This window comes from Geotrypetes seraphini, chromosome 12, assembly GCF_902459505.1.
Source record: "Geotrypetes seraphini chromosome 12, aGeoSer1.1, whole genome shotgun sequence".
NCBI lineage: Eukaryota > Metazoa > Chordata > Amphibia > Gymnophiona > Dermophiidae > Geotrypetes > Geotrypetes seraphini.
In genome coordinates, this window is record NC_047095.1 from 90,200,241 (window position 1) to 90,344,419 (window position 144,179).

The 144,179-nt window shown below is 43.3% G+C and overlaps 2 protein-coding genes and 6 non-coding genes across 11 annotated transcripts; 1 reads left to right on the forward strand and 7 right to left on the reverse strand.

The window, feature by feature from the left end:
* Positions 1–31,432: 31,432 nt before the first annotated feature.
* Positions 31,433–55,462, reverse strand: CACYBP (calcyclin binding protein). 4 transcript variants are annotated; one of them, XM_033916322.1, is made up of 6 exons: positions 55,400–55,462; positions 39,347–39,566; positions 38,953–39,049; positions 37,761–37,860; positions 36,631–36,725; positions 31,433–34,315 (listed from the first exon to the last, which is right to left on the reverse strand). In XM_033916322.1, exons 2-6 carry the CDS (start codon positions 39,531–39,533, stop codon positions 34,159–34,161), a joined length of 636 nt encoding a protein of 211 aa, XP_033772213.1. In that variant the 5' UTR covers positions 39,534–39,566; positions 55,400–55,462; the 3' UTR covers positions 31,433–34,158. The 4 variants fall into 4 exon arrangements, with proteins under 4 accessions (XP_033772213.1, XP_033772211.1, XP_033772212.1 ...); XM_033916320.1 differs by lacking the exon at positions 55,400–55,462 and adding an exon at positions 55,199–55,341; XM_033916321.1 differs by lacking the exon at positions 55,400–55,462 and adding an exon at positions 54,786–54,943.
* MRPS14 (mitochondrial ribosomal protein S14) lies at positions 47,494–76,624 on the forward strand. Its single transcript, XM_033916323.1, has 5 exons — positions 47,494–47,677; positions 64,517–64,597; positions 66,392–66,462; positions 69,119–69,286; positions 76,085–76,624. Exons 1-5 carry the CDS (start codon positions 47,509–47,511, stop codon positions 76,265–76,267), a joined length of 672 nt encoding a protein of 223 aa, XP_033772214.1. The 5' UTR covers positions 47,494–47,508; the 3' UTR covers positions 76,268–76,624.
* A 20,438-nt stretch (positions 76,625–97,062) lies between these two features.
* On the reverse strand, positions 97,063–97,135 carry LOC117346971. The gene has a single exon (XR_004536696.1). It is a non-coding gene; the product is annotated as a small nucleolar RNA SNORD47 (small nucleolar RNA).
* Positions 97,136–101,373: 4,238 nt separating this feature from the next.
* LOC117346973 lies at positions 101,374–101,445 on the reverse strand. The gene has a single exon (XR_004536698.1). It is a non-coding gene; the product is annotated as a small nucleolar RNA snR60/Z15/Z230/Z193/J17 (small nucleolar RNA).
* Positions 101,446–111,983: 10,538 nt separating this feature from the next.
* Positions 111,984–112,052, reverse strand: LOC117346978. Its single transcript, XR_004536703.1, has one exon. It is a non-coding gene; the product is annotated as a small nucleolar RNA SNORD75 (small nucleolar RNA).
* Positions 112,053–130,601: 18,549 nt separating this feature from the next.
* LOC117346972 lies at positions 130,602–130,682 on the reverse strand. The gene has a single exon (XR_004536697.1). It is a non-coding gene; the product is annotated as a small nucleolar RNA SNORD74 (small nucleolar RNA).
* An 8,681-nt stretch (positions 130,683–139,363) lies between these two features.
* On the reverse strand, positions 139,364–139,445 carry LOC117346974. The gene has a single exon (XR_004536699.1). It is a non-coding gene; the product is annotated as a small nucleolar RNA snR60/Z15/Z230/Z193/J17 (small nucleolar RNA).
* A 1,179-nt stretch (positions 139,446–140,624) lies between these two features.
* Positions 140,625–140,703, reverse strand: LOC117346966. The gene has a single exon (XR_004536691.1). It is a non-coding gene; the product is annotated as a small nucleolar RNA SNORD79 (small nucleolar RNA).
* Positions 140,704–144,179: the final 3,476 nt, after the last annotated feature.

The window sequence follows — 144,179 nt, forward strand, 5'->3', positions numbered from 1 at the left end:
CTGGACTTGTCCCCCCTTAGCTTCAAACCATGTCCTCTTGTCCGTGTCGCGTTGGACAATATAAATAATTTATTTTCCTGCTCTATTTTATCGATGCCTTTCAGCATTTTGAACGTCTCGATCATGTCCCCTCGCAGCCTTCTCTTCTCAAGGGAGAACAGTCCCAGTTTCTTGAGTCGTTCCTCATATTCCAAGTTCTCCATACCTCTTATTAACTTCGTTGCTCGTCTCTGCACCCTCTCCAACAGTTTTATATCCTTCTTTAGGTTGGGAGACCAATGTTGGACACAGTATTCCAAGTGTGGTCTGACCATTGCTCTATAAAGCGGTATTATGACTTTCTCCGATCTACTCGTGATTCCTTTCTTTATCATGCCTAACATTCTGTTTGCTTTCTTTGCCGCTGCCGCGCATTGTGCCGACGGCTTCAGAGTCCTATCTATCAGTACACCCAGGTCCTTTTCTTGTTCGCTCTTACCCAGAGTTGCGCCTGACATTCTATACTCGTATTCCTTATTCTTACTACCTAAATGCATTACTTTGCATTTCTCCACGTTGAACTTCATCTGCCATTGATCTGCCCATTTCTCTAACTGATCAATTAAATCAAATCACTTGTCTGCATCTATCTGTTAATTTTCAGCAGCACTTAACTGGTTATCTTCACTGAAAATGACCAGTTAGCACCGAATTCAACCATGGATAACTTGTGGGCATTCCAGAACGACAGCCACGGCACTGAACTTCCGAAAAGGGAATTATGAAGGGATGAGATGCATAGTGGGGAAGAAGATTAAGAAGAGGATGAACACTGTAAAAATGCTAGAGCAAGCTTGGTCCCTTTTTAAGGATATGGTCACCAAGGCATAAAATCTATATATACCGCGTATCAACAAGGGATCAAAGAGGAAAAAGAACAATAACCGGCATGGCTCACTGTAGAGGTAAAGGAAGCAATCAGAGATAAAAAAGCTTCGTTTAAGGAATGGAAAAGATCAGAAATAGACGAAAACTGTAATAAGTACAAACATCAACGCAGGTGCCATAAGGCAGTAAAAGGGGCCAAAGGGAGATTACAAGGAAAAAGTAGCCAAGGAGGCGAAAAACTTCAAGCCATTCTTTCAATATATTAAGGGGAAACGACCCGTGAAGGAAGCGGTAGGACCGTCCAAGGAATAAAGGGAGCGCTAAAGAAGGACAAAGCAATCACCAACAGACTAAACACATTTTTTGCATCTGTATTTACCAAAGCGAATATACACAGCATACCGGAACCCATCAGGCTATATGCTGGAAGTGAAAACGAGAAACTGACAGGGTTGACAGTCAGTCTAGAAGAGGTATGCAGGCAGATTGATAGGCTTAAGAGCGATAAATCCCTGGTACTGGATGGTATCCATCCGAGGGTCATCAAGGAACTGGAAGGGACTATAGCTGAACTGCTTCAACTAATAGCCAACCTGTCGATCAAATTGGGAAAGATTCTGGAAGACTGGAAGGTGGCGAATGTTACGCCGATCTTCAAAAAAGGTAAGAGGGGAGACCCGGGAAACTACAGACCGGTGAGTCTGATCTTGGTACCGGGAAAGATGGTAGAGGCGCTGATAAAGGACCGCATCATTGATCACCTTGACGGACACGGTCTGATGAGGACCAGCCAGCATGGTTTCAGCAAAGGCAGATCTTGTTTGCCAAACTTGCTGCACTTCTTCGAGGAAGTAAACAGACATATAGATAAGGGTGACCCAGTTGACATTGTATATCTGGATTTTCAGAAGGCGTTTGACAAGGTTCTGCATGAACGACTACTTCAGAAAATTGCGAGCCATGGAATCGAGGGTGAAATACTTGTGTGGATTAAAAACTGGCTGGAGCATAGGAAACAGAGAGTGGAGGTAAATGGACAATACTCGGACTGGAAGAGCGTCACCAGTGGGGTGCCGCAGGGCTCGTTACTTGGACTTGTGCTCTTCAACATCTTTATAAACAATCTGGACATTGGTACGACGCGCGAGGTGATTAAATTTACGGACGATACAAAGTTATTCAGAGTAGTGAAGACACAGCGGGATTGCGAAGATATGCAACATGACAATCAAGCTGGAGAAATGGGCATAGACATGGCAAATGAGGTTCAACGTGGATAAGTGTAAAGTGATGCATGTCGGTAACAAAAATCTCATGCATGAATACAGGATGTCCAGGGCAGTACTTGGAGAGACCTCCCAGGAAAGAGACTTGGGAGTTCTGATTGAGAAGTTGATGAAGCCATCCACGAAATGTGCGGCGGCGGTGAAAAGGGCGAACAGAATGCAAGGAATGATAAAGAAAAGGATCATGAACAGAGCAGAGAAGGTTATCATGCCACTGTACCGGGCCATGGTGCGCCCTCACCTGGAGTACTGCGTCCAGCACTGGTCGCCGTACATGAAGAAGGACACAGTACTACTCGAAAAGGTCCAGAGAAGAGCGACTAAGATGGTTAAGGGACTGAAGGATTTTCCGTACAGCGAAAGATTAGAGAAACTGGGCCTCTTCTCCCTCGAACAGTGGAGATTGAGAGGGGACATCATCAAAACATTCAAGGTACTGAAGGGAATAGACTTAGTAGATAAGGACAGGTTGTTCACCCTCTCCAAGGTAGGGAAAACGAGAAGGCACTATCTAAAATTGAAAGGGGATAGATTCCGTACGAACATAAGGAAGTTCTTCTTCACCCAGAGAGTGGTAGAAAACTGGAATGCTTTTCCGGAGTCTGTCATAGGGTAAAACACCCTCCAAGGATTCAGATGAAGTTAGACAAGTTATTGCTGAACCAGAATGTACGCAGGTAGGGCTAATCTCAGTTAGGACATTGGTCTTTGACCAGAGGGCCGCCGCGTGAGCGGACTTCTGGGCACAATAGACCACTGGTCTGACCCAGCAGTGGCAATTCTTATGTTCCAGGAGCAGAGTTGGGTTAAGAGCCAATTTTCAGTCCCTCACTGCATAAGTAAACGTCTTAAATTGGGCCACATAAATACTAGTCCTATCATTAAGTGGTTTGGCTTATGCAGTCAAGGATATTTAATGCTGAAGCCCAGACAGGCCTATACAATGAATATCCAGGAATAATGCTGGCTAAATACCGGGGGGGGAGGGCAGTATGTGTATGTGAGTGCATTCACATTAAATGTAGCCTCTATTTGCCAAACATTGACGTTTTCTTCTTTCCCCATGCTCACCAGCCATCTTCCATCTCTGTACCTTCCCTTTCATTGCCATATCTAACATTTCTGTTTCTTTCCCACTGTCTACCATCTCTGTGTCTCTCTCTTTTCCAGCCTTGTGTCTTGGTTCAAACCTCTCTATTCCCCTCCATGCAGCATCACTCTCTCTCTCCCCATGCAACATCTCTCCCTGTCCTCCAAGTTTCAAGTTTATCAAAATGTATTCATCTCAGTAAGCCCGAAAACTGTGGTTTAGACACTAATATCTGTCATTTTTGATAATTTGTACATGGCACCCCCTTCCCACCCCACAATATTTTACCCCCTTCCCACCCCCACAGTATTTTTTCCCAGATAGAAAGTGATATGTATACTAAGTTTGGTTGAAATCTGTCCATGCATTTCAGAGTTATGATGAGTATTCATCTCAGTGAGCCTGAAAACTATGGGGTAGACTAAAATCTGTTGTTTTTGATAATTTTTACATCACCCCCTTCCCACCCCCACAGTATTTTTCCCAGATAGTAAGTAATATGTATACCAAGTTTGGTTGAAATCTGTCCATGCATTTATGGATTAGACACTAATATCTGTTGTTTTTGATGTCATCCCCCCCCTTCCCACCCTCTTCCTCCACCGACATGCCACCCCTCCCCCCACACAGTATTTGTCCCCAGAAAGTAAATCATATGTGTACCAAGTTTGGTTGAAATCTCTCCATACATTTCAGAATTATGCTGAGTATTCATCTCAGCGAGCCCAAAAATACTATGGGGTAGACACTAAAATCTGTCATTTTTGATCATTTTTACATGTCACCCCCTTCCCACCAAAGTAAGGAAATAGCAAAACCACTGACATCACTATATGAGTGCATCCGTGAACTTCAAACACCTGACACCCCAAAATTATAAGTGTCTGTTGGGGTATGAATATCATCACAAGTTCATCGGTACCTCAAATAAGGTTGTTTAACTGACCAAATGCTGTAGACTTTAAATTTAAACCAGCAAAAAAGAAGCAAAAGTACTTAAGCTTTATCCCAATGGGAGCTCTTGCCGTTTCACTGATTAAAGCTTCCTCAGGGGTTAATCAACTTTTGTATTCTGGTATCAACCATTCAGCATTTTTAATAGCCTTTACCTAACATCTGAATGCCAAAATTTTTAAGGCCTGCCCATTTGTCATTTTCTTCTTTTTCGGTGCTAACCATCCATCTTTCATCTCTGTCCTCCCCTTACATTTCCCTTCCCTCCCCCGGAGGTCTGACATCTTTCCTTTTTTTCATCTCCATCCCCACAGTTGCAGCGATGGACCCCACCATCCCCAGATCCACTATCTCTCCTTTTCTCAACTATCCTTCATCCAGCATCTCTCCCTCTTTCCCCACCACCCCCAGGATCCACCAGCTCTCCCTTTCTCTTCCCAACTACCCTCCTGCAGAGAGGATTGCGGTGCTGTAGCAATCTTTGCAGGCTTGCCGTCATCCTCAGCACCACGTTCACTCTACTGTGGTCCCGCCCCTCCTCTGACATTAGGGGCAGGATCACGGCAGAGCAAACGTGGTGCTGGGGATGACGGCAGCCTGCAAAGATCGCTACAGCACCATGTTCCTCTCTGCAGGCTGCCAATTATCTTTAGGTAAGAACAGGGAGGCCAGAGGGGAAACTGGAGGACGCTGCAAAGGGTCGAGGCAGCATTTCCCAACTGACCCTCCCCCCTCACCCCCTAAAACAGGCGATCCTGTTTTAGGGGGCGAGGGGGGAGGGTTGGTAACTGAATCGGTGAGGCCGATTTTAAAAAAAAGCAAATCGATTCGAATCAGAAATCGGGCAGCACTACTATTGTGCTCCTATTGTGTCACTGCCCTCTAGTGTACATTCCCCAGATTATTACAGTCAATTTAAAGAGCTGATAACTAAGGGCCTCTTTTACAAAGCTGTTTAGCATGGGACACTATTACCGCTATTGCCCCAAAGCCCATAGGGATTTAAAGGGCTTCTGGGCTGTTGCTGTACGACTTTGTAAAAGTGGAAGTAAATCTGTCCTAGAGAAATCTGTATTTTTTGCAGATTGTGATTGCTTTTATTAAACAAACATGAGAAAATATATGGGATATTTTTCACAGGCTTTCCAGACCACATAGTCACTCTCTAAGTCTAATGTATAACTTTACCATGTCTATTTAAGATTAACCAGTTTCCAGTTTTCTTGTTAAAAGATATAACAGAGAGTAAATCTGAATGTTTGGATTTCGCAGCTAAATACTGGAGTGTCCCAGGGATCTATAGTGGGACCAGTGTTTAGCCTAATTATAAATTTTGGGGAAAAAAAAGAGCAATTTTCAGATGCAACAAATTATTCACATTAGTTACAATATATGAATGACATATATTGTAACTATCCAAATGACAGTAGAAATAGTGCAAATTGAGGAATATAGGTTGAAATTAATTCTGTCTACACATAGCTGGGTTTAATATTAGGACTCACTACCCATTTAGACTGGGTTCCCTGAGTGGAAAAATCTTAAAGATCAATATAGTATGGAGGTCTTATGCTTTCAGGCAGACTTCCTGGGTCACCAGGCTGCCCAGTGGTATAAATTATTATCTGGACTTATTAAAAACACTGGTCTAAGAGACATTTGGAGCATTGAGATCAAGAATCAAATTTCTGCGTCTCAATGGACACAAATTTGGACTTGGAGGATGAGATGTATAGTGTCAGCATCTATAAGACAAACTTGGTTTTTTTCTGTTACATAGAGCATTATGGACCCCCTGTTCGGTTACAAAAGTTGGATTGCTCCAAGTCTAATATATATTGGTATTGTCATCTTGAAGCAGGGACTTTAGATCATTTATTATTCTATTGTCCATTTATTATGACTTTTTGGAAATCAGTTTGGGATCAAATTAATTGTTTATTGGATAATCCAGTGGCATTGTCATATGATACTGTGCTGTTTGGTATGGCAATGAGAGCAAAAATTTCAGATTTCTTCAAACAATAACAAATTATTACTTATAATGACTGGGATTGCCATTCAACAAATTACTTATAACTGGAAGAACTGGAGTAGACTAAATTATAATTTTTGGTGGAATTCCCTATGTCACATATATAAAATGGAAATATTTATTGCAATACAGAGAGGGTGTTTTAGGAAATTTCAAGATGTGGGGGAGCCATTAACAAAATATTGTAATGATTAGATGACATTTTTTCCCTTAATTTTACAGGTTCAATTAAGAGGGGGGAGGGGATAATTTTATTATTATATATTGTACTATATATATGATTATATTATAGGAAGGAGTGGGAAGGATGGGTGATAGCATATTATTTGTTATCTTGATGATTATTAAGTTTATTATTATTTGTTATCTTGATGATTATATATATATGATTAATTTGTCTTAACATATTGATACGCTTATTGCATGTTTGAAAATGAATAAAGAATTTTAAAAAAAGGACTCACTACCCACAAAAGGTACATTGAGTCAAACTCCCTCTTGTTCTACGAGGGTGATTTGAAAAGTTCGGTAGAAAAAGCAAGTTAAACAAAGCCTATTTTTCTGAGATGGAAAAACTGGACACTCACAGAACTAAGGGCCTATTTTACAAAGCCGCACAGCAAAAACCCTGAAGCCCTTTAAATCTCTATGGGCTTCGAGGCCGTTACCGCACTGCAGCCGCTAGCATAGCTTTGTAATACAGGCCCTAAGGCCCTGATTCTGTATAGGACGCCCGGGAGAGGTGTCCTATTCAGAATTGGCCTACACTAAACCCCGATTCTGTAATTGGCGTCCATGATACAGACGCTGGTTAGAGAATCGGGTTAGATTAGACACAGCCCGCTACACTTATCGCAGCAAGGGATCTCTCTGCCACTATAAGTATAGCGGGCCGAGGCCCCCTGTCCGATCGCTGGCAGGAGAGTGCCCAAACCCTCCTGCCAGAAGATGCCCCCCTCCCCGACACTACCGACCGCCCTCCCCCGACACTACCAACCGCCCCCCCCCGACATTACCGATCTCCCTCCCACCCCGACACTACCGATCGCTGGCAGGAGGGTGCCCAAACCCTCCTGCCAGAAGATACCCCCCCCCCCCCCGACAATATCGATCGCTGGCAGGAGGGTGCCCAATCCCTCCTGCCCGAAGACGCACCTTCCCTCCCCCCCCCCGGCGCTAACAACCGCCAAACCTCCACCCCACCAAACTAACCTTTTCTTAAGGCCAGACAGGTCTTGCCCATCCAGCCAGCAGGCCCGCCTCGTCGAAATGAGGCAGGCCCGCCCCTTCCCGGCCCATCCCGCCGAAGCCTAAGGCCTGATTGGCCCAGGCTCTAGAAGCCTGGACCAATCAGGCTTAGGCATAGCGGGTCCACCCATCCCCACTAAGTCTAAGGCCTGTACAGCCTTTGATGGAGACTATGTTGAGAAATATAACTGTTCTCTTTTTTAAAAAATATTTAACTTGGTGTTTTTACCGAACTTTTCATGCCATCCTTGCACTTTTTCTACAGCTGAGGTTTATCCATCTGATGATGCACTTGCACTTTCTTTTCTGAAAAACTAGATAAAATATATCAATCTTATTATGTCAAAAAATTCTGATTGTAGTGATAAATTATCCTATTTTCCAGATATACTGGCAGATAGGGACTAGTCTACTTTTAAACCAACTACTATTAAAGAAATAAAACCTCTGGTTAAAAAGGCTTCCAAAAACCTTTCGAAAGTTGTCCATCCACCCTAATGAAGACTGCTCCATCTGACTCCGTAATGTAGGTTTGTTTATTAGGTAAATCTTATTTTAGTTCAGGGTTGGTTTTCAGCATCTATGAGAAATATTTTGATACCCATCCCATAGATTTTTGGTTCATATGTTTCCTAAGTGACAAACTTTAGGCCTATAGCAAATACACTTTTCTCCACAAAACTTGTAAGAGTTTGTGGTGAGTTCTCAACTATCTGAGTATATTGTATACAGTACAAATATTAATTTACTCCATGATACCCATGATTTAGAAATTAGAGCACTTCGCACTCACATTTCACTTACAAATTTCATCAGTTGTGAAATCTTGTTTCTGTTCTTTACAAAAGATTTGTTCTATTTGTTCTTACATCAAGACTTCGAGCTGTAAGTCTTTCATTTATGCTCTAGTCACTTCCAAATTAGAATATTGCAACATTATTTATATTGGATTGCCATCAGTTTCGATTAAGAAACTGCAAACTATCCAAAATACTGTATACCCCCGCAAATTTGTGGTTCTGATTTCATGGACTCATTCGCAGGTTTTTCCATACATGCTTTTAAACTACAATGACTCCAGAGAAAGTCCCGGGGCTTACAGGAGACAGGCTAAAAGCCAATTACAGACTGAAAAGTGTGCCAAAATTCTTTCCGGCTCTGTTTTTGAAAAGTTGGCTGTTGCTAGTGGATGAGGAAGTGAGAAATACCAACCCCCCAGCACTGTTCTGCAGCCCTCTCCCGCCTCCAATCTCTGCATCCAATTCAGTACAGTATTCACAGTTTTTCATAATTTTTAGGTGCTCCAGGAACATAACACCCGCGAATTTCAGGGGAATACTGTACTGCTATCAGAGTCCTTGTTAATGCTCAAAGGTATGATCGTATTTCTAGTTTTTTAAAGGAATATCACTGGCTACCCGTTAAATTTTGCCTTATGCATAAGGCTTTAATGCTTGCATGTAAAGCATTACAATCAGATCAACCAGACTATTTAGGGAAATTATTAGTTCCCTATAAGCCTTCTTGTCATTTACGTTCATTGACTGCTCATCAACTTGCCTTACTTGCTGTTCTTTTGGTACGTCTAGCATCTACTCAGAAGTCTGCCTTTTTTGCAGCAGTTCCTCGACTGTGGAATTCCCTCCCAGTCATAATTCTTTCTGAGTTATCCTATGTAAAATTCAGATCAATGGTTAAGACGTATCTTTTTGGTTTAGCATTTTTATGAGATGATCGGTGACTTAGGGTCCTTTTTCTTTTTGGCAACTATTTAAACAAGATTTAAACAAAATTTTTTTTATTTTTTTTTGCTTTGTCATTTCTTTGCTTTCCTATTTTAAATGGCTTTCTTTTTGTTTTTTTGTTTTTATATATTATTTATGTAGAGAAAGCCTGGTCCCTACTCAAGAACACGGTGCAAAAAGCACAAAACATGTACATCCCCAGGTTTAGGAAAGGGTGCAAACAGAATCAAACAAAAAACAAGGTGTGGATAACAAAGGAAGTGAAGAAGGCGATAAGCGACAAGAAATCATCATTCAGAAAATGGAAAAAGGACCAAACTGAGGAAAACCGGAAGGAACACAAAAAACACCAGAAAGCGTGCCACCGAGTGGTTAGGGAAGCAAAAAGAGAATACGAAGAGAAGCTGGCTGGGGAGGCGAGAAACTTCAAACAGCACAGTTACTTACCGTAACAGGTGTTATCCAGGGACAGCAGGCAGATATTCTTTACGCATGGGTGACGTCACCGACGGAGCCCACGGTACGGACCTTTTTACTAGAAAGTTCTAGTTGGCCGCACCGCGCGTGCGCGAGTGCCTTCCCGCCCGACGGAGGAGTGCGTGGTCCCCAGTTAGTATAAGCCAGCTAAGAAGCCAACCCGGGGAGGAGGGTGGGACGTAAGAATATCTGCCTGCTGTCCCTGGATAACACCTGTTACGGTAAGTAACTGTGCTTTATCCCAGGACAAGCAGGCAGCATATTCTTTACGCATGGGTGACCTCCAAGCTAACAAAGAGGGAGGAGGGATGGTTGGCCATTAGGAAAATAAATTCTGAAGTACAGATTGGCCGAAGTGCCCATCCCGTCTGGAGAAAGCATCCAGACAGTAGTGAGTAGTGAATGTGTGAACTGAGGACCAGGTGGCCGCCTTGCAGATTTCCTCAATGGGTGTGGAACGGAGGAAAGCAACAGAAGCGGCCATAGCTCTTACCCTGTGGGCCGTGACAGCACCATCTAGTGACAGACCGGCCCGAGCGTAACAGAACGCGATGCAAGCTGCAAGCCAGTTGGATAGCGTCCGTTTAGAGACCGGTCGACCCAAACGATTCGGGTCGAAGGTCAGGAAGAGCTGAGGAGACAAGCGGTGAGCCCTTGTACGATCGAGATAGTAAGCCAGGGCACGCTTGCAGTCAAGACTGTGCAATGCCTGTTCTCCGGGATGTGAATGAGGTTTCGGGAAGAACACAGGCAAAACAATGGACTGGTTGAGGTGAAAAGCTGAGACCACCTTTGGAAGGAACTTTGGATGGGTGCGCAGAACCACCTTGTCATGGTGAAAAATAGTGAACGGTGGATCGGCAACCAGTGCATGAAGCTCACTAACCCTCCTGGCAGAGGTGATGGCAATGAGGAAAAGAACCTTCCATGTCAGAAATTTGAGCGAAGTTGTGGCAAGTGGCTCAAAGGGAGGTTTCATGAGGGCAGACAAAACCACATTCAGGTCCCAGACGACCGGAGGAGGCTTCAGAGGTGGTTTGATGTTGAAGAGGCCACTCATGAATCGGGAAACCAGAGGGTGAGCCGTGAGAGGTTTTCCTAGGACAGGCTCATGAAATGCAGTGATGGCACTGAGATGGACTCTGATTGAGGTAGACTTGAGGCCTGCGTTGGACAGGGAGAGTAAGTAGTCCAGAACAGTTTCCACCGCTAAGGAGGTGGGATTGTGATGATGACGGAGTCACCAAGAGGAGAACCTGGTCCAATTCTGATGGTAACATTGGAGGGTGGCCGGTTTCCTGGAGGCGTCCAAAATGAGACGGACAGGCTGAGACAGATTTCCTGAAGAGGTCAGCCCGAGAGAAACCAAGCTGTCAGGTGGAGGGAAGACAGATTGGGATGTAGTAGAGACTGATGTTGCTGTGTAAGTAGAGTAGGAAACACAGGTAGAGGAATGGGCTCCCTGGAGCTGAGTTGAAGTAGAAGGGAGAACCAGTGTTGACGAGGCCACCGGGGAGCTATGAGGATCATGGTGGCTCCGTCCCTGCGGAGTTTGGATAAAGTCCGCAACATCAGAGGTAGAGGAGGAAAGGCATAGAGGAACCGATCCGTCCAGTCGAGAAGGAAGGCATCCGGGGCCAGACGATGAGGAGAGAAGAGTCTGGAGCAGAACTGGGGCAGCTGATGGTTGTGAGGAGCTGCGAACAGGTCCACCTGCGGAGTGCCCCAGCGAGCAAAGATGGAGTGGAGCGTGGGAGGATCCAAAGTCCACTCGTGAGGTTGAAGGATGCGGCTGAGATTGTCGGCCAGGGAGTTCTGTTCGCCCTGGATGTAGACAGCCTTGAGGAAGAGACTGCGGGCCGTGGCCCAGGTCCAAATGCGAAGAGCCTCCTGACAAAGGAGGCGAGATCCGGTGCCGCCCTGTTTGTTGATGTAGTACATGGCAACTTGGTTGTCCGTGCACAGAAGCAGAACCTGAGGGCAAAGAAGGTGCTGGAAGGCCTTGAGAGCATAGAACATGGCTCGGAGTTCCAGGAAATTGATGTGATGGAGACGCTCCTGCGGGGTCCAAAGACCTTGGGTGCGTAGGTCTCCCAGGTGAGCTCCCCATGCATAAGGGGAGGCATCCGTGGTGATGGTCATGGAATGCGGGGGCAGATGAAAAAGAAGGCCCCTGGAAAGATTTGAGGAGTTCAATCACCATTGTAGAGATCGCTGAAGAGACGATGTCACAGAGATGGGATGAGAAAGAAGATTCGAGGTCTGTGACCACTGGTTGGCCAGAGTCCATTGAGGTGTTCTGAGGTGGAGTCTTGCCAGGGGAAGCACATGCACCGTCGAGGCCATGTGGCCCAGGAGGACCATCATTTGTCTGGCAGAAATGGAGTGATGAAGGAGCACCTGACGACACAGGCGGAGCAGAGTTCGCTGACGATCGGAGGGGAGAAACGCCCTCATTAGGGTGGTATCGAGAACCGCTCCGATGAACTGAAGTCGCTGTGTGGGAAGCAGATGCGACTTGGGGTAGTTGATCTCGAACCCCAGAAGATGGAGGAGAGAGATGGTATGATGAGTGGCTTGTAGCACAAGTGGAGACGTAGGTGCTTTCACTAACCAATCGTCCAAGTAGGGAAACACCTGGAGGTTGTGAGACCTGAGGAAGGCCGCTGCCACAATGAGGCATTTGGTGAACACTCTGGGAGATGATGCCAGGCCAAAAGGTAGCACCTTGTACTGATAATGGCGATGGTGCACCTGGAATCGTAGGTAGCGACGTGAGGATGGATTGATTGGGATGTGAGTGTAGGCCTCCTTGAGGTCCAGGGAACATAGCCAGTCGTTCCGAGAGAGATGAGGGTACAGCGTGGCAAGGGAGAGCATTCTGAACTTCTCCTTGACGAGATACTTGTTGAGGTCCCGGAGGTCGAGAATGGGACGTAGGTCTCCTGTCTTTTTTGGAACTAGAAAGTAACGGGAGTAGAATCCCCGGCCCCTTTGTTCTAGAGGCACTTCTTCGATGGCATTGAGTAGAAGGAGGGATTGGACCTCCCTCAGGAGGAGGGGGGTTTGAGTTGAAAGAGTAGCAGACTCTACGGGAGGATTGTCTGGTGGAAGAGTCTGGAAGTTGAGAGAGTAGCCGTGGCGGATGATGTTTAGGACCCACTGGTCCGATGTGATGACCTCCCAACGGCTGATGAAGATGTGAAGCCTGCCTCCGATTGGCTGAGGAAGAGGCAATGAGGGTGGAAGACTGGCTAAGCCCTGGAGAGAGGAGTCAAAAGGGCTGAGATGGTTTGGCAGGAGGAAGAGCCTTGGCCGGTTGATTAGACTGGGCACGAGCCTGGGCGTGCTGGTGTTGGCGGGCCCGCCTAGGTTGCTGTGGAGGTGGATTGAGCGGCCTAGCGGAGAACCTGCGTTGATATGAGGACTGTGGCCTGTAAGGACGAGCAGGTGGAGCCTTTTTCTTAGGTTTTATGAGAGTGTCCCATCTGGTCTCATGGGCAGAGAGTTTTTGCGTGGTGGTATCCAGGGACTCTCCGAATAATTCATCACCAAGACATGGGGCGTTGGCTAACCGGTCTTGATGGTTGATGTCCAGATCAGAGACCCTGATCCAGGCCAGGCGGCGCATGGCCACGGCGATGGCAGATGCACGGGAGGTGAGCTCAAAAGAGTCATAGATAGAGCGCACCATAAATTTTCTTAGTTGAAGCAGGCTGGAGACGTGCTGTTGGAAAAGTGGAACCTTATGCTCTGGCATGTACTTTTGCATGGCGGAGAGTTGCATTACCAGATGTTTGAGGTAGAAAGAAAAATGGAACGAGTAGTTGTTTGCCCTGTTGGCAAGCATGGCGTTCTGATAGAGCCGCTTGCCAAACTTGTCCATAGTTTTGCCCTCTCTGCCAGGAGGGGTAGAGGCATAGACACTGGAGCCCTGAGTCTTTTTTAAAGTGGACTCCACCAGGAGAGACTCATGAGGGAGTTGGGGTTTATCAAATCCTGGGATTGGTATAACCCTATAGAGGCTGTCCAATTTACGGGGGGCCCCAGGAACAGTCAGCGGGTTCTCCCAATTTTTATAAAAAGTTTCCCGTAAGATATCATGCACGGGCAACTTTAGGAACTCTTTGGGAGGTTGATCGAAATCTAATGCCTCCAGGAAAGCTTGTGACTTTTTAGAGTCAGATTCCAGTGGCAAAGACAAAGCACCCGACAACTCCCTGAGGAATTTTGAGAAGGAAGATTGTTCAGGTTTAGATGCTGTATCGGGTGCCGAAGGCTCGTCATCCGACGACGATGCATCCTCCTCGGTACCGGTAGGGGATTGTTCCCATAGGTCCGGGTCTCTGACATCGGTATGTGCGTGTCGAGAGACTGGAGTGGAAGGCTCGGCATGGTGAGTTTTAGACAAAGACTTGCCTGAGCGTACCGAGACGTTACCGGGTGATGCAGACCTGTGTCTGTCTCGGTCCCGGGAAGTACGGTGCCGGTCAGAGTCGTGGGGAGACCGGTGCCCTGCCCGGTCCCGAGGAGGATCGGTCGTCGTCAAGGCCATAGCCTCGGCATGGGAATGGAGATGCGGTGCCGAGAGAATGGGCATGGAGGAGTCCATAGGTACCAAGGGAGTGGATACCGGTTGGACGGTATGGGGCTCGGGCCGGTCTGGTACCGAGAGCAGCGGTGCCAAGATAGAGGGTAAGAGCTGCTTAAGTTGCTTGTGGAGTTGTTCCTGCAACTTGTCCTGGAGGATGGCCGCAATGCGGTCATCCAGGGGAGGCACCGGAACCACTTTTTTCTTCTTTGGTTCCATGGGTGCCGCTCTACACTCCGGCGATGAGGGGGCCGATGACGAGGCACTCACCGAAATCGGAGTGGAGCGTTTTTTGGCTCGGCGTGGAGCCGAAAGGACTGGTGTCGTCCCCGAAGTGGGAGGGCGCTCAAGGGTGGAAGGCTTCTTAGCCGGCTTACCTGGCGCCGGGGGCGCCGATGTCGACTCAGGCGGTGTCGAAGTGGTCGGTGTCGATTTCGACGGTGCCGCAGATGAAGAGGTCGAATCCATAGTCGGGCCGGTGCCGAAAAGTAGATTTTGTTGGATTTGACGATTCTTCAAAGTGCGTTTTTTTAAGAGTGGCACAGCGGGTGCAGGAATCCGCCCGATGATCCGGTCCCAAGCACTGTAAGCACCAATTGTGTGGGTCAGTGAGGGAGATCGGGCGTGCACACCGCTGGCACTTCTTAAAACCGGGCTGCGGGGGCATGAAGGGGAACACGGCCTCCGCAAAATCAAACCCCGAGGCCTGGATCGTGCTAACAGGCCCCGCCGGGGCAGGAACGAAAAAGAAAGCAAAAAGAAAGGATTTTTTTTTTTTTTTTTTTGTAATAGAAAGAAAAAAGCACCAGAAGGTGAAAAAATCGAAAAAAGAACGCGAGCGGGAAGGCAAAAGGAGTATTTCAACGACGTTGAAAAACACACGTCTTCTTCGCTCAGCGGAAACGAAGAAACTGGGGACCACGCACTCCTCCGTCGGGCGGGAAGGCACTCGCGCACGCGCGGTGCGGCCAACTAGAACTTTCTAGTAAAAAGGTCCGTACCGTGGGCTCCGTCGGTGACGTCACCCATGCGTAAAGAATATGCTGCCTGCTTGTCCTGGGATAATGTTCTTTAGGTACGTGAAGGGGAGGCAACCGGCAAGGGAGGAAGTGGGACCGTTGGATGATGGAACCAGAAAGGGAGTGGTAAGAGAGGAAAAAGAGGTAGCAGACAGGTTAAACAAGTTTTTCTCGTCGGTCTTCACGAGCGAGGACACATCCAATGTACCAGAACCTAAGGAGATTATAAGTGGGGATCTAGATGAAAAGCTGGAGCGAATAGAAGTAAGCCATGAGGACGTCCTACGACAGATAGATAGATTAAAAAGCGACAAATCACCGGGCCCGGATGGAATCCACCCAAGGGTACTAAAAGAACTGAGAAAGGAAATAGCGGAAACACTCCAACAAATATGTAATCTATCATTGAAAACTGGGGAGATCCCGGAGGACTGGAAAATAGCAAATGTCACGCCTATCTTTAAGAAAGGATCAAGAGGAGACCCGGGAAACTACAGGCCGGTGAGCTTGACTTCGGTTCCGGGTAAGATGATGGAAGCACTTATTAAGGACAGCATCTGCGAGCACATGGAAAAAAATGGGCAGCTGAGGGAGAGCCAACATGGCTTCTGCAAGGGAAGGTCTTGCCTCACAAACTTACTACATTTCTTTTAGGGAATAAACAGCCAGATAGACAAAGGGGAACCCATAGACATAATTTACCTCGACTTCCAAAAAGCTTTCGACAAGGTACCCCACGAACGGCTGCTTAAGAAGCTGTGGAACCACGGAGTGGAGGGGGATGTATACCGATGGATTAAACACTGGTTGGCGGGCAGAAAACAGAGGGTTGGAGTGAAGGGCAAATACTCAGACTGGCAACGGGTCACGAGCGGAGTTCCGCAGGGGTCGGTGTTGGGACCGCTTCTGTTCAATATATTTATAGACGATCTGGAGACAGGGACGAAATGTGAGGTTATCAAATTTGCAGATGACACCAAACTCTGCAGCAGGGTTAGAACCACGGAAGACTGTGAAAACCTGCAAAGGGACCTAACGAAGCTGGAAGAGTGGGCCAAAAAGTGGCAGATGCGTTTTAATATAGAGAAATGCAAGGTCATGCATGTTGGGAAAAAGAACCCGATGTTCAGCTATACAATGGGGGGAACATTGCTAGATGTAAGTACCCTTGAAAGAGACCTGGGTGTGCTGGTGGATACAACAATGAAAGCATCAGCACAATGCGCGACAGCCTCAAAGAAAGCAAACAGAATGCTGGGTATCATCAAGAAGGGTATCACGACCAGGACAAAGGAAGTCATCATGCCACTGTACCGTGCAATGGTGCGCCCGCATCTGGAGTACTGTGTCCAGTATTGGTCGCCATACCTCAAGAAGGACATAGCATTGCTTGAGGGGGTCCAGAGAAGAGCGACGAAAATGGTAAGAGGTATGGAAAACCTTTCGTATGCCGACAGGCTAGAACAGCTGGGGCTGTTCTCCCTGGAAAAGAGGAGACTTAGAGGAGACATGATACAAACTTTCAAGATCCTGAAAGGCATAGATAAGGTAGACAGGGACAGATTCTTCAGACTGTGGGGAACAACAAGTACAAGGGGGCACTCGGAGAAACTGAAAGGGGATAGGTTTAGAACCAATGCCAGGAAGTTCTTCTTCACCCAGAGAGTGGTGGACACATGGAACGCACTCCCGGAGGTTGTGGTGGGGCAGAAGACACTACAGGGATTCAAAGAAGGTTTGGATAAATTCCTGAAGGAAAAGGGGATTGAGGGATACAGATAGAAGTAAGGATAGGTTTTTTAGGGCAGGGAACACTTGACAGGTCATGGACCTGATGGGCCGCCGCGGGTGCGGACCGCTGGGTGCGATGGACCTCTGGTCTGATCCCGGTGGAGGCAACTTCTTATGTTCTTATGTACACCGTGCTGTTGAAAAATCGAAGTGTGGTTAAAACTTTTTAATATATACACATAGCACAGAAGCACTTCTGCTAGCTTTAACATTTGAGGTTCAATATATGTCATTTAAGGACAAAGAAATGGTATTGCTTTAGTATGACATATCGGCCACTTATGATACGGTCAGTCAATGTTACTTGCTAAATTATCTGAGCTTGGGTTTCAGTGCTACCATGTTTAATTGGTTTGAGTCTTTTCTGAGAAAATAGACTTTGGTGTTCAAAGATATTTTCCTTTTCTTGGAAACCTCCCTGTGGTGTTCCACTGGATTTTCTAGTATCTATATGAGCTCATTTGGGGCTATTTGCCTGGAAACAGATGAAAGAATATACTCCTAAACAGATGATCTCTTTATGAGGGGCCACTGAAAAGTTCTCAGCCCAACCAACAAAGCTGGGGCAGTCTCCAGGGAAGGCTATATTGTTTATTTTTAGTATTTATATACCACTTATAGCCTAAGTGGTTTACATTCAGGTACTCAAGCATTTTTCCCTATCTGTCCTGGTGGGCACACACTACCTAATGCACCTGGGACAACGGGGGATTAAGCAACTTGCCCAGGGTGCAGCATGGGATTTGAACACACAACCTCAGGGTGCTGAAGCAGTAGCTCTAACCACTGCGCCACATACAGTCCAGTGATTTTCCACATTTCTTTCCCCATATTTTTCTGATGGAATGAAAAAAAAGTAGACACTCACTGGACTAAGTGCATAGCCCTTGATGGAGACTGCCCCAACTTTATTGGTTGGGCTGAGAACTTTTTAGCAGCCCCTTGTAAACTTAGGGCTCCTTTTACTAAGGTGTGCTAGCGGTTTTAGCGCATGCTACAATGCGTTTGTATTTTTTGTTTAGCGTGCACTAAAAACGCTAGCGCACCTTAGTAATATGTATAATAGTTAATTCTTATACTGCAATCTATGTTTAGTTTTTCTTCTAACTACCTGTAATCACTGACCGCTCAGTGACCTCTTATCTATTTATGTACTGTAATTCGCTGATTGTACAGCTATTCTTCATTGTGAACCGCCTAGAAGTCGCAAGATTATGGCGGTATAGAAAAATAAAGTTATTATTATTATTATTAAAAGGAGCTCACAGTCCAGCTAGTAATGTTAAAAGATCTTGCATGTCTCAAGATCAATTACTGCATAACAAAAATTAGGTCCAGGGCTAAATCCCTTTGTAAGAAACTTAATACAGAAAAAACCAAGGTTCTCTGGTTCAGCCTGAATATTGATACTTTTCCAACTCATGCTATTTGTCACGATACAACTAAACCTCTTATTGAAAGATCTTCTAGAGTACTTGGCGTTATGCTAGATGAGATCTCAAATTAAATCTTATTCAGAAAATGTTTTTTAAATGAAAAAATTGTGAGTATATGCAATTATTTCCTTCTAGTCATTTTAAGATTCTGGCAGTTACTAATTATGTCTCAATTATCTATTGTAATTCAATATATGTGGGTATTACCCAAGTACAGCTTATGAGGATGCAGCTTATTCAAAATATAGCTGCAAGAATGATCTTTTGTAGTCAAAGTTTGATCATGCTATCCTTCTGCTTGTTGATCTTCATTGGCTTCTTGTTAGAGCATGAATAGTTATTATATTGTTTACCTTTTAAGATTTTGGTGCGCATTGGCCCAACTGATCCAATATTTACTGTACAACTGTTAGGAACTTATAAGCATGCTTTCAATTATTCTGCTTTGCAATATCCTGTTCTTAAGAGGGTAAAGAAATTATCTTTATATGAAGTCTTTTAAATGTCAAAAGTTGGAATATATTGGGACTCCTTTTACGAAGGTGCGCTAGCACACACCGGATTAACGTGCGCTATAGCACACACTAGCCGAAAATCTACCACCCGCTAATAAAGAGGCTGTAGCAGCTAGCGCACGCTATTCCGTGCGTTAAGGCCCTAGCGCACCTTTGTAAAAGTAGCCCATTGTCTGTGAATTTTCTAAATTTTGATTATGAGCCTATGCGATAGGATTTACGGTATTTTTTGGTTTTTTATTTTATGATCTTGTGGTATATGACACTTTAATTTTGTCCAATTTCCTGATTACTGAATCAGTTTCTTGATATGTAAACCCACCTCAAACCTTGTTTGGGGATTTGGCAGATTATAACTAGCCATCATCATATTAAAAGCCTGGAATCAGTAAGCAGTGGCAGCCAAAAAAGAATGTTAGAGAGGAATTTTAGAAAACTTTGAAACTCATAATAGTTGTATACCAGTCTTGAATATTCTATGCCACTTCAGCACCTGAAAATGGACAAAATAGGGCAACATTGAATCAGCTCCTTTATAAGGAGCTTAAGCTTCTTTGAACAGTCCTGCTTCAGGGGAATTAACACCTCAACTGTTTAATGAATTATTAGTTATGATGAATATGAAAGGAATTAATATAGACCCAAATATTTTCCAGAGAAGGGAAAATGGTAAAACTAGAGGGCAAAAATTGAGGTTGCGGGGTAGTAGACTAAGGAGTAATGTTAAGAGATTCTTTTTCACGGAGAGGGTAGCTGATGCTTAGAATGCCCTCCCAAGGGAGGTAGTAGAGAGGAAAATGGTGATGGGATTCAAAAAAGTGTGGGATGAATACAGAGGATCTCTAATTAGAAAATGAATGATATAAATTGAAGATCTAAGGCCAGTACTGGACAGACTTGCATGGTGTGTCCCTTATATGGTAATTTGGTTTATGATGGGCTGGGGAGGGCTTTGATGGGAACTCCCAATAATTTGGAATATGACAGTGTTGTGCAGACTTTTACAGTATGTATTCTGCCAATGATGAGATGGTTCAGATAGTCAGAGTGAGCTTTGATAGCAACGCCAGTAGTTGGAACCTAAGGACAAATACCGGGTGGGTCTATGGGCCAGAAATATTAAAGAAAAAAGACAATGTAATTTAATCATGAATTTATAATACATGTAACTATTGAGTAGAATGGATGGACCATTCAGGTCTTTATCTGTTGTCATTTACTAAGTTACTATGTATGTATATGTTGAATAAACTTTTAACTATTGCCAGCCAGCCTTGAACATAGTCATATTTGTTTTAGATTTTGTCGATCCCTGGAACGCATCTGGAAAAAAATCTAAATCCCCCGCAGATAAACAAATCTGGAGAGTCAACATTAAACTCTACAACAATACACTCAAAAGAGCTAGGAAAAATTTCTATGGTGACAAGATCTCCAGTTCAAAAAACCAGAACAGTATGCTGTTCAATATCTGGCGCTCCTTAACTCCCAACACCAACCCTTCTATACCTCCCTCCTCCCCATCAGTGGACCTACTAGCAAACTTTTTCAATGAAAAGGTCACCGCCTTGAGAAGCTCCTTCCCTCCCGTAGTCTCCTACAATCCTCTGGTGCCCGCCTCCCCCGATCCTACTACAAAGGTCCCCACCCCCGTCCCAGTCAACAGATCCTGGACTACCTTTGAGCAAGTATCCGATTCGCAGGTCCTCAAACTCTGCCTGAAACTGAAATCCTGTAACTGCACCTTGGATCCATTCCCATCCTATCTATTTGAGAAAATACCCACACAAGCCATCTCTTCTCTCACCATACTCATAAATTCTGCCCTATCATCGGGCCTCTTCTCCCCTGAAATGGGACGCATTGCACTGACCCCTCTACTGAAGAAAGCTGACCTAGACCCCTCCTCCCCATCCAATTATCGCCCAATAGCAAACATTCCGCTCCTAACCAAATTGCTAGAGTCCATCGTCTCCTCCCAACTCTCAGCCTACCTGGAAAGATTCTCAGTCCTCCTACCCTATCAATACGGCTTCAGACCCAACTTCAGTACCGAAACCCTCCTGGCCTCCCTAATCTCGAAGATCCAACAATTTCACTCTCACAAAAAATTTGCCGTTCTCCTTCAATTCGACCTCTCTGCTGCCTTTGACGTTGTCCACCATGACATTCTAATCTTCCTACTCTCCGAGATAGGCATTAGTTCTACAGTCCTTGACTGGTTCTCGAACTTCTTACGTTCTCGCTCTTACACCGTCACCAAACATGGTTCCTCTTCCTCCCCATGGAAACCGACTTGTGGAGTCCCACAAGGCTCCCCCCTTTCTCCCATCCTCTTCAACATTTATATGTCCTCCCTGAATCTTCTCCACCTATCCCCCCTAGAAACACTCTACACTTACGCCGACGATATCCTGGTCCTCATCGAGACCGACGCGAACCTCACCAATCTCGCAGCTAACATTTCTTCTTGCATAACCAAACTTCAATCCTGGGCTCACACTGTACAAATGAAATTGAACGAGTCCAAAACTAAACTACTTTGGCTCGGCCCTAAACTTGATCAATTACCCACTTCCATCCCACTGCCCACAGGCTCCTCTCTACAGCTGGAATTCTCTAGCAAAGTTCTGGGCATCACCATAGATTCATCATTATCCTTCAACGACCACCTCAACTCCCTGATAAAAAAATGCTTTTGCAGCCTTCACATGCTGAGGAAAGTGAGATCCTGCTTCCACCAAAAACACTTTGCCGTCCTCGTACAATCCATTATCCTCTCCAGATTGGATTATTGCAATTCCATTTACCTAAGCTTAACAAAGAAAAGCCTCCACAGACTCCAACTAATCCAGAACACCGCGGCCAAACTTATCTTCTCAAAAAGTAAATTTGACCATGTCACACCGCTCCTATCCAAACTCCACTGGCTTCCCGTTATTTCCAGGGTCTACTTTAAATGTGCCTGCCTAACCTTCAAGATCCTCCACGGTATCCTTCCTCCTTTTATCCCTCTATCCTGGAATTCCTCAAATCCAACTTCCACTAGATCCACTCAAAAATTAAAACTATCCTACCCCTCCTTAAAAGGCATCTCCCTTGTTGGTAAACTTGGCTCTTCCCTCCCTTTCAGAATCACTCAGCTCTGGAACAGTCTCCCTTCCCCTCTCCGCAATTTGAGCCCCCTTCTACCATTCCGTAAGCATCTGAAGACCTGGCTCTTCTCCAGAACGTAACCCCGTCCCGCTCCTGGCACTCTCACACCAACCTCTCTTCTCTCATACTTATATAATTCCACTGGAGTTCCGTTCCTTCCCTAACCATGTAAACCGTGTCGAGCTCCATCTGCGGAGATGATGCGGTATATAAACCCAAGATTTAGATTAGATTAGATTTTCCTGGGAAACCATGAGTGAGATTTCTCTCCTTCTCCCAAATTAGAGTGTTTTTTTTTTCCTAACCAAAACGTATTGGTACTCAAATGCCAGGCCATCCTTCAGAGGCAAGGTGATCACTGAGAAATTCACCCCGCAACAGCTGAGCTCCCTGCAACCAGCCACAGCAGCTATGGAAAGGCAGAACTGGTCTGCACACCAGTTCTGCCTTTCCATAGCTGCTGTGGCTGGTTGCAGGGAGCTCAGCTGTTGCGGGGTGAATTTCTCAGTGATCACCTTGCCTCTGAAGGATGGCCTGGCATTTGAGTACCAATACGTTTTGGTTAGGAAAAAAAAAACACTCTAATTTGGGAGAAGGAGAGAAATCTCACTCATGGTGGACATAATATACTTGGACTTCCAGAAAGCATTTGACAAAGTTCCACACAAAAGACTTCTTAGGAAACTACAAAGCCATGGCATAGAGGGAGATATACAAAGATGGATAGGCAAATGGCTGGAAAACAGGAAGCAGAGAGTGGGCATAAATGGGAAGTTCTCCGACTGGGAGAAAGTGACTAGTGGTGTACCCCAAGGCTCGGTACTTGGGCCGATCCTTTTTAATATTTATATCAATGACCTGGAAAACGGAACATCCAGTGAGATCATCAAGTTTGCAGACGACACAAAACTCTGCCGGGCAATCAGATCGCAGGAGGACAGTGAGGAACTCCAGAGCGACTTGTGTCGGTTAGAAAAATGGGCGGAGAAATGGCAGATGAAGTTCAACGTGGAGAAATGCAAGGTAATGCATTTAGGCAGTAAAAATAAGGAATACGAGTACAGAATGTCAGGTGCAACTCTGGGAAAAAGTGAACAAGAAAGGGATCTGGGTGTACTGATAGATAGGACCCTGAAGCCGTCGGCACAATGCGCGGCAGCGGCAAATAAGGCAAATAGAATGTTGGGCATGATAAAGAAAGGAATCTCGAGTAGATCGGAGAAAGTTATAATGCCGCTTTATAGGGCAATGGTCAGACCCCACTTGGAATACTGCGTCCAACATTGGTCTCCCTACTTAAAGAAGGATATAAAACTGCTGGAGAGGGTGCAGAGACGAGCAACTAAACTAGTGAAGGGTATGGAGAAACTGGAATATGAGGATCGACTTAAAACACTGGGATTGTTCTCCCTTGAGAAAAGGAGACTGCGTGGGGATATGATCGAAACCTTCAAAATACTGAAAGGAATCGACAAAATAGAGCAGAAAAAACTATTTACATTGTCCAATTTGACACGGACAAGAGGACATGAAATGAAGCTAAGGGGGGGCAAGTTCAGGACTAATATCAGGAAGTTCTGCTTCACACAGAGAGTGGTTGACATCTGGAATACTCTCCCAGGGGAGATTATTGCGGAATCGACAGTCCTAGGCTTCAAAAGCAAACTAGATGCATATCTCCTTGAGAGAGGCATATAAAGATATGGTTGGCTATAAAATAAGCCAGGTGTATACCTAGCAGGGCCTCCGCGTGTGCGGATCGCCGGACTTGATGGACCGAAGGTCTGATCCGGAGATGGCGCTTCTTATGTTCTATGTTCTTATGGTTTCCCAGGAAAATCTAATCTAATCTAATCTTGGGAACCAGGCAATGGAAAAAGTACCGGTACTCAGAATCCCCAAAGTATGCCCTAATAAAGTCCTGCCTCTAGTCTAGCACATTTCTTCCCCAAGAAGAGACACCAGGTATCAAGTATTCAGGGATCAAGAGAGTCTGCTTCTGGTTTTAATAAGGCTAGGCTTGAGCACTTAAGGAGTTTTGTTTTCATGTTTTACGATATGCTATATATATATATATTTTTTTAATTGATGTATTTATGTTTTATTTTATATATATTTAATTGTAGTCCAAGCAGACTGCATGGATCATATGAGTAGAGATTTAGTGAAGTTTGAAAAAGGGCCACTAAGATTTAATGCTATAAAATGCAGGGAGATGCATTTGGGTTGCAAAATCCCTAAGAAGCAATACAGAAAGAAGAGGGGGAATTGGGGATAATCCTATATAATAAAAGCCTAAGCGCACATGCACACTTAGGATTTCGTGTTCCCTGCCACTGTGGTGTGTGATCTGTGGCCACCAACCCGCAGCAGGGAACATTCTGGCCACTCCCCTCCTCCCGCCCTCACTCACCATGGAAGCCACTCAAGCTCTCTCCCTGCCCGCGTCCTCGGCAGGGAACACACCTCCCGCCCTCTCTCGCCGCCACTGCTGCTGATCCTCCTCTTCAGAGCAGCCTGCGATGGTGGCCAGCTTTAGCGAACCTCGCAGGCCGCTCTCCAACCTCGGTAGCATGTTCCCTCTGACGCACGGGATTGCGTCAGAGGGAACGTGCTACCGAGTTGGAGAGCGGCCTGCGAGGTTTGCTAAAGCCGGCCACCATCACAGGCTGCTCTTTAGAGGAGGATCAGCTACCACGATTGCCAAAAAGTAGAGTCCTGCATTTGTGGCAGCAAGGGGACCTGGAGGGGAAGGGAAATACCGCTGCTGCTTCTGCAAAGGAAAGGGGGGGGAGAAGGGAATGGGGGAAAATGCTGCTACTACTTCACATGGATCTGGAGGGGAAGGGAAATATCACTGCTGCTTCTGCAAAGGAAAGTGGGGGGGGGGAGAGAAGGAAATGGGGGTGGGGGAAAATGCTGCTACTACTTCACAGGGATCTGGGGAAGGGAAATATCACTGCTGCTTCTACAAAGGAAAGTGGGGGGGGGGAGAGAAGGGAATGGTGGGGTGGGGGAAAATGCTGCTACTACTTCACAGGGACCTGGAGGAGAAGGGAAATACCGCTGCTGCTTCTGCAAAGGAAGGTGGGGGGGGGGGGGGGAGAGGGAGACAGAAAAAAATAGGCAAAGGAGGCCAGGGAGAGAGACAGACAGAAATAAAGACAGACAGGGGACCAGAGAGACAGACAGACAGACAAAGGATGCCAGGGAGAGAGAGAGAAAAATAGCAAGAGGGAGAGAGACAGAAAGAAAGGAAGAAAGAGACAGGAGCAGGGAGAGAGACATAAATAAAGAATGACAGACAGGCATATATTCTAGCACCCGTTAATGTAATGGGCTTAAACATTAGTTATATATAATAATCTTAAGGTGGCTAAAGAGGTTGGCAAGACCAATGGAAAAAGCCAAAAGGATGCTTAGGTGCAAATGAGGTGATGATGCATATTTATAAATTAATGATATCATTTAGAGTACTATGTACAATTCTAGAGACCACACCTTCAAAAAAATATAAAACTGGCTGGAGTTGGTCCAGAGGGTGTTTACTAAAATAGTAAAGGCTCTTTTTACAAAGCAGTGATACTGCCACATATCTTTCCATAAAAAGCTCAAGATTATTCTTTCCTATTCTATGGGGTCTTCAGGAGTGCACCTAGGACTAGATTCTGTAAGGATATCTAACTTTAGGCGTGGTTTAGACATCCAGCTGAGCGCGATTCTATAATGCATAGACACACTAAAGAAAATCACGCTCTGCACTGCTCAGTCAGTCTAGATGCGTTGGGAGGTCCTTTAGAGAATCACCTTTTAGGCATCACTAGATGTCTACACGTCTATAACATATATGATTAGATTATTCAGAAGACATAACATCCTTAGTGGGACATGTTAAATGTGGAGCATGCTAATGGTGCAAGTCCACGATAGGAGTGGTTTAGACATGTATTCGCGCGTGACTAAATCTTATGCTCATTGTATGGACATCTTGCTTGTCAAAATGTATGGTATATGTATTAACGTGCAACTACAATAAGATTTACATAGGAAGATCAATGCATAGCGTTAAGACCTGTTTGACGAAACATAAATCTAGACTTTAAAATAAAACACTTTAAGCATCCATAGTAATCGACTGGGAGCAAGCGGGTCATGCTATTTCTGACTTTAAATGGAGAATTTTGGAGCAGATAGTGTCAGAGTCAGAATCCCTATTAAATTATAAAGAACAGTGTTGGATTTATGAATTAAACTCTTCAGAGCCATACGGACTAAATGCTGAACTTGATTGGATGTCTCTCATGTAAGGTGAGTGAGGTCATCATGTATCTGTGTGAGATAGAGATAAAATATTAAGGGAGCGGTTGGGTCTATTAATAGACACCGACTAGCATGCCTGCTTCGCAGGGCTTTAAACTAGGTAAGTTGGGGAGGGGACCTACTCATATACTGGTGTGGAAAGGAACTATCCTGATGGGACGAGTCGACACTCTGTTTCCGAGGTAAGGACCCAATTTGCAAACAGTTCTCTAGGAGCCACACAGACTCAGTCAGGAATAGCCTTACAGGGACTCAGCAAACACAAAGTGTGGAGGGCCATGTATGTTAATGCACACAGTTTAGGCAATAAAATTCTAGAACTGGAAACTGAAATAAGAGATGCCAACCTGGACGTGGTGGCAATATCCGAGACTTGGTTCACGAACGCACATGGGTGGGATATGGCTATACCGGGGTACAATCTACTTCGTCAGGACAGAGAGGGCAGGTTAGGTGGAGGGGTAGCACTATACATTAAAGAGGACATCAAAACCACAAGGATCACTGATGTCAAGTATACCGTGAAGTCCACCTCCAAGACAACCGGAAGACATGGACGCAGATTTAATTGAAGACATAGAGAATATCACTCTACGGGGCGACACTGTACTGCTAGGGGACTTCAACATGCCTGATGCAGACTGGAACACATTTTCAGCAACAACCAGCAGCAGCAGGAGGCTTTTGACCTCCATAAAAAGAGTACATCTCAGACAGATGGTAATGGAGCCCACTAGGGCCCAGGCGATCCTAGACCTGGTACTCACCAATGGGGAAAGCGTCTCAGAGGTCTCGGTAGGTGATACGCTAGCCTCCAGCGACCATAACATGGTATGGTTCAACCTTGGGAAAGGATCCCCTAAATCAATTACAAAAACAAAGGTGCTCAAATTCCGGGGCACCGACTTCACACGCATGGGAGATTTCGTTCATCAGACGCTGCAGGACCAAGCAGAGACCGGCAATGTGGAAACTATGTGGTCGTACCTGAAATCATCCATACACGAAGCAACTAATCGCTACATAAAATCAGTAGATAAACGGCAAAGAAACAACAAACCCCAATGGTTCACTGAAGAGATTTCGCACCTCATTAAGGAGAAGAAAAAAGCATTTCTTTCCTACAAACGTACGCAGAGAAGAGAAACTAAAGTAGAATATAAGACCAGATCTGCAGCGGTCAAAACAGCAGTTAGGGAGGCCAAACTTCGAGTGGAAGAAACTCTGGCACAAAACATTAAAAAAGGGGACAAATCCTTCTTTAGGTATATCAGTGATAGGAAAAAAAACACAGATGGTATAGTATGCCTTAGACAACCGGACGGAAACTACGTGGTGGCGGATTCAGAAAAAGCAGAACTACTAAATGAATATTTCTGCTCAGTCTTCACCTGCGAAGCACCGGGACACGGACCACAGTTGAAGGTAAAACAAGACGCGGATGACCCGTTTCAGAATTTTGAGTTCACACCTGGGGAAGTCTACAACGAACTGGCAAGGCTAAAGGTAAACAAGGCCATGGGACCAGACAATTTACACCCAAGAGTGCTCAGAGAATTGAGAGATGTTCTGGCGGAACCGTTGGCAGTGCTCTTCAATCTCTCACTAAGTACGGGGAAAGTTCTGTTGGACTGGAAAACAGCCAACGTCGTTCCTCTACATAAAAAGGGTTGTAAGGCTGAGGCTGCGAACTATAGACCGGTAAGCCTCACCTCAATAGTGTGTAAACTCATGGAAACACTAATTAAGTATAAATTAGATACGATCCTGAACGAGGGAAATCTCCGGGATCCCAGTCACCAAGGGTAGATCATGCCAGTCCAATCTTATCAGCTTCTTTGACTGGGTAATAAGAAGACTGGACTCAGGAGAGTCCTTGGACGTCGTGTACCTGAACTTCAACAAAGCGTTTGACAGCGTCCCACACCGCAGGCTGCTGAACAAGATGAAATCGATGGGATTAGGAGAGACTCTAACTGCATGGGTTAAAGATTGGCTTAGTGGCAGACTTCAGAGGGTGGTGGTTAACGGTGCCCTCTCTAAAATGTCGGAGGTGACTAGCAGAGTGCCACAGGGTTCAGTCCTGGGCCCACTCCTCTTCAACATATTCATTGGGGATCTGACTCAAGGGCTTCAAGGCAAGGTAACCTTATTCGCTGATGACGCCAAACTATGCAATATAGTAAACGGCTATAATCTACAGGATGCTATGGAGCAAGACCTGCGTACTTTAGAAAGTTGGTCCTCGATCTGGCAGCTGGGCTTCAACACCAAGAAATGTAAGGTCATGCATCTCGGTAACGGAAATCCTTGCAGAACTTACACCCTGAATGGAGAAACTTTAACCAGGACTACAGCAGAACGAGACTTAGGAGTAATCATCAGTGCTGACATGAAAGCAGCCACTCAAGTGGAGAAGGCTTCATCTAAAGCACGGCAGATGATAGGTTGTATCAAGAGAAGCTTCGTCAACAGGAAGCCTGAAGTCATGATGCCATTGTACAGAACCATGGTGAGACCTCATCTGGAATACTGTGTGCAATTTTGGAGGCCACATTACCGTAAAGATGTGCTCAGAATTGAATCGGTTTAGCGGATGGCCACCAGGATGGTCTCAGGGCTAAAGGGTCTCCCGTACGAAGAAAGACTGAGCAAATTGCAGCTCTACACTCTCGAAGAGCGTAGGGAGAGGGGAGACATGATTGAGACATTTAAGTACATCACAGGACGGGTCGAGGTGGAAGATGATATCTTTCTTCTGAAGGGACCCTCGACCACAAGAGATCATCCGCTCAAACTCAGGGGAGGGAAGTTTCGTGGAGACGCCAGGAAGTACTTCTTCACGGAGAGAGTGATTGAGCATTGGAAAAAGCTTCCAGTGCAGGTGATCGAGGCACGCAGCATCTCAGACTTCAAGAATAAATGGGATACCTATGTGGGATCCCTAAGAGGGTCATGTCAAGGGGTAGGGTCACTAGGGTATAGACTTAAAAGAGCGGGTCAGTAGAGTGACAGTATAATTACAATTATACTTAAGGGGGTCATTAGACTTAATAGGGAGGGTCAATAGTTGGGCAGACTTGATGGGCTGTAGCCCTTATCTGCCGTCATCTTTCTATGTTTCTAATGCATCATTTTTGTAAACCGCTTAGAAACCTCACGGTTATTAGCAGTATATAAGAATTAAATTAAATATAATCACATTCTGATGAACAGCACTAAATTTCGCTATTAAATATAATCACATTCTGATGAACAGCACTAAATTTCACTATTTCATGGAGATTTCTTCATCAGTTCTCATGGGAAACCACATTCAAAATATTTGTTAAACTTCCAACTTCATAACACTCATTTAATGCTTGGCTAAAGTGCAATTTTCATTTTTAATTTCTTGGGTATTTCATTGCAATATATTAAAGTGTAGTTGGAATTTAGAATGATTTAAGAGATCCAAACTTAATTGCACCGGGAGAAGAGTCAAGCCCACACTAATACATGTTTCGCCCCAAAGGGGCTGTTTCAAGGCAACTGGAGTATGAGAGAAGACTGAAAATCTATTTTCCTTTACTACAGGTTGGATATTCAAGTTCAAAGTGATATGGCCCTTGGTGCCTAAGCTGATAGCATTAAGGATTTCAGTGTCCCACCCTAAGAACTGCTTTGGTACATCTCAAGAATCTGGACTGGTCTGATGGGATAAGGAAAGGTAAATTACTTTTTACCCACTAATTTTCTTGTCTGGCGTCCCTCCAGACCAGTCCAGAACCTAATCATGGTTCTGGTATCAGTTATCCTGAAGCTTTCTTATGACAAATTGTGACTTGCAGGGAGTTACACAAGGTTCTTACGTGATAACAGCTCATTCACCTCTTAGAAGCATAGAACTAACCCAAGTGTCTGGATGGGTTTGGTGGGATAAGAACATGAGACTATAGCAGAGGTATAATCTGCATAATTTCTATTTCATCAAATAGTATTAATCTACTGCCTACTAGCTATTAATTTGACTATCCCACCCCATCCAAGCATTTATCTTCTGTGAGAACCATTCAAAATGGATAAAGTTCAAACAGTCAATATCAAAGAGTATAAGCTGTCCAATCAAATTCCACCTCAGTAAACACCCCCTTCAAAACCCCCCTACCAAACTGTGTATGCAAAATCATCATCTAAGTTCACAATGCAAATCAGAGTGTCTTAAAAAGCAGAACCTACTCATTAAGTATGTTCCTTTGGTCACATACCTGCAGCAATGCAACACATGGTTCTTTTACTGCAGGTTATTTGGAGAGGAGTCTTGAGTGGCAGAGTTATGCAACGCTTCCATATTCCCATAATTTACAGTGATCCTGGAGATCAAGTACTCTAGCTATGGCAGAACAACCCCACTGTAGAAGCAGCTGTGTCCAGGTGCGATTCACATAGACTAGTGGACTTCCCCAGTAGAACTGGCTTTAAGCTACACAGCACAGCCCTTTATTTTAATAGAAGGGCTTAAACATGCACCCTGTAGGTGCGGGGTGTTATGGACTTATTATATCATTTGATTATAATGAGTGCTGTTTATTGAACTAATTGTTGGTTAGCCTGTTGCACTTTATGGTGGCTTTTAAAAATGAATAAATATTTTTTTTTTTTTTTAAAAAAAGGGCTTAAATATGCTGAGACATTAAGAAAACAGTTCAAAAGATTTTTAAGTTCCTAAGTAGCAACTTGGCATTATGAGCTGAGATGCAGTTCTACTGAGTTTTATTAGAGAGTTTCAAACAGCAGCAGACTGGTACCTTAATATAATCGACTAATGCTATCTGACACCAAGCAGGGATCTATGTACATAGAGGTATACACTTAATTGCGAAACTATATTCAAACCTAATGAGAAAAGGCAGAAGCAAGCAATTTTTTTGAAAACTCCAATTTTAATTACATTCAGTTCTGGACTCTTGCACAGTCTGAGAGGCAAACTGATACATATGATTAAAAGTATTACATGGTACAGAACAATGTGGGATTTATCACTATGGGCTAGATGCACTAAAGATAGCGACTCGATCGCTGTTGACCAATTCTCCAACAGCGATCAATGCACTATCACGTTTACGTGTAAATCATTTGCATGCAAAAGTCACTGATTCAATTGCTCAGTGAGCGATTGACACAAGCGCTTAGCCCTAACAGCAGTTAAAACAAGCACAATCTGTCCCATTAAAAAAAGCCCCCCTCTCCCCCCGCTGGCACCCCCAAGCCACTGCCCTCCCACCCCAAAAAGATGGCAGGAGGGATGCCCACTCCCTCCTGCCATCCCGACTGAACCCCCCCTCTGACCTGCGGCAAAATGGCACCGGAGGCCCCATCCCCCTTGAGGCCCCCCTTCCCTGTACCATTTTTGGGGGAGCAGGAGGAGTGCTCAGACCCTCTTGCTTCCTCCGATGCGCCGTCCAGAATGCCAGGCCTTATGTGCATTATGTGATGCACGGGGAGGGGCCTAAAGCCCTGATTGGCTCAGACACCTCATACCCCTCTCTTGGGTAGAAGCCAAAAGACCTGTCTTTTTTTTTGGGGGGAGGGGAGAAGTCCTTCATGGCAAGAGGGAGTCGGCATCCCTCCTGCCATTTGTTTTAGGTTTGGGTGTGGCACCGCATTTGTTCGGGGGAGTCATCGCATTTGTCAGGCTGGTCACGGCGCGTGATTGTCTGGGGTCGCTGGGGAGAGCCTGCGGCAGTGGAGTGGAATTTTTTTTAAGGGACAGATATTTTGCATGTGTAATACAAGCAAAATATCTGTGCCATTGAAGAAAAAAAAACCAGGCAGACCTGTCGGTAACGCAGTTACCAACAGGTCTAGAGCAATCAGGTTTTACGATCGGTAAAACCCGATGCTAAATAGCCACGCGATTTTAGTGCATCAATCGCTTGGCTATTTTGCATGGGGTTTTACTAATTTGCATGGATTGGATAACGGGCGATCGAGAGGAAAAACACGCAGTGGGCCATTTAGTGCATCGGGTCGGTTATCAGCCATCATTGCTAATGCTGTGAAAACAGGTTTAGTGACTATCGCAGATTTTAGCGCATCCCCCCAGTATGACTTTCATAACCAACTTTCGTATTAAAATGTAAACAAAAAACTGGGCTTGTTAACTGCCAGTATGAACTAACCAAAAGGGGATGTTTGTATTTTTGGTACTAAAGCCAGGCGTTTAGGCCTTTAAATCAGACCACTGAGAGAATCTACAATAAAGCAGCAGATTCCCATGCAGTGCTTAACCACCTGATGAAAAGTTAATTCATGAGCTGAACAGTTTTCAGCTCAGAGGTGACATTTGTTATTTTAAAAACAAATTTCATTCAGGAAAAGCTTAAGAACACATCTACTGCTCATTTTCTCTTTACATGTTTTTTCCATGCTTTAAAATCCATCCACTTAGCAAGAGATGGCTGTGATAATGCCACAACCAGGTACCAAGTAACGCGGTTTGCGAGTGTTTTGCAAGATGAGCAAAACACGCAGCAAACTTTTCTCGCAAACCGAGCGCCGCCCCGATAAATGAGCACTTAGAGCTGCAGGCAGCGCAGCTTCAGGGGGATGCCTCTTCTGTCCGCCGACCATCCTTCCACGCCAGGTGCCTTCCGCACCATGTTGGAGAGCCTCTGAGCCCCCGCAGCTGAGCGCCATCCCTCCTGCAAGTTGCGTATGATCACGCATGTCAGTCATTGATGTTGTGCATGTTTATACATGGCGCGCATGTGGGACAGTGCTCGGCTGCGTGGGCTGCGTTCTCCAGCGTAGTGCGGCAGGTTGGCTGGTGGACGGATGAGGCGTCTCCTTGAGGCGGCGCTGCCTACAGATGTAAAGGATCACGATGGTAATGTGCAGCTGGCCACCTACAAACTGCAGCACCCGGTACCCGACAGGTACACACCCCTGGGCCACCCCTCGCCACTTCCTCCCAAGTTCCTTGGCACCTTTTGGGTTGTGGAAACGAAATGTCAGCATTGCCATTATGGCCTATGGGGAAAGTTGCCTTGATATATGAGTACTTTGGATTACAAGTATGCTTCTGGAACAAATTATGCTCGTAAACCAAGGTACCACTGTATTCTGTATCATGTATTTAATCACTTCTGTACTGCCCAATAATACAGCACAAAGGTGGTAGCAATACTTCTAAGAACTCATCCGTTAAAGATTTTTTCCATTTTAGTTACATGTTTGGGCATGAGGAGGAGACAGATCAAAGATCACCTAAAGTCTGCACCCTTAAGGGAAGCTAGGAGAAAAAGGACAAACAAATGAGTTATAACATCTACGTATGATAGAAAGGCAACTTTTAAGATCTCGTTCCCGTTTACTCTTCTTTTCCATTCTTTCCATTAAAAGGGGAAGTGGGAAATAGATTAGAGCAGTCTTTCAGTTACCATATTCTGAGCCCATCTTCCCTGCTGAGGAAGACAGAAAAGGTCTCACCAAGTCACAAGTTTCTGATAAGCATGTTGAAATGATGAACAGCTGAATGCCTTTGTTGAGAATCTTAAGACTGGTTGATCTGATTTCTGGAATAAATTTCCACTGGGAAGTCTACACTGAAGCATCCAGGAGAGAAGTTTGTATATGGATCCTTTTCTTCAGAAATCAAACTCCTCTTTCCCTTGTTTATCCCTAGACTCTGCCCAGGCTTTATTAATGGTTCTCTTCATCTCATCATCACCATCATCATAAATTTTCTTCAAAACATTCATCAGCCCAGCACTGGGATCTGTGTCGGTATCAAATGAAGGTTTTCTGTGGAACAAGAAGCAGCAAACCAAAAATCAAGGCACATTTTCTATTAGATGGGAGTTAAGTCAGTAGCATTTAAGAAATAAAACAAACAAACAAAAAAACTACAAGTGTACTGCTATATCCCTGGTCACGAGTTGTCTACAGAAGGATGTCATCTACATCTTTTGGCTCCTCCTCCTTCCCCAGTAGACTGTACTGCCATCTTCAGTTTGTACCAAAGCAGTCAATAGCCACTATAATAGGAGATTCTTAGGAAACAGAAACCTCCACAAGTGTAATTGACAAAGGAGGCATTGGAGTCACAGCAAAATCCTCATGAGGGGTGCCACAGGCTTAATAAAAAAAAACAACCTCCAGCACACCTGGATAAGCTGCCTATACATGTTGCATCTTATTAACTCCAGAAAGAAGCTCTCTGGAAAAATGGACATAAAATAGCCAAGCATTAGCAGTCAATTTGAGAGACTGAGATCATCATACTCTATATTCCCTGGCTTAGGCATGAGGTTCATTCCTCTCATGGTATGCACAGAATTAACCCACTTGGAGAAACTGCCCCCTAAGGATTTCTGTGGCTTTTACATCCAATGCTGAAAATTTCTCAAATCTCAGCACTAAGCTCCTTATAGGTCACTTCTATTTTTTTATCTGTAAATCGCTTAGCAAATTAAATTAAGCGATTCAATAAGTCAAAAATAAACTTGAAACTTCTCCCCTCTTGGTAGGACCGACTTGTCAGGAGTGATCTCCCAACTGATAAACCTACTGCACAAGCCTATGGGCTAACTGGCTACCAAGCAGCAAGTTTTAAGTTTCAAGTTTTATTAGTGCTTGATAAATTGCTTATTGAATATCTAAGCGATGTACAATTCAAATGAAATAGAAAGACAAATACAATGACTTTAAATGATAACATACTGGGTTAACATACATGAATCGTGAGGATTGGGGGGGAAGTTACAATATGTTTGTAGAAGAAAAAATACATTAAAGGGAAAATAACTCAAGGAAGGGGAAAAAAAAAAAATTGTAGGATGTCAACCCTAGGGACCAAAAATTCTAAGTCTGGGGGTCATATATTAAAAGCATCCTTGAAAAGATAAGTTTTTAAAGCTCTTTTAAAAGAAAAGAGGTCCTTTATGTCTCTTATGTACTGGGGCATAGAGTTCCACAAATGAGGGGCAATAATTGAAAACATGTCTTGTCTTCTAGTTCCAATTATTTTCAGGGATGGAACTGTTAATAGATTGTTTGAAGCTGATCGGAGGGTCCGTGAAACGTTGTATGGAATGAGCATTCTTGTAATGAACTGGGGTTCATTATAAGTCATAGATTTGAAAACTAGCAGTAATATTTTGAACGAAATTCGATGGGTAATAGGAAGCCAATGGGAGTCTATCAACAGAGGGGTGACGTGGTCAAATTTTTTTGCATTGTAAATTAGTTTGATTGCGGTATTTTGGATAATTTGTAACCTCCTTTTTTCTTTTTGTGGTATGTTAAAAAAAAGGGAATTGCAGTAATCGATTTTGGAAATGATCAACGAGTGAATCAATATGTTGATGGACTTGGGTTTAAGGAACTTTGATATAGAACGTATCATACGTAATTTACAAAAACATGATTTAACTGTATTCCCTATGTTTTCATGAAATGAAAGCTTATCGTCCACGATGATACCTAAAATTTTTAACGATGAAACGGAATCTAAGGGAATGTTGTCTAGGACAAAGGCAGTGTCTAATGAAATGTCCTTTTTCCAAGAGAATAGCATAGATTTTGTTTTTTTGATATTTAAGGCTAATTTGTTGGTATTAAGCCATTTTTTTATTGATTCTAATTTATTATTGATTATCAGTATTTCGTCTAGGTTTCCTGGATCAATGGGGTGCAATAGTTGGATGTCATCAGTGTAAGCATAAGTCTCAAGATACTATGGCAACTCACGGCAGACATTTCCTATAAGTGATCTGCACGGGGCAGAACTTAGGAAGATCGCTCCTGCCTCGAAAGCCTGCTAGACCACCAGGTAAGGTTCGGGATGCCAGGGGGAAGGCAAAAGGGAGGCGGGGGTGGGTCAGAGCCGGTGAAAAAGTTATTCGCAAATTTTCAACATTTGCGGGCCGGCTCTGCCCCTAACCCCCACGAATACTGAGGGAGAAGTATAAACCATTACAAAGCTGACAAACTGCTGTTGCTAGAAACATACCCCATTTTATCCCCATAACTGGAGTGCCAAGATTAGCTTTACCATACCCCAGAACAACCCTTTCACATGACCTGGGTTCCACAAGACCTACAACTGTGATACTCACTCCTTCTCCTTGCTCTGCTTTTCAACCTGAGTCAGATATTCCCATTTGTGTTCAGCCTTCTTCTTGCACATTACAAGAATTGTGTCCTTCTTGACCTGTAGCAAGAGGGAGAGGGGGAGGGTTGTTTTGCTTAACTGCATAGATGTACAGTATGTGTGGTCTTTTTAAACTGGTCTCTCATAATGGATTTAAGTGCTGGAGTAATAAGTATGAGATTATTTTTCAGCACCTCAGAACTTTGTTATATTTAAAACAGCAGTACCAACAAATTTGTCAACTTACCTCTAATTTCTTCCTTAACTTATTCCTACTGCTTTACTTGCTATCTCAATCAGCATCAGTTACCTTAAAAGTTATTTGGCAAGCTAACTGATTGGCCAAAGTAATGATAGCTCAGGTTAATATTTTGGCTCAGAATCTGCTACTTGAGTACAAACTGAAAGAGTTAAGAAAGATTAGGTTCTTGCCTCGGTAATTTTCTTTCTTGTAGATGTGTCTAGTGGTCCTGAAACAATAGGGTTCTGTATCTCAAACTTGCAAATTGCTTGCAGAAAACTGTCAATCATGTTTTCAACTCCACCTCCATCCCAGGGAGCTGCTCCTGCCCCCCTCAGTTCGTACAAAAGCAAACCATCCCTTGTATCCAACTTCTCTCCCTCCATCCCATTGTCCACCCTCTCCCCTCCTCTGTTTTTAGACCCATTATTTATTCCCCTCCCCCCAACCTCAGTCTGGCATATGCAAAGACTCGAAGACAGTGTTTCGGCATCTATGCCTTCATCTTCCTCACTTGTGACCCTCAACTTCGCTTTGGACACCAGTTATTTTCCTGCTCGCTCCAAACATTGACCTGTATTGAATGCTCTACTTATGTGATAGAGTAATCATCCTTTGAGACTCTTGACAAAGGCATAGATGCCTAAACACTGTCAGTGTCGAGTCTTCGCAGTGCTACTATCAATAAAATGAACTTTGAACTTCACACTCGTGGCTGAATCACTGACATCTTATCCTCATGACTCCTTTGTTGTGCTTTGATTGTCTTGTCGTTGAGGCCCCTTTGGGCTCTCTTCATGGTCTAGAAATGCAACACTGCCAAACAAGCAGCCTGGGAGCACACAGTACCACACCTTTCGAGAGCTGCCCTCCAAAGAGATGGGTTTCAAAAGATTGTTGACGGTCAAGGAGTAATTCTTCCCATTCAGATTTTTCACAAGCAACTCAAAGGATCTAGATTGTTAAACAGAAAGTAGGAATTAGAATCCTGAGCACAGGATAAAATGGCAATTTATACTCGTGTATTAACTTAAATCTGCCCGACAACTTGACATCTAGCTAAGAATATCACTCTGCCTGACCCTAGAAGTACAGTTATTTTATATACATTATTAAATATGCCAGAAACTGTAAATCATACAATCAAGATAAAACCAGGAATAAAATTCAATATGCCTCCTTAGATATTACAGGTTAAATCAGTACACCAAGGTTCTCAAAGAACCAAGTCAGTCTAGTTTTCAAGATATTCACAATGAATATGCATGCGAGAGACTGTATGTGCTGCCTTCATTATATGCATATCTCTCGCATGCATATTCATTGTGAATATCTTGAAAACCAGACTGAGTTGGTGTGTCCCGAGGACTGAACTAAGAACGCCCGATAAACTTGAATACCCCTAGCTATGCATATACATAAAATTGTACTCTTTAAGGCCACTCTATTGCCAAAAATGTAATTAAAAAGTGGTCACATTTCTCCCATAGGTTGCATCGGAAGAAACAGTCTCAATCTTTCTGCCTCCTCACTTTACTGGCAGGAAGGCACTCGTGCATGTGTGGTGCGGGCTATTGTGAACTTTCTGAAAGTCTTAAAGTGGCAATGCACTTTTAAAGTGTCTGTACCGGGGGCTCCATCAGTGATGTCATCCACATGTGAGAATATTCTGCCTGCTGTTCTGGGGTAAATAATGTTTCTAATATAGTGTCTCTTGCGCGTTAACACTCATCTACAAGTGATCAATCTAAGCAATGTGCTGTGATCAAAGCATTTTATTAGAAAAAACAGACTGATTACTATTCATAAGAGAAGTAAGCTATATTACACAAGTGTATGAAATACAAAAATTAAAACAAAAAAAGGTTCACAGAAATAAGATTCAGGTGAGATTCATGTTTCTACACTGAAGCAAACAAAAAAAGCTTAATGCTTATTTATAAACTTGCTTGCATTTTTTCTGTTGAAGCAGTATAGCAGAACAGGGAAGAAAACTGTTCTTTCCCTGGTTTGCAAGTAGCAGCAATTGCTATGCATACTACCCACCTCTCTGTAAAGGAGACCTGAGTATTCTCTGCAGGAATCTGGTGAACCCCATTTAGAGTGATGTAAATTTTCACAAACTTGTCAGACTGATCCCATCCTTAAGACAAAAGGTTACAAGAAAATAAGACTTTCAATGTAAAAAAAAATAAAAAAAATCCCAAAATAAAACAGAACTTGAGGGCAAGACACTCACTGTGCTACAGCACCTGGGGGGGGGCAGGGGAGGGGGGAGGCAGAACATTAAAAACAACAGTTCAGTAGAGGAACAGATAGGGGAAGAATCTTTTTGGTTTCAAAGGTTCCTTCATCAGAAGCCTTACTGAGGACCTCTGTGATGGAACACCACTATTTCTACTGGAGAGCTTGTGGAAGACACAAGAAGAAGCACTGGTACCATAATTGTTAATTTTCACCATGTAACCAGTGGCAACAGGTGCAACAACAGTGGCTGGTTTCAGTAACTCTGTAGACTCTTCTGCTGTCCGTCTCTGCTGCGCCTGCTTGTTGGCAATTTCTGTCTCCAGTTTGCGCTGCTCCACCATCAGAGTATCACAGACTCGTTTTCTGGTTGCTTGTTCCATCAGCTGCTTCACCTCTTCCAGGTCTTTCTGAAGCTGGAATGAAGAACAGTTAGCCAACGCACATTTAAACCGGGAAAGAGCCACAAGAGCAGAGGCCTGACCAAACACCATCCTCCCTTCCCCTGTCCACTATGAGTCATTTATTAATAGTTAGCTAGCATGTACTATCATCTCCTATAAGGTTCTCTACCAAGTGTCTTCCCTCCCCCAGTAGACACAAAATAAGAGAAACTGTTTTATCATATCAGGTCTCATGTCTGTTTATCATCTACTAGTCTTTAAGCCCGTTACATTAATGGGTGCTAGAATATGTGTGTGTGTGTCTGTATTTATTTATTTCTCTCTCTCTCCTTAGCCTGTTTCTGTATTTCTTTCTTTCTGTCTTTCTTTTTCCTCAGCTGTCCACCACCACCCCTTGCCTGCTCCCCCTGTCCATTTTCCCTTCCTTTTTCTTCCCCTGTGTCCACCACCACCCCTTCACTGCTCCCCTTATCCAGCAGCAGACCTTCTCCCTTTGTTTTAACTCTCCCTGTCCAGCAGCACCTCTTTTCTGCTCCCCGTGTCGAGCAGTAGGCCTCCCTTCCTTTTCTTGCCCCCCCGTCCATCAGCACCTCTTCCCCTGTCCAGCAGTACCTCTTTTCTGCTCCCCCTGTCCAGCAGAAGGCCTCCCTTCCTTTTTCTGACCCCCCCTGTCCAGCAACACCTCTTTTCTACTCCCCCTGTCCAGCAGTAGGCCTCCCTTCCTTTTTTTGCCCCCCCCCCAGTCTCTCTTCCCATGTCCAGCAGCAACCCTTACCTCCGTTCTTTTTTGCCTGCCCTCCACCAACATCCGCCTGAAGCGCGGTGGCCTGCAGGCACCGAAAGCCTCTGCGGCCTGCTTCTACTTTCTCCTCATAGAAACATAGAAGATGAAACACAGAAGATGACGGCAGAAAAGGGATACAGCCCATCAAGTCTGCCCACTCGGCTTACTCACCCCCTTTCTATGCCCTAATGACCCAATTTCCTTATCTTGACCCTCGTAGGGATCCCACATGGGTATCCCATTTATTCTTAAAGTCTGGCACGCTGTCTGCCTCGATCACCTGCACTGGAAGCTTGTTCCAATGATCAACCACTCTCTCTGTGAAGAAATACTTTCTGGTGTCGCCAATGAAATTTTCCGCCCCTGAATTTGAGCAGGTGCCCTCTTGTGGCCGAGGGTCCCTCGAGGAAAAAAAATATCATCTTCCACTTTGACACGTCCCGTGAGGTACTTAAATGTTTCGATCTTGTCTCCCCTCTCCTCGCCGTTGCTTGCCGCCCCCCCTCCCCCCCCCGGGGAAGCTTTGTGTGTTTCCAGCTTCGGCAGCCTCCTGTCTGCGGGCCGCCCGCCCGTCTGTGCGCACACATCTGCGGGAGTTGGAGGAAGCCGGGGTTGCACGGAGCAGCAACGGCAGCAGCTTGGCCGTGCAGCTAGCACTAGGCAGAGCCAGGGTCAGGCGTGGACCTTGCGCCGCCCGGGCCAGCTCCTCACTTCGCTCGTGGAGGCTATCGGCGGCTGGCTGCGGTCCCCGGTCCATTCGAGAGAGGAGCCGTGGCGGGCGGGTGAGCAGGCAAGAGGGAGGAAGGAGGGTGAGAAGAAGATGCTGGCAGGTGCACCTGTGCCCCTCCCCTCCGAATCAGCGGCAGCAGTGAGGTGGCACTCTGACGGTGAGTGACAGCGAGGGGGGAGTTGTTCCGGGTTCTGGCCTGCCTCTGTGTTCGAAAATCGAATTCGACATGGAGGCACACCTCATGGAGCCAGGAATCACAAAGCTCTAAGTGCGCATGCGCGCTTAGAGTTTTATTATATAAACCAAGAAGTTCTCTTCTTCGGTGGGGGAAGGAATTCAAATGCACAGCTCACTTCTAGGTTTACCTGTAGGACCAGAACCACTGTCAGACCTCTATTCTGGAGCACTTTCAGATGCTGCCTCAATCAGCATTAACCACTGGTGGTGGCGAAGAAAGGGGGGGAGGAAGGAACCAACCTGAATCTAAGGCACATCTTGCTTCAACTAGAGATTGTGCGTTTTTTAATCTAGTTTCACGGCTATGAAATAATTTGCCCATAGAATTGAGAAAAGAAGAATCATATATCAATTTTAAAAGACACTTAAAAGCATATTTTTTTTCAATTGGCTTTTTCAAAATTGAAGAAATGAGTTTGGGACTGCAATCTGTATTCATGTAGTGACTGATTTTTTAAATAAAATTTTCAGTTTGTATGTATTAGTTATGATTTATTATTGATATTTTGATTGTTATAGAATTTTATGAATTTAAAAAAAATTATTGCTTTTATTCTTTCCTTTTCGATTTTGGATGGAGTTCTTTTCCAAATGAATGTGAAATATATATTGTAAACCGCTTGGATCTCTTTTGGCTGTTATGCGGCATATAAAGTTTTAAATAAACATAACTCCAAATTTAAAGGACTTTGCTTCTCTTTTTCACCCTCCAAACTGCATTTCTTCCTCAACCTCCACCCCACACATGCACAGTATCTGACATTTCTCATGTAGTTGAACTGTTATAGAGAGACCAAGACAGCTAGCCTGCTGGCAGTGCTTTTAGCACTGCTGGCACTCTGTGAAGGTAGGAGGGAGGGAAGGATGGTGGTGGAGGAGGAGAAGAGAGATCAGACTATGATGGAGAGGACCTGCGTTAATGTACATTAACATTTAGGGCCAGATTCTACAAATGGCGCTAGTATCTGAGGCCTCCTAAAAATGGCCACCAATCACGGTTTCGTGAAAGATAGGTGCCAGAAACATAGGCCAGGATTTTCAAGGCCTACATTTTTAGCACATACCTTTCATGTGAATTGCAGATACGGAGGCACTGTAAGAAGCCAAATGCCACTTCCAGCGTTAGCCAATGCAACAGTGGCATTAGGTGCCGTAAAGTACCTCTGTAGACATAAAGCAGATGCTTTAAAAAAAATTTTTAGGCACCTACATGTTTTTAACAGTTTTTTGCACTTTAGTTAGGCGCCTTAATCCTATATAATAAAATCCTACCCGCGCATGTGCACTCCTACTTGCGTGTTCCATTTTCCCTGATCTGTGAGATGTAGGTCCGTGGCCGCAGGAGTGCGCATGTGCGAGTCCCCAGCCTTACTGCTTCCCAGCACCTACCTACACTCGCTGGCAGGACTGGCCGCCAGCACTGGACTCCCTGCTCTCCACAAGATCACGGTGTCGGCTCCTCTCATGAGCCGTACCAGCGTCTGAGAAGGCTTCCGACGCTTGCAGGGATCGAGAAGAGCCGATGCGACACTCGCCTGGAGCAGGCCAGACCGCGGGGTGGGCAGGGAAGCGCCAACAAAAAAGACTCCAGCCGCGAGCCGCTCAATGGGACCAGGCAGGCAGCCATGCGACAGAGGGCAACAGAATGAAAAAAGGTAACATGCAGGGAGAAGCTGGGCCTGCCTGCGGGGAACACAATAAGGGAAGGGGTGGCCCTTGGAGCAGGCTAGACCGCGGGAAGGGAAGGGGGAGGAGCCAAAAGAAGCAGGCCACATCGTGGTAAGAGTAGGAAAGGGGGGTGGGGGAAAATGCTGCTACTGCTGCACAGGGACCTGGAGGGGGAGGGAAATTCTGTTGCAGCTGCACAGGGAAATGCAGGGAAAGAATGACAGACATCGACAGCAGGATGGAGGGAGACAGAAAGAAAGGAAGAAAGACACAGGGGAAGGAAAAGGGACAGAAAGACAGAGAAAGGGGGCCAGGGAAAGAGAGAGAGACAGTGGGAGGGAGAGAGACAAAGACATATATTCTAGCACCCGTTAATGTAACGGGCTTAATGACTAGTCAAAACATAAAAAGCTAACCTTTACAGGAAAGGTAAGATGTTTCCTCTTTCTATTGTGTGAAAAATGATCTAGAAACAGTGAGACACTATTCTTCTATTATTCACTGATTTTGCTTTGAGGACCATACATTTTACAAGCTGCATACCCTGTGCCTAGTTGCTTCCTGCTCTGATGTGTGGATTAATCACCGATTAACAGCTTTCGTTGTACTAGCACGTTCATACACAGTATGTGCCCAACTAGAATGCTACTGGTTCCAGGCTATGAAGCTTCACAAGTTCACATTTCAAATAGGGCTGCAGGAAGATTTTTAAAAATATCTTACTTATTAATCGCAATTAAATCACTAATGCACAGCGAGATTGTGATTAAAAATTTTAAAGAAAATACATGCAAAAATATCTGAAATCTACTACTAATCATTTCTATAGCACTATTTAGCTCAGGGGTGTCAAAGTCCCTCCTTGAGGGCCGCAATCCAGTCGGGTTTTCAGAATTTCCCCAATGAATATGCATGAGATCTATTAGCATACAATTAAAGCAATGCATGCAAATAGATCTCATGCATTCATTGGGGAAATCCTGAAAACCCGACTGGATTGTGGCCCTCGAGGAGGGACTTTGACACCCCTGACTTAGCTTATGCAGTGCTGTACACATATGCAGGTACCTATCTTTAATGGGCTCACAATCTAATGCAGCCTTTTATGAAGCCGTGGTAGAGCGTTTTAGCGCAGGCCAGCGAGGTAAATGCTCCGATTCTCATTCAATTCCTATGAGCGTGGAGTATTAACCTCACTGGCCAGTGCTAAAACACAATATCCTCGCCCAACGTAGAAATTCTAACCATCTCTCTAACCTCAAAATCACTGCCCTCCTCGCTAACTATCACTTTATTCTATATTCCTCCAAAAAAATGGACACTGGCCAAAGAGGACTTCGCGGAATCACTATTAACCAACTCCTTAACAAGTCCTTACAACCTACTATGCGGGGACATTAACATCCATCTTGAGCAATCCCGGACCTATGGTCACTGCTCACCCAACTAGGCTATGCCAAACAACCCCCTATTAAAACCCACCAAAAAGGTCACCAACTAGACCTGGTAATCTTCTCCTCCAAGGAACTGGCCAATCCCACATTTTATTGGAATCAAGGCAGTTGGTCCAACTCCCTCTGGTCAGATCACTCCCTATGCACCTTCTCAATAGGATGCCAACATAAACCCCCAAAAAACAGCAAAACTAGAATCATAAAAACCCACACTTCCAGAGGAAAAATTGACCCAGTGGAATTCTGGTCCCGTTTCGAAACATACACCAATCAAACCGAAGAAACGGAACAATTCATGACCTCCTGAATCGTGGATAGCACTAGCATACTAAACGAAATTGCCCCCATTAAGACCCGCAGAATAAGAAATTCAAACCAAGAAGGCTGGTTCGACTCAGAACTGCTGCTATTAAAAAAGGAACTCAGAAAAACAGAAAGACTATGGCAAAAATCAGGAACCCAAGAACATAGACTGGCCTGGAAACTAAAACTAAAAAATTACAAAAACCTCACCAACGAAAAAAGAAAAAACTTTTACTCCCACAAAATTGGTAACATTAAAACCAACAGTAGCAACCTCTTTAAATTGATTAACGACCTATACAACATCGAAACCTTCACAAACCTCTATGAAGAACCCACTATAACCGCCAACGCCCTCGCAGACTTCTTCAACACCAAGACCCAAAAATTAAGATCAACTTTACCCACCAGGACAAATCCCCTCGAACTATTCCCCATTCTCCCAGACCCCGATATAGCTAACCCAAACCCAGGAGCCAGAACAGACCTTAACTGGAAACAATTCTCAACAATTGACTGGCAAACCTTTAATACCTACTACAATAAATACACCCACTCCTTCTGCAAATTGGACACATGCCCACCATACATCATGAAAGCTGCCCCAAGCCACTTCAAAGCAAACATGATGACATGGGTCAACTCCCTACTATCCACAGGAAACTTCCCACCAGAGCAAGGTCATATTATGATCACACCCATTATAAAAAACGCAAAAGAATCCCCAAACTCACCATCTAATTACAGACCGATCGCAAACATCCCCCTATTCACCAAAATAGCAGAAGGGGTGGTAAAGGCTGAACTCTCCACATACCTAGAAAAATTCAACATCCTAAGCGACAATCAATCAGGCTTTTGCGCGGACCACAGCACCGAAACCATAATAGCTTCCCTTCTTGACTATCTTCACACGCTCTTTAGTCAAGGCTCTAGTGCCTTGATCATACAGCTAGACCTAAGCAGTGCCTTTGACCTGGTTGACCACTCCATACTCCTCGAATGCCTGGCACACATTGGCATATCTGATCAGGTCCTCAACTGGTTCCAGGGGTTCCTAAAAAATAGATCCTACAAGATACTCAAGGACAACTCTTTCTCATATAGCTGGGACAACACCTGTGGTGTCCCACAGGGCTCCCCTCTATCCCCCACTCTATTCAATATCTACCTGGCCTCCCTAGGTAACCTCCTTCACACCCTCAAGCTCAAATTTTTCATCTACGCAGATGACATCACAATAGCCATCCCTTTAACCAGTTTCACACCAGAACTACTTGACCACATTACAAATATTCTCAATCAGATTGAACGTTGGATGCTATCGTTCAGGCTGAAACTAAACCCTGACAAAACAAAATTTTTTCTAGCCACCCCCAAGGACAAAATCAAGAACACCTCAATTCACCTGAAAAGAATGACTTTCCCCCTAGAACACACCTTAAAAATGCTGGGAGGCACCCTAGACAAAAACCTATCCCTAGAAAATCACACCGACCTCATCGTCAGGAAATGCTTTGCGGTACTTTGGAAACTCCGTACCATAAAAAAATACTTCAATGACACTTCCTTCCGCCTACTAGTACAATCTTCCATTCTCAGCATGCTGGACTACTGCAATATTATCTACCTGAGCTCCACAAAGAAAAATACCAGAAGACTAAAACTGATCCAAAACACCGCCATTCGTCTCATCTATGGCCTGAAGAAATGGGAACACATCACCCCGTACTACCACCAACTTCACTGGCTGCAATTCGAATCCAGAGTTCTTTTCAAGTTCGCATGCTTCTGCTACAAAGCGGTAAATGGCCTTTCGCCAAGATACATCACTCCCCACTTTAACCTTCACTGCACCAATAAGAAATCCCGCAGAATTCAGCTGTTCGCCTTCCCTTCGCTAAAGCTCTGTCATCTCAAAAGATTCCTAGATAAAACCCTCGCCTTCCAAGCAGCCAAGCTGAACCCATGGCTAGCCCAAATGATACTCGAGACCCCCACCTACCTCGGCTTCAGAAAATTACTCAAAACTTACCTATTCAGCAAACAAGACCCTTAACGGTCCCTTCCGGTAATCTCCGGGCCCCTTGCTCGGCTCATCTCCTCCTTCATGATAGCTCCTATCCTCCCCTTCTTCTACCCTCTTCCTTCTTCATCTGCCAAGTTTGGCTAAATTTGTTGTAAGTCCGATAAATTTGTGGTAAATCTACATGTCTATGCGGATCCTATTCTAATTAATGTAAACCGCCTAGAACTCGCTGGGTATGGCAGTATATAAGAATAAAATTATTATTATTATTATTATAATAAAATGTTCTACCATGGCTTTATAAAAGAGGGCAGGTGTAAATGTCCTACCTCTGTAATGTAGGTGTGATTTCTGCCACTTACATTAGTATTATTTAAAGACACGTGCTGGAGAAGCTGCTCTCTCTTATGAAACTTCCAAAAATTGTGAACTAGTGCCCTCTCCTGATAGAAATCAGCACTGGAATAGGTAGTCTCCTGGTTTATGTTTGGATGGAAATTCAGTGGCGAGAGATCTACACTGGGTACCAAAAAAAATTAAAATTCTGGAATTTTAGAAGGGGTAGGACCTGACACTAACCCAGGAACCCTCCCAAAAGATCAGATTTTAAGGACCCACCCCCAATTTTGTTTTTCAGACTGTCTGCCTGCTACTCACTGTGCAATGCTGTGTGCTGGGAGCTTCAAGTGCTGAAACTGCAAACAGCTTACAGACAGAGAATTTCTGCCTCAACTAGTCTGGAATCTGGAATGCATGCCCGGAATGCATGTATCTTTGGATTGCCACTCAGGCCAAACTGGCCGAAGACCTCAATCCCCACCGGATCTCACATATGCAAGCAGGGGAAGGAAGCAGTCAGCCCCGATCCAGGAAAAAGCACCACAAATTCACTCAGCCTGCACTCAAGTCTAACCAAGGGTGAGCTTTGTTCCCAAGGGATCGGTCCCTGAGCTCACAAACTTCTAGTGTAGGCTGTCCAAGTAGGCAAAATAGTCTGCCTCTTGGAAGCAGATCCTCATCCCCAGAATCTCCTGTTGGTGTACATGGGGAAAGGAAGAAAGAGGAAAATTGGGCATAGAGAGAGGAGTGGAAATTTGGGCATAGAGAGAGAGGCAGAGATACATGGGGAATAGAAGGATGAGAGGGAGAAATGTTGGATATGGTGGTGGAGAGGGAACAGAGGGACAAATTGAAGGGGATGCAAGGGTGAGGAATGTTGGACATAGTGATGGAAGGAGAGATGTGGCATGGTGCTGGAGAGGGATGATAGAAGGAGAAATGGGAATGGGGCTGATGGGCAGTGGTGAAAAATGCTGCACATGATCCAGGGGATGAGAAAGGGAAAAATGTTGGATGTAGCAGTAGAGCAGGGATCTCAAAGTCCCTCCTTGAGGGCTGCAATCCAGTCGGGTTTTCAGAATTTCCTTAATGAATATGCATGAGATCTATTAGCATACAATGAAAGCAGTGCAAGCACATAGATCTCATGCATATTCATTGGGGAAATCCTGAAAACCCAACTGGATTCCGGCCCTCAAAGAGGGACTTTGAGACCCCTGCAGTAGAGGGAGTGGGAGAGATGCACCCTGGATCTCTCTCTCTTTCCCCTTTGCAGCAAGGGAGGGAATGAGAGAAAAGCAGATGGACAGTGCGAAAGAGAGAGGGAAATAGATGTTGCCAATAGGGGTGGAAGAGAAAGAAAAAGTTGGACTCATGGAGGGAGATGTTGGTTGGGGAAGGGAATGAGGTCCAGAGGAGAGGAAACGTGCAGGAGGCAGAAAGAAAGAAATATTAGATGCACAATCAGAAGGAAGTGCAACTAGAGACTCATGAAAATCACCAGACAACAAAGGTAGGAAAAATGATTTTATTTTCAATTTAGTGATTGAAATGTGTCAGTTTTGAGAATTTATATCTGCTGTCTATATTTTGCACTATACAGTAAAACCTTGGATTATGAGTAACTTGGAGTGCGAGTGTTTTGCAAGACGAGCAAAATGTTTTATTAAATTTTAACTTGATAAATGAGCGAGGTCTTGAGATACAAGTATGTACAGTATACACGTGTCAGGTCATCACAACTAAGCCGATGGTTCTTTTGTATTAAAGTTTTTGGGTTGTGGAACAAATCGTCAGTTTCCATTATTTCTTATGGAGAAATTTGCTTTGCTATATGAGTGTTTTGGATTACAAGCATATTTCCAGAATGAATTATGCTCGCAAACCAAGGTTTTACTGTATTTGTCTATTTTTCTATAGTTGTTACTGAGGTTATCTGCCTTGACCTCTTTGAAACCCCCCCTCAATTGCATTATAATTAGTAATATTATGAGGTATGGGGTCTGGGGAGGAGCTTGGGCGGGGTACTCTGTTGATATTTGTTAGACTTAAGGGGTATTTGGCTTGAAGAAGTTGAAAACCATTGTTCTAACCCTTCCTTGGGCAAAAGTCTCTTGAGATACATCTATCTTATTAATATTCATTTTGGATGTCCTGAAAACAAGACTAACAAAAAACAAAAGGAACTGACCCCAAAATATCCACAAAGAAAAAAATCCAGAGAAAACCAAAAAAACTCTGTGGAGTGACGATGTTCCCAAATGGACTTTATTTGAAAGTATCAAAGTTCCAAAGGTACACTAAAATCATCCACATAAAATAATTCCATCTACATAAAAGTAAATCATCCACATAAGAGCGGTCCTCCAGGGCCATACCAGGGTATAAACTCTACAGGAGGGACAGGACACACAAAAAGGGTGGAGGAATAGCGCTATATATAAAAGACTCCATACCCTCAACCAGGATGGAAACAACAGTAAGGGCGGATGACTTGGAATCACTATGGGATAAGCTACCGGGAGGAACTGGAGCAGACATAAAATTGGGACCGTACTATCGCCCACCTGGACAATCGGAAGAAATCGACCACGACCTGGAGGCTGAACTGAGGCAGGTATGCAACAGCGGAAGTGTGGTGGTGATGGGGGATTTCAACTACCCTGGGATAGACTGGAGTATCGGGTACTCAAACTGCATGAGGGAGACCAAATTCCTGGAGGCCACGAGGGACTGTTTCATGGAACAGCTGGTGATGGAACCAACACGGGGAGATGCCACTCTTGATCTAATCTTCAACGGGCTAGGGGGACCTGCAAAGGAGGTGGCGGTACTAGCGCCACTAGGAAACAGCGATCACAACATGATCCAATGCAAACTAGAAAGTGGGTCAACAAAGGTGATAAGAACCACGACAGCACTCAATTTCAGAAAAGGGAATTACGATGCCATGAGGAAAATGGTAGGAAAGAAACTCAGCGGCAACTCAGGGAAGATGGAGACCGTAGAAAAAGCCTGGACCCTACTCAAGGGCACGGTGCACGAAGCACAGAACCTGTGTGTCCCCAAGTTCAGGAAAGGGTGCAAAAAATAAAGCAAAAAACCCAGTGTGGATAACAAATGCAGTGAAAATGGCGATAAGTGACAAGAAAGCATCGTTCAGTAAATGGAAAAAGGACCAAACAAAGAACAACCAAAAGGAGCATAAAGAACACCAGAGGGAGTGTCACCGAGTGGTAAGGAAAGCAAAAAGAGAATATGAAGAGAGACTGGCGGGGGAGGCAACAAACTTCAAATCATTCTTCAGATACGTTAAGGGGAAGCAACCAGCAAGGGAGGAAGTGGGATCCTTGGATGATGGAGACAGAAAGGGAATGGTAAAAGAGGAAAAAGAGATAGCTGACAAGCTAAATGAGTTCTTCACGTCAGTCTTGAGTGACATTGCTGAAGGGTTAGAAGGAAAAGTGTGCCTTTTTGCAGATGATACCAAGATTTGTAACAGAGTAGACACCGAAGAGGGAGTGGAAAATATGAAAAAGGATCTGCAAAAGTTAGAGGAATAGTCTAATGCCTGGCAACTAAAATTCAATGCAAAGAAATGCAGAGTAATGCATTTGGGGATTAATAATAGGAAGGAACCGTATATGCTGGGAGGAGAGAAGCTGATATGCACGGACGGGGAGAGGGACCTTGGGGTTATAGTGTCCAAAGATCTAAAGGTGAAAAAACAGTGTGACAAGGCAGTGCCTGCTGCCAGAAGGATGCTGGGCTGTATAAAGAGAGGCGTAGTCAGTAGAAGGTGTTGATGCCCCTGTACAGGTCATTGGTAAGGCCCCACTTGGAGTATTGTGTTCAATTTTGGAGACCGTATCTGGCGAAAGACATAAGAAGACTTGAGACGGTCCAGAGGAGGGCGACGAAAATGATAGGAGGCTTGCGCCAGAAGACGTATGAGGAGAGACTGGAAGCCCTGAATATGTATACCCTGGAGGAAAGGAGAGACAGGGGAGATACGATTCAGACATTCAAATACTAGAAGGGTATTAACGTAGAACAAAATCTTTTCCAGAGAAAGGAAAATGGTAAAACCAGAGGACATAATTTGAGGTTGAGGGGTGGTAGATTCAGGGGCAATGTTAGAAAATTCTACTTTACGGAGAGGGTAGTGGATGCCTGGAATGCGCTCCCGAGAGAGGTGGTGGAGAGTAAAACTGTGACTGAGTTCAAAGAAGCGTGGGATGAACACAGAAGATTTAGAATCAGAAAATAATATTAAATATTGAACTAGGCCAGTTACTGGGCAGACTTGCACGGTCTGTGTATGGCCGTTTGGTGGAGGATGGGTAGGGGAGGGATTCAATGGCTGGGAGGGTGTACATGGGCTGGAGTAAGTCTTACCAGAGATTTCGGCAGTTGGAACCCAAGCACAGTACCGGGTAAAGCTTTGGATTCTTGCCCAGAAATAGCTAAGAAGAAAAAAATAAAAAATAAAAAAAAATTTAAATTGAATCAGGTTGGGCAGACTGGATGGACCATTCGGGTCTTTATCTGCCGTCATCTACTATGTTACTATGTCTTCACGGGGGAGGACACAACCAACATTCCGGAACCCGAAGAAATCGTAAATGGAGATCAGGATGACAAACTGGTCCAACTAGAAGTGAGCCGAGTGGATGTCCTCAGGCAGATAGACAGGCTTAAGAGCGACAAATCGCCTGGTCCGGACGGCATTCACCCAAGGGTACTCAAGGAACTAAGGAACGAAATAGCAGAGCCACTTCGACAAATATGCAACCTATCCTTAAAAACTGGAGAGGTTCCGGAGGACTGGAAAATAGCAAATGTCACGCCCATCTTCAAGAAGGGTTCAAAGGGTGACCCAGGAAACTACAGGCCGGTGAGCTTGACCTCGGTCCCGGGAAAGATGATGGAAGCACTGATTAAGGACAGCATCTGTGAGCACATCAAAAACAATGGGCAGCTAAAGTCAAGTCAGCATGGCTTCTGCAAGGGTAGGTCATGCCTCACAAACTTATTGTACTTCTTTGAGAGAGTAAACAGCCAGGTGGATAAAGGAGAATCCATAGACATCATTTACCTTGACTTTCAAAAAGCCTTCGACAAGGTACCACACGAAAGACTGCTTAAGAAGCTATGGAACCACGGGGTGCAAGGGGAGGTCCACCGATGGATCAAAAACTGGCTGGCAGACAGGAAACAGAGGGTTGGAGTAAAGGGCCATTACTCAGACTGGCAATGTGTCACGAGCGGAGTTCCGCAGGGGTCGGTACTGGGACCTCTCTTGTTCAATATATTTATTAATGACCTGGAGGCAGGAACAAAATGTGAGGTCATTAAATTTGCGATGACACCAAACTATACAGCAGGGTTAAAACCACGGAAGACTGCGAAGATCTCCAAAAGGATTTGACGACACTGGAAGAGTGGGCCAAAAAGTGGCAAATGAGCTTCACATAGGGAAATGCAAGGTCATGCATGTAGGGAAAAAGAACCCTATGTTCACTTACAAAATGGGGGGATCACCGCTAGGGGTAAGTAAACTGAAAAGAGACCTGGGAGTGATGGTGGACACAACATTGAAGGCATCGGCGTAGTGCGCCGCAGCCTCAAGGAAAGCAAACAAAATGTTGGGTATCATTAAGAAGGGTATCACAACCAGGACAAAGGAAGTCATCCTGCCACTGTATCGTGCAATGGTGCGCCCGCATCTGGATTACTGTGTCCAATACTGGTCGCCGCACCTCAAGAAGGACATGGCAGTACTTGAGGGAGTACAGAGAAGAGCAACTAAGCTAGTAAAGAGTATGGAAAACCTCTCATATACTGACAGACTGAAAAAGTTGGGGGCTGTTCTCTCTGGAGAAGCGGAGACTTAGAGGAGACATGATAGAAACCTTCAAGATCCTGAAGGGCATAGAAAAAGTAGACAGGGACAGATTTTTCAAATTATGGGGAACCACAAGTACAAGGGGGCACTCGGAGAAACTGAAAGGGGACAGGTTTAGAACAAATGCTAGGAAGTTCTTTTTTACCCAGAGGTTGGTGGATACATGGAACACGCTTCTGGAGGCTGTGATAGGCAGGAGCACGTTACAGGGCTTCAAAGAAGGTTTGGATAGGTTCCTAGAGGACAAAGGGATTGAGGGGTACAGATAGGAGTAGAGGTAGGTTATAGGGATAGGAGCAAGAGGTAGTTATAGAAATAGTCAGGGACCACTGCTCAGGCAATAGGCCTGATGGGCCGCCGCGGGAGCGGACCACTGGGCGAGATGGACCTCTGGTCTGCCTCAGCGGAGGCAACTTCTTATGTTCTTAAAGGACCTAGTTCGCTAGGGATACAGGACCCAACACGGTCCACGTTTCGACAAAATGTCTTCTTCAGGGGTCCCTGGGGTCCTATAAAGGTGAGTAAGTGGGAAACAATTGTGTGGTGAACCGGAAGTGAGACACTGCTTGCAAAAGTCTCACTTCCGGTTCACCACACAATTGTTTCCCACGTACTCACCTTTATAGGACCCCCCAGGGACCCCTGAAGAAGACATTTTGTCAAAACGCGGACCGTGTTGTGTCCTGTATCCCTAGCGGACTAGGTCCTTTAAGGCTCTTATGTGGATGGAATTATTTTATGTGGATGATTTTAGTGTACCTTTGGAACTTTGATACTTTCAAATAAAGTCCATTTGGGAACATCATGACTCCACAGAGTTTTTTTGGTTTTCTCTGAAAACAAGACTGGCAGAGGAACCACCCCCACAGGTGCATGCAAATCCCTCTTATGAATAGTCATTGCAGATCATTTTAAAACCTGACTAGCACTAACAGCTTATATTTTGTGCACGATAATTTTATTTACTAGCATACTGTTGTTGTTGTTTTTTTTACATCACCATTATTTATGCAGAGTACTTTGTACTCTGAGCGCCAATACAATTTTTATAAAACCCAACAATATTTATTAGCGCATTAAGAGTTATCTGCGGATATGTGCGGTAGCCCTTTCAGGACCAAGGGACATATTTGTCCCATAACTTTAAAATCCTATAAATTTTGATTGGGATAGTCTATAGTTCTAAATTTGATATGTACGGATTCCATATGATACTGCCTTTATGTAAACAAACTGGTTCCGACATTCATTCATTAGCGTCGTTGCCAGATTGACGAGAAGATTCACTTGCCACACTGTCCATAAGCCAGAAGTGTGATTTTTTTTAAAAAAAAATAATGATATTTCACAAAAAAAAAATCAATTTTTTGGCATCTGCAAGCCCTTTTTACCATAAAAATGTCGTCAAAACCACAAAAATTGGCCTACGATCCTTATGGTCCTGAAAGGGTTAACCAATTCTGAAAAAAAACAAAAAAACATACAGCCCAAAATCGCTGGTCAAGAGAATGCAAATAATGTTTCCGCTGTCTTCAAACGCTTGCTGGAGGGAGGAGGGTGCAAAATTACAACTGCTCCTGCTCGTAAACAGACCAGAGATGGGGATGATGACCCTGGCTACCTAAATCTCCAAATCTCGTTCAGAGTCGGGAATTTCAGAAGACAGTAACAGCAAAACGTTGAAAAATGCAACCATCACATTTCTACCCCCAAATGTCTGACAAATATTTGTTTTAAGCAGCAACCATTGAATACCTCGCTATTCTTGACCCGCCTCACCTCTTGCACAGCAGAAGCCATTCCTCCTCATCAAGCTTAATGGACTGTAAACGAAGAGAGCGGTCTAACCCCTACTCAAGCTCACGCTTCCGGTTTCCCCGGCACTCTGGAATCTTCCGGAGAAATCCATGTGACGTAAAGTCAAATCTTTCATTTACCCACCCAAAGGAACTGCATAATCACACCCTAGAGCACCACGTGGTCCCTTTACGCATTAAACATGCACTGTAACTACATTTGTTACTATTATGTATAACGCTGTAGACACAGATAATAGACATTTCTTTAGAGGTTACAATCTATCAAATAAGCAGAATATGCTTTAAAACCACAAAAATGTGCGATCATTTTTTTTCTGATTCCCTGTAATATTATGCACCATCAACATAAATAGTTGAGATAGAAGAGCTTACTTGCTGCCTACGAGCTGCCTTGGTGACTCTGTTCTTTGTACACATCTATTTCATTTTACCGTTATTATTTCCATTTTTATAATCACGCTCTTTTGTCAACACGTGTAAAATTGTCATGTCAATAAAGTTAGCGTAATCTTCAAAGAAACGATTTACTGTATCTAGCTGGGCTTAAGGTGGGCCTAGGTCAGAGCTACTCACCAAGCTCCACCCCCGAACCAGCTTATTGGCTGAAGTCAGGAAGAGGCGCTCAAGCTCCGCTGATTGGCTGCAATTCTACCCGGAAGAGAATCTGGTACGTGTTCGCGCAGTGGGTTATTTATCCTGTCCTGTGGGCTTTGAGGTATGTTTATGAATGGTAGCTGAAGCTTAGCTTTCTGCTTATGTTTGGGCTAAGAAAGTAGAGTTGCTAGTGACTTTTACTTCGCGTTTAGGGTTCGAGGTTAATACATATTCTGTACAATCTCGCTCTATTCCTGGACAAGTGGGTTATACATCTCACGTCGCAGACTGCTTGTAGGAGGCCTCGTTTGCATAATTGTTCTCATCCTCCCTTCTTAACAGGACTGTAAGGAGACCAGGGATGCAGGCGATAAAACAATCGACTGATCAGTAGATTCAGGGGCATAGACGGGAACGTTCCATTCTACATTGAATTTGTGGTAATGCGCACTGTGCTAGAAAGCTGAGTGACCTGCCACACCAGTTCTAGATTAAGGTCACCTATAGGTTCTAGAGGCCGACTGAATTTCAGTTTCGATGCCGAAACTGGCTCAAAATCCTTTTTCTGCCCAGTTTTTTTGGGGCCGAAAGACTACAGCCATGGTTTAGGTTTCTGATGAAACTAACTGGATGTTTGTTTGGGGTTTTTTTTGTAGAAGTGGAAAACTTATAGAAACATATAAACATTATGGCAGATAAAGGCCAAATGGTCCATCTGCAGGAACCATTTTCTCTTTCTAAGAGATCAGACATAGTCTCTGTCTCCACCACCTCTTCCGGGAGACTGTTCCACACATCTACCAACCTTTCTGTAAAAAAGTATTTCCTTAGATTACTCCTAAACCTATCATCTCTTAACTTCATCCTATGCCATCTCATTCCAGAGTTTCCTTACACCACATAGGAATTTAAACATCATCATATTTCCCCTCTCCTGCCGTCCCTCTAAAGCAGTGCCTCGCAAACTTTCCAGCCGGCGGCACACTAACTCCAGTGCCCCGGCTGGAAGGCACCCAGAAGTGTGTGGACGTTGACACGACATCATGCCGACGTCCACGTACACGCAGAGGCCCATATGGCAAGACTGACCTCTAGTGACTTCATGTTGCCCCTGGTCCTATAATCCACCAGATTCCAGAAACTTCACCATTCTCCGTTTTAAAATAATTTTCATTAATTTGCTTACCACAGAAGTCAGACTTGCTGACCTGTAATTCCCTACTTCTTCCTTCCACTTTTGTGGAGAGGGACCACATCCGCCCTTCTCCAGTCCTCCGGTAGCTCAATCCCGGGTGGTCTAGGGGTTGGCTTTGCTCCCATGTCCATGCTCCTGTCCATGTTGGCTTTGCTCGCAATATGACTGCAATGACTTTTATTTATTGGGATTTCTTTACTGCATTTTCATGAAGAGATTCACTCAAAAGCGGTTTATGGTACATTGAATACTAATCAAGTACTCTTAGTGGCAATCTTGTAATACTTCCACAAGCAGTAATGGTAGGCATTTTGAGAGCAACAAATTCACTCCTGCCCTGACTGTACCACTAATGATTGTAAGGTAGTGGGGTAGGCTACTCTTTGCATTTTGTTTTGGGTTTTTTCCCTTTGGGTAACATGATCACAAGTAATGCAGTTCAGGTTAGGGATTCAAGATCCATACAAGTGGCTTACAATATAAAAACAGGAAAGAAATGCCAATTACTCCAAGAAAAGAGAAGCAAATATCTCCCTAACCCCCAGTTTAAAAATAGCCAACAAGCCTCAGGAATTAGGCAACCCCAACTTCTGGACATGCTGCTAAAGCTGCTGCTTAAACATTACTAATGATGTTGTACCCCTTAGGGCTTCTGGTAGTTCATTCAAAGGTACCGGGCCCATAACCAGCTACAAAGTATTCCTAAGTATGGTTGTGGGGGACCTGGCAAACAGACAGCATTTGAAGTAGTAACTGTTGCAATGAACACAAAGCTCTTACAGGCACATAATCTAATATATTGTATATCTAGACAGGAATGGTGAAGAGCAACCCATATGCGCCTGAAACACTAGTATTATCTTGAAAATAATTCTAAGCCTAATTGGCAACCAATGTTCTATTTGTAACAAGGGGGGGTAACATGGTTGAATTTATAGCCATCTAATAGCAGTTTATAATAACCTTGTCTTAATAAATTTAAGTATGGTTGTGTGAAGCATATGCTTGATGTTATTTGGTGACTTTTTCAATGTTGGGACATACATATGAGACAAACACCCTCATTTCATCTTTAATGCATTAAGTCTTTCTCTTTATTTTTTCTTGCATTTAATGTTAGTGAAGAAAACCCTAATTCACATACGTATGATGAATAAAACTGGAGGTACTAGACGTCATAAAAGATAAAGAAAAGCCGAGTTCATTCATTCACAGTGCCAACAGCTACAGAAAGGGGAAAAAAAAACCCACAGGTGTATCCTGTTAGGGAGGACTAAGAAGAAAACAGTGACTGGGAGAAAGGCAAAGTCAGGAAACAGGCAAAGGGCACACTCAATTGTGACCATTCTAGTGAGGCACCCCATCCCAGAGAGACTGGGGAAAGCGGGCCCTTCTCTTGGGCACAACTACTATGCATTGCACAGTCCCCTCTCTGGCCCTGCCACACAGCAGAGAGGGCGACCCAGAGCCAACTGGCGATGCTCAGACACGTACTGCCCCACACTCTCACCAGCTGTTTTCCTCCCCTCCCCTCTCTTGCATGTGTTCTCCAGCCTTGCCACTCTTTCACTCATGCATTCCTGAGCCTTGCCACACTTCTCATACCTCTCACACCCTCCCCAAGCCTCGCCTCTAAAATACATATCCACAGCAGTTTACAGAGCATCTAGCAACCTCTTGAGGTGCACTAGTGTACCACGGCACACCATTTTTAAGAATCATTGTAGTAGCATTTTGTAATAAGTGGCTTAAGGAAAGGATGGGAGAGTTGCCACTGTTGTAGCTTGACTTGAGGGGAATTGATGCATCTGCTTCAGTCAGGCCCAGCCACGAGGGGAGCAGTGTCATTGCAGTTAAAACTTGAAGAAAGAAGCAAATAGGGACAAGGTAAAGGAAGGAATTAGAGAGCTGCACGGGAACGGGGATGACGGGAATCCCGCGGGTTCCCCCTTTGGGTCACGGGGATCCCGTGGGGACGCCCCCTAGGGTCGCGGGGATCCCGTGGGGACGCCTCCGAGGGTCGCGGGGTTCCTGCGGGGTTGGATCGCAGCGGGGTTGGTCGAGCCGCGAGGGTAGTCTCCTTCTCCTTACCTGCCCTGTCGCAGCACACATCCGAACGGAAATCTTCCCGATGTCAGCGCTGACGTCGGAGGGAGGGCTTAAGCAAAGCCCTCCCTTCCTCCGACGTCAGCGCTGACATCAGGAAGACTTCCGGTCGGCTGTGTGCGGCAGGGCAGGTAGGAAGAAGGCAATGGCGTACGAAAGAGGGGGGAGGGGGCGGATCGCCCCGGAGAATGTGCACAGCCGGTCAGATCCCCCGATCGACCGACAACAGGCCCGGCCGACAAATCTCCCTGCCCTGTAGCCGCGAATCTAAATTACCTCTTACAGCAGCTTCACTACTCCAGCTGCTGTAAGAAGGTAATTTAGATTCGCGGCTACAGGACAGGGAGATTTGTCGGCCGGGCCTGTTCTGTTGTCGGTCGGGTGCAAAAGCGCCACAAAGGTGGAGGCAGGGAGGGAGGAAAGGTGGAGTGGAGAAGAAAAGACGCTTAAGGGGGGAGAAGGCCGCTGAAAGTACTGGGGAAGACAAAGGGGTGGAAAAGAACGCTGAAAGAACATGGGGTAAACGGGAGAAAGGGGGGAAAGGACCCTGAAAGCACTGGGGAAGACAAAGGGGTGGAGAATGCCACTGAAAGGACATGGGGAAGACAGAGAGGGGAGAAGGATGCTGCCTGACAGGACATGGGAAAGATGGTGGGGGAGAAGGACACTGAAAGGAAATGGGGAAGAGGGAATGGGAAGAAGACGCTGGCAGGGAAGAAGACAGAGGTGCCAGACTATGGGGGGAGCGGAGGGAAAAAGATGGGTGCCAGACCAATTTGGGAGGGGGGAGAAAGGGAGAGGTACAGTAACAGAGCAAATGGAAGACACAGAGAGAAGAGAGGCAGTGGATGGAAGGAATTGAATGAGAACATGAAGAAAGCAGAAACCAGGCAATAAAGGTAGGAAAAAAATTATTATTATTTTTTTTTTTTGCTTAAGGATAAAGTAGTATATTAGTTGTGTTGATAAAAATTTATAAACATTAGAGGCTCTGGTAGAAACCCGTTTACAAAGTATGTATTCTTCCCAATTAATATTTCCAAATTAATAAAGTCTTTTTGCTTATTTTTAAATGGGTTTCTACCAGAGCCTTTAATTCAGTAGCATAATTAAATGAAATAACTATTTCTGTAGTTTATAGGGACAAGCGGGGACGTAGGGGATTCCTCGCGGGGACGGGTGGGGACGGAGGGGATTCCTCGCGGGGACGGGTGGGGACGGAGGGATTCCTCGCGGGGACGGGTGGGGACGGGTGGGAGTCCTCACGGGGACGGGTGGGGATGGGTGGGACTTTGGCGGGGACGGGTGGGATTTCTGTCCCCGCGCAACTCTCTAGAAGGAATAACTGGAGGGAGGGAAGAAGGTTAAGGGGGATAGTAGAGAGTTGCACAGGAATGGGTTTAGCAGGACTCTGTGGGGATGAATCCAAGTTTCCAAGTTTATTACAAAAATTTGATTAATCGCCTATCACATTTCCTAGGCGATGTACAATCTCATTAAAAATCAGTTGGGGTGACAAATATAACAAACAATATAATTACAGACATTGCTATACATAATTTCTACATATCATTTCAAAGCTAAGGAAGGTTTTTTAAAGGGTTACAATCATTATTAATTTAATTTAATTACATTTAAGGAAAAAACAATAGGAGGGGTAACAAATAAAATTTATATTTAATATATAGAATAAAAAGTGAAAAGTAAAAAAGTTTTAGGATATAAAATTTATACATTAAAAGCATCATTAAAAAGGAAGCTCTTAAGTTTGGATTTAAATTTATCTAGGTTCCTTTCCTCTCGAAGAAAAGTGGGAGATCATTCCAAGATTGAGGAGCTGTTATTGAGAACATGGTGTGACGCCTTGTATTAATAACTTTCAGTGAGGGTATTGCCAATAAGTGTTGATCTTGCGATCTTAACTGTCTCGAAGTATGATAAGGAATTAGAACTCTAAATATAAAAGCGGGGTTTTTAAATAATAATGATTTAAATGTAAGCAAACATATTTTAAATAAGATTCGGTGTGTAACTGGGAGCCAATGTGCTTTTTTGAGAAGTGGAGAGACGTGATCGAATTTTTTGGCTTTGTAAATTATTTTAACAGAGGCGTTCTGGATAATTTGCAGACGTCTGATTTCTTTCTGCGATATACCTTTAAATAAAGCACTACAATAATCAATTTTGGAAATTACAAATGAATGAATTAAAATATTCAGAGATTTAGCACATAAAAATTTTGCCACTGAACGAATTTGTCGGAGTCGATAGAAAGTAGATTTGACCACATGACTTATGTGATCATGATACGTTAATTTATTATCAAATATCACTCCGAGAATCCTAATATTGTGAGCCATATGCAAAGGGATGCCCTTGATGGAGATGGGAGAAAGTAGTCTAGGGCAATCCTTCCATGGAAAAAGCATAGTGTTTGTTTTATTAATATTCAGGGCTAGTCTGTTGGAATCTAGCCAATGATGAATTAGATCAAGTTTTCCATTAATTGCTGTTATTTCTTGTAAATTGTTAGGATCAATTGGATGTATCAACTGAATGTCATCTGCATATGCAAATATAGAAAATCCAATAGATTGACATAGAGTCATAAGTGGAGCAAGAAAAATGTTAAATAGTAAAGGTGAAAGTATTGATCCTTGAGGTATGCCGTAGGGAAGTGAAAAATAATCTGAAGATGAATTATTGAAAAAAACATTTGATGAACGGTTTTCAAAGTAAGACTTAAACCATAGCAATACTTGGTCTGTTATGCCAATAGTTTGTAACCTGTTTATTAAAAGAGTATGGTCAATTGTGTCAAATGCTGATGATAGGTCGAGTGAAATTAACAATACAGAGGTATGATGATCTAAATGATACAGAATGGATGAAGTCATTCCGATTAAAGAATGTTCTGTAGAGTGATTAAGCCTAAATCCTGTCTGATTTGGATGTAAAATATTAGTTTTATCAATGTATTCTGATATTTGATTAAAGACTATTTTTTCGGTAACTTTTGCTAAAAAAGGGATGTTAGCAATTGGTCTATAATTAGTTTTTTCCTCAGGGCCTATCTTTTGATCTTTTAAGACAGGTCGAATCGTAGATTTTTTCCAAGCTAAAGGCATAACTCCTTGTTTTAGACTCATATGAATTAAAGCTAGTATGTGTGGACCAAATATTGAGAAATATTTCTTGAGGATGAATGGAGGGATGGATTCTGTGAAGGATCCCTTAGGATTGACAGTTTTAATTTTAAGTTCAAGATCATTAAGACTGGGGAGATTAAAATTGGAACATTTTGAAGAAAATAATGAATTATCGGCTTCTTCCGAGATCAGACTAGTTTGTGATTGTAATGAAAAATTTTTCCTGATGTTATTAATTTTATCTATGAAACAGTCTGTTAATTCCTGTGCTGTTGGTAGTGTTTTAATATCTTGGAGTTGATTTTTTGATTTGTTAGTGATTGATTTTAAGATATTGTACAGCTTGGAAGTATTTTTCGCTTGCATAATTTGTCTGGAATAATGAGTTGTTTTAGCTTGAATTATTTTTTTTTTATATAATGTTGCATATTCTATATATTTTATTGAATTTGAAGGACTTTTGTCTTTCCTCCAAATTCGTTCTAAGGAATGGAGTTGTTTTTTAATCAATTTAAGTTCAGGGTTGAACCACGGATTATTGTATTTGCGTGATGAAATATGTTTTATTTGAGTAGGAAATAATTTATCGATTAGTGACTGTGTAGTGTATATCCATTTTGTTAATGAATCATCTAAACTAGTTGTTTCCGAATTTACTAAGTCAAGATCAAAATTTGATGTTATTAAATCTAAAGATAATTTGGTAAAATCTTTAAACTTCCTAGTGTGTAGAGATTTATTGAGTATGGGTAGTGCAGATGTGTGTGATATTGTGATTAAGAAATGGTCTGACCAAGGGACAGATTGGGATGGATGGACATAAAGGTTATTAAGTTTAGATGTAGAAGAAAGGATCATATCAATTGTATGTCCTGCTGTATGTGTTGGTGATGATATTAGAGGGGATAGATCTAGTTGATTAAAGTGAGAAAGAATATCCTTAGTATAATTATTGTTTAAATCTTCAAAATGGATGTTAAAATCTCCTAAGATTAGGGGATTAGTAGTTGAAGATCCGAAATCAAATAAGAGATTGAAGTTGAAATATATTATTGCTGTTAATAGGAGGTGGAAGATAGATCAAGAGAATATCCAATTGGGGTTTAATCCTCACAGAAAATTGTAAATATTCAATAGTAGAATTTATTAGAGAGAAGTCAGAACCTACTACTAAAGAATCCTGAAAAATTACTGCTAAACCTCCACCCTTTTTATGGAGACGATGGTTAAAAATAAATGAGAATCCTGGAGGGCATGCATAAGAGAGGTAAGCTTCCTCTCCCTCAGTAAGCCAGGTTTCTACTAAACATAAAATATTATAGGATGATTGAGTGATAAGATCTTTCAACAGATGATATTTGTTTTTAATTGACCTAATATTTATTAATCCTATTTTAATTATTTTTATGTAATCTAATTTTCCTTTAGGTGTTATATTAGGTTTCTGTAATGGTAAAGAAATATTATAACGTTCTAGTTTCTTAGCAGAAAAAAATGGGTTGAAGAATTTAATGGGCCTGTGTCCAGTAATTACTGGAATATTGAAAGTGGGATTTTCCATGTGAAAATGACTTTTGATTGGGGGCTGACCTAATGATTTTGATGTAAAAACAAATACGGCATTTACAGGAAACCAATCTGATACACTTAAAATGAATAAGAGATTTAGTATTAGGGGTATCAAAATAAATGGTAGTAAAAAATACTTACCTAAAGTAAGAAATTGGTTTCCCATATATCGAAAAAGGCGCGCGCCTTTGCGGCGTGCGCCGCAGAAGGCTGGAATATAAGTGCCATGTACCGGGGTTAAAGGGGGCGGAGTCCAGAGCATGCCGCGTGAAGATCCTGCAGGGTTTCCATGGAAGTGCAACACCAGGCTAGCTTACCTATCCTTTCCTTGTGCTGCAGCTGCCATCTCCTAGCTGATCAGGGAGAGGGAGTGGGATTGGGAGATTACATTTGTCAAATGCCAGAAGTATGCATGTGATGACTGGTAAGTGCAACATCCAGCCCCCCTTCTGATGTAGTTACTTCTCTTTTTTATGGGTGCAGTTGGGGATGGAGGAGTTTTCTGGCAAGAGATTAGATTCCAATGGGGGCAGGTGGGTACAGGTTAGATTCCAGGGAAGACGGGCAAAATTTCTGTCCTTATGCAATGCTGTAGAGCAGAGTCAAAAATGGGAAAATTAAAAGCATAAGTACATAAACACTGCTGTATTAAGATAGATCAAAGATCTATCAATTCCAGCATCCTGTTTCCAACAGTGACTGATCCAGATCTCAAGTACCTGGCAGAATCTCAAGAGTAAAATAGATTATGTGCTGCTTATCCCAGGTATAAATAGTAGAGTTCCCAAACTCCAACTTAATAATGGTTTATGGACTTTTTAAAACCTAGCTACACCAATGTCTTCTTACCACTTTCTCTGGCAATTAATTCCAACTCTTAATTTACATGTTAAGTGAAGAAATTTTTTTTTTTTTTTAAAAAAGGGGTCATTTCCAATATAAGGAAATCACGTTCATAAAACTTTTATTTATGTGCTTTTATTCATGTATCTATTTTGAATTTATAAGAAATAAAAGATTGTTTATCTCAAGGTTGATGTGTTCTATCCCACTCCCCACTTGTTCTCTCTTCACTAGCCCACCCACCAGGCTACTTAAGTCACCTCTGTGATGCTCTACTAGGCTTTCCCATACCAAGTGCTGCTGTTCTAGAGACAGGTATGTACTGTTTCATTCAGATCTTTGTGGGATGGCAGGGAGTCGTGACCACTGGGGCAGTGTATGTGTGTGTGTGGGGGTCATTACTTAATCCCTCCAATATTCATCTGGTCAGTTTGGGTATCTTTTGGCACTTAGATGCTTCTAAAAGAGGTTTAGTTCAAAACGTAGTTCCATCCAGGACATCCTGGAAAAATTTGGATTATTGCTGCAAAACTTCCAAATCTAAACCCATCCAAAGCCCACCCATAGTACGACTATCAACATGCCCTTTCAACCTCTGGATGCACAGCGGGTCAAATGTCCTGCTAGACATCCAAGAAAACTGTTTTGAAAATCGGCACTTTGGATATCTTAGTAATTAGGATGTCCAAATGCCGACTTAGGCAGTTTTTCAGATGTCTATGTTTTTATTATGCCCCTACTAGTCTCTAGATTTTCCTCATAGAGGAGTCATTCTATCTCCTTTATAACCTTTTGTTGCCTTTCTATGTACCTTTTCTAATTCTGCTTTATCTTTCTTAGGATGTAGTAACCAAAATTGCATGCAATATTTGAGCTGGAAATATAATGCAGTCCTCGGGACATCCCAACGAGTCAGGATATCTACACTGAATATGCATGAGGCAGATCTGCATGCACTTCCTTCATTGTATGCAAATCTATCTCATGCATATTTATTGTAGAGATTCTGACAACCAGACTGGTTGGCATGTGTCCTAAGGACTGGGTTGAGACTCCTCGAACTATATAAAGGCTTTAAATAATGTGGTTTATGAAAAGTTATTTCTATTGAAAACTTAACAAAACATTTTTTCAAGAACTATTGTGGGAATAGGTGAACCACAACAGATCAGGTCCTGCTTGTTTTTGCGACCATTTTACACAGGTGTACAATTCTCATCAACAGAGCTACCAAGTTACCCAATTCCTTAAGCCAGCCCTGGATTTGTGACAGCCCCATCACATTGCATTCTGGGTTTGAAGCACTGATTTCAATGGACAGAATCAGGGTCTACAAATACAACACTACTTTAGGGTGTAATATTAAAACCAGGATTGGCCACAAACTTCTGGTGAAAGGTCACTTGGACACACAAAGTCAGAGGCGTGAAGAAAGTACAAGAAATTTATTACGGTATACCGGACTCTAGTAGAGTTAATAGCCTGCCTACTAGAGTGTCAGAAACAGGAAATACACGGACTTTTATGCCCTTTTCGCAAACTAATATATGCAAAAACTACAATTTTCATTTGTTACTTCTATAACTTTCTGCAATTATTATTGGTCCTAAGACAGCACTTATGATAGGTTCAGGGGTACAACTTATAGTCCTATAGGAAACTAGCTCATTTCTCTGCTTATCTAAATCTTACAGGTCTAAATGCTACATGTACAGAAGGGCAGGGCACATCATGGCTCAAACTCTTATCTATTCAGCTTACAATGTGGTAAGGTAGGGACATACATTTTAGGCAGATGAAGTCAATAGATTGTCAACTTTCTTCAGCTATGTAGACCAGAGCAATATTTTAAACAACAGTTAACCATTTCATGACCCTACACTGGAACTAGATAATTTGGTAGCTCTGTATTCCCATCAAGAAATAATTCATTTATTTCACTTATAACATTTTTCCATTTTTGTAGTGTAAGATAATTGTAAAATACAAATACATATAACAAAGTGGGATCTGGTCCTTGAAAGCTTAGGCCTCAATAAATTAGTTAGTCTATAAGGTGCCATTTGCTTTTTTCAAAAATATTTTCTATACAATAACTTTGAATTTCAGATCTAGCAAGACTGACAGAGACGGAAAGTAATGGCAGCTTCTACTCTGAGCTGTATGTTGCAGAGAGCAAGGCAGGTTAGTTCCTTGACCACTACCAAGATAAAGACTGGAACTTGTATACTACCTTTTTGTAGTTATACAACCATACTCAAAGCAGTTTACATATAGGTATTTCAAGCATTTCCCCTATCTCCCAGTGGGCTCACAATCTGTCTAATGCAGTGTTCTTCAACCTTTTGACACCTATGGACCGGGAGAAATAAAATAATTATTTTGTGGACCGGTCTGCGGACCGGCGATTGAAGAACACTGGGCTAAGTCGTGGGCCACACCCCGTCCATCTCCACCCCAGACCCCGCCCCATAATAGTACTAATTGCAACACCATTTTTTCCATTCATTTTTCATATATACACACACCCATCCACAATATAATCTTATTAACACATAATAGTTAACCACAAAATTAAACTACACAGAGCACACTATATGCTTCTCAACATTCATTTCTACCAGAAAACAGATAACCCCATGCAAATACAGGACCAAAAACTAAAAGTACTAATATATTACATTACATTACATTAGGGATTTCTATTCCGCCATTACCTTGCAGTTCAAGGACGATTACAAAAGAATTATCAAGGAAGTATTACAACAAGAACTTACCAAAAAAAAAAAAAAAGGAAATTTGGTCATTTTCAAAGAGAGTAGGAAATGAGTATGGTTATTTTTTGGGGTAGTTGGCTTTAGTGAGAGGTGGTGTTTGAAACTTGCGGTGTTATTTCTTTTTTCAGGGATTTCTTTTTTTTTTTTTATATATATTTCTTTATTCATTTTTAAAATATGGAAACAAGTGTACAATAAATCAAATCATAATATACATTTTTCACTTGAAATTCTACAGTCATCTTATACTATAAATTACCTCCCATCCCTCCCTTCCAAATATACTTGTAATTGCCTATCACATTTTACATAAAACCCACCCACCCACCATATATATACTAAATGGGGATAAATACAATTATTTATTATAGTAATTTATTAATGGTCCCCACACATCTTTAAATTTCTTAAAATAACCTTTTCTAACCGCCAATGTTTTTTCCATTTCATACACATGACACACCAAATTCCACCAAAAACAGTAGTTTAACCCGCTATAGTGTTTCCAATTGTATGTTATTTGTTGGATGGCAACTCCTGTTAAAATCATTAACAGCTTATTATTATTCGAGGAGATTTGACTTTTGGCCCTCATAGACATACCAAACAAAACTGTATTCTCTAACATACAATTTATTTGACCCCAGATCAATTTCCAAAAATTATTAATAAAAGGACAATAAAATAATAAATGATCTAGAGTTCCAGCCTCAAGATGACAATGCCAACATCTATTAGATTTAGAGCTTTTCAGGGATTTCTTGAAGAGTATGGTCTTTATTTCTTTTCTAAAAGTTTTGTAGTCTAGGGATGCCATCAGTAGATTGGCGATTTGGTTGTTTATACAAACAAAACCCTAAGATTCAAGACTCTGCATGCAGTACAACCCCAGAAAAAAGAAACATTTCTTTCTGAACAGTGCAAAATACAGACAACAGATGACATGTAAATTCTCAAAATTGACACAATTAAATCACTAAATTTAAAACTAAAATCATTCCCCCTACCTTTGTTGTCTCCCTCCCTCCATGCTCTGCTTTACCTTCAGGCCTGCTCCCGCTGGGCCATTTTATGCCGCTCCTGGCGTTATCTTCGGGCCGGCTCCCGCTTCCTCACTGCCGCAGTGCACAAAGATACAGGCAGCAGCTCCTTGCATGTCCCGTGCCTCATCGGAAAGCCTTCCCTCTGACGTTGTGACATCAGAAGGCTTCTGGTTTAGGCGCAGAATGCGCGTAGGAGATGCCCGCTTCTTTGTGCACTGCAACACTGGGGAAGAGGGAGCCGGCCCAAAGATAACGCTGAATCAATCGCACCAAAGATCGGCGGCTGAAGAACACTTTCTCGGGCCTCATGCACGTGCCAGCCCTGCGGACCAGCATGAAATTTCTGGGGACCGGCAGTTGAAGAACACTGGTCTAATGTATCTGGGGCAGTGGAGGATTAAATGACTTGCCCAGGATCACAGGGAGCAGTGAGAGGTTTGAACCTACAACCTCAGGGTTCAGAGGCTGTAGCTCTAACCACTGCACCACACTCTGCTGCTGGTACAGCTTGTAATGAACTAGCACGAGACTGGAGGTCATTGCACATTCCAGATCCTGATTTATTATTTAAGAGGTTTTGGGATGTATATTTATTAGCATGGTAGTCTGTACTTCTTTCAAAAAAGATGGAGACCTTTTCTTCAGTGATCCACATCGTGGAGATTTGAGCTTTCCTGAGTGCTTAGATTACCAATTTATTTATGTTATTAAATATTTTAAGTTAAATTTATTTTTTTCAAGCCCTTTGGTACATCACTGTTACAAAGTAGAATCTTTCCAAAGGGGTAATAATCCCAGGGGAATTGTTTTGAAATTTAGGTGGTAATAATGTTAATAAATTATGGTTCATGCTAAACCCTTGGTTTTCTTCTATGTATTATGGAATGTTAAAAAAACAATAACATCAAAGTTAAAAAAGAAGAAAAAAATTGGAAAAAAAAAAGTTTAGTCAACAGCCTCTAAATCAGGTTATAAATTCTTAATTTTGAAATAATTCTTCCTGTACTTTGTTTCAGCTGTTTCTCTGGACAGGAGCTAAAAACCCAGTCCAGATAAGAAGTTACTATGTGGACTGGAAGATGCTGCGTGATGTCAAGAGACGGCAGATGGCCTTCGAGTATGCAGATGAGCGACTGAGAATCAATGCCTTGCGAAAAAATACAATTCTTCCCAAAGAACTGCAGGTAAAAAGCCTGGTACTAGAGTCAACCTTTTCCATCTTATGCTATGCTTCCAAGAAATTACCAAAATCAAAAGGGAGGAGGTAAAGGATCATTCAGTTATATCTACTCCATACATGTGGTGATTTATCCCTTCCCACAAACTGGCTTACATTGATTAAATACTTACAACTTTGAGCACCTCCCTTGTCCACAGCTCATTTTTTTCCTCTGCAAGCAAACTGTGCAGATAGGGGTTCTGATCTGCTCTGCTTAGTTTTTATTGCTTGCTTGCACTTGAAGTTTGGTTTTTATGATGCTTTGGTGTCTGAGACCCATTTTTTGTTATGTCCAGAGGCTTTGAACATTTTCTCATTATTCAACAAATAAATTACTGCAATTCTCTTTATGCTGGGTTAGGACAGAAGGACATTCAGAAATTACAGATAATACAAAATACAGCTATTAGATTAATGCACAATCTCTGTAAATTTGACCATGTATCTTCATTTTTGGAAATGCTCCCTGGCTCCCAGTAAAATATCATATCATATATAAGTTGATTACTACTTTCAAAATACTAAAACGGACGAGCCACCCTATCTAGCATGCTTGTAGGAATTTAAGATCCATAAATAAGCAATTACTTATGCCATCTTACAAAGGCATTGTACATGAACATGTACAAGAATCTTCTCTGTAGTTGGTCCAAGATATTGGAATGCAATCCCATTGGCAGTTAAAACAATAACTTAGGTTGATAGGTCTTAAACTTATCTTTTTTCTGATGCATACTCTCAGGTATAACGGGTAGCACTATTGGCATCTCTGAAAACAAAAGAAATATCCCTAATGTATCTTCTTTTTGGAAAAAAGGAAAAATTAGGTTCTTACCTACTAATTTACTTCCTTTTAGCCTCTCCAGACCGGTAAAGGTATCTTATAAGAGGGAATATATCTCATCATGACCAGCAGGTGGAGACTGAAACAAAACTGTGGAATAGTGCATAGTAGGCACCTTCCCCTATTCCTATCAGTCTACCGAATAGCCAAGCAGAACTAAGAACTTGAAACAGAAATAAACAAAACTCCGAACAGGAGTAACAACTAATATACCTAAATGCTGTTGGAAAATGTAAAGGAGAGATCCCAGAAAGAAAATGTCCCCATAGCTCCCCAGCTATGCCAGCCAAGCCACAGCTGCTGTTCTTCAATTCTCCCCGGCCCTAGAAAAATATTAGAACCTGCAGAAAAACCCAAATCTGCACACGCAACAGCCACATGAACAACACGACAATAGACAGGGTGGGGTCCTATACCGATCTGGAGAGGCTAAAAGAAAGTAAATTAGCAGGTAAGAACCTAATTTCTCCTTCTTTAGCAACTCTCCAGCAGTCCCCATCATTGGTGGAACCCCCGAAGGGCCAATACCAGAAAACGCTCACCGAACACCGCATCTTGACACGCCTGAATGTCCACACGGTAGTGTCTTGACAAAGGAATGCAAGGAAGACCAAACAGCAGCCTTACAAATGTCCACTAGAGGCACTAGTGAAGACTTAGCCCAAGATGCCGCCTGATCCCTGAGTGGAATAAGCCTTGATAAATTTTGGAACAGACTTTTTCTGAAGAAGATATGCAGACGCAATAGCTTCTTTGATCCAACGCGCAATGGTAGCCTTGGAAGCGCCATCCCCCTTACAAGAACCTGCAAGAAGGACAAAGAGATGATCTGATTTCCTGAACTCCTGGGTCCTCTGCACATAAGAGCGAAGAACCCGACGGACATCAAGCTTGCGCAACTTCTGCTTAGAAGATCCCTCCTGACTACCCAACACCAGGAGGACCACTGCCAGATTGACATGAAAAGGAGAAACTACCTTTGGCAGAAAGGAAGGAACAGGCCTCAACACTACCCGCTTCCTAGAAAACTCCAAGAAGGGAAACCTACAAGAGAGAGCCTGCAGCTCTGAAACACGTCTAGCAGAAGTAATAGCCACCAAGAAGACCGCCTTAAGAGTAAGGTCCTTCAACGAGTAGGCACCCAAAGGCTCAAAAGGAGGGCGCACCAGCCCGGACAGGAGCAGATTCAAATCCCAAGAGGGAACAGACGGCCACATGGGAGGCTTAAGCAATTTGGCCGCCCACAAGAAGCGAACGACATCAGGAATGGCAGTCAAACGCTGACCTTTCAAGAAACCCCAAAAGGCTGACAAGGCCACAAGCTGAACCTGGAGAGAAGACCAAGCCAATCCCCTATCTAGGCTATCCTGCAAGAACTGTAAGATGTTAGGCAGGGAAGTGTGAAAAGAGAGCACTCCATGCGCATCACACCACTCCTTAAATAGATGCCAAACCCGCACAAAAAGCCCGAGATGTGGAAAGTCTCCAGGACCCGAAGAGGGTGGAGATCACCTTATCCGAATACCCCTTCTTACCTAGGTGTTCCCTTTCAAGATCCAAGCCATAAGACAAAAGGGACTCAGATCGAAAATGGAAATGGGGCTCTGAGTCAGAAGATCGGGCAAAAGAGATGGAGGAAGAGGGTTCGACACCAGATGCCACACCAGATCCGCATACCATGAACATCGGGGTCAATCTGGAGCCACCAGAATCACCAGGTCCGGGTGATGAACAATGTGGAGAAGAACTCTGCCCACTAATGGCCACGGAGGGAACACATACAACAGCCGCTCTATTGGCCATGGTTGAACCAGAGCATCCTGCCCTTGGCCTGACCATCTCTGCGATGACTTAAGAAGCGGGGTGTTTTGGTGTTGACACTCATGGCCATCAGGTCCATTAGGGACTGACCCAAAGACTGCACTATCAACTGAAAGGCCACATGGCTTAGACACCACTCTCCAGGATCTAGCATGTAATGACTGAGAAAGTTGACTTGAACATTCTTCACTCTGGCTATGTGGGAGGCCGAGATGTCCTGAAGGTGAGATTCTGCCCAGACCACCTGAGTGCTCTTGGTGCCCCCCTGTTGATTGACATAGGTCATTGTTGTGGCATTGTTCAACAGAACCCTGACTGACTTGTCCGTCAAGAAGGAGCGGAAGGCTAACAGCGCCAGACGGATGGCTCTGGAATCCAGAACATTGATCGACAACACGCCTCCTCCGTGGATCAGGTGCCCTGAGCTGAGTGACCTAGACACTGAGCTCCCCAACCGAGGAGACTGGCATCCGTGAGAAGCGCCGTCCACTGTTGTTGATCCAGACTCGTCCCTTGAACAACATGGGATGTCTGGAGCCACCAACGAAGACTGCAGGAGGTGCTCAAAGTTGTATTTCCTCTCTGCAAACCAGCTCATGGGAAGGGATACATCACCATGCATACAGAATCCCTAGTAGATTTAACTGAAAGATTATCCAGCCTAATCTTTCATGTCTCACTGTGTGGCTTACAGTTCTGGTGGCCAGCTTTTCAGAGGTAACCTTTATGTGAATGGCAAGAGCTACCATTTACCCTAGTTGGGGAAATTTTACAGTAGTAGCAAAATAGCTGTTTTTCTTGTTCACTGGGTAACATCTTCACTTGTCAATTTACACTGGCTTTTATCAAACTGTGGTAGAACTTTTTACTGTGAGCCAGCAAGGTAAATGCTCCAATGCTTATAGGAATTAAATGAGTGCCATATCATTTATCTTGCTGATCTGTGGTAAAAAGCTCTTCCGTGGTTTGATGAAAGGAACCCTTAATTTGCAACAGAACCCATAACTAAACCCACTATCAGCAACTGCCTTTGATCTGGTTGCAAATATGTTCCCTAGTCTGCAGAACATCTAGTTCCAAAATGGTAGATTATTTCATTGTTGTGTATTTACTGAAAATCTCTTTAAAGGAAAAAAATGGTGAATTTTCATATTTTATACAGTGTCTCTATGTATGTATGCCTTCAAATCGACCACCGACCCATGGCTGCATGAACAGTGAGGAATCATCCCTGTGATGTTTCAAGGCAGAGTACAGGAGTGGTTTGCCATGTCCTTTTGCGTAGTGTGGCTCCACTGTGTTGCTGCTGCCCAACATAGGGTACTGCAGCCTACAGCACCATTCCTCAGTGGTCGCCCAATCAGGTACTAGCCAGGCCTGACCCTGTTTAGCTTCCGATAGCAAGAGCCAAGTAATAGGTCCTATGTATGGCCAGGATTCACTGAGCAAACCGATCGTGTACCGATCAGTTTGCGAGCCCTTTGCGACCAAATTTCCCTCCTACACTATTCACTAAGGCCTATAGCGATTTGATCCCAATCCTCCCATGCAAAATAGCTAAGCGATTGATTCACTAACAATTGCTTGGCTATTTTGAGTCGGGTTTACTACTGACAAACTCGACTACTGCAGACCTGTCGGTAACTGAGTTACCACAGGTCTGCAGGGTTTTTGACAGGCCTGACTGTCTTTTTTTTATTCATTTTTTTCCATGGCACAGATATTTTGCATGTTACATATGCAAAATATCTGCCCCAAAAAAATATTTTAGTAAGACAGGCAGGCCTGTCAAAAAAATGTGCCCCCCACAAACAAACGCGCCCCCCCCCCCCCCTGATCGGCACGGCCCACCCCCGGCACCAAAAAGTTGGGAGTAGGAGGGGTGCTCAGTCCCTCCTGCTCCTAGGCCTCCCACCCCAGGTCGGCCCAGGCAGTCGGGCCCGGCCCACCCACCCCGGTACCTTTTAAAAAAAGTTAGGAGCAGGAATGCCCGGTCCCTCCTGATCCTTGCGATAAGGCTCCACCATCTTCGGGAGCAGGAGGGGTGCCCGGACCCTCCTGTTCCTACGCCACGTCAATTATCTTTGAGAGCAGGAGGAAAGTCCTCCTGCTCCTGCTGGCCCCACCCCCGGCACATCATATGATGCACAGGGAGAGGCCTAAGGCACTGATTGGCTGAGGCACCTCAGGCTTCTCCCCGTGCATCAGATGAGGTGCTGGGGTGGAGCCTTATCGCAAGGAGCAGCAAGGACTGAGCACCCCTTTCTGCTCCCAACCTTTTGGTGCCAGGGGTGGGACATGCCGGGGGAGGGGGAGTGCCATGCTGGTTTTGTTTTTTTTTAACGCTGTTGGCAAGAGGGAATTGGCATCCCTCCTGCTTTTTTTCTCAGGGGGAGACACATTTGTGTGTGGGAGGTCCGGGAGGGGGCGAGGGAAAGATCAGGGCCTGGGGAGGGTGTCGGGCAGGGCTGATGCCAGATCTCTCTTCCCTGCTCGATGGACTCTCCTACTCTCTGCTTTGTTCCCCGCAGTGCAGGCCTACTTTAAAACCACGGGCTTGCTCTGCAATGAACAGCAGCAGAGAGCAGGAGAGTCCAGGAGCAGGCAAGAGAAGTCAAGGCAGAGCAGGGCAGGCAGGAGAGATCGGGGCTGAGTCCTGACAGCAGTGACAGGAGGCTGCTTCTCCTGTCACTACTGTCAGGGTATGCGCATGAGCGGGGATTGCTCTGGCTGTAGGTAGGGGATGTGTTAACAATCATCCCCATTTGCATGCAGGCCTTTAATGAATTCGTCGGCCGGCATGCAAATGGAAATGGATCGTACACAGTTTGGAGGTTTAGTGAATCTAGGCCTATGTACACTGCTTCAATAGCTTTCAGGCTTGCAGGTGGTATGTAAGAAATTAAATAACAAAAAGGACCCTTTTACTAGTGTGCACTAGTTTTGCACCTACGTGGTGGTAAGTGCACAGCACATACACTGTTTGGGGATATTCCCAATATCTTCTCGTGCAATTACTACACAGAAAAATGTTTTACACTAAGGCCCCAATTCACTAAAGTTAACGATGATCGCTGCTAACCGACCCAATTCACAATATGGCCCATTTCCAATCCGGCCATGCAAATTTGCAAGATCGTATGCAAAATAGCCAAGCAGTAGTAATACAGTAGTCAAGCGATTAAATCACTAACATTTGCTTGGCTATTTTGCATCGGGTTTTACAATCCTAAAAACTAACTGCCTGGGTTTTTTTTTCGTTTTTTTTCCATGGCACAGATACTTGCATGTATTCCACATGCAAAATATCTGTCTAAGGAAGTCCCTGATTGGCTCAAGTGCCTCAGTCCCCTCCTAAGGGAGGAGCCCGAGGCGCCTGAGCCAGTCAGGGCATTAGGCTCCTCCTCATGCATCACATGATGCACTGGGGAGGGGCCTAAGGCCCACATTGCAGCAGGCCGGAGAAGCAGGAGGGTTTGATGGGGCACCCCCCTTCTCCCATCTTAAAGGTATGGGAGGGGAGTGGACATCCCTTCTGCCATATTAGTTCAGGGGGAGGGGTGGCGATGGTAGGAGGGAGTGGGAATCCCTCCTGCCTTCTTTTTGGTTTGGAGAGAGGTGCTTTGTGGGGGGGAAGGGGGTCTTTTTTCTTTTTTTTTAATTGGGCAGATATTTTGTGTGTGCCATTAAAAATAAAAAATAAAATAAAATGGAAAAAAAAAACCTGGCAGAAGCCAACAGCAGTGATAGGAGACTGCTTCTCCTCTCACTATTATTAGGGCTCTGCACCGACTCAATCGCTCACTAAGCAATTGCATCGGTGAGTTTGCATGCAAACTTGATAGTGAATCAATAGCTGTTTGAAAATCGGCCAGAGACTCAGCCAACAGTGATTGAGTCGCTATCTTTAGTGAATCTGGGCCTAAGTATACTTATCAACTATTTAGAAGGTGGTAAGCATTTCAACACTGTCCGCACCAGTGATGTGATAAAATAGTAACTGTAGTATTCACTCCATGCTCATTTCCCACTCCATAACAAAGTGAAATGGTCTCTTAAGTCTTAAAGTGTGTTGACATATCCCTCTTGTTGTCGCAGGACGTGGCTGATAAAGAGATTGCAGCCATGCCAAGAGACAGTTGTCCCGTGAGGATCCGAAATAGATGTGTCCTCACATCCCGACCACGAGGTGTGAGAAAACGCTGGAGGCTTAGCCGTATTGTGTTCCGTCACCTTACGGATCATAACCAGATGTCTGGGATACAGAGAGCGATATGGTAGCATTCAGCAAGCAGATTTTGTTTGGATGTGACTTTTCAAGTTACAGGCCAGAATCTATCATTTGTTAATGTATAAAAGATTTGGCCATTTTCACCCTTGAGGCCTCTGATATATGTGAAATTTAGTTTCCATCTTCACTATCATATCTGAAATGTAGTGATCCAATGAGAAAAAAAATAGTATAAACAGAACCCAGAAAAACACTGTTAAATATGGAAATCTAAAGTGCACAAATTCAACCAGTCTCATCAGGCCATTGCTTTTTACAGTAATAAAATAAAGGCTACGTATGTCAAACATCAGCTTTATTTTGGCTTATTAAAGAATAAAATCAATTCTTTTGATTTTTCTTAACTACTTGAGTCAAGATCTACTTATTTTTATACACTAGCTATAATTACTAAAAAAAAAAAACAATGTATTTATCAAATTGAAGCCACATAAGTGTATACAGTAGTCTGCATCCCCAGTTACTCACACTTATCAGTCAGTGGATAGAAGAGACTAATGCTGGCTTTTATCAAACCACGGTAGAGCTTTTTACCACAGGCTCTGATGCGCATAGGAATTGAAAGAGCATTGGAGCATTTAATTTGCCAGCCCTAAATTTATCGCTCCAAGGCCATATATGATATTTTTTTTCATAGATTTTATTAAGAAAAAGGAAGCTAAACTTTTTTTGGGGGGTTGCATATTTAAACCCTAATAAAATGAAGTGTTTTTCCTATGGATTAAAAAGAAATGGAAATGCTAAGGAGTATCAAGCAATAAGAACATAAGAATAGCCTTACAGGGTCAGACCAACAATCCATCAAGCCCAGTAGCCCATTCTCACGGTGGCCGATCTAGGCCCCTAGTACCAGGCCAAAACCCAAAAAGTAGCAACATTCCATGCTGCCAATCCAGAGTAAGCAGTGGCATCCCCCATGTCTCTCTCAATAACGGACTATGGACTTTTCCTCCAGGAAATTGTCCAAATCTTTCTTAAAACCAGCTACGCTATCCACTCTTACCACAACCTCTGGCAATGCATTCCAAAGCTTAACTATTCCGAGTGAAAAAATATTTCCTCCTAATGATTTTTAAAGTATTTCCCTGTAACTTCATCAAGTGTCCCTAGTCTTTGTAATTTTTGACAGTGAAAAATCGATTCACTCCATTCGTTCTACTCAACTCAGAATTTTGTACGATTCAGTCATATCTCCCCTCAGCCATCTCTTTTCTAAGCTGAAGAGCTTAAATAGATTTCTTGAATAAGTTAATGTTTTTCAGTTTTGTAAATGCTAATATCTTACATAGTGAGGACATATTAGGTTTGGAGAGCCCTTAGAAAGGAAAGCTGCTATGTGGAGAAGAGCAACACTTTCTCTGGAATTGTATTTTCTTCTCACTCTTGGGTAGTCGTAGCTCTCCTCGACCCACCATACAAACAGAAAACACTTATCTACTCAGGCATCTGGAATTCCAAATTGGAGAGGGGTTGCTCTATATGTTAAAAAAGGAATTTAAGTCAAACATTCTACATGAAACAGATAGCAGCATGGAAACTTTATGGATACAAATTCCATGTGTGAAGGGAAGGAGTATATTGGTAGGATTGTACTACCGTTTACCAGAACAGAACGAACAGACAGGTGAAGAAATGTTTATAGAAATTAGGAAAGCTGGCAAATTAGGTAACACTATAATAATGGGTGATTTAAATTACTTCAATACTAACTGGATAAATGTTTCATCAGGGAACACTAGGAAGATAAAATTCCTAGATGTAATAAATGACTGCTTCTTGGAGCAGCTGATCTAGGAATTGACAAGAAGGGGAGCTATTTTAGATCTAGTCCTTAGTGGAATGTAGAGCATAATGTGAGAGGTAATGGTGTCGAGTTGGCTGGGAGCCAGTGATCATAACATGATCATGTTTAGTAACATGGAGCTTCAAGTCTGCCAAGCAGTAACATTCATTATAGAAACAGAAACTGACAGCCAGTGGTCCTGGCTTTTTGAAAGACAGTCTTGAAAACAGCTTAGTAATAGGTTTCCTCAAGGTGCAGGTGGCAGGCCTCTCGTGCTTTAGGGCCTTAGAGCTCGAGTGAAGAAAGTTTCTTTGACCTTTCATCCTGATATAGCTAGGTATTTAAAGGGGGTATTGTGGCTGTATTCCCCTGGGTGACATCTATTTCCAATGTGAAATCTTAAAATTATTTTTCATGCTCTCAGTAAGGCCCCATATGAGCCTCTACAAGAAGCATCATTGATGGATCTTACCATAAAGGTGGTTTTCCTAGTAGCTATCGCTTCAATGAGACAAGTCTAGAGCTGCAGGTTTTGTTGTGCAGAGAACCTTTTCTCTGATTTATGAAGGCTGAAGGCTGGAATTTCTCTGTACATTGTGCCTTATTTTCTACTCAAGGTGATTTTGGCCTTCAATGAAAATCAGGAACTTCTACATGTTCGATACATCAGGTTTGAAGAAGAACATCAAAGCTTTGGTATTGTTGGATGTGAGGAGAATCTTCCATCTGTATCTCAAGGTGACAAATGATTTTCATCTTTCAGATCATCTCTTTGTTCTGACAAGTCCTAGCCACCTGGGAAGGCCAGCTTCTAAGGCTTCCGTTTCAAGATGGATTTGTATAGCCATTTCTTCCGTGTATATTGGGTGTGGTAAGAAACCACCAATTACTTTTAAGAATGGTATCTTCATGGGCTCAGTCCTAGGCAGTGCTGCCTGAGATTTGTAGGACAGCCACTTGGTAATCTCTTCATACATTCATGAAATTTTAGAGTGGATGCTGCCTTTGGGTCCTTGATGCTAGCAGCCCCATCCTATACTCAGGGGACTGCTTAGGTACATCCAACTGATTCAAGACTTGTATGCTTTTTGCACTAGAAGAGCAGATTTTTACCTCAATAATCTTTTTAGTAGAGAGACATATGAGTCTTGCAGGCCCACCCTGTTGGATTTCATTTAGCCTGGTTCCTGTCTCAGACATGGGTATTGTGGCAGGGAGTAAGGACAACTGGGAGCTGGGCCCTAATCCTCAGCACTGCACCATCCAAGCAGTATTACTGGAGTGGCCAAGGGGATTGCAAACTCGAAAGAAAACAAAAATGTGCAAAAATTAAAGACTTATTTCCCCAAACTCTGGGGTGTTGGAACAAATGCAACTTAGTTCAGTCCAGTGCTTCCATCATGCAAACATAAGCTTCTTGTCACAAATGAAAATGCAAGTTGTTACAGTCTTTAATGCAGATACAGGATTACTTTTCCTCTCAATTCAGCAACTTTTACTACAGCTCCCATGAGTCCATCAAACAAGGTGGCTTCTTGCCAGACTTTATGCACTGGTGATGTGCAGACAGTTCATTATATTCATTGCCAATTAACATAGTAAATGATGGCAGATAAAGACCTGATAATCATGAATCTTGCTTCCAGCATTTTGCCTTTGCACTAAGCTCTCCTAATCTTGATAAGGAATTGGTCCCCGAGACCTTCACTGGGACTGCCTGTCTGGCTGAATCCCTTACATTTAACAACACCCCTTAGACCTTAAGATTAGGGCTTTATGTAGGTTTTACTACTGCTGTAGCTGTGTTAATTAGAGAGGGACATAGGTAAAGCTTCAAGCTGGCTTAGGGCTCTGACCAGGGACTACCTAATTGCACTGCCCTAACACTATTCCTATGTGTAACTGAAGTATTCTGTTAGCTTGATTTTTTGATGTAGCATTCTGTAGTGATTTGATTTCAGTTTTCTCTATAGTGGAGGGGACATTTGTGAGGGGGGGAAGACAGAGGGTTGTTGATCCTTGCTATGAATTATTTGTGATTTATAAAATAATTGTACAAAATATTGTTTTTTTATATACTTTAATAAAATAAGTTCAGTATAAAACTATTTGAAGCTTGTGGGGATAGGGCAGTGACAGAGGACAAATTTTTTTCCCCATGTCATTCTCTAATCTGGAACACTTTGAACTTATGGCATGGCTCAAACATAAGGCTTTAAAGCAAAAAGACTGCGCAAAGGTGGGCATAGTTAGACTCTTACATTCTAAGAAGCCAATGAAGGAGGAAGCCTATGCAAAGGCCTGAAAAATGTTCCAGGGCTGGTATATGTAGGAGCAGGTGGAACCATTGAGGGCTCCATCATCTGTAGTCCCAGCATTCCTACAAGCTAGTTGAGAAGAATCTGGCAGTTGGTTCTATTAAGGTGTAGGTAGCAGCGTTATCCTGCTTTAGGGATTGAGTGGATAGAGGTTTAGCAGTTTTTCATTAAGATGTCACCAGATTCTTGAAGAGGGCACTGCAACTTTATCTCCCTCTCCCTGTGCAGCAACCTTTTCCAGCTTAGAACCTTAACATGGCTCAAGTCTTTACAGGTGGCTTGTCTGATGGATAGGACTGTAAAAATGGTTTTCCTACTGGCTATTACCTTGGCACAGTCTCAGAATTACAGGTGTGCTTGTGTAGAATGCCATTCCTTAAGCCAGGGGTGTCCAATGTCGGTCCTCGAGGGCCGCAGTCCAGTCGGATTTTCAGGATTTCCCCAATGAATATACATGAGGTCTATTTGCATGCACTGCTTTCATTGTATGCTAATAGATATTGTATGCTAATAGATCTCATGCATATTCATTGGGGAAATCCTGAAAACCCGACTGGATTGCGGCCCTCGAGGACCGACATTGGACACCCCTGCCTTAAGCTTATAAAGGCAGGGGTCATGCTCCAGTTCCCTCATTTTTGTGTTGTCTTCCTTGTTAATTAGGAAATGCAACTTTCTGCTTTCCAGGCTGTGTTAAAAGATAAGATGTGAGTTGCTGGATGTTGAGTTTATTACCTAGACGTGCGAAATGAATTTTCATCTTTAACACTGGCAAGAGGGGAAAGGGCCTCTCGCTCCAGATGCATTTTCATAGCAATTATTGCAGCCATTGTATGCAGAGGAAACAGCCACAGATATCTTTGCAAGCTCACTCCACCAGAAGTGTGGCAGCTTCATAGACAGAGATCTGGGCAATAACACCCAAAGAAATGAAGTGACTTGAGTAGACAGTTCACCTTCCCGAGTGGACGTGGCATGTATGGACACCACTTTTGGATCCACAGTGCTGGCAGCAGGCTCAACTATCCTGCTGTAGACTCTAGGAACTGCTATGGTAGTCCCACTGGGACCCTTCTACTAGAAGGTAAGCTTAGGTTCTTAAAAATCAATTTTCTTGGTATACAAAGGCATGAGTGTTGCAGGCCCACCCTCTCAGATTTCCATTTAGCCTGTTTTCTAGATTTCTGCCTGTCAAAAGTATTTGAAAAGCATTGTAACTTCTCAATTATATAGGGATAAGTGCCTCAGAGCTTGGTGTTGTGAGGAAAAAAGTGCAAACAGCATATATTTTGTACAATGTTTGTATATTGGCTTATATTGAAATTGATTGATTCTTAACACTAAAGAGAATAACAGAATTGGCTGTGTTGGGGAGAATCCCTACATCCCTTTTTTGTTTCTCTTATAGTGCTTTGGTATTAACTGAGGAGCAGCAGAAAATGTAATACCTTCTACAAACTCATGGGTAGGGGTGTATAACCCACTGGCCAAGACTCCTGTACCCTTCTACCTGAAAGAGCAATAAGAACTTAATCTTCCCATGTTAAACCATACACTTTAATTTGGACTGTGCTATTAGGCCCACACGTAGAATCCACATGTTTACCCATCCAACAATAACAGCCTGCCATTATAAGATTCCTGGACAGAACTCTAGCCTTCCAAGCAGGTAAACAGAACGATTGGCTGGGTAACATTATGCACTCCTCATCCTATTTTAGTTTTAGAAAATTAGTAAAAACAAAACTGTTTAACTGATTTGTTACCTAATGATTTATAGTTCATTAGCTCTCCTATTCTGTATACATAAATCAGATGATTAACATTGTGACTACTTCGCTGATTGTCCAGCTCTTATTGTAAACCACCTCAAACTACCATGGCTTTGGCAGTATATAAGAATAAAATTATTATTTGCTATGCTTCAGTTTGCCCCATTACAACTTCTAGTGTCAGACTTGTTTCTCCAACTTGAATACCATGCAAAGAATTCATTTGATCTCTTCTTTATGGCTTTTGTCTTCTAAGCACCCTTAACCCTCTGCCATCTAGCAGTCCAACTAATTCTTTTCCCCAACTTCTTATTCTAATATACCTAAAAAGTTAATGTATTTTGCCTCCAACACAATCTTTTCAAGGTCTCATTGCCTTCCTTATTAGTGCATTATATTTGACTTGCCATTCTTTATGCTTTTTCCCATTTTTTTAGTCAGATCTTTCTTCCACTTTGCTTTTAGCTCAATAGAACATACCATTTGCTAGCAAAAATACCCTCTTACAATTCCATAAGAGGCTACTGGAATTCATTACATTTTAGCAATTCTAGGCAGGCATTCCCTCCATTGCTGCCACTGCCTTTTAATTCTGTGAACTTTAATCATTTGTACAATGTGAATCTTTATACCTGAATTCTCTATGCCTGGATGCAATTGCCAACTTTTGTTTATAATAATCAGCATGCCAGCAGTCCTTACCCTCCACTGATGAAGTAGAGCTTTTATGAGAGGCCAGCAAGGTTAACGCTCCAACACTCACAGGAACTAAATGAGCATCAGAACATTTACCTCACTGGCCCACAGTAAAGCACTGTTACTTACCATAACAGGTGTTATCCAGGGACAGCAGGCAGATATTCTTGACTGATGGGTGACAGCACCAATGGAGCCCCGGTACAGACAATTTTAGAGTGATTGCACTCTAAGAACTTGGAAAGTTCTAGTTAGGCCGCACCGCAAATGCCTTCCCGCTCGACGTCTGCGCGCGGACCCCAGTTAGGATAAGCCAGCTAAGAAGCCAACCTGGGGAGGAGGGTGGGACGCAAGAATATCTGCCTGCTGTCCCTGGATAACACCTGTTACGTAACTGTGCTTCTCCTAGGACAAGCAGGATGAGTCAGCCACATATGGATGTTGTCCCAACACCTCCCAATTTGTGGATAAGCTCTCTAATAGCTCAAGAGATTTTTTTTTTTTTTTCTCTGAGCACGTGCAGGGCCTAGGCCCCACTGGGCATGCCCGAGCCCTACCCATTTCCCCCTGCTTCCCCCTAATCCCCAGTCTTTAGTTTCCGCCCGTTCCCATCGGTCAGATTTTCCTACAGCTCTCCATTACAACTTTTCTACTCATCAACTTGAAGATGCCTGAATCATCTAAAGAAACAACTGGGATGCAGGAGGAGGATGAACACACTGGATCCTCATGAATTGTGCGCCCACTGATTGGATCCGGCGCTCGAGGTTTCCGTGTGGCTTGCATTGTAAGCACATGTCACCACGTGCACGCAAGCTAAGGAAGAGGGCACTGAGAGACTTCATGAAGAGAAGTGAGGCCCGAGAATCTTCCTCCAGCAGCCATCCTCATCGGAGCGTAGCAGCGGGGGATCCACAGACGAATCCGGTGAGGAGCCTCCAGGACATCCTGGCTCAGTCAACCCCCCCCCCCCCCCCCCCCCCCCCCCCCTGCAACTTGCCCGGTCGAGAAATCTCTCCCAGAGGTCCTGCATGCTGTTGCTAGCCGCCAGCCCCTGCAGGAAGCCAATAGGAGTCTCACCAGACCGAGAGATCTCTCCAGGAGTTCCTGCATGTTGCTGCTTACAGCCAGGCATGAAGAGAAGTGAGGCCCGAGAATCTTCCTCCAGCAGCCATCCTCATCAGAATGCAGCAGCGGGGGATCCACAAGCTACAGTGGCAAGGAGCCTCCAGGATGCCCTGGCTCAGCTAATCCCCCCGCCTGCACTTGGCCCAGTAGAGAAATATCTCCCGGAGTCCCTACATGTTGCCGCTTAGAACCAGCCTCTGCAGGGCAGCCGATAGGAGTCTCGCCAGACCGAGAGATCTCTCCAGGAATCCCTGCATGTTGCCACCTAAAGCCATCCTCTGCAGGGCAGCCGATAGGAGTCTTGCATGCTGCTGCGTAAATCCACAGCCTCTGCAAGCAACAGATCGGGGCTTTCACCCTCCAGACAGCATGCTGCCTCTTACAGCCAGCCTCTGCAGGGAGCCGATTGGGGTTCAAAGGTAAGTCCTATCTGCTTGTTTTTGGGAAAACCTCTGATAATCTGTTGCAGCCCCGAGGGCTCTGCCCCACCCTACTCCCAATCTGAATTTAAGGAGAAAGAATCTCCCATGCTTCTTTCCCTTGGAGGGGACCTGCAGACCTCTCCCCCCAGTAGGAGACATGCTGCCCCAGAGTTCAGCTTATAAAGGACATGCTGAAAAAAAAAACAAAAAAAACCCAACTCGATGTTTCTTTCCCTCTTAGGGTCCTGCAGAGTCTACAATTCACACCTTTCCCACCCCGCCCCCTCCCCCTCTCATGTTGGGAACAAGGAGTCTGCCTTTCTCAGCAGGGTGCTGATATCTTCAGAGATGCAGCATGTCAGACCATGCCTCTCCAAAGGTGGGGGTTTGAAACTCCTCAGTCTAAAAAGCTGTTTGCTCTTCATAAAACCTAGGCAGAGTGCTTTTCCAGCTAGCATGAGGGACTCTGTACTATTCATGATTTCTATAGCACTGAAAGGCATATGCAGCGCTGTACAGTTTAATATACAATAGGCAGTACAGCAGCAGCAGCCCACTCAAGAGGCATTATCACTCCTCTTTCTCTGCCTCCAGGCACAGTGGGAAACGCAGCCAGGAGCACTGACACAGATGAAGGGGGTGCATCCTGCCCCTTCTCTGCAGGCTCTCCCCCCCCCCCCCCCCCTCTCAAGAAGGGCGGTGGGGTACATGGAGCCACCCAACCAGTCAAGTGGAGTAGCACATGAACCTGCGAACCACCAGGGACCAGCAGCCAGTTAATCCTCCTGCTGACCCACTCCTCTCTCAGCGGGCTACACTCCCCACTATGTCCCCCTTTAGAGGGAGCCACGCACAACAACATGGCACGGTTCAGCGGCATGCCATGCACCCAAGCAACAGAGGAACAAGCTACACACCAGCCTCCAGCCACGCCCCGAGTCACCACCCACAAAAATAAATATTTACTTAAAAAAAAAAAATAACCCACAAACGAGGACTCACCCTAAGTCCCTCCAGAAACTCACAGCCTTTCTCAAGATCCACATGGGTGGACAACAAGTACCCAAGACAGAGTACTACAAGGCCTGAACTACCAGTACTTCACACAGGCAGTGGCGATTCCAGTCCACAAGAACGACTCCCTCCTCAGGGCAACCAACATCAAGGAGACTGGGATTGAAGTACCAGATCTTTCCAGGCCAGGGATTCGACAACCCGCAGCAGCCATACATGGACATTGCGGTAGCTTAAGAGAAACAGGGCAGCACGACCCCCCCCTCCAACCCCCGTCAGGGAAGGACCTGAAAAACCCTGGTTTCCACGGGGAAAAAGACCTTCGAGGGCGCAATGCTGAGCGCACAAATTGCTGCGCTCCAGTTCCAGATGCGGCTTTATCAGGAGGCCAGTGAGAGGAAATAAATAAATAAAATAAAGACTCCAGCTCACAACTGAGCCAGTCCACACTGGCAGCAGTCTGTTCCCCAGCGCTCACAACAGTAACATAACTGCTACGCAAACAAGCACCGCCCGAGGGGCAGGGGCATCCAAGGGCAGCCCTCTCCCCAAGACAAAAACAGAACCTTGATCATCCTCCGGCCCAGCAGGATCAGATTGTCTGCGAAGGCTTGGCCCAGGATCACCATCGACCAGTGGGTCCTCAGCATCATCAAGCAGGGATTCGTCTCCACTCCCGCCCCCCCCCCCCCGAGTGGGCGGGGTACCCTCCATCTGACGACCCAACTTTCCTGCAGCAAGGAGAGGACCTGCTTCGGCAGAATCAATAGAGGCGGTGACGAACAGAGGAGATCACCAAGGGGTTTCTACTCCAGGAACCCCCGTGTCACCATGGACAAGGACAACGCTCGTTCCTGGATCTCTGTAAGCTCAATAGATGCATACACAAGGTCCAGACGCACTCTCTGGGTACAGTCTTGGCCCTGTTACAGCCCGAGTATTGGCTAGTATCCCATGCACCCAGCCCACAGGAGGCATCGTCGCTTCTAAAGCCGAGACAGACGCCTCCAGTACAAGGTCCTGCCCCTTGGACTCTCAACGGCTCCAAGAGCGTTCACAAAGTGCGTGGCAGTGGCACATCCTCGCCTTCAAGGGGTGCGCGTCCTATCTTATCTCGATAGCATGCAGCCCCGTCAACCACCATAACCCTCCTCCAAGAACTGGGGTTCCTCATCAACTACATGAAATCCCACCCGATACCCACCCAGGAGATATCGTTCATCTGGGCAGTCATCAATACCACGCAGACCAAGGCCGTCCTATGGGACTACCAGATCGACGCCATGACATCCCTGGCCCAGTGCATCCCTGCCAGCAGCTCATCGTCAGCACACTCCGGTCTTTGTTGTGCAGCACCCAGACTACTCATGTGATCCCTGAAAGGGCACCACAGACATCACTGGGACCAGTGTACCCAACCTCTGACTACCCACCTACTGGAGCTCAGGGCCTTAGGGAATGCCCTCGAAACCTTCAAACAGGCAGGGCAGTCTTCACCCAAACAGAAAACCAGGTGGCCTTGCACTATATCAACAAACAGGGAGGGACAGGGTCGACCTCACTATGCAAGGAAGCTTGCCACATGTGGGAGTTCTCCAACTCCATTCAATGCCCCATCCAGGCAACTTACCTCCTGTGAGAGCAGAACGACCTGGTAGAAAGACTCAGCCACCAGCTGGATCCTGATGAGTGGTGTCTCAACCCAGCGGCAATGAAGAAGATCTTCAGCACCTGGGGCACACTGAGCATCGACCTGTTTGCAACCAAACCGAACTCAAAATACTCGACCTTCTGCGCAAAGAGATCAAACCCATCGCCGTCTCAGCCCCGACGGTCTGTCTGTGAGTTGGAACACCCTAAGTCCTGCAGAAGATTCTTCAGGACAGAGCAACAGTGATCATGATTGCCCTGTTCGGGCTCCTGCAACCATGGTTCCCGTTTCGGCAAGGGATAGCGGTTCACCCACCTCTCCCCGCTCCCGATCAGTGCAGTTCTCATTACACAATGCGGGAACCTTACCCTCCACCACGACCTGCGTTCCTTAGCCCTGACCGCATGGATGATGAGAGGATGAACCTACCACAAGACGTGGAGCACACTCTTATGGCAGCCAGAATACCTTCAACCAGAAAACGCTATGGGTTGAAAGGGAGAAGGTCCCGCTACCAGTGCACAGACACGCAGCGAGACCCCTACAACTGCCCCATACCGGACATCCTGCAGTACATACTGAGCTTATCTCAGGGGGACCTAAAACCCACTTCCATCAAGGTCCACCTAAGTGCAATCACGGCATACCACGCTGGCCTAGACAGCAAACCAGTGTCGAGGCATCCAGTAATCACAAAATTTCATGAAGGGACTGTCCAATCTGCACCCACCGGCCAGACCACCACCGCCCAGATGGGACCTCAACTTGGTGCCGCATCATCTCACCTCGACCCCTTCAAACCTTTGGGGGAGGCAGATCCCGTATTCCTGGCTGGGAAAACCCTGACCATCGTGTCTACCGACACACTCCCTCATGAGAACAGGGTGGTACCCAGAATCCACCCCCGATTCTTGCCGAAGGTGGCTTCAGCGTGCCTCCCGGCACTCTACATCTCCCCACAGGGAGGCACACTGCCACCTCAGCAACACCTCCTGGACTGTGTGCGGGCCCTGACTATGCAGCAGATTAGACAAGCCTCAATTGTTCGTTTCCTACGACCAAAACAGACCAGGACTTCCGGCCACCAAACGCAGGCGCTCGCGCTGGATATAAGAGTGCATCCCCTTCACCTATAGAAAAGCGCAGCATCAACCGCAGGTGGGAGCCACACCCACCAGCGCAGAACCATAGCCAACACAACGGCACTTCTGCACCACACACCAATAGGGGACATCTGCGATGCAGCCACTTGGTCCTCCATGCACACCTTCACCAAGCACTACTGCCTTGACATAGCATTCCACGCTCCAAATGCATTCGGCTGAGCAGCCTTGGAAGTGGCTCTTCCCTCCCGGGAGGGACAGCAACCACTAGCACAGCCTTGACAAACACTGATCAAGTAGGGGGTTATAAATATCGACAAACACTGTTCAAGTAGGGTGTTATAGATATTGATTAAGTAGGTCTTCCAGCACTCCTTCCTAGACTGAATGTGGAATAGGCAAGTATGAATTCTCATATGCAAGTACGAATTGTCACTATTGACCAGTTATGAATTGTCACCGTTGACCAGTTGGTTTTCTCACTGTTCATTGATTGTCATTGACCAGTTTTCGCTGTTCTGTGAGTTAAGTAGGTCTTCCAGCACTCCTGTCTAGACTGAATGTGGAATAGGTAAGTATGAATTCTCACATGCAAGTACAAATGGTCACTGTTGACCAGTTGGTTTCTCACTGTTCATTGATTGTCATTGACCAGTTCATTGTTCTGTGAGTATTATTGCTCAGTTAACACAGCACTTTATCTAAAACCTTGTTTCCACAACTTTACCTGCTTTGCCCGATTACCCTGCCCGGCTCGGCCTCCACAGCCAGGCGAGGGATGCACAAAGCGCTAAGGCGCAGGTCCAGTCAGTACATCCCTCGGCTAGGGAGTCATCCATATGTGGCTGACTCATCCTGCTTGTCCTAGGAGAAAGTGTAGTTACTTACCTGTAACGTAGGTTCTCCGTGGACAGCAGGATAGTCAGCCACACAAGCCACCCGCCTCCCCATACGGCCGACCCGGCCACAGCTAGGAACATCCTGGGGATTAGGGGGAAATTGGTAGGGCTTGGGCATGCCCAGTGGGGCCCAGGCCCTGCACATGCTCAGAGAAAAAAAAAAATCTCTCTGAGCTATTGGAGAGCTTATCCGCAAATTGGGAGGTGTTGGGACAACACCCATATGTGGCTGACTATCCTGCTGTCCACGGAGAACCTACGTTACAGGTAAGTAACTACACTTATCCCAGGACAAGCAGGCAGCATATTCTTGACTGATGGGTGACCTCCAAGCTAACAAAAAGAGGGATGGAGGAAAGGTTGACTGCTATGAAAATAAATTTTGCAAAACAGATTGGCCGAAGTGTCCATCCCGTCTGGAAAATGCATCCAGACAATAATGAGATGTAAAAGTATGAACTGAGGACCAAGTTGCAGCCTTGCAGATTTCCTCAATAGGAGTTGATCTGAGGAAAGCTACAGACGCTGCCATAGCTCTAACCTTATGGGCCGTGACGGAACCTTCCAGTGGTAGTCCGGTTTGAGCATAACAGAATGAGATGCAAGCAGCAAGCCAATTGGATAACGTACGTTTAGAAACAGGATGTCCTAACCTATTAGGGTCAAAGGACAGAAAAAGTTGGGGAGATGATCTGTGAGGCTTAGTGTGCTCTAGATAGTAAGCTAAAGCACGCTTACAGTCCAAAGTATGCAAAGCCTGTTCTCCAGGATGAGAATGATGTTTCGGAAAGAATACAGGCAGGACAATGGATTGGTTAAGATTAGAGAATGACACAGTGGCGGTATACCCGCAGCCACCGCGTTTAGCCACGGGTAACCTGCCACAACGGGGAACGAAAACTAGCAGTCGCTGCGGGGACGAGGCCATTCACCGCCCCGTGGAGCGGTGAATGGTCTTGTCCCCGCAGTGAGGCATGAAGGATCGCGCGGTCCCCACAGCCCACACCCACCTGTCCAATCGAGCCTAGTGATTAGCCAGCTCTCTCCCTTCTCCTCACCTTAGTTTGTAGGTTTTCTTTTTCGGCGACCCGCACGCTATCAAAGAGCCACGCACCCGCTGCTGCTCAGTTTCGATCTTCTGCTCTGACGCAACCGGAAACAGGAAGTTGCAGCAGAGCAGAAGATTGAACACTGAGCAGCCGCGCGAGCGCGGCTCTTTGGGAAAGCATGCAGGTCACCGAAAAAGAAAACCTACAAACTAAGGTGAGGAGAAGGGAGAGAGCTGGCTAAACACTAGGATCGATTGGGCAGGCGGGTGGTGGCTGCGGGGACCGTGCGATTGCTCGTGTTCCCGGCTCAAACTGGAAGGAGGGAGTGAAAGGGAAAAGGATTCTGGGCCAAGGGGATGAAGATGGAAAGAAAAATCCACAGCAGGAAAGAAAGGGAAGGACAGGCAGGTGAGCCAGATGCTAGAAGCAGGGGGGGGGGAAGGAAGAAAAAGGGAAAAAAGCTAGATGGGGTTGAAAGGAAGAGAGACACTGGTATGGAAGAGGAAGACAGGGGAAATCTGGACACAGGAAGGCAACAGAAAGAGGGGAAATTATGTGCATGGGGCATAGGGACAGAGACATAAAGGGGACATGCCATGGGGATGGTATATGGACACAGGGGGGGGGCAATGGCAGATACATAGGGGAGATATTAGAAATGGTGAAAATAGGAGCACAGAAGCGAGATGGTTTGTGGGGATGGGACAGGGACTGAGCTCGCAGGCTCCACTGGCTTGCACAAATTACATTGTAACATGCCATGAAAATAAGAGGGAGGAAGGTAGATAGGCCACGCGAGAGGAGCTGAAGGGTGGTAGAAAGGAACAAATGGTAAAGGAGGGAGGGAAGGGTGGTGGTGGAAAGGAATAGGACAGACATTGAAGGAGGGTGGAGAGGAACAGACCCTGAAGGGAAATGTGGAAGACAGAATGAGAAGAAGACAGATGCCGACTATGGGGGAACGGAGGGAGAGGCATAGTAACAGCAAATGGAAGACGCAGAGAGAAGACACACAGTGGATGGAAGGAATTGAATGAGAAGATGTGGAAAGCAAAAACCAAACAAAGGTAGAAAAAAAAAATTTATTTATTTTTTGCTTTAGGATAAAGTAGTATATTAGTTGTGTTGATAAAAATTTATAAAAAAAGCCCTGCCAGCTGAACATCTTTCTCTAGTTCAGCAGCAGGAACTTTGATTTATAAGAAAGGAATAAGCTAAATATTACAGTACTAAGGCTTATATGGATGCAGCGGGGGCGGTGCAGAGCATGGTGGGCCGGGGCCACATTTTTTCCCCGTGTCATTCTCTAGTTAAGATGAAAATCAGAGACAACCTTAGGGAGAAACTTTGGATGTGTACACAGAACCACCTTGTCATGATGAAAGACTGTGAAAGGTGGATCAGCAACTAGTGCATGCAACTCACTGACCCTCCTGGCAGAGGTGAGAGCAATAAGGAAGACCACTTTCCAAGTGAGAAATTTGAAATGAGTTGTGGCCAATGGTTCAAAAGGAGGCTTCATGAAAGCGGAAAGAACCACATTAAGATCCCAGACCACAGGAGGGGGCTTGAGAGGTGGTTTCACATTAAAAAGACCCCGCATGAACCTGGAAACCAAAGGATGAGCAGTAAGAGGTTTACCAAGAACTGGCTCATGAAAAGCAGTAATGGCACTGAGGTAGACTGATAGAAGTAGATTTGAGACCAGAGTTAGATAAAGAAAGGAGATAATCCAAAACAAGTTCAACTGCTAGTGAAGTTGGATCATGATGATGTAGAAGGCACCAGGAAGAAAACTGAGTCCGCATTTGTTGATAACATTGAAGAGTGGCCAGCTTCCTGGAAGCATCAAGAACAGAGCGGACAGGCTGAGAAAGAAGTGAATGAGCCGAGGTTAGCCCGAGATACCAAGCTGTCAGGTGTAGAGATTGTAAGTTGGGATGAAGTAGTGACTGCTGATGCTGAGTAAGCAGAGAAGGAAACAGTGGGAGAAGGATGGGTTCCCTTGCACCGAGTTGAAGTAGAAGGGAGAACCAATGTTGCCTGGGCCACCGTGGAGCTATGAGAATCATGGTGGCTCGTTCCCTCTTGAGCTTGAACAAGGTCCGCAACATGAGAGGTAGAGGAGGAAATGCATAAAGGAATAGATTGGTCCAATCCAGGAGAGAAACGCATTTGGTGCCAGACGGTGAGGGGAATAGAGTCTGGAGCAAAAGTGGGGCAGTTGATTGTGAGGAGCTGCAAAAAGGTCCACCTGAAGTGCCCCATTGAGCGAACATGGACTGGAGAGTCATGGGATCGAGAGTCCATTTGTGAGGTTGGAGAATTCTGCTGAGATTGTATGCTAACTTCTGTTCTCCCTGAATGTAGACAGCTTTCAGGAATAAACGGTGAGCTATTGCCCAAGAGCAAATCCTTTGGGCCTCTTGACACAACAGGCGAGAGCCCGTCCCACCCTGTTTGTTGATGTAGTATATTGCTACTTGATTGTCTGTGCAAAGAAGTAGAACCTGAGGAAAGAGGAGATGCTGAAACGCCTTGAGGGCATAAAACATCGCTCTGAGTTCCAGGAAATTGATGCGATGCCTCTTTTCCTGAGCAGTCCAAAGACCTTGAGTTTGGAATTTGTTCAAGTGAGCTCCCCAAGCATATGGGGAGGCGTCTGTGGTGATGACTAGATGATGTGGAGGCAGATGGAACAAAAGGCCTCTCGAGAGATTGGAAGATGTCAATCACCATTGCAGAGACTTTCGAAGAGATGATGTCACAGATGTGTCGCGAACAAGGATCCGTCACTTGAGACCATTGAGTAGCTAGGGTCCATTGAGGGGTGCGCAGGTGAAGCCATGCAAAGGGGGAGACATGAACGATTGAGGCCATGTGACCCAAGAGTATCATCATGTGTTTTGCAGAGATGGAAAGCTGTGGGAGTATCTGCTGGCAGAGATGAAGAAGAGTGTGAAGGTGGTTGGATGGAAGAAACACCCTCATGAGAACAGTGTCCAAGATTGCTCCAATGAACTGAAGTCATTGGGTGGGGATGAGATGCGACTTGGGTAGATTGATCTCGAAACCCAGAAGTTGGAGAAATAGGATGGTCTGAGTGGTGGCATGAAGCACTGCCTGAGATGAAGGAGCCTTGATAACCAGTTGTCCAGGTAAGGGAAGACTTGAAGATGGTGAGAGCTTAGGAAAGCGGCCATCACAATGAGACACTTTGTGAATACCCTGGGAGAGAAGGCAAGACCGAAGGGTAACATCTTGTACTGGTAATGGCAATGATTGATCATGAAGCGTAGATACTGTCTGGAGTCCAGATTGATCGGGATGTGTGTGTAGGCCTCCGAGATTGAGGGCGCACAGCCAGTCGCCCTGAGTGAGAAGAGGATAAAGTGTGGCCAGAGAAAGCATTTTGAACTTTTTTGACCAAGCATTTGTTGAGATCTTGGAGATCTAGGATGGGTCTGAGGTCTCCGGTTTTTTTGGGGACCAGAAAATAGCGTGAGTAGAATCCCTGCCCCTTCTGATCTAGAGAACTTCCTCTATGGCGTTCAGAAGAAGAAGGGATTGGACCTCCTGGAGGAGAAGGGAGGACTGAGGAGTGTTCAAAGCAGACTCTTTTGGAAGACTGTAGGTGGGAAGAGTCTGAAAGTTGAGAGAATAGCTGTGGCGAAGGATGTTGAGAACCCACTGGTCTGAGGTAATGTTCTCCCAACGGCTGATGAAATAAGAAAGACGTCCTCCTATGGGTTGAGGCAGAAGGGTTGATGGCAGAAAACTGGCTAGGCCCTGGAGAATGGAGTCTAAAGGGCTGAGTGGACTTCAGCTGTGCAGGAGGCTTTACTTGTTGTTGTAGACGAGGAGGTTGGCGCTGCTGTTGACGTGGGCGCCGAGGTTGCTGAGGAGCGGTGCTGGTATGCCGACTGCTGGCGAAAGGGCCGTACAGGAGGGGGTTTCTTCTTGGTCTTGAGAAGAGTGTCCTAGCGAGTCTCATGCGCCGACAATTTTTGTGTGGTGGAATCCAGAGAGTCACCAAATAATTCGAATCCCAGGCACGGAGCATTGGCAAGGCGATCCTGATGGTTGATATCCAGCTCCGAGACTCTAAGCCAAGCCAGACGGCGCATGGCAACAGCCATCGCCGTAGCCCTTGAGGTAAGTTGCTGGATAAGGTGCTTAAAATAAAAAGAAAAATGAAAGCCATAATTACCTGATCTATTGGCAAGCATAGCATTCTGGTATAATCTCTTGCCAAATTTATCCATGGCCTTCCCCTCTCTGCCAGGAGGGACCGAGGCATAGACACTAGCGCCCGCAGACTTTTGAGAGTAGACTCAACCAATAAGGATTCATGCAGGAGCTGGGGTTTATCAAATCCGGGAATGACCTTATACAAGGAATCCAATTTGCAAGGAGCCCCAGGGATGGTCAGGGGAGTCTCGAGATTTTTATAGAAAGTCTCCTGTAAAATATCGTGGAGGGGCAATTTGAGAAATTCCTTTGGAGGCTGATCAAAGTCCAAAGCATCAAGGAATGCCTTAGATTTTTTTGATTCAGCCGTCAAAGGAATTGAGAGACTCGCACATCTCCTTGAGAAATGATGTAAAGGAGGAATGGTCCGGCTTAGATGAAGGGTCGTGTGAAGAGGGGTCCTCCTCCCCTGAAGAAACCTCATCCTCAGAGAGCAAGGGCTCTGCAGAGTCATCCCAGAGATCAGGATCTCTGACCTGGGAACCTCGACCTCGGGAGTTCGGTGTCGAAGGTTCAGTGTGACGGGACTTCCCGGATCATAAGGAGGTGGCACCGGGAGAAGTTAAAGGTTGCTGGTGCTGGGACTGGTCAGACAGAAATAATGGCTCAGATTTTTGAACAGCCCGATGAAGACCTCTCGGTTCCGCAGCAAGGACCGGCAATGACAGAGTGGACGCCAACAATAGGGGCTGCTCCACGGTCGGTACAGGTGGCTCAGACCAGACCAGACCGGAACTGGAAGGTTCGGTGCCAACAGAGCAGGAAGGAGTTGCTGCAACTGCTCTTTAAGTTGGACTTGGAGGACAGCCGCAATACGGTCATCCAAGGAAGGCACCGGTATCGCTTTCTTTTTCTGCGGTGCCGCTCGATGCCCAGGAGGATGAGGATGCTGAGGAGGATGCACTCACCTCTATATTGGTGGAGCGTTTACGGGGGCGCCTGGAGGTCGGCAGGACTGGACTCTCTGCCACAGCAACTGGAGGACGCTCCAAGGAGGAAGGCTTCTTAGCCGGCTTACCTGTGGGATGTGACGCCTGAACGGTGTCACGCGGTGTCCAAGAAGTGGGCGCCGGCTGAGAGGCAGTCGATGCCGAGGTATCAGCCATCGCGGCACCGAAAAGGAGTTTTTATTGAATTTGCCTGTTTTTCAAAGTGTGCTTTTAAAGTAGCACAACGGGTACAGGTGGAAGCCCTGTGATCCAGACCCAAGCACTGCAGACACCAATTGTGCAGGTTGGTCAATGAGATGGGCCTAGCACACCACTGGCACTTCTTGAATCCAGGCTGAGGGTGCATGAAGGTGAACACTGCCTCTGCTACATCAAAAGCAGAGGATGCGATGATTACACCAGGCCCCGCCGGGGCGAACCTGACAAAAAGAAAAAAAAAGTCAAAAGATTGTTATTTTTTTTTTTTTTAATAAAAATAAGGGAATAAAAAAAGAAAAGTTTTCCGAAGAAAAAAATGCGCGAGTGGGAAGGCAAAGATAATTTCAACAGCCGTTGAAAAACACGCGTTGTCTTAGCTCCGCAGAAACTAAGAAACTGGGGTCCGCACGCCTCTGTCGGGCGGGAAGGCACTCGCACACGCGCGGTGCAGCCTAACTACCTAGTTCTTAGAGTGCAATCACTCTAAAATTGTCCGTACCGGGGCTCAGTCAGTGCCGTCAAGAATATGCTGCCTGCTTGTCCTGGGATAAAAAGCACTACCACGGTTTGATAAAAGGAGCCATTAGATACATAATTCAGTCAGCTCTTAAGATACTGAGCAGCATTTACAAGCTGTTTTATTAGTCACTGAGCATTACCTGAAATTGACATTTATAGTAATACACTAATAAGATTCTGCATGTTTTGGTGTCCTTGAAGCTGGGCCTGGGTGATTGAGGTGTGCGTTTAGAGAAAATATGGTATTTATAGTCTATAAATACAGCCCCACCTGGTAGCAGTGCAATCCCCATCACCATAAAACTACAGTTTAAAAAATATCTATATCAGATGCTTATCCCCCATCCCCAAATCAGTATAATGATCCACATGGGCTGAAATGATAACTAAGGAATTTGGGAAATATCAGGAAAATGTCTTTCTATGTTAATAAAACCACAATGTAAAAAAGCCTTTATACAAATTCTTCCATTAATTAGAATCAGCATTCCAAAAAGCTTTCTATTCAATATTTTATTCAGATAAGCACTAAGTTTAATACAAAATATTTAACAGTGGAAAGTCATGAGCAATGTGCAAATCAAATTAAAGCTGTAGAGATTATATACTCCAGTGCCTGGAACTGATGAAATGCACTTTTGCTAGTCTCTGCTCAACAGGAGATTTTGGCATCTTGAGACACGATATGATTAGACAAAGCAACGGTGTTCCCATCCTACAAAGAAAATACTACATTAAAATTTGAGTCTATGAACTATGGTAAAATACACATTCATGTTGGACAAGATCAGGCTTTTTCTTGTCATCCCTAGGCTCAGTGAGAGAGTTCAAGATATTTTCATCATTTGTTCTCATCCAATCAGGCACTCCTTTTATTCCACCCAGGAAAACAAATTATATTTACTAACCTTTGGACTTCTGCACTGTTGTAATCAATTTGTCCTCTTCACCTACAAATGGGAAGAAAAAAACAAGTTAAAAAAAACAAAAAATAATCTAGCTAATAAGTATATAATCACATCAAATATAAGTAACCTCAGAAATGGAACGGTAAGAAATAAAATCAGTGTGATTCATATGGCAGAATCAGTATTCATCACTGGTTACAAGACTGGACAACACCCATCATACTGTCACCAAACATGAAAGTAGCCCTAGTTGCCCTACACACATACAAAAATAGCAAAATGGGAAGATATTGCTAAACAATGCTATTTGTGCCTGCTCATTTCACTGCACCATCTTCAATAGAATGCATTGTTATGTGACTCAAAGTTAAGTGGACTCAGAACAAGCAATTCTTCACACACAGCTTGTGGAAGGAAGAAGTACTGTTGGCTGGTGTCTTGTTCAATAGACTGAAGGGTAGGAGGTAGAGAATGATATGGGAACAAATTTTTCCCTGTCCCCATGGGAACTCCTTTTCCTGCACTCTCTATCCTAATCTGCACAAGCCTCAAACACTTTAAAATCATAAGTGTTTGAGGCTTATGCGGTTAAGGCAGAATGTACAGGAATGGGGCAGGGACAAATCTCACAGGGATGGGACAATTGAGTTCCTGTGGGGATGGGGGACAAATTTGTTCCCTTGCCATTCTCTAGGAGGGAGTTGCTGTGTAGCCTAGCAGATGTCAAATTTGGAAAGGCAAGTGCAACAGACAAAGAACAGATTCATTGGTATTAACATTATCTATATTGCCAAAGTAATACCTTTAGCGGTTAAAAGTAAAAAAGACAGGTATTGGGAGAGGAATAAGGAGGTAAGAAGGGGTGAAAAATGGAAAGGGGTCACCGGTTAGGAGCATGCTGCTCTGAAATGCTGGCAAAAAAAGGAGCTGTAAAGTGAAGAGAGGCTGTGATGGAATCAGGACCGATAGTGGAGCTGTGGGAGAGAAGCAGAAACAGGATGGATGGGAAAAGGTTGCTAGGAAAAGGAGACATGATCTGAAGAGGAAGAACAGCAGGCAGAGGGGACAAGCTGCAAGAGATAAGTAGCTGTGTGGGACTGGGAAAAAATACAGCTTGAGGGAAAAGGGGTGTCATGGTGGAGATGACAGGCATGAAGGTGAGAAGTAAAAGGGAGGAAAACTAGAAAAAAAGTGAGATGAGAGAAGCTGAACACATGAGGAAAGAAATGAAAAGGATGATGAAGAAAGTCCTTAAAAGGAACTTGACAGGAAGAAAACAAAACACAGGACAAATTTAAACTAGACACAAAAGGAAAATCGATTCTAGTAAAGATTTCTGGGCTGGTATCAAGGCAATGGCTATATTCTGCCCTTCTCCTCCAACCCTTTAGGCAACAGAATGCATACAGTATATTTACTGTAAGAATAAGGGGCAGCAGGAAGGGATTGTGCCAGTACTGGATGTCAGTGTGAAATCTTTGTTGCAATATTTGGGATTCTCAGTCTGAAAGTAGAAAGCATGCAAATGTGGTCCTGGGGTCTGTGGAACAGATTGCTGGGCTTCCAAAGTTTATCCATATAGGTGGTGGAGTTATTCACATGGCTTTTCTGTTGTGGAACTGCTATTGTATTTGTCTGGAGTTCTAGATATGAATGCTATCTGGGGCTCTGGTAAGGGTGGGGGAGACTAGGAATATGATCCTTGCCAGGAAATCTGCTTCACATGTATGGAGCGATGGTTGAGCCTAATCTGCTGGGAAAGATCACTGACCAAGATAGAATGAAAGGGAACCTAATGGAAGGATGAATTAGGGGGCAACAGAGGACAGGACAAAGTAGAGACGGTACAGGGGGCGGTATTAAGCATCCTACCCTAAAACAAAGTCAAACTGCATTGGGAGAAAGTGAGAAAAAATATAAATGAAGCCTGGGAGGGATTGAGAAAGAAGTGGTATGGTCTGAAAGCGTATGGTATATAGTATACAGGTTAAGTAGGGAAGATGGAGTACTGAGGACTGGCTGGGAGAGGGAGAATATGGGTTGTATAAATGGGCCAGGGTAGACTGAAGGCATAGCATGTGTTGTGCAGATTTGCTGAAGTAGGATGGTAACAGTGGTGATGAGTTGGGGAGGAAGAGGATTGCCGAGACTTACCATCCTCCCTGTGTGTACCACCTCCTGTGCTCATTATTTAAGGCAGCCTGATCAGCTGTGTTCATAATCTTACTATGCTTTAAATTTCTTTTATATGAACTTGGTAATTTGTCCTTCTGAGAAGTTGGCTCCTATGCATAATGGTAACAGGTGTGAAAGACATGTGCAAGAAATTTCTCATACTAAACCATTTGGATCAATATTAAACAGACTTACATAATACAGGAATCCTCTGAATACCTAGGAAAAAAATACTGTAGTCAGTTAGAATGCTACCCTAATGCCTTACATCATCATTTATGTAATACTGCAGTCTGCATCAGCACTGGGTCATTTCTATCCTCAGAGGCAAGTCAGAGACCTGATTCTACAGTTCATCATATACAGCACAAAACAGAGAAGGGATAAGCATGCCTCAGTAACTTAGTACCTGGAGCAGTTTTATTTAAATTCAAATTTGAGTAAAAAGCTAGCTTCAGTGACTCTTGGAGGAATATGTTGATGGCAAACTTAATATACTCTGATGATTTCCTAAAATAGTTATGTTATGCTAATATCTATGGGCTAGATTCACTAAGCAAACCGATCGCGAGCCCTTTGCGACCCGATTTCCCTCTGACCCGATTCACTAACTTGTGTCCCAATCATCCTCCGATCCGCACATGTAAATGAAGAACGGCATTCAAATGCAGACAGGAAGCGATTTCACTAAAATTTTTAAAAAACAAAAACATACCGACTGGGCTGGCCGATCCAAAATAAGCGACTGCTGAGGACCAGTCGCTGAGGTCTTTTCCTACTGCCTTGCCTTCTGCCACCCTGCTCTCTGCCCCGTCTCAGCCCCAATCTCCTGCCTGCCCTTCCCCGCACTACGAGCTTGTGGTTTTAAATCACAGGTTTAAAGCGGGTTAAAGCCATGGGCTCGCTGGGCTAGTAAAAGTTTTTTAAAAAGTTGTGGCTCTTAGACTCATGCGTAGACTATCTACAGATGGTCTGCGCATGCGTCTGAATTGCACACTAGCAATCCATGTGGTCGGAAGGGGGGGGGGGGGCGTTCCTCCGATCACCCTTATTTGAATTTTTTTGTTTTGTGGATTGGTCAGGCCTGCACAGAGATAAGTGAATCTAGCCCTGTGTCCCGGACTGACAAGAGAAGGCACGCGAGATGTCTATTAAGTTACATTTATTAGCATAAAAGTCCCAAAATAGCTGCTTGGGTTGTTTGCTGTAGACAAAAGGCCTTTGCGGCAGGGAACCCTTTTCAAGATGAGGGTAGCAAAACCTATTTTAGTTTTAGAACTAACTATACAATGTGTATGATGTTGCAATTCTAACCCACAAAAGTTCTCATCTAAATGATTGTGGGAAACAATGAGCAAGTATTTCACACATTCTAGATTAGATAGATAAAAGGTCAACATACCTAAGTTCAAATGATGCATGGTAAATTTTAGTCTTTATTCAGAATATCCTGGGGGGGAAAAATTGGATCATTAACACATCTAGCAATGCTCAATAGCAATTTAAACAGATGCAGCTGGCTCTGGGGTAGTGATCTGTTTATATATCCCTGGCACTTGACAAGCTGCCTTCTAACCAGATAGTGGCTATTATGCTGATAAAGCATTCGATATAAAATATTACCCAAGTTAACAGGGGAAAAAAGTATAAAAAGATTTATTCATTTTTCATATAAAAAGTGTACAATCTAAATTCATATAAATTCATTAAGTATACACACTGTTCATACCATTCAGTTTTTAGATGCACTCTACCACTAAGTATGAAGTGCTTTATGAACCTTAAAGGTTTGCTAAGAACCTTATTACTATCTAGTAATGTTGATAAGTTCCACAACTTATTCTCTTGCACATAAGAGAAGGCGTGGTAGTGGTTAGGACTGCAGCCTCAGCACCCTGAGGCTGCAGGTTCAAGCCCAGCATAAGTCACTAACACCATTGCCTCAGGAACATTAGTCAGGCTGCGAGTCCAATGGGACAGATAGGAGAAATAATTGAGCACCTGAATGTAAACTGCTTAGGCTATAAGTGGTATATAAATGCTAATATATATATAAATTTGATTACTAACCATAAGTTCACCGATAAAAAAGTGGCTCACTTGATCGATATCCTCTTGAACATTACTGTGGCAGCTACAAATGTGTGTACAGCCATAGTGCTCTCCTGCCTAATCAAATGCCCCGACAAGCTCATCCACAACGCTGGTTCTTGAATAGCATCGAGTAAATATTGCTACTATAACTGCATGAGAGATCTGAAGGATGTATCAGATAGGAGCGAAAGTTATTCTTCATAGATCAGCTGAACTATGTTTTCATCATGTACATCCTCTGTTCCACAGAACAACAATGCAGTTCTTGCCCACAATTTAAGACTCCCTTCTGCCAATGTTCAGTCTCATGTATGTACTTACCAATATCTTTCTGTCACTAGATCTTGACATTCAGCACGTGCAGCAGATAAATTTAAGTACAAGTTTGTCTCTTCCTATCCAGTGCATTAGCTACTTTGACTAGGAACAAAAAACACACAAAAAAAGTATGGTCACCAACTATGTAGCACACCAATAGCCACTTCAAAATGCCCAATTTTGGTCATCTCCCCTGCTTAAAGCTAAGAAGAAAACAGCAATTTAACAACCATTCAATGCAAAGATCTCTGTTCTAGATTAGTTTGGTTCCCAACCCTGTCCAGGCTGGTTTAATATAGTCATCTCCACTGTAAGTGGATGTCACAAGAACCAAGTAGTGTATCACACAATACAAAGGAAAACCCCCATGTACAGGATCTAGCAAACGAAAAAGGAGTGGGTAAGTGACAGAGTCAAACTGTTGAGGACAATCCATTTATTAAAACATGTATCATGTACATAAAATACAGCAGGCATAATATCATAGCAAGCATCCTCTATAATAAAACCTTAAGCATGCATGCGCACTTAGGATTTTGTGATCCCTGCCTCCATGCCGAATTCGATTCCTGGCGCTTGGGGCGGTTTGACTCCTGCACTACCAGGACACCTCACCCCCAGACAAGCAAATGCAGCAGCCGCCTGCCCACTTCGATAATGTGAGGTGGGCCAGCCTAGCAAAAGCCCCAAAGCTGCCCAGGCTAGCGGATGCTGGACAGGGGGAGCAGGGAAGAGGTGCTGCTAGACAGGGTGGAGGTTAAACGAAGGGAGAAGGGCTGCTGCTGGACAGGGGGAGCAAGCAAGGGGTAGTGGTGGACAGCCGAGGAAATAGAGACAGAAAGAGACAGACAGAGCGGCCAAGGAGAAAGAAAGAAAAAGAAAGACATCTATTCTAGTACGCGTTAATGTAATGGGCTTAAAGACTAGTAAAAATATAAAATTTATCGGTTGGGATTAGTGCTGCCCAATTCAGGAAAAAAAAAATTTTGATTCGATTCAGCCTATTGAATTGGTTTTTTGATTCGATTTTCCTGCCCAATTGGGTGCTTTGTTTCAAACATCCTGGTGGGTTTATTTTACAGCCTCTTCACCCCCTTTGCCATCTCCTAACCACACTGGCGCTGTTGTGTAAACAAAAAAAACAAGACTTTCCCTCTCTGTTAAATCCTAGCTCACATTTGCGGTCTAACACCAGCTCTGGCAGGATACACATTTCAAATCTGACATATTGTAATCACAAAACAGAAAATAAAATTTAGTTTTTCTACCCTTTGTCTGGTCATTATTCAAATTTTGTTGGTCCCAGGCTCTGGTTGACTTCTGATAACTTGCTTGCCAGGGTCTCCTTTCTCCCTGCTAACCATCGATCTTCCATCTCTGTCCTCCCCTTCCGTTTCTCTTCCCTCCCCAGGAGGTCTAGCATCTTTCCTCTTTTTCGTCTCCCTCCACAGATCCACCTTTTCTTAACTACCTTTACATCCAGCATCTCTCCCTTCCTTACCCACCACCCCAGGGCCCACCTTCTCTCCCTTTCTTTTCCCCAACTACCCTCCTATCCAGTATCTTTCCCCTCTCCTTCACACCATCCCTTGCGTCCCAACTTCTCTCCCTTTCTGTTCCTTCCCTCCCTAAATCTCATTGTCCATCATCTCTCTCCCTTTCCTCTATTTTCAGACCCATTTTTCCCTCCCCAAAGTCCGGCATATGCACATCTCCTTGAACCCCCCTTCCCTCCCCCCGTGCACTTCTATACTAGGGCCGCCCTCCCCTGAAGGTCTGCCCCCCCCCTAAAGGCCGGCCCTGTCTGTCTCCCCTTTGAAGGCCTATCCCACCCCTGAAGGCCTGCTTGTCCCCCCCCCTGAAGGACTGCTCACTTGCCTCCCCTCCCTCCCGGAAGGCCTGCATGTACCCCCTGGCCACTCCGGCTTCCCCGCACTGTTTACCTTCCAGGAACAGCCTGCAAACAAGATCATAGTGCTAGCGATCTTAGTACCGCTTTTGTAGCTGTTTCCTCCGTCATGGTCCCGCCCCTCCTCTGACGATTTCAGATCGTGGCAGGGGGTATGTGTGACACAAGCGGGGGAGGGGGGGTTTCCTGGATCACGCGAGAGGGGCCTTCAGGGGAGCAATGCCGCTGGCCTTGGGATGGGAACATATCAAGCGAGTTTCCCTTAGTTCCTATGGGGGAACTCACTTTGATATACGAGTATTTTGGTTTACGAGCATGCTTCTGGAACGAATTATGCTCGTAAACAAGGTACCACTGTAAATTATTTCAGCAGTACCTTTGATTAGTAGTAATCTGGCGCCATCTACTGGGCTTCAATTTTACACACCCCTGAGGAAGGCTATCCCAGCTGAAACATGGACCGTGTTGGGGGTCCATAGCAAGCTTAAAAATATAAATGTATAGACTGATTTTATGCCTGCCATATTTTATGTATACTTACAATCCGTGTGGCCAAAGTAGTTATTTGGTATAATCCAGACTAATAGTAATCTATATGTGTCTCAGATATGTCTAGATTGCATTTAATTTTTCAAAACCTGACGCCTCAGCCCCACCACTCCACCGCAATATTCAATTTAAAGAGCGGGAAGTTTTATGTGGGCGCCTCATCATTGGCTGCCGGGTTTGTAATGTTGTTTAGATCGTTATAATCTTTGTTTTTTATTTTTTCTGTTTATTTTTTATTTTTATTCACTTTTAATTAAGCTTAAAGAAATTTCAGAAATTTTAAGAAATAAATATTCCAAGACTCTTCAATTTTGAATGTCATGATATAAACTCTAAAAGTTTTTTATACTTATCTCAGCATAAACCCAGGGAGTCAGACCCGACATGTTTCACAAAGATGTGTTTTATCAAGGGTCTCCCAAGGGCGCCGCTGTCATCCGACTCCACTTTATTCATGAGAAAAGTGGAGTCGGATGACAGCGGCGCCCTTGGGAGACCCTTGATAAAGCACAGTTACTTACCGTAACAGGTGTTATCCAGGGACAGCAGGCAGATATTCTTAACACATGGGTGACGTCACCGACGGAGCCCTCGGTACGGACCTTTTTAACTAGAAGTTTCTAGTTGGCCGCACCGCGCGTGCGCGAGTGCCTTCCCGCCCGACGGAGGAGTGCGTGGTCCCCAGTTAGGATAAGCCAGCTAAGAAGCCAACCCGGGGAGGTGGGTGGGACGTAAGAATATCTGCCTGCTGTCCCTGGATAACACCTGTTACGGTAAGTAACTGTGCTTTATCCCAGGACAAGCAGGCAGCATATTCTTAACACATGGGTGACCTCCAAGCTAACAAAGAGGGAGGGGGGATGGTTGGCCATCATGAAAATAAATTCTGTAACACCGATTGGCCGAAGTGACCATCCCGTCTGGAAAAGGCATCCAGACAGTAGTGAGTAGTGAACGTGTGAACTGAGGACCAAGTGGCAGCCTTGCAGATTTCCTCGATGGGCGTGGAACGGAGGAAAGCTACAGAAGCAGCCATAGCTCGGACTCTGTGGGCCGTGACAGCACCTTCCAGTGAGAGACCGGCCCGAGCATAGCAGAATGCAATACAGGCAGCAAGCCAATTCGAAAGGGTCCGTTTGGAGACAGGACGACCCAAACGGTTGGGATCGAAAGACAAAAATAGCTGAGGGGATGTACGGTGAGCTCTGGTACGATCAAGGTAGTAAGCGAGGGCACGCTTACAGTCCAGCGTGTGCAACGCCTGTTCCCCAGGGTGCGAGTGAGGCTTAGGGAAGAAGACGGGCAGCACAATGGACTGGTTGAGGTGAAAAGCCGAGACCACCTTGGGAAGGAATTTAGGGTGGGTACGCAGAACAACCTTGTCATGGTGAAAAACAGTGAACGGCGGGTCGGCAACCAGTGCATGCAGTTCGCTAACCCTCCTGGCAGAGGTGATGGCAATTAGGAAAAGCACCTTCCAGGTAAGGAGCCTGAGCGAAGTTGTGGCAAGAGGCTCAAATGGAGGTTTCATGAGTGCTGAGAGAACCACATTCAGGTCCCAGACGACAGGAGGAGGCTTGAGAGGCGGTTTGATATTGAGGAGCCCTCTCATAAATCTGGAAACCAGAGGATGAGCCGTGAGGGGTTTTCCGAGAATAGGCTCATGAAACGCAGTGATGGCACTGAGGTGGACTCTGATGGAGGTAGTTTTGAGGCCAGCATTGGACAGCGAGAGCAAATATTCCAATACAGTTTCCACCGCTAAGGAGGTGGGTTCCTGATGATGCCGGAGACACCACGAGGAGAATCTAGTCCATTTCTGATGGTAACATTGGAGGGTGGCCGGTTTCCTGGAGGCGTCCAAGATGAGGCGGACCGGCTGAGATAGATTCTCTGGAGAGGTCAGCCCGAGAGAAACCAAGCTGTCAGGTGGAGCGAAGACAGATTGGGATGCAGTAGAGACTGATGCCGCTGCGTAAGTAGAGTAGGAAACACAGGAAGCGGAATGGGCTCCCTGGAGCTGAGTTGGAGCAGGAGGGAGAACCAGTGTTGGCGAGGCCACCGAGGGGCGATGAGAATCATGGTGGCGTTGTCCTTGCGGAGTTTGGACAAGGTCCGCAACATCAGAGGAAGTGGAGGGAAGGCATACAGGAACCGATCCCTCCAATCGAGCAGGAATGCATCCGGGGCCAGACGGTGAGGAGAGAAGAGTCTGGAACAGAAGAGGGGCAGTTGATGATTGTGAGGTGCTGCAAAGAGGTCCACCTGCGGAGTGCCCCATCGAGCAAAGATGGAGAGCAGAGTCGGAGGGTCCAACGTCCACTCGTGAGGTTGAAGAATGCGGCTGAGATTGTCGGCCAGGGAGTTCTGTTCGCCCTGGATATAGACCGCCCTGAGAAAGAGATTGCGGTCCGTGGCCCAGGTCCAGATGCGCAGAGCCTCCAAACAAAGGGGGCGAGATCCGGTGCCGCCTTGCTTGTTTATGTAGTACATGGCGACTTGATTGTCTGTGCACAGGAGGAGGACTTGAGGACAGAGGAGATGTTGGAAAGCCGTGAGGGCGTAGAACATGGCTCTGAGTTCCAGGAAATTGATGTGATGATGACGCTCCTGTGGGGTCCAAAGTCCCTGGGTGCGTAGATCTCCTAGGTGAGCTCCCCACGCATAGGGGGACGCATCCGTGGTGATGATCATAGAGTGAGGGGGTAGATGAAAAAGTAGACCCCTGGAAAGATTTGAGTTCAACCACCATTGGAGAGATTGCTGAAGAGATGATGTCACAGAGATGGGATGAGAAAGAAGATCCGTAGTCTGTGACCATTGGTTGGCGAGGGTCCACTGAGGTGTGCGAAGGTGGAGACGTGCCAGAGGAAGGACATGCACCGTCGAGGCCATGTGACCCAGGAGGACCATCATCTGGCGGGCAGGAATGGAGGGATGCAGGAGCACCTGACGACAGAGGTGGAGCAGGGTTTGCTGACGATCGGAGGGGAGAAAAGCCCTCATTAGTGTGGTGTCCAGAACTGCTCCAATGAACTGAAGTCGCTGGGTGGGAAGCAGATGCGACTTGGGGTAGTTGATCTCGAACCCCAGGAGGTGGAGGAGAGAGATGGTGTGATGAGTAGCCTGTAGCACAAGTTGAGACGTAGGTGCTTTCACCAACCAATCGTCCAAATAGGGGAACACCTGGAGGTTGTGAGACCTGAGAAAGGCCGCCACTACTATAAGGCACTTGGTGAAGACCCTGGGTGAGGAAGCGAGGCCGAACGGTAGCACCTTGTACTGATAGTGGTGGTGCAGCACCTGGAACCGCAGGTAGCGGCGAGAATTCTGATTGATGGAGATGTGAGTGTAGGCCTCTTTGAGGTCCAGGGAACATAGCCAGTCGTGATGAGAAAGAAGAGGGTAGAGCGTGGCAAGGGAGAGCTTCTCCTTGACCAGACACTTGTTGAGGTCCCTGAGATCGAGAATGGGACGGAGGTCTCCCGTCTTTTTGGGTACCAGGAAGTAGCGGGAGTAGAATCCCTGACCCCTTTGATCTGGAGGTACTTCTTCGATGGCATTGAGAAGGAGGAGGGATTGAACCTCCCTCAGGAGGAGGGGGGTTTGAGATGAGTGTGAAGCAGACTCTACGGGAAGGTTGTCCGGTGGAAGAGTCTGGAAGTTGAGAGAGTAGCCGTGGCGGATGATGTTGAGGACCCACTGGTCCGATGTGATGACCTCCCAACGGCTGGAGAATATGGTGAGACGACCTCCGATTGGTTGTGGAAGAGGGAGCGAGGGTGGATGACTGGCTATGCCCTGGAGAGAAGAGTCAAAAGGGCTGGGATTGCTTAGCAGGCTGAAGAGGCTTGGAGGGTTGAGTGGCCTGAGAACGAGCCTGAGCATGGTGCTGCTGTTGACGGGGCCGCCGAGGTTGTTGAGGAGGCGGATTGAGTGGCCTGGCTGAGAACCTGCGCTGATAAGATGACTGAGGTCGATAAGGTCGGGCAGGCGGAGCCTTCTTTTTTGGTTTGATCAGGGTGTCCCACCTTGTTTCATGGGCGGAGAGTTTCTGGGTGGTGGAGTCCAGTGACTCTCCAAAAAGTTCATCCCCGAGACAGGGGGCATTGGCTAGACGGTCCTGGTGGTTGATGTCCAGGTCGGAGACTCTCAACCAGGCCAAGCGGCGCATGGCAACGGCCATGGCAGAGGCACGGGAGGTGAGCTCGAATGAGTCGTATATCGAGCGGACCATAAACTTGCGCAACTGTAGAAGGCCAGAGATGTGCTGTTGGAACAGTGGGACCTTGCGCTCCGGTAGGTACTTTTGAAGGGCAGACAGCTGTTGGACCAAATGTTTCATATAGAACGAAAAATGGAAGGAATAGTTGTTTGCCCTGTTGGCCAGCATGGCATTCTGGTAGAGCCTCTTGCCAAACTTGTCCATGGTCTTACCCTCTCTGCCAGGGGGGGTAGAGGCATAGACACTGGAGCCCTGAGTCTTTTTCAAGGTGGATTCAACAAGAAGGGACTTGTCGAACCCTGGAATAGGGATGACTCGATAGAGGTTGTCCAGTTTACGTGGAGCCCCCGGTACCGTAAGGGGATTCTCTAAGTTTTTGTAAAAGGTCTCCCGTAAGATGTCATGCACGGGGAGCTTGAGGAACTCTTTAGGAGGCTGTTCGAAATCTAAAGCCTCCAGGAAGGCTTGAGACTTCTTTGAGTCAGATTCTAAAGGAAGGGACAGGGCTGCAGACATTTCCCTCAGAAATTTAGAAAATGAGGACTGCTCCGGTTTGGAGGTGGCATCGGGTGCCGACGGGTCCTCCTCAGATGAGGAGGGATCCTCCTCGGTACCGAGAGGGGTTTCCTCCCATAAGTCAGGGTCCCGGACCTCTGGTGCATGTCGGGACACCGGGGTGGAAGGTGAGGTATGGCGGGTCTTGGATAAAGATTTTCCAGAACGCACCGAAACGGTACCAGGAGAGGAAGACCGGCGTCGATCCCGGTCCCGGGAAGAGCGACGCACTGCTTGGTGCCGAGGAGGCTCCGATGTGGTATGGGAGTGAACCACTGGATGGGCATGAAGCTGCTCAGCCGAAAGAATCGGCATGGAAGTGTTGATGGGTACCGAAGGGGTGGATACCGGGGGCTCGGTACGGGGCTCGGGCCGGTCTGGTACCGGAAGGAGCGGTGCCAGGATAGTGGGCAACAGGTGTTTGAGTTGCTGCTGCAATTGTTCCTGTAGTTGAACCTTTAAGATGGCCGAGATACGGTCATCTAGGGGTGGCATCGGAACCGCTTTCTTTTTCTTCGGTTCCTTAGATGCCGCTCCACGCCCCGGCGATGAGGAGGCCGATGACGAGGCACTCACCGAGATCGGGGCGGAGCGCTTGCGGGACCGGTGCGATGCCGGCAAGGTCGGCGTCGCCACCGTAGTTGGAGGGCGCTCGAGGGAAGAGGAAGGCTTCTTAGCCGGCTTACCTGGCGCCAGAGACGCCGATGTGGGGTCGGGCGGTGTCGAGGTAGACGGTGCCGATTTCGGTGGTACCGTTGTCGATGTCGAGGAGTCCATCGCCGACCCGGTGCCGAAGAGGAGAGTTTGTTGAATTCTTCGGTTTTTAAGGGTTCTCTTTTGAAGAGTGGCACAGCGGGTGCAGGAGTCCGCCCGATGCTCCGGACCCAAACACTGCAAACACCAATTGTGTGGGTCAGTGAGGGAGATCGGGCGTGCACACCGCTGGCACTTTTTAAAACCGACCTGCGGGGGCATGAAGGGGAAAACGGCCTCCGCAAAATCGAACCCCGAGGCCTGTATAATGGCAACAGGCCCCGCCGGGGCAAAACGAAAAAAGGGGAAAAAAAGCAAAGTTTTTTTTTTGTTTTTTTTTTTGCAAAGAAAAAAGAAACCCGAAGGCAAAGGAAGATAAAAAAATGGAAAAAAAGCGCGAGCGGGAAGGCAAAAAGTGGTTTCAACGGCCGTTGAAAAAACACACGCGTCTTCTTCGCTCCGCGGAAACGAAGAAACTGGGGACCACGCACTCCTCCGTCGGGCGGGAAGGCACTCGCGCACGCGCGGTGCGGCCAGCTAGAAACTTCTAGTTAAAAAGGTCCGTACCGAGGGCTCCGTCGGTGACGTCACCCATGTGTTAAGAATATGCTGCCTGCTTGTCCTGGGATAAAACACATCTTTGTGAAACATGTCGGGTCTGACTCCCTGGGTTTATGCTGAGATAAGTATAAAAAACTTTTAGAGTTTATATCATGACATTCAAAATTGAAGAGTCTTGGAATATTTATTTCTTAAAATTTCTGAAATTTCTTTAAGCTTATTTAAAAGTGAATAAAAATAAAAAATAAACAGAAAAAATAAAAAACAAAGATTATAACGATCTAAACATTACAAACCCGGCAGCCAATGATGAGGCGCCCACATAAAACTTCCCGCTCTTTAAATTGAATATTGCGGTGGAGTGGTGGGGCTGAGGCGTCTGGTTTTGAAAAATTAAATGCAATCTAGACATATCTGAGACACATATATTTTATGTATACGACATATCTTGAATACAGAATGTTTTAATAAATTGATTGTCCTCACAACGGTTTGACTGTGTCCCAGAACCAAATGGTCCACACCTGTCTAGATAGTTGCCAAGTGCATCCAGGTCGATCCCAAGGAGTTTTGTTAAACAAAAAGTAGTGTTAATTGCTTTGACCAGCAGGCTACATGAATCAATCATGGATATTTTAGTACCCATTTTCCAGTGCTAGCCTGTTTTGGCCATTTGCAGTGAAGTCACTGATGCTACTTAAATTGTTTAGCAATTCAACCTTTTAGGATAGATGTGTGCTGTACTCTTTAGAGATTCCCATTAGTAAGTTAATCACACGCTATACATATTAAATTGTTAATTTAATAATTACTCTAATGATCAGATATCTTAGCACATGGGTAGTAGACAGGTGGGGATGGGGAAGGAAATGTATATCATATGGAATAGGAATATTGATAAGGGAGGTATGTATTTTATATTACAAGAATATTTGATTGTAAATACAAGTGATATATGAAAATTGTTTGTATATTATGTTTAATTCACTTGTTGTAAGAATTCAAAAATGAATAAATAAAATGTTAAAAAAAAAAATAAAAATTGTTAATGGTTACAATATTAGGAGTTCCACATGAGCATCTCACTGTGGAATTTGGCTGTTTGTAGTCCATGCCACACTGAAAATGCTGTTATGACAAGTCACCCAAACTGGTTTCCATTAGATTCCTATCATTTTGCCTTGTAGCCCTTTCAGGACCAAGGGACATATTTGTCCCATAACTTTAAAATCCTATAAATTTTGATTGGGATAGTCTACAGTTCTAAATTTGATATGTACGGATTCCATATGATACTGCCTTTATGTAAACAAACTGGTTCAGACATTCATTCATTAGCGTCGTTGCCAGATTGACGAGAAGATTCACTTGCCACACTGTCCATAAGCCAGAAGTGTGATTTTTAAAAAAAAAAAAAATGATATTTCACAAAAAAAAAAAAAAAAAAAAAAATCAATTTTTTGGCATCTGCAAGCCCTTTTTACCATAAAAATGTCGTCAAAACCACAAAAATTGGCCTACGATCCTTATGGTCCTGAAAGGGTTAAAAGGATAACTTTTATAGTTTAAAAATGTGATCCTGTAGTGTAGTACAGACAGCCTTTAAACAAGTATTAGAAAGGATTCCCGATACTATCCCAGTACCCCAGCCCCCACTCCTGAACCATAGAATCCAGGCTAGTTTCAAACAAGTATCTTGTCTGTCAAAGGAAATTGATTTCTTCTTACATTTCCCTCAAGTTACAAGGAACTTAGTCCCTTGCACGAGTTAATAGTTACCTGAGCAAAAGGTCACAAGATTGCATCTTCAGGAAAGTACAACCTAAAGGGAAAATGCCAAAGTTTAAAAGTTTATTATAATGATTATTTTTTTTTTGCTTATATGGAACTATAGTTGTCATGCTAAAGCCTCAGTGTTCATGATTATCAGAAATCTCTTCTGTCCACTACTCTTAAAAATTCTACATCACAGGCTTCAGTAGGATATGTACCGTATTTTCACGCATATAACGCGCGCGTTATACGCGTTTTTACCTACCGCGCATACCCCTCGCGCGTTATATGCGTGAGCGCGGTATACCAAAGTTTTAAAACATAGTTCCCACCCCGCCCGACGCCCGATTCACCCCCCCAGCAGGACCGCTCGCACCCCCACCCCGAACGACCGCTCGCACGCGCTCCCATCCGCACCCGCATCCACGATCGGAGCAAGAGGGAGCCCAAGCCCTCTTGCCCGGCCGACTCCCCGACGTCCGATACATCCCCCCCCCCCGGCAGGACCACTCGCACCCCCACCCCGAACGACCGCTCGCACGCGCTCCCACCCACACCCGCATCCACGATCGGAGCAAGAGGGAGCCCAAGCCCTCTTGCCCGGCCGACTCCCCGACGTCCGATACATCCCCCCCCGGCAGGACCACTCGCACCCCCACCCCGAACGACCGCCGACTTCCCGACAATATCGGGCCAGAAGGGAGCCCAAACCCTCCTGGCCACGGCGACCCCCTAACCCCACACCACACTACATTACGGGCAGGAGGGATCCCAGGCCCTCCTGCCCTCGACGCAAACCCCCCTCCCCCCCAAGAACCTCCGACCGCCTCCCAGCCGACCCGCGATCCCCCTGGCGACCCCCACGACCCCCCCACCCCCCTTCCCCGTACCTTTGGTAGTTGGGCCAGAAGGGAGCCCAAACCCTCCTGGCCACGGCGACCCCCTAACCCCACCCCGCACTACATTACGGGCAGGAGGGATCCCAGGCCCTCCTGCCCTCGACGCAAACCCCCCTCCCCCCCAAGAACCTCCGACCGCCCCCCAGCCGACCCGCGATCCCCCTGGCGACCCCCACGCCCCCCCCACCCCCCTTCCCCGTACCTTTAGTAGTTGGCCGGACAGACGGGAGCCAAACCCGCCTGTCCGGCAGGCAGCCAACGAAGGAATGAGGCCGGATTGGCCCATCCATCCTAAAGCTCCGCCTACTGGTGGGGCCTAAGGCGCGTGGGCCAATCAGAATAGGCCCTGGAGCCTTAGGTCCCACCTGGGGGCGCGGCCTGAGGCACATGGGCCCAACCCGACCATGTGCCTCAGGCCGCGCCCCCAGGTGGGACCTAAGGCTCCAGGGCCTATTCTGATTGGCCCACGCGCCTTAGGCCCCACCAGTAGGCGGAGCTTTAGGATGGATGGGCCAATCCGGCCTCATTCCTTCGTTGGCTGCCTGCCGGACAGGCGGGTTTGGCTCCCGTCTGTCCGGCCAACTACCAAAGGTACGGGGAAGGGGGGGTGGGGGGGTCGCCAGGGGGGTCGCCAGGGGGATCGCGGGTCGGCTGGGGGGCGGTCGGAGGTTCTTGGGGGGGTGGGGGGTTTGCGTCGAGGGCAGGAGGGCCTGGGATCCCTCCTGCCCGTAATGTAGTGCGGGGTGGGGTTAGGGGGTCGCCGTGGCCAGGAGGATTTGGGCTCCCTCCTGGCCCGATATTGTTGGGGAGTCGGCGGTCCTTCGGGGGGGGGGGGGGAGGGATGTATCGGACGTCGGGGGGGGGGGGGCGCCAGGCTTTCAGGATGGGGACAGACCTTCAAGGGGGGACAGTGCACGGAAGTCAGGGGGGGTGAACGGAGAGTCGGGACAGCGCACGGAAAGTCAGGGCGGGCGAAAGGAGCGTCGGGCAGCATGCGCGGTATACCCGTGAGCGCGGTATATCAAAGTTTTTGTGCAAATCATCGTGATTTCTGCGCGCTATATCCGTGTGCGCGTTTTATACGGGTGCGTGTTATTTGCGTGAAAATACGGTACATTTAAGACCACTCTATTCATTTGTCAACACTTTTCAAAATGTTAACTGTATACAAAAAGGGATAATTTAACCTCCCATTATTCCCACACCAAGTCTTAATAGTAACTACACCATTAAAGACCTTTACCTACCAGGTTATAGTTAACAGCAGATATCTTCAAAGGGCCTTCAAAACTAAAAACAAAAAAACTAATTAGTTTCACAGTAATTTCTTACATTTCCAAGAATTGGTCTTATCAATGTATATCAATTTGGTCTATTTTGGGCAGTAACAGCTTTTTTTTTAAATAATCTTTATTCATTTTAAAACACTTTCAATAAGTGGAAACAGATTATACATTTAACACTTTAGACATCACCACTTATAATTTTACAAGATTCATACAGATCCATTACCACCCCCCACTTTATCATTAAAGTAATTTTAAAATTTATCATATGTTCAGAGATTATACATACAGTGGAACCTTGGTTTATGAGCATAATTCGTTCCAGAAGCATGCTCGTAAAGCAAATTGTTCATATATCAAAGCAAGTTTCCCCATAGGAAGTAAGGGAAACTCGCTTTGATTGGTTCCACCTCCTCTCTCCCCCCCCCCCCCCCGAGGCTACCGGTGCTGCTCCATTCCCTCCCCCCCTTGAAGAATCCAACGCTGCTCCAAACCCCTCCGCATGAACCGGCATCCTCCCCCCACTCGCGTTTCCCCCCCTCCACCACGATCCTACTTCCCCCCCCCCCCAGCAAGTCAATGACACTTAAGATTAAGAGCGAGACCAGAAGGCTTCGAGCATGCGCAAATGCTCAAAGCCAGCCCAGCCCAGAAGAGGGAGGATCTCCAACGCACCACCCAGCCCAGGCCCGCCAGAAGAGGGAGGATCTTCGGGCACCGGCACTGGTGCCAAGTCATAATCAATTAAAACCTTATAATCCTCCCACCCTCCCCGGATATGAATTTTATCTAACAAAAATCATAACTATAATAATTCTACAAAAGACAATGGGCCCCAAATTAATTTAAAGTGTTTTGTATTCCCTAACAAATCAGCGTTCATTTTCTCATATTTGTAAATTAGACATAAACCATTTGTATAGCTAGTCATAATTAAGAGACATCTTTTATATTTATCTAGGGGAACAACTTTCTTAAAATTGGTAAGTCTTGAGCTATTTGTGAATTCAGTTAATATTGTACATCTCAGTCTCAGTGTTCTGAAAGATAACCGTACTGCAGGCTTAGTAGCAGTGTTTTGTAGCCAGAAAGGACAAACTTCAGATGATCATGACATTAGCTTCATCTACATAACCAACTACAAACATAACATTGACCCATGCCTTATTTGGGGCTTAAATCTTACCAGACAATATGGAGGTAATTTTAAGTCACTTCTGTACATGTGGTCATGTGCATGCACACAGTGTCAAGGTTGCATTTCTGCCACTACACTAGTATTTATAAAAAGGATTAGGTTCTTACCTTCTAATATTTTTCCAATAAATAAGGTGGGTCATGCTTAACGCTAGGGTATTCTCCCCATGCTCATAAGCCATGCAGAAGGAATTAATCACTAACTTTTCAATTCCTTCTCCTTCAAAGGATTCTGTTGCTCTCTTCAGTTTGTACCAAAGCAGGCAATAGCCCTATATAGAAACACAAGGGGCATAGGGGGAGACCTAGTTCTGTTCTATTCTAAAAAAGAACTAAATAGTTAACATGATAATTTAACAATCAAAATATCAAATTCTAGAACTTTGCAGCGCACGAAGATGGCTGGGTAGAGGATTAGCTCTGTTGTGACAGGCAAATTTTATTAATATTTTGGCAGGTAAAATTAAAGAAAAGTGAAGGAAAAGAGAATTGAAGTAAGAAATGGCTTCGGGTAAAACTAGTAAAAGTAATCTGGTGAATTCAGGAGCAGGAAGTAAAAAAAGAACAAAAATGGATTCGGTATCCCCGACAGCGGTCCCGTTGCCTTAGGAAGAAATTGATAACAGTGATTTGATGAATGAACTTCAGAAAATTAAAGAAATAGTAAGTGATAACGCTAAAAATATAAAAGTTGTGAAGGAGGAAATAGAGTGACAAATAGAATGCAGGCAGTTGACTTCAAAATTGAGCAGTTAGAAAAGCATGCTGAGAAATCTGAGGCAGAGATGCTGGTGTGTAAAAAAGATCACAGAGAAATAGAGGCGTTGAAAAAGGATTTTGAAGACTTATCAAATCGTGAAAGGAGGAATAATTTGCGTCTGATTGGGATACCTGAGGGGATTGAGCAGAATGATCCTATTCAATTTGTGACTAATTTTATCCCAAAGATCTTGCCATTTAAAAGTTCTTTTCCTTTGGAGATAGAAAAAGCACATCGGATACCGATGAAAAGATCAAATAGTCAGAAGGGTCACCGTCCACTAATCTTTAAGCTGCTAAGACATCAGCAGGTGGTAGAGATTATAAAGCTGGCTAAAACAAACAATGATCTTAAATGCCAGGATTCTAAGATCTTTTTATAGTACCTGACTTTGCAAAAGCTACAGCCTACAAAAGAAAACAGCTTTTGGATTTAAGACCTAAACTGAGAGCAATGGGAGCAAGATATGGATTGATATACCCTGCTATTATGAGGGTAACTTATGAGAATAAAACTTAATTTTGAAGAAGCAGGCAAATTACAGAAATTTCTAGATCAATATAATTTGCCTATGGTTTCATGAAAGTATTTAGAAAATGTAATAAATATACTTAGATTATTTTTGGTTTATATTTTTGAGTGAAAATTGAAAGATATTTTATAAAGAAGGAAAAAGTGGAAAAAAAAATAGAAAAGGAGAAAAATATTTTCTAGAAAATTGTTGCAGTTAGGTTTAAGGGGGATCAACATTTCAAACAAGATTTAAAGAATAGAAATGAAAAAATTTAAAGAGACAATAAGAAAAGAAGATTTTGACAAGGTAAGAAGAGGGATGGAGCATATAGGAAGTGAAGAAAATATGAGGAACAATTATAAGATTTGGATGGTTTCTTAATGTGAATTTATAATTTGCATTTGAGCGTGACTGAGATGGAAATGACTTGAGCATTATTTAGATTTACAATTTGCATCTGAATTGACTGAGATAAGGATGATGTTGCAAAAATACTTTATTGGAGAAAGATGAAATAGCAATCTGCAAGAAGATGGAATAAGAGACTGAAACAGCAGGATGAAGATGTACAAGTGTTACAGTTGTGCAGAATGGAGAATAGACTGTAATAGATTGAAGATGCAATGAAAATTAATGAGTTTTAAAAATATGAGGTCTGCTTGGTTGAAATGTTTGATCCTTCTATTGATGTAAGGTTAAAAAAAAAATGAATATTATAGTGATGTATGTTCCATTGAAGTTGTGAGAAACTTAGGTTAGACAAAAAAATAAAATAAAATAATATTAATCTTGGGGGGGTATATATTGTAAGAAATGGTTTCCGAAATATTGGGTATATCCTTTTATAAATATATTAGAGGTATAGGATGGAAGAATGTTTGGAAATTTGAATGAGGGGGGGGAAGTATATAATAAAGAATTATAGTAAATATGGGTATTTAGGGTATTGAAGAATGGATTGACTGCAGGAGAATTTAGTGTTGGTTGTTTGAAAGATTAGAGAAAGAAAAATGAGTATGTTATTGCCTGTGGGGAGTTTATTTTTTGCTCAGTAATATGTACGTTTCGAAGTTTACATTTGTGTTAGGGGAGGGGAGGGGGGAGACTCATATTGGTTTAAGGAAAAAGAAAAAATGTATATTTTATGTTTGAGTGGATTACCGTATTTTCACATAGATAATGCGCACCCGTGTAAAACGCGCACACGGGTATAGCGCGCAAAAAACACATATTTATGTACATAAATTTTTATATACCGCGCATGCTGCCCGACTCTCCTTTCGCCCGCCCCGACTCTCCTCTGGAGACCCCCGACTCTATTTTCGCCCGCCCCGACTCTCCTTTCCTCCTTGAAGTCCTGTCCCTACCCTGAAAGCCTGATGCCCCCCCCCCTGACGTACGATTCACCCGCCCGCAGGACCGCTCGCACCCCCACCCCGAAGGACCGCTCGCACCCCCACCCCGAAGGACCGCTCGCACCCCCACAGCCTCACCCCGCTCCCCCATGGAGAAGCTGTCTACCTTGTTTCCGGATGCCAGCGAGCCCAGCTGTTTTCTCTGCCGGCGGTCCCGCCCCTTCTCTGAGCCCTGCTGCGCTGCTTTTTCTTCCGGCGGTCCCACCCTTTCTCTGACATCAGAGAAAGGGCGGAACCGCTTGAAGAGGAAGCAGCGCAGCACAGGGCTCTGAGAAGGGGCAGGACCACCGGCAGAGGAAGCAGCTGGGCTGGCATCTGGAAACAAGGTAGACAGCTTCTCCATGGGGGAGGGGGGGAGGCTGTGGGGGTGTGAGCGGTCCTTCAGGGTGGGGGTGCGAGCGCTCCTTCCGGGTGATGAATCGGGCTTCGGGGGGGAAACTATGTAAAAAAATTTTTGTACAATGTGCTCACGCGTATAACGCGCAAGGGTATGCGCGGTTTGTAAAAACCACGTATAACGCGCGTGTTATATGCGAGAAAATACGGTATATATGTATTTTATATTTTATTTGTAAAATGGGTTTTAAAATTTTTTCTTTGAATGTAAATGGCCTTAATCACCCTATAAAAAGGAAAAAGGTATTGGAATATATTAAACAACAAAATATAGGTATATGTTTCTTGCAAGAGACACATTTGTCTGGAACAGAGTCTATGAAGCTGACAGATAAGTGGATAAAACAATGTTTATTTGCACCAGCGGTAAAAAAGAAGGCAGGAATTGCAATATTGATTAATAAAAAATGTCCAGCAACATTTAATATGGTTAAGGCAGATCCTCAAGGAAGGTGGTTACTTGTTGACATGAGCATGGGCAGTAATACAATGGCGTTACTAAATATATATGCACCTAATTCGAATCAAAGTGAATTCTTTAAATCTCTACAACAATTAGTTTTACCACTGGCTACTACTAATTTAGTGGTGGCTGAGGATTTCAATGCTGTTATAGATCCAATAATGGATAAAAAGCCTAGTAGAATAATGAAATCAATGGGATTAGATAATTTGGTACAAGTATGTAATTTAAAAGATATATGGCGTATTCTTCATTTTAATGATCGGGAATTTACATTTTGTTCACATGTTCATCAATCGTTCTCAAGAATTGATTATATTTTTGTTTCAGATCAGATGGGGTACAGCAAGTTATAAAAGCTGACATAGAACCAATAGTAATATCTGATCATGGTGGTATATGGATAGAAGTTAACTTAGTAGATCCAGATAATTCCAAACCTGTATGGAGGTTTGATAATACATTGCTTGCTGATTCTAAATTTTGCACAGAATTTCAAAATAAAATAAATGAATATTTTAGACTTAATGATTTAGAGGAAATTTCGATTGGAATTTTATGGGATGCTTTCAAAGCAACTATGAGAGGACAAATATCATATTCTGCATATAAAAAGAAACTGTTAAGAAAACAATATGTGAATTTGGAAAAAGAAATTAAGAATTTGGAATTAAAATTGGTTAATAAATGGGAACAGGAGACATTTCAAATATTGTTAAAAAAAATGTGAATATAATGAAATTTCCTCTGGGTTAGTAAGGAAAGATATTTTTGCTCAGCAGGTGGTGTATTATGGTAGTGCAAATAAGGCTGGAAGATTATTGGCAAATTATTTAAAAGCAAAGAAAAGGAAGGAGAAAATAAGCATAATTAAAGATGAGTTAGTAAATTCTCATTCTCAAATTGGAAATATATTAAAACAATTTTTAAAATATTATAAGTCATTGTATTCTTCGGAGTCTTATTTAAATAAAGAGAAAGATGGGATGGATTTTTTGAGTTTAGTTGAAGGTCCTAAGGTTCCTGATCATATAAAAAGAAGTTTAGATAAACCTATATAAGTTACAAATGGCATTGAAATCCCTTAGAGTTGGGACCGCTCCAGGTGGAGATGGATTTACAGTAGAGTTTTATAAAGAATTTCAAATTTCCCTATTAGCGTATTTATTAAAATTATATCAGGATCAACTGAATAAAGGTTGTATATCAGGCACTATGGCAGAATCTTTAACTATTGTTTTGCCAAAGCCAAATAAAGATCCAACATTGGTTTCAAACTACAGGCCTATATCTTTAATTAATGTAGATGGTAAATTATTACCTAAGATTTTAGCATTAAGATTGGCTAAAGCTCTTCCGCATATAATAGGAATGAATCAAACTGGATTTGTTGCTCAAAGACACTCTTCTAATAATACTAGACTGGCATTTCAGATGTATTATTTAACAAAACAAATTAATGATCCGGCTTTTTCGGTTTCACTAGATGCTGAGAAGGCTTTTGATCGTGTAGAATGGAGTTTCATGTATCAAGCTATGGAATGGTTTGGTATTGGATCCAGATTTATACAAATGATACAAGCATTGTACAGCTCCCCAACTGCTCGCTTATATATAAATAATAATTTTTCGGATGCTTTTAAGTTGCAGAGGGGAGTTAGACAAGGTTGTCCATTATCTCCTTTGCTCTTTGATATAGTTCTTGAACCCTTATTATTAGCTATTCGACAGGCAAAGGACATACAGGGTATTCCATGTGCTGGAGTGGAATATAAAGTATCTGCTTATGCAGATGACATCTTGCTTCATTTGAGGAATCCGGAAACAACAATCCCATGTCTACTGAAGGTCAGATACATTTGGAAAATTCTCAGGATACAAAATAAATTGGACTAAATCAGAGATTTTACCTTTAAATGTGCATTGTACAAAAGGTATACTTGATTCTTTCCCTTTTATATGGAAAGAGGATGGAATAAAGTACTTAGGTATTTGGCTGAATAAAACACTTGAAGAGACAATGAGAATAAATGAAAAATTTTTATTACAAAAAGTTAGAGTTGTGTGAGCAATGGAATCCTTTACATTTGTCCTGGTGGGGAAGAGTACAAACTGTTAAAATGATGATTTTGCCTGTGGTTTGCTATCAATTGGGAATGATACCAGTGTTTTTTCAGGGGTCTTTCTATAAAAAATTAAATAGTATTCTGGTTAAATTTATTTGGCTGGGTAAAATTGCAAGAGTGGCTTTAGTGTCTTTGCAAAGACCAATTGAGGAGGGTGGGGTAAATTTTCCCAATTTTTATAGGTATCATCAGGCCTATATCATGCGCCAAGGTATGTATTGGGTCCTCCCAGAGCTTTTGGAACAATTACCAGAGTGGTTAAGGGTGGAGAGATCACTTATCTTTCCACTTAGGCTTGATCTTTTGCTTGGTATAAAAGTGCCTAGAATACGTAAGGACAATAGAGTATTAATGGATACTTGGAAAACATTAAGGTTTGTAGACAAATTAACTACTGATTCTATTTTAAAATCGAAACAGACTATTTGGGTAAACTCCAAGATACAAATAGGTGGGTTTAAGGTTGTCTGGAAAGATTGGATTAAAGCAGGTATAAGATCATTAACGGAAGTAATTGATAATGGTAAGATGCTTGAATTTTCACAATTGCAACATAAATATGGTCTGAATAAAAAACAAAGTTATAAGTGGTTGCAATTGAAGCAGGCTATTCAGGTGGGGTTCCCTGAATGGAAATCTTTAAATGATCATTACAGCTTAGAATTCTTATGTTTCCAGGCAGATTTTCTGGGTCACCAGGCCGCAAAGTGGTATAAAATTATATCTAATTATTTGAATAAGAAGCCTAAAAATGGATTAAGAGATATTTGGAGCATTGAGATTAAGCATCAGATTTTTTTTTTTTTTTTTTAATTTATAAATTTTCCATTCTTACAATATTTGAATCATACAATATATATTAATTATTACATATCCAAAATATTATCATTAATAATTCATAGTATTTAAAATATAATATGATAAAGATTATACAATAACATATAAAATATAATTCCCTCTCCCTTTTTATATAATATATTTCCATTAATTAATCAAATCCCACCCCATTTATATCTAATTTTTATCATTGTGCTAAGAAACTAATCATTAGAATAATTTGTCAATGGTTGCCAAATTTTCTTGAAATTAAGAAGATTTCCCTGTTGTAACGCTATTATTTATGACAGACAGAATTCCACCAGAATGTATAATTTAATTTGGTATAATCTTTCCAATTTTGAGTAATTTGTTGCATGGCGACTCCTGTTAGTATTAGTAATAGCTTATTATTATTTGCTGAAATCGGACTCTTAGTTCTCATTGCAGTACCAAATAATATGGTGTCATATGAGAGTCCTACGTGATTCTCTAGTAACTTATTAATTTGGGGCCAAATTGAATTCCAAAATGCGTTTACATAGGGACAGAAAAAGATTAAATGATCTAACGTCCCTATTTCCAATTTACAATGCCAGCATCTATTAGATCTAGTACTATCTATTTTTTGCAGGCGCGTTGGGGTCCAGAATACTCTATGTAATAAGAATAACCATGTTTGATTCATAGATGCTGACCTTGTAGATCTTAATCTCCAGGACCAAAATCGTGGCCATTGAGATTCAGAAATTGTCTGACCAATCTCAATACTCCAAATATCCCTAAGACCTGTTTTCTTTTTTTTATTTAAAAATCCGTATATCAATTTGTACCATTTTGCGGCTTGGTGACCCAAAAAATCCGTCTGGAAACATAGAACCTGTAGACTATATTGATTATTTAGATTTTTCCATTCAGGGAACCCTACCTGAATGGCCTGCTTCAATTGCATCCATTTAAAATATTGTGTTTTATTTAATCCAAATTTATTTTGCAATTGTGAAAAACTAAGCAGTGATCCTTCTGATATGACATCATTCAGTGTTCTTATTCCTGCATTTATCCATTGTTTCCAGACGATTTTAAATCCGCCAATTCTGATCCTGGAGTTTATCCATATTGATTGATTTAGAGATTTAGCAATAGGTTCTGGTGATAGATTACTGATATATCTCAATGTTTTCCAAGTGTCAAATAAAATTCTGTGATCTTTGTATCTTTTAGGCATTGTTATAGTTATTAACTGTTCTGGATATAAAGGGAACAGGAGCCGCCATTCTAAATACAGCCAATCTGGTACATTTTCTAAAAGGTCTGGGAGGATCCAATACATACCCTGTCTTAAGATATAGGCTTGATGATACCTATAAAAATTTGGAAAATTTACCCCCCCTTCCACAATTGGTCTTTGTAATGATACTAATGCGATTCTTGGTCTTTTCCCACACCAAACAAATTTTGTAAGAACATTGTTAAGTTTTTTATAAAATGACCCCTGAAAAAATATTGGAATCATACTCATTTGGTAACAAACCACAGGCAACATCATCATTTTAATTGTTTGAATTCTTCCCCACCAAGAAAGATGTAATGGATTCCATTGCTCACACATTTCTGTTATTTTTTTCAATAAAAGTTTTTCATTCTCTTTGACTGTGTCTTCAATTGTATTTTTGATCATAATTCCTAAGTATTTTATACCATCATCTTTCCAAATAAATGAATATGGTTCAAATAATCCTTTGGTACAATGAACATTTATTGGGAGAATTTCAGATTTGTTCCAATTAATTTTATATCCAGAAAAAGTACCATATATTTCTATTAAATTAAGTATACATGGAATAGTAGTTTCCGGTTCTCTTAAATATAATAATATATCATCTGCATATGCAGATAATTTAAATTCAAAACTGGTAAATGATATTCCCTTTATCTCCTTAGTTTTGTTTATTGCAATTAATAAAGGTTCTAGGACAATATCAAAAAGTAAAGGAGACAGAGGGCATCCTTGTCTAACTCCCCTATGCAAGTTAAATTTATTTGATAAATTATTGTTAATATATAATCTTGCTCCAGGAGAGCTATACAATGTCTGAATCATTTTAATAAAACCGGATCCTAAACCAAACCATTGTAAAGCTTGGTATATAAAATTCCATTCCACTCTGTCAAAGGCTTTTTCTGCATCTAAAGATATTAAAAAAACTGGATCATTTATATTTTTTGCTAAATTTAATGAGTGGAATGCTAATCTAGTATTATTTGATGAATGTCTTTTAGCAATAAATCCTGTTTGATGTACATCAATAATGAAAGGGAGAGCTTTTGCCAATCTTAATGCTAATACTTTAGCCATTAATTTGTTATCCACATTCAATAATGAAATAGGCCTGTAATTTGAAACCAGAGTAGGATCTTTGTTTGGTTTTGGTAAGACTATAATTATCGATTCTGCCATAGTACCAGAAATATTTTCATTCTTTATTTGATATTGATACAAATTTAACAGATGTGGTAATATGATATTTTGGAAAAATTTATAAAATTCAACAGTATACCCATCTCCACCTGGAGCGGATCCAACTCTAAGAGACTTCAATGCTGTTTCTAATTCTTTTAAAGATATAGGTTCTTCTAAACTTCCTTTTATATGATCTGGAATATTTGGTCCAATATATGAATTTAAAAAAGTTAATCCGTCTTGTTCTTTATTTTTATAAGAATTGGAAGTATATAATTCTTTGTAAAAATCAAGAAATTGTGTTATAATATCTTTTGTGTTGGTATGTGTGTTACCTTGTGTATCTTTAATTGCAATAATCTTAGATTTTCTTTTCTTTGCTTTTAGAAAGTTTGCTAATAATTTCCCCGCTTTATTTGAATTTCCATAATATTGTACTTGTTTGTTGAAAATGTCTTTCCTCACAATTTGAGAAGAAATCTCATTATATTTAACTTTTAATTTTAATAATTCTTGTAATGTATTATTTTCCCATTTCTCAATTAATTTATTTTCTAATAATTTAATTTGCTTTCCCATCTCAAGAAATTGTTTTTTTTTTTGTTTGTTAATAAATGTTGAATATGAAATAATATTTCCTCTCATAGTTGCTTTAAAAGCATCCCATAAGATCTCAGCATTAATATCATCTGATTCATTAAATTGAAAGAATTTTTATTTTAAAATCTTCAAGAAATTTTGAATCCGCTAATAAATCATTATTAAATCTCCAAATTAAATCAAAGTTTTCTATATCATAATTTTGAAGATTAATCCACACACCAGCATGATCTGAAATTATAATGGGATCAATTACTGCTTTTAAGACACGCTGCGCTATATTATTAGAAACAAATATATAATCAATTCGTGAAAAAGATTTATGGACCTGAGAACAAAAAGAAAATTCCTGATCATTAAAATGAAGAATTCGCCATATATCTACTAAATCACAAGATATTATCAAATTATCTAAGCCTAATGATTTCATAACTTTACTTGGTTTTTTATCCAAAATCGGATCCATTACAGCATTGAAATCCCCTGCTACTATTAAATTAGATGTAGCCAGTGGTAAGAGCAATTGTTGAATTTGTTTAAAAAACTCCATTTGATTCGTATTAGGAGCATATAAATTGAATAAATTCAGGGTTGTATTTCCCAGAACCATCTCGATATGTACCCATCTACCTAAGGGATCATAATTAATTAATTTAAAATCTGCATTACATTTTTTGTTTATTAGAACAGCCACTCCAGCTTTTTTCTTTAAAGCCGGTGCAAATAAACATTTAGAAACCCAACCTCCAGATAATTTTTTTGATTCAATTTCCGAAAGATGGGTCTCTTGAATGAAGTAAATGTCCGCATTTTGATTTTTAAGGAACGATAATAATTTCTTCTTCTTAATAGGATGATTTAAACCATTGACATTCAGCGAATACATTTTTATATCCATCTAATTAATAGTTATGTTTTAACCAATATTCTATGATAGTTTACACGATTATCTCCTAGCACATTCATTAAAAATTTATATCCTATCCCACCCATTATTTTCCCTCCCCTCCCACCCATTATCATATTCTGATTTGGAACACGCATTGGTCATGCAAAACCTACATCTCCATCTCCAGGCAACTAATAATTCATTATATTATTTAAAAACATATTTCTAAATTCAATACATTCTTTATACTTCCACCCTTATATAATTGAAAATTATATCCATTTAATCTATAATATTTTATAAATTTACTGAGAATTATATATATTTGATTCATAAAATTAAATTCAATATCATGCATACATGTAATATAATACTCTTAATAAATAAACATATTACAAATATAGCTCTATTTCTCTATATATATCTATATATCATCATATAAATTAAATATATCCATTTTTATATAAATATATTAATATTAATAATAATGCATTTCAATCATTTTCATAGATCATCTTCATAATAAATTAATTTGAATAAATAATTAACCAAAATATACATTTTATGTCAATAAATAAGTTTTATAATAAATTCATATTTTATTAATTATCTACCAATCAATTACTTATTTTCTTATTTTTCATAATAAGTTAATATGATTGAATAATTGAATCAAATAAAAATTTTATATTAGACATCTATTTTATTAATTAATCCTATCAATAATCAAATTATTTTCTTGTATATATTTCATAAAATTATAATTTTCTTATACAGAATTAAAATATTGTTTTTATTATAAATTAATATATTTCATTTTTAAATCTTATTCTCAATATAACAATAATAAGATTTTCCTATCAATATTTTTAGTGATAATTTCATTGTAAATCATTTCATTATTCCTTAATCATAATAAGTTAATATGCTATATAATTGAATAAATTTTCTATTTTGATTAAAACATGTATTTTATATAAATTTTTAAATAAATAATTTATTTATTTATATATTAATAATTAAAAAAAAAATTTTTTTTTTATATTTTATTTTATTTTTTTTAAATATTAATGATTGTGGATGCTAATATTTTATTAATAATTAATTTAATAAAATAATATTATATTATTGCATCCACTATATCAATAAATATAAATTATATTTCCAGTTAATAACATTTCTTATATCTTAATTTTTTTTTTTTTTTTTTTAATAATCTTCTTTATTTTCCCTTTTTCCCATCTTCTTTCTTCAGCTGAATTGTTCTGTTTCTTATGTAAACATAGGTTTTTTTTGTGTCAGAAATTCTTTCAGTTTTGCCGGGTCTTGAAAATATATGGATTTATTTCCACTGGATACTCTCATAGTGGATGGATAATATATTCCATATATGTATCCTTTTTCTTTCAGCTGCTGTCTGTATGTGAGGAATTGTTTTCTTATGTTTGCTGTATATTTAGCAAAATCCGGTACTAAAATCAGTTTTGATCCTTTATAATTCAAGTTTTTATTTGCTTTTGCCATTTTTAATATTTCTTGAGCTTGTTGATACCTTAACACCTTGAATATCAAAGGTCTTGGAGCAGCCTGGTTTACTGGCTTTCTTGTGGGGATTCTGTGGGCTCTTTCAATTTCTAACGGCCATTTTGAGTTGAGCTGAAGCAGTTTAGGTAAAAGATTTTCCAGGAATTGTACAGGATCTCCCCCTTCAATATTTTCAGCCAGCCCCAAAATTCTGATGTTCTTTCTTTTTCCTCGGTTTTCCATATCCACCAATTGATTTTTTAAAGCTGCTACTTCTTTTTTATCTTTGTCATATTCTTGTGTGAAGGATTCAAATTTCTCCATTTTTTCTTCTATCACTGTCATTCTCAGTCTTTCTGTTTGGATCTCTTGTTTCATGATAAGAAGTTCTTCTTTAACTTCAGATATTTTGTTGGCATTTTCAGTCAGCATCAGTTTTATTTTGAACAGTTCTGTCATAATATCTGACTTTTCAGTGAGTTCTTCAGTCTCCATCGGGAACGGTACACTCGATGGTGACAGGGGAGTTACTTTTGTTCTTTTTGCTGATATTCCCGATGTTGAAGGTTTTTCAGCTTTCCCCTGCTTCATGCTCGCCATTTCCGACGTTGTTTTATGTATTTTTAATAGCGATTTGAGAAAGTAGAAGTTTTATTTTATTCCGTTTGTTGCCTGGATACGGGAGCGCTGCGGTTAGGCTGCCATATCGTGCGCGCTCCAAGCCACGCCCCCCGATTAAGCATCAGATTAATGCATCTCAATGGCCACATATTTGGTCTTGGAGAATTAAAGGTACAATGTCAGCATCTATTAGGCAAACATGGTTCTTTTTGTTGCATAGAGCATTCTGGACCCCTACTAGATTACAAAAATTAGATTGCTCTAAGTCTAATAGATGCTGGCATTGTAAAATTGAAGTTGGAACTCTAGACCATCTTTTATTTTATTGTCCATGTATTCAGGCATTTTGGATATCAATATGGGATCAAGTTAATATGTTGATGGAGAGTCATGTGGCTTTATCCTATGACACAGTGATTTTTGGAATGTGTATGAGGGCCAAATGCCAAATATCTGCAGCAAACAATAAATTATTGTTGATTCTTACGGGAGTGGGAATTCAACAGATAACAACTAATTGGAAAGACTGTTCTAGATTGAATTGTAATTTTTGGTGGAACTCAGTTTGTCATATGTATATGATGGAAAGATTTCTTGCGATACAGAGGGGGTATTTTAAAAGATTTCAAGAGGTGTGGAGGCCATTAATTGAATATTATAACGAGTAAAGTTTATTCTTTTTCCTTAGGGGATAATATATAGAAATGGGATGGGATGGGAGGGAAAAATATTGGAAATATATTGTTATGAAAAATAAGGAGATATATGTAATAGGATGGGATATTTATTGTTGTGCATTACTGGGTATAATAAAATGTTTAAAGTGTTTGAGGAAGAAGGATGGGGGGAGGGACAGATTTCATGTCAGATTAATTGTATTATCAAAAAGGGATGTATAATTATATATAAATTTGGAAGGAATATTTTATTGATATGGAAAAGGGTGGGAGGTGGGGGGGAAATAAAAACATGTATAATTCTCAATGGCCACGATTTTGGTCCTGGAGATTAAGATCTACAAAGTCAGCATCTACGAGTCAAACTTGGATGTTTTTGTTACATAGAGTTTTATGGACCCCTACGCGTTTACAAAAAATAGATAGTACTAGATCTAATAGATGCTGGCATTGTAGAGTAGAAGTTGGGACGTTAGATCACTTAATTTTTTATTGTCCCTGTGTAAATGCATTTTGGAAATTAATTTGGCCCCAAATTAATGAATTATTAGAAAATCCTGTAGGACTCTCATATGATACTATACTATTTGGTACAGCAATGAGAACTCAGAGTCCGATTTCAGCAAACAATAACAAACTATTATTAATATTGACAGGGGTCGCCATGCAACAAATAACTCAAAATTGGAAGGATTATTCCAAATTAAACTATACATTTTGGTGGAATTCAGTCTGTCATATATACAAAATGGAAAAAACAATAGCATTACAACAGGGAAATATTCATAATTTTAAGAAAATTTGGGAACCTTTGACCCGCTATTCCAATGATCAGATTTCTTAGCACATTAGTAATAGTTATATTAGCGTGGGGAGGGGAATGTATATTATGTGGAAATAAGAAATGAAAAAAGGGGAGGGTTATATTTTATATGATAAGATGAATTATTTAGAATCATAATTTTTCATGTATTAATTTAAGCTTTATGTACAATTAAATTATTGTAAGAATGAAAAATTTATAAATAAAATATATAAAAAAAAAACCATGTATAATAATATTGTTTAAGAATGCCAAGTGTGTTATGTAAATTAATTGTAATAATACTGTACACTTTTTGAAAGAAATAAAAAGGAATAAAGATTTAAAAAAACAAAAACAATCAAAATATCGTTTATGAAGCTTGAACAGTCTCCCCAATATCTCACAACAAAGGACTAGTTTTCACAGCTTAGTGGGCCAACTAAATGGAGGAGTTGAAATGCAGCTGGCACCTTCAAGAGTCCCGCTGAGCCCCCTGCAGATGCCCAAGCCTGCGCTCAAGCCCTGAACCAGTAGGCGAGTAATGCTTCTAGGGGTTCAGACTCTTGAAGCTCTACAAAAGGTCTAAAGCAGTGGTCTCAAACTCGGGGCGCACCAGGTGCAGTTTTGAGGCCCTTTGTATGTTTATCAATCACAAAAGTAAAATAAAACAGTTTCTTGATCATATGTCTCTTTAGCTATAAGTTACAATATTATTATTAAGACTTGGCCAAAAGGAAAGATTAATAAACTATAAAGAGTTTTACCTCATGCAAAATTGTCATTTCTTTAATAAGACATTAACTATTTTTTTTCTGAGGCCCTCCAAGTACCTACAAATCCAAAATGTGGCCCTGCAAAGAGTGAGTTTGAGACCACTGGTCTAAAAGGCTGGCCAACAGGTACCACAGAGGGATTGGCCTGTCAGTTGCAGACCACCAGTCTGCTTCTCCTCCACGCATGCAGAGCTTTCCCCCTGACCTGGGGCTCTGAGCACTGAAAGCCGCAAAAAAACATACAATACATGGGGCAATCCGAGAATTCTTCCGGCTTATAAGCAGCAGGAAAAACTGAAGGTAGTGGCAGAGTCCTTTGATGGAAGAGGAATTTGAAAGCTGGAGTAGATTCCTTCTGCATGGCTCACAAAAGTGTTCATTCAGCATGACACCTATTGCACTGGAAAATATACTTAGGTGCCTAGATTCACAGGATAATGCCTTAAGGAAGGCACCTATTTGCATTCTTAAGCCAGACAGTGTTTGAAAGTTACCTCCTACATGCCCACAAGTAGTTCAACACCAAAGTCCTGCTCAGAGATGTTGGTAAACATCATGCTTTAATCAGATGTCCCTACCAACATAGTTTTCATCATTTGCAGGCACTAACCAAATATGGTCAGAAAAGGCAGTGGGAAACATGCAGTTTGGAGAGCACCAACATGTAGTTCTCTTCCAACCCCACCCACACACACAAAATAAAATATTCAGTGAGTGTCAAGATAACCCTAACAGCCCATATTCCTTTTCCCTGAAAGAGAAATATTCTATCAGCCAAGGAAATAAGCTCATTTATGAAGCAAAAATTTAAGGCATTACACTTCTTCCTCCGTATCCATGGGTTAGGGGCAGTGCCGGCCTGCAAATATTAAAAAACTGCAAATAATATTTGGGCAGGCTCTGACCCACCCCCGCTTCCCCCCCAGCATCCCTTAAGCCTTACTTGGTGGTCTAACAGATTTTCAGGGCAGGAGCGATTTTCCTATGCTCCTGCCCAGTGCAGATCACTCATAGGAAATGGCTGCCATGAGCTTCCGTTGTAGTCTCGAGAGAGTCATGAGCCATTTTCTATGAGTTTCATTTCATGCTTGTGTCTAAACACCAACCCTGGCAGATATACACTCTAAAAACTGACATTGTAATCGCGCCATAGAAAATAAAAATTGTTTTCTACCTTTGAGTGGTCAGTTTTGGTTCCATTCTCTGATTTATGCTTTCCTCTCATCTTCTTTTGTCAGAGACTCCTGCCCATTTGACATGTCTGTGCCCATTTATCATGTGCCTTCATCTCCACTCTGTGGCCATCTTTCTCTCATGTTTACATCTCTCCTTGACTCTAGGCCCACATTTGTTACTGTTTTAATGGGAGACCTAGGCTTTTTTGAATAAGCATTCTGAATCTTGCTTTCAGTGTACCGATTCTCTGTTACCCCTGCAGTTGTAGGTTCAAGCAATGACAACTCAGTGAGGTTTGTGCTTGAGCAATTTTATGTTTCAGTCTCTGGAGTCGCCTTTCCTCACTTTCTTCAGCTTTAAAGGAGACTCCAAATGCCACCAAGCTAGTATTAACTTTTCCATTTTTGCAATTGGTTCTTCATCAGATGATGGATCAGATAATGAAGCTTGATCATTCTGGTGAATCTCTGACAAGTTATGCACAACTTTTGACCAGGTGTGAACTGATGTCAGTCTAACTGCTCTGCAACACTGTCACCAATATGCAGCATGACCTTTGTAAAAACTCAAATTGTGTTAAACACTGCCTCATGATGGAGACAGGTAGTTGAATTCTCATTGAAATTTTGATATGTTCAAGTCAATTTCTGATGACTTGTGTGAAGGTCTTATGAGTTTTAAGGCCCTCTCTGCCCTGTTGGCTGTTAAATGACATTGTGATTCATTGATTTTGCCAATGATGCAAGCGATGTAGTTTCTGGATCCATTGCTTATCCAAATGTTCAGAAAATAAACTCACTTTTTCAAGCTCTGAAAATAAAACATGTGAAAACAAAAGCAAAAGATTACATTACTAACATGCCTGGTATTTACAAGCAAATTTACTCATCAATAATAGTGTAACATGAAACACTAACAAAAACAGCAAACAAAATCAATTGCTTTTATTCATAAATTATTCTACAGATTTGATTCAACACTGTAATTATGCAATATCACAATTAAGCTTTAAAACAAATAAGCAGCAAATTCAGTTCAGCCTGAATATAGGAAGAATTCTCCAAGAACAAATATCATTAATTCTTTCAAATAGTTCAAGTTACACTGCTTTGACGAACCATAATTCAATTGCAAATTTCTTCTCTGTACAAAAAAAAAAAAAAACCCCACCTCCTGAAAATGAGAAAAAAGTTGCTCTATCCAATGCTTTTTGAACCAAAGTGATGGCTGGTGTCAAAACTGAAATACAAGGCTTCAAAGATGGGTAAAATTGTTAATATTTTTTTGCTGCTTTGACTGACTTGCAATATCTTTGCAAATAAATGAAAGCAGGCCTTCAAATTTTCATAGATGAATAGTAATCGATAGTTGAACAGGTGTACCAAGCAAGAAGTCACCACTTAAATTTGTTACAAATTTATGGCACCCCAAAGACGAACACACTCAATATAAGTGCGAGTACCAAATTTATATCTTTAAATAATCAAACAAATTATCAAACTTCAAAAAAGAGATATTATATTATCAATAAATAAATTTAAATAATTTATTAAGTGACATAGTAGATGACGGCAGATAAAGACCCGAATGGTCCATCCAGTCTGCCCAACCTGATTCAATTTTAATTTTTTTATTTTTTCTTCTTAGCTATTTCTGGGCAAGAATCCAAAGCTTTACCCAGTACTGTGCTTGGGTTCCAACTGCCGAAATCTGTTAAGACTTACTCCAGCCCATCTACACCCTCCCCAGCCCTTGAAGCCCTCCCCAGCCCATCCTCCACCAAACAGCCATACACAGACACAGACCGTGCAAGTCTGCCCAGTACTGGCCTTAATTCAATTTTTAATATTATTTTCAGATTCTAAATCTTCTGTGTTCATCCCACGCTTCTTTGAACTCAGTCAGTTTTACTCTCCACATCCCTCAGGAGCGCATTCCAGGCATCCACCACCCTCTCCATAAAGTAGAATTTCCTAACATTGCCTTTGAATCTACCACCCCTCAACCTCAAATTATGTCCTCTGGTTTTACCATTTTCCTTTCTCTGAAAAAGATTTTATTCTACGTTAATACCCTTCAAGTATATGAACGTCTGAATCATATCTCCCGTCTCTTCTTTCCTCTAGGGTATACATATTCAGGGCTTCCAGTCTCTCCTCATACATCTTCTGGCGCAAGCCTCCTATCATTTTCGTTGCCCTCCTCTGGACCGCCTCAAGTCTTCTTACGTCCTTCGCCAGATACGGTCTCCAAAATTGAACACAATACTCCAAGTGGGGCCTCACCAATGACCTGTACAGGGGTATCAACACCTTCTTCCTTCTACTGACCACGCCTCTCTTTATACAGCCCAGCATCTTTCTGGCAGCAGCCACTGCCTTGTCACACTGTTTTTTCAGTGAAAGCCAATACAAACTTTAGGTATAAGAGCACAGGACTCTTACCAGCTCAGGCTTGAACACATCATTGCACTCCTCCCTCCCTACCAATAAGCATAATAAATAAATGAAAATTGGAGGAGTACTTATCTCAGCTGGAAAAGTTGTTGCGTCCTGGGCTCATGATGTTTTAAGTTCAAAAAACAGTGCTCAGGGCTCCCATTCACACCGAAACAAATGATCAAAAACCACCAAAAAATTAAAAATAATCCAGTCATAATCACGTAACTGGTAACTACTAGTGTGCAAATGCCGCATGTTAAATCAACAATTTAAGTTATGATTGCGCAGATTGTACATCCATGCAGGTAGTGTATGCTATCATATGCCCGTGTGATTTAATGTATATTGGGCAAACCCGTTATCTCAGCTGTTTATAAAATAGGAAAGAAGCAGCCCCATTAGTACAGCATTGGGTTGCAAAACATCATCGGGAAAATGATTTAAAATTTGTGGTTTTAAAAGCAATTTCAAACTACACATTGAGGTAATGTCTTGCAACAGTTAATCAATTGTGAGCAACGATTCATCTTTACTTGGGACACTATCCTCGAAAGGATTAAATAAAGCAGTGGCGTGGCCTCTAGGTTGCTAGTATCAGTTTGCCCAATCAGTTTAAAATATGTCATCAGTAATCATGTGATTTAATGGGAGTAACCCAGGTATTCACTATGCTGCATTGAAAACGTTTGTTAGCGGTCATACCACCATGGAGTTCTGAATGAAGCTGTTCATTACTGAGAAGTCAGTTTTGAAGAATTTTAAAATTATTTATTTATATAAATATTGCATAATTTTGAAGATATGCTGACCTTTTCCTAGAGTGCTGATAATATCTTCCTCTTGAAAAAGCCTAAGGGGAAACACATATTGTGTCTAGCAATTACCAGAGAACATACTGTCTCGAGGAAGTTTTTGAACTATAACAAGAAGTACTGTGAGGAAGTTTTTGAATAAGATGTACTGTATGAATTAATGGATTGACTAGATTTTTTTGTACTGTATGAATTAATGGATTGACTAGATTTTTTTTTTTTTTGGGTTGTTTTTGATCATTTGTTTTTTGATGTGAATGGGGAGCACTGAGCACTTTTTTGGACTTAAAGCATCATAAGCCCAGGACACAACAACTTTTCTAGCTGAGATAAATACTCCTCCAATTTTCTTTTATTTATTTATTATGCTTATTGGTAGGGAGGGAGGAAGGAGTGCAATGATGTTTTCAAGCCTGAGCTGGTAAGAGTCTTGTGCTCTTATACCTAAAGTCCATATTGGCTTTCACTGAGCACTTTTAATGATTTATTTAAATTTATTGATATTATAAAATTCTCTTTTTTGAAGAAGTATGAACTCCAAAGATGAAGCCAGAAATTAGAAAATTGAGTTTTTGGCCAATTTTGGCATTGAGGCATCAGAAGAGTGCTTAATAAGCTTTTAGACTTTTTGAAAAAGTCCAGGTTAAGTACAAAAGATTGCACCAGTAGACTATATTTCAGGCTGTTAACAATATAGTACTCCCCTGAAATTTGCGGGGGGTTCTGTTCCAGGAATACCCACAAATTTCAAGAAGCCACAAATGCTGTTTAGGAGCCGATTGAAGGCAGGAGAGGGCAGTTGGGGCGCCAGTGGGTACTGAAAATCATTCTCAGTATTTTCCGACCGCCTCTTTCTGGTAACTTGTCTCTTTGATATTTCTGGGCTGTAGAAGCAAAGACTTTTTGATAGAAAGTACCCAAAAAGTCAGCAACAAGAAAAGCATACTGTATATACTTGAATATAAACCGGGATTTGGGCAAAAAACTGGCCCAAAAATGGGGGTCCCAGTTTATATTCAGGCCAGTGCCCCCTCCTCCCAGAATTATTGCAGACTGCCGCCAGGTCTTATGTACTCCCTGGGGTATGCGTACCGCATATTGAGAAACTCTGCTTTAAGACTCTGGGGACAGGAAAATACTTATTGTACCTAAATGTAAAAAAGTTAAAAAGCTGAACTGCAGCAATGAACAGCCCTACTGATTAGAACTGTTCATCAGGAGAGTATTTTAAGTTTGTCTCTACTGAAATCCTACAGGGAATTCATTTGTTACTTAAGACTTCCTGCAGCAGCTCATGACAGTCAAACAAAACCCTAGAAGTTAGGACAAAGTTAAATACCAGCACTGGTCTGTTTCCAGACGATGTAGTAAGCAGTCCATGCTCAATCCTAGGAGGGAGAAAAAAAAAAAAAAAAAAAAAGTGTCAAAGCAACAAAAAGGATCTTCCTTAATATGACCTAAGCCTTATACCCGAGTCAGATAGAGCTAATTACAGACCATCATGGATAAGTCAAATCTGTCAGCCTCATCATACAGGCAGGCGATGAACTGCAGCTAATAATACAATAGCATCCTATATATTGCAATTCTCTACAAGGAATCTGTGTGGTTTACAATAAGAATTAAAATCAACTTTTAAAGTTATATTTTTTTGAGTCAGATCTTTTAGTTGTTCATATAGGCCATTTGAAAATAGTGTGCTACACAGATCAGCTTAAACTTCACCAGTACTGTAAGACATTGTTCTTAAACCACCGGTCTGCGGTGCAATCGATGTGGTGTTATCTTCGGGCCGGCTCCCTCATCCTCACTGCTGCACTGCAGAAAGCTGCGGGCAGCGGCTCCTATGCGTGTCCTACACCTGAACCAGAAGCCTTCTCTCTTGATGTTGCAATGTCAGAGGGAAGGTTTCCAGATAAGGTATGGGACGCACATAGCTTTGTGCGCTGCAGCAGTGAGGAAGAGGGAGCCGGCCCAAAGATAACACCAGGACGGCATAAAACAGCCAGGTGGGAGTAGGGCAGAAGATAAAGCACAGCATTGAGGGAGACAACAAAGGTAGAGGGAATGATTTTTGTTTTTGAATTTAGTGATTGAATTGTGTCAATTTTGAGAATTTACATCTGTCTGTATTTTGCACTGTTCAGGAAGAAATGCCTGTGTTTCTTTTTCTCTGGGGGTTGTACTGCATGCAGAGTCTTGCATCTTAGGGTTTCGTTTGTATACATTAGTACTTTTAGTTTTTGGTTCTGTATTTGCATGGGGTTATCTGTTTTCTGGTAGGAATGAATGTTGAGAAGCAAAAAGTGCGCTTTGTATAGCTTAATTTTGTGGTTAACTATTGTGTTAATAAGATTATATTGTGTGTGTATATATGAAAAATGAAAAAAATGGTGTCACAATTAGTACTATTATGGGGGTGGGGTCCGGGGCAGAGATGAGCAAGGTCTGGCCAACGACAGCCCAGTGTTCTTCAACCGCCGGTCCACAAAATAATTTTTATTTCCAGTCAATAGGTGTCAAAAGGTTGAAGAACACTGCTGTAAGACATATTTGATGTCTTCATCCAAGGTTAATTATAATCATATCCCAAACCATGACTCCCAGAACTTTTGCAGAGTTTCAGACATTACCCAGTACCTGCAGTATCATGAAAAGGCATGAACATGAACAGTTTTAAAATTGTAGGAACAAATCAGTTGTCTTAATTATAATGTGTTTCTATGCTACGACTGAGCATAGAAACACAGTATAATTACTTCTCACAAAAAAATGCATAGCTACTTTGGAGAGACCATCTAATCCTTAACTAGGGCCAAATTACACCCCATGCCAGATTTTGGTTTCTTACATTGTGCTATTCTGCTCCTTACTCCCATCATTACATTACATTACATTACATTAGGGATTTCTATTCCGCCATTACCTTGCGGTTCAAGGCGGATTACAAAAGGTTAATTTAGAAATACAGAGTTACATTGATTGGCTAGATAGGTAAGTTGTAGATTTTATAAACATTAACGGGTTGTTGAGGGTGAGGTGGTTTGTAAGAGAATTAATAGTTGGTCATAGTGGAGGTTCTTTTGTTGTTGTTAGTGCAGTAATGGGTAGATCAGATGTCGGTTTTAGAGTTACTAAGAGGTCGTGATGTTAATGCTGCTTCAGGAATTTCTTGAAAAGTGTGGTTTTTATTTCTTTTCTGAACGTCCTATAGTCTGGAGTGGTCATCAGAAGGTTGGAGATCTGGTTGTCCAGCCTTGCGGCTTGAGTGGCTAGGAGGCCGTCGTGTAGTTTTGTTCTTTTTACTTCTTTGATTGGGGGGGGTATGAATGGGGAGTGTGTTTTTCTGTGTCTGGTAGTGGGTGCTTGGATGAGGCGATTATTCAAATATGATGGGCTGTCTCCGTGTAGGGTTTTAAATAGTATGCAGTAGAATTTGAATTGGATTCTTTCTTGGATTGGAAGCCAATGTGAGTTGATGAAGGCTTCAGTGATGTGGTCGTGTTTTCTCAATGAGTAGATGAGTCTCAAAGCTGTATTTTGGATTGTTTGGAGTTGTTTAATCGTGGTTACAGGGCAAGGAAGGAAGAGGATGTTGCAGTAGTCCAATATACCTAGTATTAGTGATTGTACTATAAGTTGGAATTGTGTTCTTTCAAAGAATTTTCGGACTTGTCTCAGATTTCTCATGACAGCGAATGATTTCTGAATTGTTTTATTTATTTGCGGTTGCATAGTGCAGCATCTGTCTATGGTCATGCCAAGTAGTTTTATGGTGGTTTGGATTGGGTATCATTCCTTTACAGTATCATGATCAGCAGCTGGACATAAAATGACTTATTCTTACCACCACTGCACATGCCAGCTTGCAAAGTAAAAGAAATGTCCTGAATTTTGTATGCTAAACTTTTCCAGGAAGGTCTTTCCAAATGAAATTTTTATATTTCAGTCAACGCAGTCAATGTTTACCTAAGTTAAGAGCTTGAAGCAATAAGATCTGCTGCATCACACTGAACTGCTACAGGAGAAATTTGGGAAATATTAAACTTATAATGCCATGGGTCTACATTTAAATATATTGTGCCCAGAAAGTGGTTTGAATTACAGTACTTTGAGCTTCTTTGAATTGGAGTCGACTGATTTTCAAAAAAACTGAATTATGGCTCAAGTTTAATGAGATGAAGTTGATAAAAAATGAAATCAAAATTTGTAGATGATATCTGCTTTGACTATTGGTCTCAAATGCCAGCAAAATTCCCTGCAATGAATAAAAATCACATTTGCTTATAAGTTTTCTAGTTAAGAGGCATTAAATTCAATTTGCAATTGACTGGACTGCTGAAGACTGAAGAACATCTCAGAATCCAGAAAAGTTACAAACAGGACACTGCAAAACTATCTTCACAGGCAGATACACAAGGAAGTCACTGATGAGACTGACAAAACATGGTTAAAATGTAACAATTCTCCTCTTTTGATTTTGAAGTTGAAAGTGACACTATGTAAGCACAAGCTTGTTCACTCTAAATCTCTCTTGGGAAAGAAGTGGCATGTGATATACTTTACATTGCTGACTCATGATCTTTAGATGTTTTGTTTGGTAGGCTCCACCTTCCTTTTGCTGTTCTCCCCTCCTTTCTTTTCACTGCCCCCACACATTTAGTATAATGCAAGATGAACAGCCCAGTCAACTTCATGACAGAAGCTGCTCCAATACTGAATAACTAAAGTCCCTATAGATTCAAGCTATATTGCATGCATTAAATGCACTAGAATAAACCAGTAAATTCAGTCAAAAATTCACATGTTTTTGTGATTAATTGGAGAATTGAGTAACACTGCGATATGTAGTACACTGAAGGATGCATCAGATAGGAGCGAAAGAAATTTTAAGTTCATCACAGAATTTCTGCTGAACCATGTTTTCATCATTTACATCCTTCAAATGTTAGGTGTAAAGCTTTGTGATAATGTGTCTCAAACGCTGGAGACCATCTTATTTCCAATATATCACTATGTAACAATTTGTTCTTGAGCAGTAAGTGCAATTTCTTAATTCCTCATGCCTACAAAGTATAGAAAATGTATTTCCATTCAACTTTGCTTTTGTGACTAGGATTGTCAAATTTTGCAACTAGCCTCCCGGAAGAGGTGGTGGAAAGAGACACTTGTCTCTCCTGAAAACAGAGATTGTGGCTTTGAAAGCAGCAGTTAGGATCTGCATACTGATAGCCTGGATTTGGCGCTAAGGCCCTGAAGAAGTGGTTACCGGCCACGAAACGATCGTCGGCCTGGCCGTTTGTGTTCAGTGGTTTTTACCATTAATCATTCTCGACTATTTTTTGCTCCCACCTGCTAACTTTTTGCGAAAGTTTTTTGCCTATGATGCTTGGGTGGAAGAGTGTGGGTATACCTCTGTTTGTCTGAGGCTTTTCCTTCGCTTGAGTAATAAGCTACCTTTCTTAGCTTGTGTGGTGCTTTTGTTTTGGAATGATATTTTTGAATCTTTGTACAGATTTTATAGTACACATTCAGAATATATAAAAAAAAAAAAAGAAGTTTTAGTAATGGGTGATTTTAACATGCTAGATGTTGATTGGGGTATCCCTACTGCAAGGTCTTCTAGAAATAGGGAGATCCTGGGTTCTCTACATGGAGAACTGTTCTAGCACTTGGTAATTGAACCCATGTAAGATGGAGTCGTACTGGACTTGGTGTTTACAAACTGTGAACACGGTTCTGATGTTACAGTGGGTGATCTGACATCCAGTGATCACTGCGTGGTACAGTTTAATATTAAGATGGTTCTAGATTTAAAAAAACAAACACAAAACTGTTTGGATGGGGGTAGAGAGGGCTCAGCATTCCCAAGTTAGCCATAGCAACAAAGCATTCCAAGACAACTAGAAAGCCTGTACACTTGCTGGCACTACAGAATTTTAGCAAAAGGGCTTTACCTTCACAAACCAGCTTGTAGTCTCCATTTATTCTTAGGTCCTTGTAGATGATCTTCCACGTGCTTCAGAGACCCTCTCCCCTATCCAAAATCTCTATAGGAAACAAAACCCCAAGCTTAAACCACATGATCAATCCATTCTGATCAGCTGAAAAGTTACTCTGTACTGTTTCAGTGTAAATGCTTCTCTCATTCTTTTTCAGAGAGATTCCCATTGATAAAGATCACTCATCATGAACAGAACATTTACCTTGTTTAAGTGAATACTGGCTTGGCTCTATTATAGACAGCAGACAGCTTATCTTCCTGCCACAGTTTTACAACTTAAGAGTAGTATTGCCAGATGAGGGGTGGGGGTGCTGGGAGGAAAAGGTACAGGGAGGGGATCAATGTTGCCAGATGAGGGGTGGAGGAGGTTAGAGGAAGGGGAGCAGCACTTTGAGGAGTGTGGGAGCCGAGGGGGAGCAGCACTATCAGATGGAGAGGGAGGGTGTGCTGCTATTTGAGGGGGTGCACGCAATGGGAGCTACGGGAGCCTGCACCGCCTGGGCCCTTACACCTGCGGCACCGACGAGATATTGTTCATCAGGCGGTTCAGCTCCTGGAACTGGGCCCGACAGCCCCGGCAGAGACGGAGCAGCCGAGCAAAGCACAACCAGACACTGGCTCAGCGCTGCACTGCCACTCGCCACCTCTTCGAACCGTTGCCGACAAGCGGGGTCCAGATCTGGCAGCTCTGATGCCTCTGGCAGTTCAGTCCAGTCAGCACTCGCGCATAGCGCCAGGAATGGAAGCAGCACAACCAGCAGCAGCAGCGGCACTGCCATCGGGGGGGGGGGGGGGAGGGGAGCGCTGCTGCTCCCACCGGCGACTAGGGCTCATTTTTGAGGAACACAGTATATGTAAACTGCTTTGAGTGTGTTTGTAAAAATACAAAAAGACAGTATACATGTCACAATCCCTTACAGATGAGACTAGCTTGATTAATGGAGTTCCCAGGGAAGAGTATAAGGAAAGATGAGAGGAAATATACTGAGGAGCTGTAAAGTACACTCACTAAGTCAACAAGAGGAGTTTGAACTGTATGCAGAAATGGATAAGGAGCCAATGAAGTGATTTGAGAAGAGGGTAACGCGAGTATAGTGACATTAATGGAATGCAAGTCCTGCAGCAGAATTTTGAATGGATTGAAGGGAAGAAAGATAGTTTAAAGGAACACTTGTGAATTTAAAATCTATATGGCTAACATGGCCATTTAGTACTAAGTCACCATTCGGGCACTGACAGAAGGGTTGCCGTTTAAACATGAAGCAGTGAGTATACGCATCCCTTAACCCTAACCAGACCATCTAGCAACATCCAACCCACCCCTATATGACCAACAATGCTCCCTCCTCAGGCACAACAACAATTCCCCTGTGGTCTGCTAGCACCTCCCTCTCCAGTTGCAAACAAAATGCCTTAGGGAGTTTAATGGAAACCTATGCCCACGTCCCAAGTCCTGCACCCCATACAAGGCAGGAGCACAGCCCACTCACTTAACTGCAAAAAGGTGGCACTCTAGGATACACTGGCAAGGACCGTCTCCCATACATCGGCGTAGTTTGGGGGAATGAGGGAGCATTGACCCCCCTAACCCCAACAAGCTGCCTTACTCTTAACCTGGGTTGACACCCAATCTTTGTCTACCCTTGCTGGCAGTTCGAGTGGTTTGGCATCTGTTTCTCCTGAGCCCCACTATCACTCATTGCTGCCTACTCCCTCCGAGCTGGAGTCTTCCAATCTCCTGGGTTGCAAGCAGCCTCTACCATAAAACAGGAAGCTGTAGGGAGGTCTTCCAAGGCAGGGCAGCAGCCAGTGGCATAGTAAGGGGGGATGGGGGCTCCCTGCCTGAGCACTGTCTTAAGCACCCCTCCTTCTTGCTGCCCTCCCCCCAACTCCCCACTGCTGTGTGTGCATGCTGCTTCCCTTCCCCCATACCTCTTAACATTCTTGGCATGAGCAGCAATCTCCAAGTTGTCGTGCCAGCATTGGTTCTTCCTCTTCCAGGACCCACACCTAAATGTCACTTCCAGGACCCACACCTAAAGTGATGTCAGAGGAAGAGCTACCATGGGCACGACAGCAGCTTGCGAGTTGTTACTCATGCCAGGAACATTAGAGATACAGGGGAAGGGAAGCAGCACATGCGGCAGTAGAAGGCGGGGAAGGAGCATGTGGAGGTTGGGGGGCAGAGAAGAAGGTGAGGAAAGGGCACCACTCACCCTCACTACACCACTGGTAGCAGCATACTTTCATCACAGAGGCTACCTGAGGCCTAAGAGATTGGAAGACTCCAAACTAGGGGTGTGGGAGCAACAGTCAGGCAGCAGTGATCAATACCAACCCCTCCTCCCAGGGCTCAAAAGAGAACAGATGCTACCCATTCATTGGGACGACAGGCGGTAAAGGAGATGGCAAATCACAAGGGGAAGCCAGAACTTGGATGGGATAGAGGGGGAGGCTAGGGAGATTTTGAAATGGAGGCAAGACAGAATAATGGGATTGGGAGGGAGAGAATGGAAAGGTGCTGGATCCATGGAGTGGAAGAGAGATGTAGTACCATGGGGGGGAGGAGGCCACACAGGGGCAGATAGTGAACATGGGAAGAATAGGGATGAGTGTTAGAGGGGAGGTACTAGATAAGACAGATAGGGGCAAAGAAGTGATGACATGGAAAGGAGATACTGGAAGGCAGAAGTTGGCTTGTGCAAGGAAGGAATGGAGCTGAAGATGGATAGGACAGGGGGAATGGGTTTGTGAGAAGAGGAACAGAAGATGGATGAGCCTATGGATGAGGGGGAAATAGAACAGGAAATTGGATTTGGGGTGTGAATTATCCAGCAATCTCATCAATCCCCATGGGTGCCAGTTAAGAGTTTACTGTAAAAGTTCTGGGGGGTTTCGATTTGCATATTTCCTGAGGTCTAGGATGACCCAATCCAGGTAGAGGGAATTCTTAGGACTTAAACCAAGGGTTCTTGCCTTGGGAGGAACATTCTTGTTAAAATTTCCTTTTTTTTTTTTTTTAACTATACTATTTTTTGACCTGAACTACTAGCTGTTAGAATTTTCAGTTTTAATAGTACCTTGTGTTATAGTTAGCCTTAACCAGCTAGCTGAAAGATAGTTGCAATATCTTTCTAGATAATGTGAAAATATTTTCCTTGATTTATTTCTCATTTGGTTTCCTTGTTTAATGTTTGTGGAATTTACTTTATTACTTTTTTGGAATTTATTTATTTATTGTATTTTAAAGATTTATCTCCTTCATTCAAAACTGATTGTTGACTGCAATGAGAAACTTGAAAAGAAATAAAAAAAAGAAATAAAAAAATGAGGGATAAGAAAATAACCTTGGGGAACAGTTGAAAATGTGAATGATATAGAAGACTGGCAAGAATGAGACACTGAAAAGGGATGGAGTACTGGGAAGGGATATAGAAGAAAGGGGATGGTCTCTGAAGGGGTAGCATGCGGGTGGAAATGGGGTTGAAAAGACTGAAAGGCAATAGACGTGGTGTATAAAGGTAATGTTTCACTTCAATATACACAAATACCATTTAAGCATTGCTTAGGTAATAACACCTAAGGAGCCAGGTTACTGCCACACTAGTTCTTAGTAGATCATTCCCTAGGATTTGAACCCTGATCTCCCTAGTTCTAATCCTACTGCTCTA

Coding starts and splice junctions, on each gene's coding strand:
- MRPS14 (XM_033916323.1), top strand. CDS start 47,509: ATGCATGCCCGGAATGCATGTATCTTTGGATTGCCACTCAGGCCAAAC. Junction 47,678..64,516: donor GCACTCAAGTCTAACCAAGG/GTGAGCTTTGTT, acceptor TCTCTTCACTAG/CCCACCCACCAGGCTACTTA. Junction 69,287..76,084: donor TTCTTCCCAAAGAACTGCAG/GTAAAAAGCCTG, acceptor TTGTTGTCGCAG/GACGTGGCTGATAAAGAGAT.
- CACYBP (XM_033916320.1), bottom strand. CDS start 55,243: ATGTGTACAAAGAACAGAGTCACCAAGGCAGCTCGTAGGCAGCAA. Junction 39,050..39,346: donor GGTGAAAATTAACAATTATG/GTACCAGTGCTT, acceptor TTTTGTCTTAAG/GATGGGATCAGTCTGACAAG. Junction 36,726..37,760: donor TGGAGGGCAGCTCTCGAAAG/GTGTGGTACTGT, acceptor CTCTTGCTACAG/GTCAAGAAGGACACAATTCT.